General features: G+C 39.1%; 1 protein-coding gene across 6 annotated transcripts; it reads right to left on the minus strand.

Annotated features, from left to right (window-relative positions):
- Nucleotides 1-302: 302 nt before the first annotated feature.
- ATG5 (autophagy related 5) lies at nt 303-83948 on the minus strand. 6 transcript variants are annotated; one of them, XM_055811314.1, is made up of 8 exons: nt 83856-83948; nt 82825-82985; nt 75700-75827; nt 69572-69650; nt 63761-63923; nt 50137-50231; nt 26640-26757; nt 303-2160 (listed from the first exon to the last, which is right to left on the minus strand). In XM_055811314.1, the coding sequence occupies exons 2-8, from the start codon at nt 82930-82932 to the stop codon at nt 2024-2026; spliced, it is 828 nt and encodes a 275-aa protein (XP_055667289.1). In that variant the 5' UTR covers nt 82933-82985; nt 83856-83948; the 3' UTR covers nt 303-2023. The 6 variants fall into 6 exon arrangements, with proteins under 6 accessions (XP_055667289.1, XP_055667290.1, XP_055667292.1 ...); XM_055811315.1 differs by having other exon boundaries at nt 82825-82996; nt 83856-83940; XM_055811317.1 differs by lacking the exon at nt 83856-83948 and adding an exon at nt 83424-83593 and having other exon boundaries at nt 82855-82985.
- Nucleotides 83949-144179: the final 60231 nt, after the last annotated feature.

Below are 144179 nucleotides of genomic sequence, written 5' to 3' on the forward strand. Positions count from 1 at the left end.
AGAATATACTAAAATACTCAGTGATTTACTCCATCTTACCTTAATCAAAGGAAACACAACCTCTACAGTTTTTTAAATGTACTACCTCTTATCCTGATTAATGGAAGAATTATCCCTACAAAAGACCTTTTTTTTAAAAAAATACAAAGACACTACAAAATATTTGATTTATCCATTGGCAGGACTTTGCAATTCTCCAGAATATTTAGATATGTCTGCCTAAGAAAGTTTATAAATGTCAATCCAACACTGCAACAAAAATTCCAAACAGAACTGGAAATTAGAATAACTCGACCAAATCATCCCACTGTAAGAGTATTATATTTCAATTCTGCATGAACACGATCAGCACGGTTTGTTTTGTTTTAAAAATTCTTCATGAGCCACAGAATACAGCATAGGTTTATTTCACTGTTATCTTTTCCCTTCCATTTCCTTAATTCTATTTCTTCATTTACATTTAAAACACTACCTAATTTATCTACTGGCTTTTTCTGCCCTTCTATCCTCACCCAAGGAGATCCTTCCCCTCTTACACTTTGAAGAGGCTTTTGTTTGATTGATTTTCATTTTCTTCTTTTTCAGATACAGGCAAGTATCCTACCACAAAGGGAGCATGGAAAAGAACGGGAACAGTGCTGGGAGTTACTGGGACATGTGCAAACCAAGACCTTGAGTAGGAACTTCAACAGTTACTATTTCTGAAAGAAAAATATCATGCTTTCTTTATATTTGATATACTTGACAATATGTCTACTATAAACATAGTCTTGTGTCACAAACAGCCACAAACTGCAGACAAAGCAATATAGCACACCATTTGATGAATTCAACATAACACACAAAAAATGGTAGAGTCCTAGCAGCAGCTGCAATGGTAACAAACATTTAGAAACCAAAGTGATCCAATAACCTAAAAATACAGCTGCTAAACTAAGGAAAAATCTGTGTGATGAGATTAGAAGCTTCCAAATTTCAGACTAATTGTTCAGGGACCACAGTAGAAAACTAAACTCAGATGTAAGGAAGTATTAGTTTGGAAAAGCCTTAGCTTTCCAAAATTCAGAATTATTAAAAAACAATACATCTGTTCATCATTCCACAATTTAAATGTTTTCTAGTCTAAGGGAATAAACAGCAGGATACAACTGTTTGCAACATCCATTTACTTATTTTTTTGGAACTTTTAAAACTAAATTAAGAAAATATTCTTACAGGAAAAAAATTCAGATGAGGAACAAAGAAATGCCATGATAAATCCTGAGACAAATTATCCTACATCATTGCTTGTCTATGAAAACTAGTTTGAATAATAAACATACTGGAGTATTCAGTGACAGTATACAAATCAAAAGTATTTGTAAATTATTAAATTGTGCATGTTTTTAAATGACAAAACATGCTCATGGGTTTACTTTAAAATCTCTCACTGCTTGTTATCAAAGTTAAAAGATCATTTGCATACCAATACACATACTGTAAACATGAACTTCTCATTAAGGAGAGAGGCGTTTACAGTAATTTGATCTTTTACAAAAAGCTATTGGTAACTGAATCTCTCAGTGTCTAACTTTCTAGAAAATTAAGCCGAAGTTTCCACTCTCAAAGTTGAAACACTAGTGCTTTAGGAAACAGCCCTGTTTATTTGTTAATCAGAAATACAATCAAGTGGCATATTTCCATTTGCTCTTCAGCTGACAGTTTCAGCTTCATTATGTTTTACAAGAAAACAGCAGACTTGCAGAGGTCCTGTGAATTCTTTCATATCGCAACTGATTTAATTACAGTGGTGAAGAAAAGCAGTGGTGATGCAAAATAAGATCAGCCCAATTGCCCTTATCTGATGATAGGATCTTCTCTTCCTGTTTGGCTTGCAGCAGTGAGGACTTCTTGTTTTATTTCGGTTTTTTTGTTGGTTTTTTTTTTTCTGGTCATGCTGCCTCTGTCAAGACTGACAGAAGCAAGTTGACATGCCCTTATAATTCCAGCTTGAGAACGATCCTCATACCCATACAGCTTAGTTTCAATCAGTAGGTCGGGGAATGATACTAATGTGGAGAAAATTATCTGGATAGCTCATATGTTCACTTAGCCACTGTATGGGTGTTTCCAGCATTGGCTCAATTCCATGAATCATCACTTGAGTCTTCTGCTCTCCATCTAATTCAAAGAAAAAGAGAAACCACTAGTATACCAAAGTTCACAGAAATATTAAACATTTACTTCATTTACGGTAGATTTAATTGGTGTTAAGAGTTTAACATTTAACAGAATGAAAAGCAGGAAATATTGGTACGGAGAAAGCTGAGATTACTATCATCCAAACCAGAAACTAATTCCAAGGGAAAAAAAAAAAAAAAGGGTTAAAATGAAACAATGAAAATGCCGTTCTTCTTTATTAGTTGCAAGCGTTTTTTTTCCTACAGTGATCACAGCTTGGTATCAACACATTTAAGGCATATCCTTCTCACCCAGCTATAAGCCATATGAATTTTACACAGATCATGCTTAAGATGTTGAGCTTCCTAAAACATACTAATAAAACTCTGTTCTTAATACTGTCATCTCTTGAAAGAGCTGGACTACATGTAATACATAAATATTCCTGAAGTAATTTTGTTTCGCTAAGATTAAGTCACTAGCAATATTTCAGAGGTAACTCAGAGGCTGAGTTGGCACCAGCTTTTTCTCACTTAGTTTCATCTCTTGGAAAAGTTAAGTTCACAAATGATTCCCAGTATGACAAGAATATTTTCTAAGAATATTTCAATTCTTTTTATTTATACTTGTCCCGGAGGATGCAAGTACTTTGATCCTTTGATTCAAATGATGGGAACCAGCTAAAGCAACTGACATAACTGTCAAGAAATGAACTAAAAAAAACCCCAAAAATGAAAATTTATTTCAGAGCCTTGAGATGAGAAGAACATCTGAAATATGCTCCAAATAATGGTTAGGGGAGAAAAAAAAAAAAGTAGGCAGTGACCTTTTACTGTTTTTATACTATAGTCTGGCATTCTCACATGGACCTACCACAGTGAAATCTACATTGCTCAAAAATATCACTGCCTTCTCTAACTGACATTTTATGCTCCCCCTCAAGTTCGCTGGAAGAAAGCAGAATCTACAAGTAAAGGTACCATTACTGGCTCTTTCATTCTGCTTCCCCAATTGCAGCACAATTCCTATTTTATAACATAGATAAAAAAAACTTATTTGCTTGGTAACCAAAATGATTTGACAGCTGCCTGAAGAAATTTGTATTACAACCAGGTATCTATGCCAGCACAGGCTAAATTAGACTAGGAGGAATCATACTTGAATACGGTGTTGACTATGCTAGTAATAATTCTTCCTGCAAAGTAAACAGTTACGTTTGCCTAAAAAAAAACCTTACACGTTAGTTACATATGGTAACACATTCTGCACAAACTCTTGATTAAATATATAAAGCTTCAGTCTCTACATGGCACAGTATACACATTACCACACTAAATCAAGCATAAACAATTGCTGTTTTCTGGTTTTATTCCAAATAGGTTAGAAGAACGCAGTATGTCATTTAAAAATAAACTTCTGATATTTCCAACCAAAGCAGGCATTTACCGGGCTGAAACGTTACCAGTCCAACTGTCAAGACTGTAAGCTCCAAAAGAAAAATCTCAGAAACCAAGATTTTACAGAGAAGTCAGGGAACAGCAAATATTCTCAGTATAAAATATATATATTTGGGAGTTACTTTAACACTTTCAAATTGAACTCTATCTATGCTATTCCCAAAATTTGCTGCAGAGTCGGTGGCATTTTTTTTGCATTTTATAATATAATTTAATTTTCAGAAACAACTAATTTGCATACACAGACAGATGGCAGAATGCTGTTTTGGCATTAGTAGTGTGCTAGCCACCTATATATAGCTGACTTGGCAAAAACTTGCACAAAAAAATAGATTAAAAGCTTTAGAACACCAGTATAATTTTCTTGTCATTGGAGGAAAAGCTTATAAATGATAAACACTTTATTTGGCTCTTCTTTTACTGTATGATAGAACAGTATTGGATGTGTGTGCATATGCACGGTACTTTGATGCCGATTGCTTAAAAATGAAATGCAGTTAATCTGGGTGTTGCCATTCCCTGCTCCCTACCCCACTTTATCCCTTTCTCATACAAATCTTTTATTCTGTTCCTCAGCAAACCGAGAAAGTCTCAGAGGTCAATGAAGAATTTACAGTTTAATTAAAATCTAAATCTCTGCATTAGCATTGTTTGTGCTTTAGTATTATCGCTAACAAAGCTTAATTCCTTTCCCCCTTGAGGCTTGACTAAAGAGATCTTATCTACCAATTCTGTATTTACTGTAGCTTTCTTTCACAAAATCCATTGTTTTTACTTCAGCATTCTTCCCTCCTTTTGTTACTAAGGACAATAAACTCTCACTTAAGTCACATGTACTCAAACTTTCTTCAACTTTCATGTTTTCAGTAACTTTCCCATTTTGAATCACATACAGAGTCTCTCTCCTATAGATGGCTCCTCTGCTTTATGTAGCAGAAAGGCTGTCAACAGCAAATACGCCAAAAAAATTTCTGGAAATTATTCGTGTTTTCTCAACAGCTTTCTAATTCTTATCCACCATTACCTACTGTGATCTGGGTTCTGGATGATTTGCAAGCTATGAAAGCTTCATCTACCTGGTTTACTGATAACAGTAGATTTACAGAGTATTTTTCCTTCCATTACTGTTCAGTCTTAACGGTTGTAGCTTATTTTGTATGTATCTTGACACACCAAGTGCTGTTCTCTTCTTCCCCACCCTGTATTCTATGATAACAGAGTCTTTTTAGACTGAACAAATACCTCTGTAGAAGTGTACAAGTTGCTAATCACAACATATATTTAAATGAGTGGTGTAAGATTTAAATGATTTAATTACAAAGATGATGAATGCCATTCATGCCATTGGACCAAGCCTATAAAAATTAGGGCAAATAACTCTGCCCATTTGTAGTGCATGGGGTCTAGACCTGATATCATTACTGTCAATATCCATTTTACGATATTCAGCAATGTAGTTAAAAATCCCCAGGATTTCCTTAAACCAAGAAGTTCAAAATTTCACCTCTCTGACTTTTTTTTTCCCCCTTTTAAAATCACAATAGAACAGAGTTACATGTTAGATATTGTATGATCGAAGATGGTTTCTTTTACTTTGTTGCAAATTAGTCTCAGTAAGATGAAGTGGAAATATCAAAAAATAAAAGCATAGCCATAGACATTTCATAGGAATTTTTTTATAATGTGTGTACATAGTAACTATTTACTTGAAATCAGCATATTTTTGTATTACTGAAATTTACAAAAAAAGCCTCAAAATCAGTTAAGCTGTCATCTCCTATCAGAGTGGTTGTCCCAGGATTAAATTGTCTTTGCTTTACTTGTGGAAAGCCATGAACAGGCATTATAGCCCCCCAAAGTCACTAGTGGCAAGTGATAAGATTATAAAACAGATTATAAAACTTTTTGGTAAACCTTAACAATATTCAATCTCCAGAAGGTAGATAACTATGCTTACATGCTGTATACTATGGCATTTTTGAGACCACTTAATTTAGATACTAACTCAAAGGCTGCAACACTTAAAGCAGGTGCCCGACCCAGGCTAGTAAATCATACCATGTAAAGTCAGAACAGTTTTCCAACTCTGCACAGAAAACAGAGAAACAAGCAGCTCTGAAGTGAAGGTTTAAGAAGACTTCTGCTTAAACCTTCTCTATTCTGATTCTCTATTGTCTATAAGATGCCTCGGTATTCCTGATCAGGAAACCATCTGATCCAGCCAAAGAAAGTATTGACAAAGGACTTCTGCAGAGAAGCATCTGCTGGACGGAAGAGATAGCGGCATTGCATCTCGACAGTCCTCGAGGCAGTGGCTCAAAGCCCTCCTCAACCTTAGGCAGTTTGACTCCACTCTCCCTTCTTTAAAGAGAATGCCCTAAATACTACATTTGGTACTGCTAATCCCAAGCTTCCTCTAAAAATCCTCAATGTTCAAGAATCAGTGAGACACAGAGAAGGAACAAAGAAGAGGAGATCTGTAGTCTTCAGAGAAGGTAGGAAGATGTGCAATGTCATGGTATCACATGGGAAGTTTTTCTGTTTCCTTTAGCTGTGTAAGTTACTGCTTGCAAAGGAAATCACTCAATACTAGGAAACAAAAGAATTAGCATATTCAGCATAAATTCAGATTGTTACACATACCCCTAACGCAATCTAAATCAATTTTTCTACTGAACTGTCTTTTCATTTAGAAAGGAAGAAATAAAGATGTAGGGAAAAGAAAATGTTTTTGAGACAGGTTCAAGTGCCTAAGAGCAAAATAGTGAGAAGGCACTACTTCTGGCAAAGGTATGTATTTCAGCCATTTTTCACTCAGATTACCACCACAATGCTCACCAATGCTGCAGAGACATTCTCCCTTTCACCTACACAAGATCAGCTTCTCCAGTCAGACTAGATCTGTGATGCACCACTTAAAATTCTTTAGTGGGATGAAAAACCTCCCTTTTGATTTGCTGCCTCTAGCAATCACCTGTCAGGGCAATTTAGCTGGCTTAAATTCTTTCATTGACAGACAATACAAGATAGTCAGGATTTAGCAAAAATGTTCCTGGAGTAGTACAGTTAGAATCCTCCACATGCAAGTCCTCTGCAAAGCAAGTCCCAGAACCTGCCTGTAACCATCAAAATGGACAATGCAGAAACCACAGCTTCTTACTGAGGGCAGCGCCACATACAAAATCGGCTTTAAAACCCTAAAAAGGGAAACAGAAGTTTGTGCTCCAAACTAGAGGCAAACAATGCACTTTTTGCATGATACACGGCCACAGGGCTATATTGGACAAGGATACTAAAAAGTGTGAGGTGTAAATCCAGAAAGTGTCACGGAGAAGCAGCCTTATTAATAATGTAATAGAACTAGTTTCCAGCTTTTTCAGCTCTGAAGTGAGCCATAAACATTTGCTTGCTTACCTTTAGAATACACGATATATTATACTCTGGATTAGGTGATACTAAAGGCATTCCTGATGACAGGTCGTACCACACTGTAGGAAAACTCACCTTGGGCCAGTGTTATAAGGAGCAGAGTTCTTCTTTTGTGACTGTGGTGGGGCTCCTTTCCTTTCCACCTCTCCTGCTCCTCAGATTACCAGGCAGGACAACAGGCCTTTAGGTGCATGTAATGGTGAAGCAGCCACAGTACACGTGACAGCATGTGCTCAGCAGCTAGGGCCCTGGACATCTCTGAATAGCAGATAGGGCCCTGGACATCTCTGAATCTGAATAGACATCTTCCCCAGGAAGTCAGTCGTCTACTTCTTTAGGCTCTCTTAGGAAATTGCATACAGATACATAGCTTTCAGTAATATGCTTCATGCATAGATGCAGCCACTAAGTTTGTTACTGACAGGTGCTGCTGATTCAATTTTTAAAGCCTAAAGACAAAGCTGGGTGGGGCTAAGCCTCTAGCAAGCAAAGGTGAAATTTTCCTTCTTGAAAGCTACAATTCTGGTCAAGCACAGAGGATCACACATATGAAACTATGTGCAATTATTTACAAAAGTCTACACTATATTAGCAAGCAAATTCAAAAATCATGTTCTAAAGTGGTAACCACAGATGGTAAGAAAGAACTGGACAGTGGTTAAGTTATCCTTCCCCTCTCTAGGCATCTCACATTAGATATTCTAGGACATCCAGAGAACAGACAGCACCACACAAGCCTCAGTCTAAAGTAGTAGTACTTGAGTGACTTCTGCACCAGTAGTAGAAAATAAGCAAACAAGCACTTAATAAAAGTGCAAAAAGTGAAGTACATTCAAGAAGGTAACATATCTAAAAAATCCAAAACCTCAATATTGTCAGTAATGGTTCAATTTGATACAGGAATCTTGCAAATGCTAGCGCTGAAACTGATGAATAGCATTTAGGTCTTCAACAGTCCAGAACTGAAAACTGCTCTCATGTCTGATGTTAAAATTTACAATGACTGGATACTGTTTACAACAAAACAAGCTTCACAATTATTTTCGTTTGTGTGTACTACAGGAGTCACATGTGCTGATAAAATTCCCATAAACTTCAAAGAAATTAAGCTAAGGGGTATTTATCAACATATTCGTATCACTTTTGTAATATTTGCATTAACCAGATATCATATCTTCTTTCAATTTATGGCAAAATATTTATTTGCTCAGTGAGCAAGCTTAGCTAAAGAAAGAATTCAACCCATCCCTATATATGCTCTCTCTATATATATATATTATATCTATCTATCTATCTATGCTTTGTTTTTCTTAAGAATCTTTAAAAAAAATAATTAGAAGTCAAAACATTATTTCAGTTTTTTTCCATTCATAAACTCAAATTTAACTGGAACATTTCCACAATAAGTTTCTGGCCCGTGTATGCATAATAGCAACCGAAGTACAGAAATATAGTGAGATATTCAGATTCCACAGCAATGATGACGTCAGTAGAATGGCCTCAAATAGAAAAACAAACTTGTATTTTAAACACATTTTACCTACTCAGCTGGGTACTAACAGGTGCTCAATACCTACGCAACTTTATAGGAAGCATATACAAACAAAAAGTTGAACTTGGTCAAATCTCTTGGCCAAATGATTACTTGCTCTTTGAATATGCTTAGCACAAGTACTTCAGACAGTGAACGTTTCAGTACTCCTTAATGATAAAAATATTTCATAGTTAAGAAATGATAGCTTCAAGGTCTAAGGTTACCATACCTTCTACTAAGCAGGGGCTTTTTTTCAGTTAAAATAGTTTAAATATGAATAAAGTCTTAGTATGAGTTTTCAGAAGCTTCACACTAGCCTATTTCAGCTACCATATCCCAGGCTTTCCTTACTTTTCTGTGAATTCCACCCTGTTGTAAAAAGGACCCTGCTTGTCACAGTAGCAGGCTCTTAGAACTTACTCATTTTCCATAGCGATCTTAACATATGGCTCACTAATGGCACATAAACTACCAAAATCCTTACTCCCTTCCTCTCCCCTAGTTTGGAATAATTATCAGTTTAATATATTCAGATGATACATTGGATCACAATCAGCAAGATATGCTATTCAATATCCTCTGACAAAAAGCAAGAACATACAAAAAATTTTGCAAAGCTGACTCTAAAATAGCCTAGCCACAACAAAAGGTTCCTCTGACCTCAAAAAACTCAAGAGGCTGACACATGACACGAAAGCACAGGACTGGCTTTTCCTTCCTGCCTACATATCCCACCAGCCCTGGGGAAAGCCACTGATGCCGATTTCAGGGGAAGAACTTGCACACAGAAATACATGGTCAATGCATCATTCAGAACAAGTCTTTTTCCTCAAAATGATTCTGTATCTGGAATAAACATTGTTCCAAACATAAGATGTGGTTTAGAGCCTAAGAATTTCAGTTCCTGGATACAGTTCAACTACCCAATACAAATATAAATCACCAATCAGATAGATCTGGTGAACCGGCAGCAACAAGAGAGTATCTGTCATTTCAAACATTGGTAGTAACATGAGTTCTATTGCTCAAACTGAAGGTCACAGTTTTCCTAAATGTATGTTCTCAGCTTTGGATATATTTGATATCTACACAGACACCCCAGAGAGCTTTTAACTATGGCAAGTTCCTGGCATCAAAGACATCTAACAGTAAATAAAATCCACAACTTTGTATTTTGTTCAAAAAACTTTTAAAAGGAATGTTCATTTCTAATAGGTTTATTGACTCCGTACAGATAATAGCAGTGCTTAGTCTACCTTTTCTAATTCCTAATTTTTTTTTAATTATTCTCTAAAATAAACAGCTCAAAACATCAGTTTCTCTCCACCCTAAATGTTTTTCATTCATACTAAGTGTCCCAATTTCACCCCTGCAGCGCTTTGATGTCATCTTGCCCATCACAAGAACTACTGCTTCTTGGTCCAAAATGCTACGGTTGAACTAGACCTGTACCAAACTCAGTGAACTCTTCTTGCAGAATACTTGACTGCAAAAGCCCAGCTCCAGGCAACATATCTCAAGCGTTCCTCCATTGCAACACTGCCATGAAGTCCACATTCACTGATTTAGCTTTAATTACTGCTGTATTTCTTTATGTGGTTTTGACACAGGCCAGTTGGCTGATCTCTACATGATCTTCTCATGGCATAAACATCTCCCACTTGAGTTTAAATGTTTGTGACTTCAAGGAGAGAAAAAAAGTTCCTTTGTTACAGTTCTTAGTATGATTAGATTCCCTGGATTATATTGCAACACAGTCCTAGCTTTCTCTATCCCCAGAACAAAAGTAGATGAATACACAACATTATAACCTATGTTAAGCATCATTAAATACTGAGATAAAAATCAAATTCTTGGCATCACCCCTATTAATCTTTTCCTTCTCCACGCAATTTTCCCTCTCTTGTTATTTCCTGTCATCTTCTACCTCAAGTCTATCCTCAGGTCAGATATGCACATTTCTGAAACATAACAAAAAAATGTGGATTAAACTAATCACCACAAGCAACAGTTTATAACCCTTTGGAACAGCTTACGAGAACTTGGGTTACACTTCTAATCTCACAGCAGCCAGAAAGTACGTAGACAATAGAAAACTTTTTTCTATTAATTGAAGAAGTTTTTAGAGAAAGCAAATTTAGCCTCAAGAGTCCAGGTTGCCTGAGCAGACTATTTTCAACAATCCTCCATGCAGTCCCAACCAGTTAAGACTGACAGTAATGCCATCTAAGCAACCAAGGGGATTTTTCCTTCTGTAAAAGAATTCATGCAGCTCAATGGAAAAGTTGACAGAGGATGGAAATGAAAGTTTTACTTAAACTCTGTTGGTTTTAATTTTTATTTTTGTATATTTAATAAAAGTTTTTAAATGGGGTTGTTGTAATAAGTCCCAAACTAATTTGACAGAAGCCTGAAATACCTTTCTTAAAGATCTAACATTTTAGTAGTTACAAGGTTTTAGAAGACCTTACAATGACTGAGCCTGAGATACTTCCCATCAAACATCTAGCTTCAGGCAGGAAAAAATCACCCCAAGAAACATTTTAGAAGACCAAACTCAGGAAATATTCTTAAACTTCTTCTTCCTTAGCATCAGTGCCTTAACCTCAGCCCCGAACCAGCAATAAACCTGTGCTAGTTTATAAAAGACCGGGGTTTGCAACTGAAGTTTGTGATTTTCTGTAATGTGTTTGCACATGTGAACAGCGTGGCAAAGTTCAATGCAAATCATGCTGCTGTTCCATGGAACAAGTAAGCACACAACACATTTATATATACAAGGAACAGGCAAGGTGTGCATTAAAAGGTAAGCACTTGAACACATGACAAATTGAGCCCAACTCACCCATGGTATGTTTTCCATTGATGAGGGAGAGCTAAATCACTTTTAGAAGTTGTGCAGCTTTTTTAAACAGCAGGCATCTTGACTTACAGTAAGTTAACCCTTCCATGCACCATGCCCTTAATTAGAGATGAGGTTTTCCTTCCCTCTAAACTTTATACAACTGACCTTCAGAAATTAAAGGTTAGCTCTGTATACAGTTAGGGAGCTAAATATGATCAAATATGGCTCTTGGAAAAAATGAAAGATTTGATGAAGATTTTTCTCTATGAAGACCGGCATAAAGCAAATTAATTTGCTGTAAAAGACCTCTTGTTACTAATTGTTCATGAGAACTTTTATGTTATTGTTTTTAAAATACTGTTATGCCAATTAAATAGAAAATTCTCTATGCAATCGTATTTTATGTTCCCTATGCATATGCACATTCAGACACTTTTAAAGGTTTTTAATAGCATTCTTGAACTTTCAATCTCTATTTTACTTCATTTTGAAGTTACTATAATTCACATCATGCCTGCAAATATTCTTTCATTCTAATGGCCGTCCATCTTTTATAATGAACTTCTCAGATAATCAAATTATGAGCTATTCCCAGCAAGGCAAAGCAAAGAAGGATTACTGTTGCTGCATAATCATTGTCAATACAGGAAAGACCAGCAAATTTACTTGTTTTCATCAATCCACAATGCTAATTGTTAGTCTGCCTGCCCAGTTTAATAAATCAAATTCAAAAGTAGACATTCAGGCATAATTATAGTTTAAAAACATTTGCCTGAAAAGTGATAAGTAGCATATACAGATCAAAGACTTAATGGTTGCTATTTCATGTTTTGTACCTTCCCCTGTCTAACTGGAGAAAAATAAACTGGTTTCGCCTTTTTTTAAAGGCTGCTTTGTTAAATATCATCATAATGTTGCTGGAAGTAAACAACTTCGCAAGCAAACTATACATGAAAACAGAGATGAGCTATTCAATTAACTCCAAAGTATGGACAGTTTTGTTCCATGTCTGACAAATTCTTCAACCTCTGCTAAGCTGATTAGTAAAAACTCTGCTAATTGAATCCATTGATGTGAAAAACCACAGGCTCAAGTCTGTACTGCATACATCAAGCTGAAGGATTTCTGCTTCAGCCGTAGCGGTAATAGTCAGTGGGGTCAGGTCAAAGAAGGTTAAAGTGAGTCAGGATATAGCCAAAGGAATACATCAAACACTGATTTTAAAAGGGCAATTAATCTTAGACAGAAATGCTTCCTGGGGAACGAGATCTCAATCTTAAGAGCACACTACATGATGTAGCAGTAAAAATGTACATATACAAGCTTAGAGAGCTTTCATCCTGTGATCACAAACAGAAGGGGAGTGCTGTTTATCAGAGAAATACAAACCCTTGCTAAAATACTTACATTAGCTCTTCCGGGCCCCTACTCATTGAAAAATAAATTCTTTAATGAGCAGGCAATAGAGTTTACATGCATGAAATCTATTTTTCTGTACATGTACTGTAAGTTCTTTTGAACAACTAGCAGATCAAAGTATTCAGAGATCTTTTAGCACAGTAAAATTTAAAAATTTAGTCTTGAAAAATTAATGAAAGAGGGGAAAAAGAAGTAATGGTATACCTGAAGGGCTCTTTACACAGACCAGTAACTTAAAATATAAATAAAGAACTCCCCATCCCTGCGAAACAGCTACCTGTTCAGAGTCAAGGTTGGAAGTGAATTTTCATCAAAAGTTCAACTTAATTTTTCCATTCCAAAATATCAGGAGTTAGCTTCAAAGATGATAAATTATCATATAATCTTTATTTTTAGAGTCTGACTAGCAACTTAAGATTTTTTTTTTTTTTTAGAGTTCAGAAAGTATTTTTTCACTTTACAGCGGAACAGTAGATCTGTAAGATTTGTAACACATACATATGGCATTTGCAAACAGAATTTGCTAAGTTAGTATCATTAATTAGTTAGCAGCATTACTAGAAATCGTCAGCTATGTGGCCAAAACACTGCTGGTACATGGCTCTGAAATGACTTACAGCTAATTTTACTGCATTAGTTTGCAATTTTAAAGACAGCTGGCTTTGTAGCCACCCTTCCCTCTGAGGATACTGATCCCTAACATCACAAGTGGCAGAATGGCATCTATTTGTGTATCTGGTCCATACATCTGCCTTCTTTGCTTAAATTGCCAGCGAGTAAGAGTTTGCATTAAGATCCTGGAATTAGTGAAGTTACCCAAAGTGTAGACACCCACTGCATTTTGCCATTTTAAGTGTGGTGATGATATATCAGGAAAAAGGGCAAAGAGCACAAGAGATTCAAATCTTCAATGATTACAGCACCAACGTGCACATGCCAAGCCACTGCATAAGACTTTGGCTTCAACATAAGGAAAAGTTTAATCACTATTTTCTTACAAATATTCTCAAAATTACTACAGATGCCAAATAAGATGGAAAGTACAATTAATCCACTGAATGAGAAGTTATCAAAATCTCTGATTGAAAGTTAGGTATTCAAGAAGACAATTACTGCTAACCTGTGCTTCTAAATCCTTAGAGTAGGACACAGTAAGTAACATTTATTAGTGGATTTCTGTGCTTTACGTTATTGGTAAAGCTGCTACTTTTCTCCTAATTATTTTGTGTAGGTCCTTTAGTTGTGCAGGTTTCCCTTTTAGCCCTGTAAAATGTTTATCTCCTGGGAAAAATCAGGTTATACCTATATGCATCAAGGCAGAATAAAACAAAACTGCAAAAGAGAAGCAAGGAAGACTGGAATGATTTTATTCAGTTCCCTCTCCCGATACAGTACATATACCTAATTTAAAGGTATAGATGTAGCACACAAAATGGACCAGGACCCACTCTTGGGACCTCAGGGCAAGTGTCAGAGAACAGCTCACACCTACTCAGTTAAATTACGTCCCCCTCCATATTGCTCACTGAGAACAGTCCCCAGACTGTTAATCCATGAACGCTGCTCAAATTTTCTGGGAGAGTATTAATTAGCCCAGACCAAAATTATGCCAGAGAACTGGTAATAGTCCTACTGCACAAACAACACATGTTCTAGCCCTCTTTTGTTTACTAGTATAAATAAAAACAATGACACCACAGTGTCTAAATCTAGTTGTGCATGGCAGTGGCAGTGTCCTGGTTCAGAACTTCACACTGGGAATCTTCACAGAGGTTTCTCCTGTCTTCTCCACTAAAGTCTCCAGTTACAGCACTAAAGGCAGCAGTGATTATACAGCATATGAACATTAACAGAATGACGACCTCTACTGAAAAAAAATAACATTGAAACATTCTCACATTTTCTATGAAACTAACTATAAAAAATATCCTGTAAGTCTATATACTTTGTGTACTTGAGCTGTTGCTGACATGCTTGTTTTTGTGAGCAAGGATATATGAGAAACTAGAAGAAAGGTTTGTTTTGGTTTTTTTCTGCGAAGTTTTTGCTGGCTCAGTCATACCGAGTAACCTCTGTGATCTCCTTGGGGTGAGATAGACTGATTTAGATCAGGATTCAAAAAATCCAGTTCTTAACTCTGCTACTGACCTCAGCGTGACCGGGCGCAAGCCACATCACCCCTCTGCGTCTCTAATTTCTCCTTCCTTTTTGTCTCTCTTCACTCATCTATTGTCTAAGTGATAAATCCTGTGGGAACACACTGCAATGGCCATACAGTGCATAAAGAACCTGAGGTCTCCTCCTAAAACACAAAAAGATACTCTTTTTAAAACTGAAAACTCACCACACCCAAAACATTTTATCAAGATGCTTTGATTCCAACAGTCTTCCTAAAACTCATATGCATGGCTGAATATTGGCAGAAAACCTGCCCAATTTCTAGGAATTCTCCACAATGTTTTCTTCACTGCCTAGATTTTTAGATCAGAGCATTCTATCAGGGATTTCAGTGTAGGACACTGATGCTCCCAAGAAGCACAGCTCTACTGCAGCCCATGAAGCAGACTGCTCCAGGATGAAAAATCCCACCTCTCTTCTGCAGAGAATTTTCGAAGTGCCGACTTGTGATTCCCAAACAGAATAAAAAACTAAATTTTGAAAGAGTTATTTTGCTCTGTGGAAGATTTTACTTTCTCCATTTCATACTACTACTAGTTAATAACAGACTTAAACTTCGTTGTGCTTGAATAAAGTCATTGGCCTTCTGACAAATTTAAAGAGAATAGTTTGGAGTCTGATACTAATAAAACTTATTGGGTGGTCGACAGAACAAATTTAGCTGAAGCTGAACAAATTTCCAAAGGCTTGTCCGAGAAACAGGATTATTTCCCTACTTGCTGTACCTCTTCCTACATTCTGTCTTTCAAATGTGCAGGCATGTGCATGCCCAAAACCCACTTCCAAGTCTCAAAGAAAAAGCACGTTACTCTTGTGATACTAGCAAAGTTGCTGGATGGAAGAGGAATGATAGAATAGAATACTTCAGTTGGAAGGGACCTACAATGATCATCTAGTCTAACTGCCTGGCCAAAAGTTAGTGTGTTCTCAATGGCATTGTCCAAATGCCTCAAACACTGACAAGCCTGGGACATGGACCACCCCTCTAGGAAGCCTGCTCCAGTGCTTGACCACCTCCTCAGTGAAGAAATGCTTCCTAATGCCCAGTCTAAACCCCCTTTGGTGCAGCTTTGAACCATTCCCCTGTGTCCTAGCACTGGATACCAGGGAGAGGAGCTCAGCACCTCCCTCTCCACTTCTCCTCAGGAAGCTGTAGAGAGCACTGAGGTCACCCCTCAGCCTCCTTTTCTCCAAACTAGACAGTCTTCAGCTGCTCCTCATAGGACATGCCTTCCAGCTTTGTTGCCCTCCACCGGATGCACTCAAAGACCTTCGCATCTTTCTTAAATTGCGGGGCCCAGAACTCCACACAGTACTCAAGGTGAGGCCACACCAGCGCTGAATACGGTGGGATAACGGCCTCTTTTGACTGGCTGGTTATGTTTGATGCACCCCAGGCCGGGGTTTGCTCTTGGCTGCCAGGGCAATCGCTGCCTCACATCGAGCCCACTGCCAACCAGCACCCAGATCCCTTTCTGCAGGGCTGCTCTCCAGTCACTCCTCTCCAATTCACAACTGGGCCCAGCATTACTCAGTCCTAGATGCAGAGTCCAACATCTGGATTTCTTAAATTTCATCCCATCTGCCACCAGGAAAGGGGCAGAGGGCTCACAAGCTACCAATTGGATAATCCTTAAAACTAAGTCATGCTTGCTGTTTCCTGAGAAATTCTATGCAGAAAGATAACAACTAGCCCCAGACTCTCACCATGTTTTTTCTCTTCTTTTGACAGCAGCAAGCCAGCCAGAACATTCTGCATACACAGAAGCCCCCTCTGATTATGCAAAGAGCTTGTTAGCCATTTTCATTTCTAAACAAGCCATATAAACAGCACAGCTGCCACACTTAACGCTCAGATTATTTGTACCTGTCTCTGTAGTCATGCCAAATTAATTCTATATTAATTAATTCGGTGGCCATGACAATTCTATAATCTGAAGCCAACCTTTGGACTTCCACCCCTTTTGATCAAGAAGAATTACTAAATCAAAAGGCATGCAATTTTCACACAGAAAAAAAAAATCTTTTCATTTCAATTTAAAAAAAAAAACAACTGTGGCAGGTAGGGGTATGAAAGGCAGATGTAGAATGATAATCCAAGCAGATGGTTGGGTTAGAAAAAGGTAACAGGCACAAATAATGACTCACACCAGAACGGAGATGTACATGACGACCTCCTCCCAACATGGAGAGCACCACTGAGTCAGGGACACAAGGAGAGTGGAACAGCTTAAGCACTGGTCTGAAGTTCAGCTCTGCTGTGCAAGATGATTCTCATAACGGAGGAGACAGTGGACTAAAATTCGTATCACTGGTGAGCTTTTAATCATCTATTTAGTATGCCCGCACACTACAAGACCTCTAACTCTTCACAATACTGTCATATCCATGTGGCATGGAAGTGTGGCTAATAAACTGCCTAAAACTGACCAGGGCTGGCTATATTTCTAAATTTAGGTGGCCTGGAGAAGTATTTCAGCACCGTACCTCCACAGCACTGAAAAGCACAGAGAAGCCTGCAGAGAGCACAAGCTGTCAGACTTACTAGTGAAACACGGGGAGCAAAAGCTCCCCAAGTTTGCTCACCACTGGAGCAGCAAGGACGGGGACGGTTCTGTGCAGCTCCCACGGCAAACCCCAGGTCCAGCTGCTTCTGACCTCAGACAGAGCAAGCTCAGTTAAATTTCATGTCAATTTAAAGACATCCACACTGCTTACTTTTACCTCCTTCTACTGCGCTATTTGTCACTTGCATCAGGAGCCTACATGGCAAATCTAGACTTAGATTCAATTTTCTTTTTGACTAATTTACTGGAAGTCAATGCTTAGAAAACTGAGGGAGAACAAAAACAATTAATATGTTGTCTCTCATACAATATGCATTAAAAAAAGCTGAGAGTTAATTGAAAACAGTTGATCCCTAATTTTACAAAATCATTCAGTACAGCAAGTCTTAAGAGAAAAATCCTGGAAGTCTTTTTGATCCTTGTTTTATTTCTGAAAGAACTAATGACACTGCTGTAGAAAGAGGTCAGTTCACACAGCTTTTCTGAATGAACAACAATGCTGTGAAAACTGGGATTGATTGATAGCCTACTGTTTGCGTCATTATGTCCAAATGCTTACCATTTGAGTCTTCAAGGAAGCCTGAGACAAAAATCAAAACAAGTTTTATGAAGACTTCAACAACACTGGCAAATTAAAATTGTATCCAGAATTGTTTAGACATGATAGCAGCGGAAGAAAACTGTTTCCTTCTGTATTATACAATTTTTATCTCTGCATTATGCACAATGTCTTAAATTTCTGGTGTGGAAGAGGAAAGAAGTTCTTCCCTCCCCCAGAAGAACTCTGTTTTCTATCATTTTAACCCTTTGCCTCTTCAAAGCATTCTGCTGAACTCAATACTGTTTCCTCTTGCAGTTGTTGCTCTGTAGTTACATAAGATCATACTGCGTTCATCCCCTTCTCCTAATAAGATGAGTCACCATTTCTAAGTGAACTGTTTACAGTATTAGGATGTTATTTTACAGGAACCTCATAAAAGTCTACTAAACTAATTTTATTTTTTTTAATTGCTGTGAATTATACACATTTTTTTTCCCTGAAATTTGATGAATTCTGAGATGCAGAGTTTACATGTCACTATATTCTGGAAACAAAGGCCCCTTAATTGGCAACAGGAACACCTACCATCAGATGCAAAAAACTGGGAAAATGCAGAGTGAAGTCTCTAGCAGAAACAGATTGATAACAATTTTATTTATCTTTTAAACTACATTTTGCTGTAAGCAGGCAGCCTAATCTACCTAATCTCAGTAAGACAGGTTATTAGACATTAGGGAAAAATAGCCACAGTGCTATCTCTCAAGCATAGATCATTAATTTTGTTATTCAGCAGTTTTGGGAAGTAATACGTTCTACCATATCAGTTATGTGACCTTATGCTGTATTTGCAAACAACAACAGGGTCTTAACACCTTCTCTTCCTTACCTGCATAGAAAGTGTAACTACACAGTCTAAGAGACCACAGGCAATATCAAGCTTCATCTAAGACTGTTCCTCCATAATACGCTAAATCTTCTCACAAATAGTAATAACTCCCAATTTTTTTTTTTTAAAGACTATCTAGTTTTCTGGAGCTGAAATTCCACTGACAATTCCACTTTACCACACAAGAAATATCCAATTAAAGGATCAGCTTTTGTCTGTGCAAGTGGCATCCACAAGCATAGGAAAAAAGAACAGACGAGTTTACAAGCTGTAGCATGAATAATCAGAATAATCTGATTCTAACCCTGGAGTCCTCGTGAATGGGTGTTTCATATTAAAACACAAGACAACATCTGTCATGAGCTTAGATGCACAGTCCTATGAGAAGTAAAACTAGGACTTGGGACTGTTGGCTGGAGAAGATCTTCAGGAGTGCAAAATGGTGAGAAGAGAGACACTGGATAATTTTACTGCTGACTTCCCTGAGTAAACCAGGACATTAATCATCTTGGAGGACATCTGAAAACCAAGAGATCTAAACTGGGAAATAGAAGAATGTTGATATAGAGACATGGTCCCTAGGTATCTCAGTATTTTAGATTTTCATATCCAATGGTACAAAAAATTGTTGGAAAACTCAAGGAAACTGACATGGAAGTGTAGATAATGGAACACCACAGGGCAAATGGATGGAAAGCAAGAATTAAGAACTAAAGCAGAAGTAACAATGACTAACTACTTCCCTGAAGATGGAGATCTATTTCTATTCAGAAATCAGCTAAGGTTTGAAAAACTACAAAAATAGTTATACAAATTATTGTGAGCTTAGTCAAAGAAGTAGAAAAGCCAACTTTAAAGGATACTCTTAATATCTGCTTTTGTAACAAAGGACAGCAAGAGTTACATATGACTAGAACAAAAGTATTGAAGAAAAATGATGCATAAAAAAAGGAAACAGCTACAGAACCATTGACATGAAAGAAAATAAGATGGGTCAACACAAGTCGAAAGAAAGAACTAAAAAAATAAGTGCCACTCTTCCATGATTCTGGGATCAAGATCAGCAATAATTAAACATTACCCCAAACCTAAATGACCAGCTTGCCTCTGGTTTAAGTATGAGCAACTAGTGAGAAACAAACATAAAACCAAGCGCAAGCATGCCATGCCCCAACAGGATATGATCACAACTGAGAACTAGATTTAATATGCTCAAATTGCAGAACTTGCAAAGTTCTACTTTAAAAGACTGAAAACTAAAATGAAAGGGCACATCTTCTAAGTAAGGATTCCCAACAACTGTAGGAGGTCAGGAAGAGTAGTCCATGAATGGCAAACTAAGTATTACCTATACAATCACAGAACTCTCAAGTTGAATTTCAACTGTATGCAGCCTTTAGACAAATTTAAGTAAACAATTATGGAAATAAAGTGAATAAAAGATGTACTAATACACAGCATAAATTTACCCCATAGTAAAATTTCAGACTGAGGTGTTGGTCTTTCATTTATGAACTGCTGTGTAACTGGCAAGTATAAAACTTATTATTGCAGTAACTAAAAAATAGAGGAAGTGATTAATGGATTAATTTGTACTTAAGAATATTTTAGTATTTATTAAACATGACAAGTAGGACTTCACAGCTTCCCAAACTTCATGTCAACACAAGAGGGTCAGAACAAAGAAAAAAATTTAAATACATTAAATGCATCAATATTAAATGCAAGGTGATGCACTTTCTGTGATAAGTGGGTCTTACTATTTCTGTTACCACATCACCACAACCACTGCCTGTGAAGTGGTGAAACAGGCCCCAAGGAAAAAGAAAAACTACTGGGCTAATGAGAAAATTTCTGATTTGACACATTTGCTGCCTAAATACTCATTTAGACAGAAAGTTAGAGGGTTTTATTAGATCAATTCTAAACTAGTCTTCCTGAAGTACTGTACAGTACTGCAGCAGGAGTACTGTAAAGTGAAAGAAGTGCATCTTCTCTGAAGGCTCTCTCAACACTGTATTATTGTTAAAGAGGTTTGCTACTAATAAAGGTAGCCATTCTCCTTGTTGTTCTAGAAGAACAGGGTATCCTTGACAGTCAAGATAATGAATGTAATTGCCAAAAGTTTTAAGAATTACACTGGCTTCTTAGTGCTTGTTCTAAGTATGGCTTTTCTTCACACTTTCTGATCATTACTAGTAGTGTTTAAATTGCTTGATATGCGTTTTGACAAATGGGTTCCAAACTGCTATGCTCTCTGTGACAACACTGTGGCGATCAAGGACAAAAAAAGTCAGGTTAACACTCCTTACAGTCTGAGGAGTTCAAGGATAGACTCCAAGTAGAAGCCACTCTTTCCTTTGGTCTAAATAATGCCCACGACAAAAAGCCTTAACTTTCATCCATCAGTTTTCCTCTGATTAACAGTTTATGGAGATTAAACTATTCAGCAATCCAGAAAGGTGAATACTGTATAGCATTCATTAAGCAGCAAAATATATACATAACTGAATAAAGGACCAATTTGAGGAAAGACAGGGAAGTATGGGTTGGGATAACAACTGCTCAAGTTTTTATTTTTTAGAGCAATTCAACAAACAATAAAAGCCTTGAATAAATAGTTTCATAAGCTAATAAAACGCAGTATCTAAACAGTTACCCACAGTCTGTAACAGTCCAAAGTAATATTGACATGGTATTTTACAAAGACCATTTTCACTATCAGTATTTTAATGTCACTATTCAACCTGTTCTACTTCTGACAATGTTCTTTACATTGTTTTCAACTGAACATACATGTTGATTACGAACTATCTACTTTATACATAAATACATTTTTTCATTGAAATATTTTTTTCTCAGCACAGTTAAGAAAGACTTAATTGTATCCACGTTTCCTAAAGCAAAGGCGTATAGACACTGTGGGTGGTTCTTGAAACCCTTCCCTCCCTCTTCTTGTGGTGGGTCCTTAAGTATCTGGCAGCAGGAGCAGCTCATATATACGACTACAAATGCTGAGCCTGAAAAATCATATATCCTCTGCATTCCCACGGCACACTTATGGATGTCACCATAGACAAGCAATCACCACAATTACCATCAAGCTTCTAGCTGAATGAAAAGTCATTGGAAAAAAAACCATAGAGGAAGAAAGAAAAAAAAAGTTCAACAGATGGAGAAAAACAGAAAGCAAGAGAAGCTCATATTGTGTTGCACTGACAAAGAGATGCAGCTAATGTAATGGGTGCATTAATTCACTGTGGGGTTAAAACACAGTCCTGGAAGAATATCTAAATTACTTTTTGAAAACAAGAGCGAAAAAGGTCGAAAACAACTTGCTTCACCAGTATCTGTTACGTCTTTAAGCATATTTTTGATGAGATACTACTATTCTTTCCTTTGATCAGAAAAATTAGGTAGATCTAAACTTTGATAACACTGAATGAAGTCTGAAAATCCAGATGTGGAAAAGAATTTGCCATCATTTTCTGCTCTACCTTTGATAATGTATTCTATTTCATTACAACAGTATTTTAATGCCTTGATCAGAATAAATATAAAGTGTAGATTAAGATAAAACATGTAAATTTACCCAAACAAAAATTAGAAGATGGCAAAAAAGGTCCAAAGAGGAAGGATTTTTAATATGAAATTCAAACAGTCTTAACCACAAGCTGTTTTTCCTTCAGAAACTATTTCATCAAGATTTTCCTGTGAAAACAGACTGTAGTATCATTTTACAGATCACATATGAAGTCAAAGGGACATTATGGCCAGAAGTATCCACTTTTTGGAGGGTGGGAGAGAAAAGTAACGAGAGGCCTAGAATTTGACTTCAGAGGGTGCCTTGCACACTCAGAGCTCCAGAGCTCTCATCAATTTCAAGTGCAAACAAGCAAGCTGTTCAGGAGAATGCTCATATAGGTCACTGGATTTTTCTGGTGCTCCCCTCTGGAGGTGATTTACCACTTTCTGGGTGGGTTTGTAGCACTCTGCTTGCCTAGTATCACATATGAATGCACTCCCTAGGGGAGAAAGAACTGAATTCCCCAAGGCAGTATTCAGCTGCTTAAATTATAATACTTCCTGAAGTACATTCATTCCCCATCCACTGTTTCAATAATCAGGACAACGATCTTTTCACTACACAGCCCTGACACTAAAATATGCCTAGTCTGTGCAGGAAGACAAAAGTCTCACAGAAGGTAAAGGCAGAGGAGCGGTAGAGAGTGATTATAAGCTGTATAATGATCGCTGTGTATGGAAATTAAGATTGTACAGGCAGTCTACAAATCTGACACCTCCCAAATCTTAAGTATTCAACTTCAAATGGAAACAACTACTTTACAAGAAAAACTTTTATACATAGTTTTGCAAGTTTCCGCAAATGCTTTCAAATTAAGTTCTCATATGTCTATAAAATTAATAGAAACACTCAGCTCTACAGTCTGCTCTGCATTTTGATCTGATGGAGCATCTATTGACACAGGAAACTTGTTAAACTCAAAGTGAACCAGCATCAGAGAGAAAATGAGTTGACCGAGTAGCTTTCACGGATACTTCAGCAGCACAGATGTGCTGAGGTTCTGTAGTCTGGAGTCTTGCTCCACTTGCTGGAAAAGAAAAAAAATATGCCCTCAATATGGCTGCTAACATTTCTATAGGGAAAACTCAGAAGTGAGTTAGTGTTTTGGGGTTTTCTTAGTAGCTCAAAGCTGCATTAGAGCATGAACACTTAATATGGTGAACATTACATCTGAGTAGTGAATGAGATAAGTGGACTAACCCAAGCAAGAGAATAATCAAAGTTCACTTATTGGCTAAATTGAATCATCAGTAAACAGAGTACGGGGAATTGAAGCAGTCAGGCCTAAACCAGTGCTGCCCTTCACGCCTCTTAAGTGCACTGACCTTACCTATGCATGCTCCTCAGCAGTAAGAATCGTTGCTGTTATGGGCATCCATCTTTTCAGGTCATTTTCCGTAAGTCTGATCCTTTCTCTGTCATCCTCCATTTTGTCCTAGTTCTGCTTCTTCCTGATCTTTTTCCTAGGTCTTTTTTTCTTTCCATGTTGCCATGCTTAATTTTCTACGTTGTATTCCTGTCTGGTATGCAGTCCACTTGTACAGCAAGCCCTGAACAAGTTTTTCCTAGTCCCTTATCTGACCCGGCTCCACGTGACCACCTGCATCATCTTGTTCTGACAGTGCAAACCACCCTTCTTTTCAACTTTTGATTCAATTTGTTTCTCCAAAAGGGGCTCCAGACCATCTGTATCACCTCGCCAGCAGGACTTCCACTCCCATTTCTCTCAACGGATGCCTTGCACAATCTCCGTGCCTGAATCACATGCAATATGCTTCTTTTTCTCCCTCATCCTTTTATCATCTCCTATCCCACTTACTCTCTCCAGGTGTTCACAGTTATTATGTCAGGTTTTGGCTTTTGCCCCAATCCCTTTCATCCTGCCATATTGTTTATAGTTGCTCTCCCCATCACATTTAATGACTTCCAGATCTGTCATTTTCCTCCAAATTACTTGTTCAGTCTGTCCCCCCCACCACCTCCCACATCTCCTCAAGAGTTCACATTATTTTCTGCATTTAGCTCAGACAGCTTTCCTTGTGTTACCCACCAGAAGAGGAGGAGAACACTCAGAGCAACTAAACAATGTAACAATGCAAACAAAGCTGCATTACAGGAGAAATTCTGCTGAATCCTAGATAGCTCACACCCATATGAAGGACTTAATTTATTAACCTCTAAGTTTGCAAGTTGCTCAGTAGAATGCTAAGGATCAAAGTTAAGCCAAATTTAAGCAGATTTATAGAGGAACAGACAAGTATATTCCAATACAAGGAAACCCTTCTGCCAGATTTCAAATAGCTCCTAAATGTAAGGATAGTACCTGGTTCAGTTTCTTTTCTTCCAAGTAATCACTGTTTTTTGCCCCCATTGGGTATAGGGGTTTTTTTAGCCTTTAACAGAACTGAAGCAAGCAATTAGCATAGCACATTTCTATTCTGCTATTAATGGTTGGCACATTTGTCCACATCTGAAAAGAAGGCCTACTAATGGGAACAATCTAGTCACTGGTACTCAGTTACATTCACGCTTTTAATAAAGGCAGTAATGTAACTTTATCTAGCACATTACCCATCTGCAGCTTTAGCAAATCAACATAAAAATTACCATCCATTATATCATGGAGTAACTTTTGCATAAATGCTTTTTGAGTTTCTTTCATTTAATCTGTGCTCTTGACTGTCTTCCTAGTTAAAATGCACCATCCTTTTTTAAAAAAAATTCACTTTGCACCTTTTCACCAGTGTCTGTAGGATCCCCACACTTAAGTACTTAAAGATGGTTAAACTTGGTTGTACCAGCATTCAAGTAGCTATTAGTATCTTGCTTTATCTTTTGGACTGTTAGTTGAAAACATTACCTAAAATTATGCTCAGAAACTCATAACAGTTTTCGGAAAAATAGACACAAGGCTAGCAACATTCCAGGGTTTTTTTACCTTCTTTATATTTTTTGAAATTGTTTCCACATGTTAACAAGTATTAAAACAGGGGTAAAAAAATATGTCAGTGTTTCAGTCTATTTCTAAGATCACCATACTTAAAAGAAATCCATGACAAGTGTTCAAATCTAATTTACACAACTTGTGTATAACACCTTATAGATTTTCACACTGATTTGAAACTTAGTGCTTTACTGTCAAAAGGTGCTGATACTACACCAGTATATTCTGTGCCAAGATCTTCCCTAGAATATCAGACATTTCTCAAAACAAATTGCAATTTATTGACTGAAAAAAATTACCTATTTACAAGTAATGGTTTGACAACAGTAAAAACAAGACGAAAAACATTTCATGTTAAATAATTTTGATCTTAATTTGCAGAGTACATTACTTTTCCATTTATCCCACCTAAAAAGTAGATCAGAGCTCAATAGTTATAATCTTTGAGGCTAAAATAACATTCAGAAATGCTTATTTTTCTGAGTAAGTGCTGATCAACAAACACTAGTGTATGAAATGATATAATGCTACATGAACTGATTGGTATCTTGCCACACAATGGTACTTAGTAACCCTACATAAACTCTTACATACTTAAAATAATCTCTTTCTTTTCTGGTACATTTTTAAAGGCTGAGTTTCAACAGGGAAAAAAGTATTCTAAAAACATACCTAATTTTTATGTTTTTACATATGAAAAAAAATTATGCAATTGAAGGTAAATTTAAAACTTCCATTGATGCTACTTTAAGATTATTTTTTAAAAATGCAGAAAATAACATGTGACTTTTTATTAAAAACAGCATGATGGCAAAGGAGTACATGAATTTTAAAGCAAAACTTCCAGACATTAATTTTTCAGGAGTGCCTAAGAACTCAATCTTACGCTCTCCAAACACTGTAGGTGATGTATAATGGACACACTAAAGGGCCAGGAAGGAGTGAAATCTGGTACTCTGGTACTGAGACAGAATTCTCCAAAATCCCCTCCAAAGTTCTCCTCCAAAATGCCCATATTAAAAAAATCAAACCAACCAAGCAATAAATCAACAGAAAAAATTATCTTATGGTACAGAAATTATTTCTACAGTACCTTCAGGGGCGATAGCACTAGGACACACATCTTTTAGTAGATCTCCCAAAGTATGCAACTCTCCTCCTGAAGCAATTGGTCGAAATAGCTTCTGTATAAAAGGTCTCTCTGTTGTTGCCTGTTTTAATAACAAAATTAGCAAAAACAACAATTTAAGAACCATGCAAATGTGTAGTATTACCATTTGAGACACACAGAAGATAGGACAGAACAAGAGTTTGCAGTACCGCAACTGCAAATGCAGTATGTCTGGCATTTCCATTCCCACCCCCACCCCTTGCATTCCATTCATATCATGAAATGCAGGGAAGTTCTTGTTTGTTAACAACTGAAAGTTGACACTCCAGAAAACTGTGAAGATAGTTTATAAACAGTATCATGAATATAAAAGTGTTTAAAAAAAAATATTAAAACCCCCGCTTCTGTTACAGCTTATTTTCTTTTTTCAATTTTTGAATATATTGAAAAACATTTCAATATATTCCTAAATTAAATAAAACAAGCAGTGAGTGCAAATTTAGGAGCTCAGCGTATGCCTATACGTATTGCTAAGTCAAAGCAATATTGTAACAAATACCCAGTGCTTTAAGCAATAGTCTATCTTCCTCCTTTTTAGAAACATATTAAGTACTTCCAATAGCAAACAAGTACCCTTATAGCTCAAGCCAGGTGAAATTTTTTTCCAGTAGATTTTATGTTGAAGAAGTCAAACTTTCAGCCACAAAATCCAGAGTATAAAACAATTCAAAAAAGCACTCTGCTTTGACAGACAATTTAGTCTACTGCCTGCTTAAGGAATTACTCAGATATAAGGAACATATATGCCCCACTTTTGCTGCAGATATACACAGGAATTCAGAATGATTTTAACTGTGTGTCCTTAGATTTCACACATGTCATAATTTCTTTTGGAAACAAGAAAAAGCAAATTAACTGGCAGTAACTACTGCCAGTCACTGTCCATAACCTACTTAAAACTCCCAAGACTGCAGAAGCAGCAAAACAGCTTGTGGGATCACAGAGTAGGTTGAGTTGGAAGGGACCTTAAAGATTACCTAGTTTCAACCCCCCTGCCATGGGCAGGGACACCTTCCACTAGACCAGGTTGTTCCAAGCCCCATCCAGCCTGGCCTTGAACATTTCCAGGGATGGGGCATCCACAGCTTCTCTGGGCAGCCTGTTCCAGTACCTCACCACCCTCATAGCAAAGAATTTCTTCCTTACATCTCATTTAAATCTACTCTCTTTCACTATAAAGCCATTACCTCTCATCCTATCCCTACAAGCCCTTGTAAAAAAAAATAAAAATCTCTCCAGCTTTCTTATAAGCCCCATTTAGGTACTGGCAGGCTGCTATGAGGTCTTTCTGGAGCCTTTTCTTCAGGCTGAACAACCCCAGCTCTCTCAGCCTCTTCAGCTGAGAGAGGTGCTCCAGCTCTCTGATCATCTTTGTGGCCCTCCTCTGGACTTGCTCCAAAAGGTCCATGTCCTCCTTCTGTTGGGGGCTCCAGAGTTGAACACGGTACCCCAGGTCTCGTGAGAGCAGATGGCCAGAATCACCTCCCTTGACCTGCTGGCCACACTTCTTTTGGCACAGCCCAGGACACAATTGGCTTTCTGGGCTGCAAGCGCACACGGCCAGGTCACATTGAGCTTCTTGTCAATCAACACTAATTTTTATTCTCTCCCCCCTTCTAATCTAGTTTAAAGCCATCTCAATGAGCCCTGCTAACTCCTGACCTAGGATCCTCTTCCCCCTTTGAGACAGGTGAGGCCCATCTGTTGCAGTAGGCCTGGTGCCATGTAAACCGACCCATGATCAAAAACCCCCCAAATTTAGCTAGTTTAGCTTCCCACTGACTTCATCTCTGAGCACGGACCCAGAGCTGCTGCTGAGGATGTGACACTGGCTAGGTGTTTCTCATTGAAATATGTTACCTTAATTTCTTTGGAAGAGTTTCACATTAATTTTTGTTTGCTGCACAGATAGTTTAGAAACATGTGTTTTCCTCCCGAGACAAATGTATAATGACATCTATCCAAAGAATGCATAAGTATTCACACTTCAGAGAAACTGACCCACAATCCATTCTCTTCCTAGCCTGCACTTGTGCTTGGGATTGCCTTAACCCACGTGCAGGACCTTGTACTTGGCTTTGCTGAACTTCATGAAGTTTGCATGGCCCCACCTCTCAAGGTCCCTCTGGATGGCGTCCCTTCCCTCTAGTGTGTCAACTGCACCACACAGCTTGGTGTCATCAGCAAACTTGCTGAGGGTGCTCAATCCCACTGCCCATGTCGCTAACAAAGATGTTAAACAGCACTGGTCCCAACACTGAACCCTGAGGAATGCTACTCATCACTGGTCTCCACTTGGACATCAACAGACCTCAACTCTTTCAGTGCAAAGACCCACCCAATTCCCTATTCACCCAGCGGTCCATCCGTCAAATCCATCCAAATCTCCACTTTAGAGACAAGGATGTTGTACGGGACCGGGACAGTGTCAAATGCTTTGTACAGGTCCAGGCAGGTGACATCAGTTGCCCTTCCCTTATCCACCAACACTGTAGACCTGTCATAAAAGGCCACCAGATTTGTCATGCATGATTTGCCCTTAGAGAAACCATGTTGGCTGTCACGAATCACCTCCTTATTTCCCACGTGCCTTGTCACAGTTTGCAGGAGGATCTGCTCCATGATCTTGCTAGGCAGAAGTGAGACTGACTGGTCCATAGTTCCCCAGGTCTTCCTTGTTTTCCCTTTCTAAAAATGGGGGTTATACTTCTCCTTTTCCAGTGAATGGGAACTTCACCAGACTGCTGTGACTTCTCAAATATCATGGATAGTGGCTTAGCCACTTCATCTGCCAGTTTCCTCAGGATGTGTGGAGGCATCTCAGCAGGTCCCATGGACTTGTGCACCTCCAGGTTCCTTAGATGTTCTCAAACCTGATCACCTTCTAAGGCAGATGGTTCTTCATTCTCCCAGTCACTTTCTTTGCCTTCTGTGACTTTGGTAGTGTGGTTGGAGCACTTCCTAGTGAAGGTGATGGCTAATTTTTTGCCTCAACCAAGTACCTCAGCCTTCTCCATGTCCCTGGTAACCAGGTCTCCTGCTTCCTTCTGGAGAAGTCCCACATTTTCCTTGGTCTTCCTTTTACCACTGATGTACCTACAGAAGCATTTCTTGTTACCCTTGATGTCCCTGGCCAGATGTAATTCTGTCAGGGCTTTTTAGCTTTCCTAACCTGATCCCTGGCTCCTCGGACAATTTCTCTGTATTCCTCCCAGGCTGCCTGTCCTTGCTGCCACCCCTGTAGGCTTCTGTTTCATGTTTGAGTTTGTCCAGGTGCTCCTTGTTCATCCATGCAAGCCTCCTGGGCCTACATGATCTACAGATGCACTTATTCAAGAAGGTGTCATGGTTTAACCCCAGCCGGTAATTAAGTGCCACACAGCTGCTCGCTCCCTCCCCTCTCACCCCAGGGGGTGGGGAGGAGAATCAGAAAGGAATGTAAAACTCAAGGGTTGGGATAAGAACAGTTTAACAATTAAGATAAAATAAACCCAAAAGAACAATAGTAATAATAAGTTACAATGAAAAGGAGGGAGAAAGGGAGAGGAATGAAATCCAAAAAGAAGGGAGAAAACCAGTGATGCACAATACAACTGCTCACCACCCCTGACCGATGCCTGGCCAATCCTGAGCAGCAATCTGCACCCCCGCCAAGGCCCCCGCACCCCCCCCAAGTTTATATCCCAAGCATGACATCCCATGGTGTGGAATATCCTTTTGGCTAATTCAGGTCAGCTGTCCTGGCTGTGTCCCCTCCCAATTTCCTGTGCCCCCCCAGCCCTCCCACCCACAAGGCCTGAGAAACCAAAAAGTCCCCGAACACACTGTTCCCACACCAAATTCAAAGCACAGCACTGCACTAGCCACCAAGAATAAAATTAACTCTACCCCAGCCGAAACCAGGACATAAGGTAATACCCTTCTTTGAGTATCTGTATAAGCAAACCAAGGGTCAGCAAGCATCTGATATTGAAAGGACAGGCAAAGCTTTTCTCCTCGCCTCACGACCTGACCTCTCCTCCAAACTGGGCACCTGAGCCAGAAAACAGAAGTTAAAACCTCATATTCAACCAACCTAAAAATTTTAATCAAGCTCCGAATTGTTGCCGACAGATTTCTGCTCAGAGCTAACTCCAGAAAGCAGCTGATGTGGCCTGCATTGTGGGTGACTGGGCTCCAGCAAACTACACTTTCATCACATACTATCTTAATTAGAAAAAGCAGTACAAGCCACTGCTCCTTCCAAATTTAGTTTCCTACCTCTCAAAAAGTGGGTCCTGTCCTACTACAGTAATTAAAATAGAAACAGAATGACACAACTCGCCATCAAGAAGTGTTTTATCACCTGGTAGAGGTTTTTAGGAAAAACAAAACAAATCACCACCACAACAACCAAGTATAGTAAAAAAATTTGAAAATTAAAAATTAATTTTGAAAGGAAGTTACGATGTGGTCTCTATCACCTACCTACATGAAAAGCCACAAGCAGCAGATTAACCATGAGCACTCAATTGTCATTCACCTCTCTGAAACAGCAAGGCAAGCAGTATTTTCATAAGAGCAGTACGCTACCTCAAAGTAATTCCAGGACAGTACAGTGCAGAACTGTTGACACACAGCTACTTGTTACTTCTTGCCAATAGTCTCCAAAAATGGAAAAATAGTCTTTTTCCAGTTTTTTCACATAAGGACTGATCAGAAGGAGCTGACTAGCTGCTGTAGTCAATTCTCTGTGTCCTCAGGGTAGCAGAATGTGGATACAAACAGTGCTAATGAAATGTCTGAACATTTGAAGAATGATGGGAGGCACAGAGCCAGAAGGATCCATCTCAGACAAATCCACACTTGAGAAGTGAACTCCAGCACGTTATATTGAAGAAGTACACATCCAAAACACTAAAATAAAAACCCACACAACACAAACCCCCTGAAATATTGTTATAGCCAAAAATATTTTCTGTGGAGTTTATTAAAAAAATAAATTATTCACAGAAGTCTAATCACAACTCCCAAGTGCTTGCTATCTGAAGTAGCAGAAGAAGAAGTAAACATCAGAAGGATGCAGGCAAACGTAGTTATCAATCAACTTTTAAGATAAGAATTTCCCAAGTGCATACTGCAGTTTTTCATTATTTATTAATAAATTACAATCATTCCCCTCCGTTATCATAATTTAATACCAAGAGGGATAAGTCTAAGATACATTTTCTAAGGTCTCCCACATAGCTGCCGACTGCTGCAAAGCAATATCCTCAGCTGCTATCATGAAACAGACAATGAATTCAATTTTTGTGTTTTAAGTGTTGAGCAATACAGATGTGGTAATGTAAATAAAAACCACTGGCCTCCATCAATGTTAAAATGATAAAAGTAACTGCATGTTGTTTACACAAAGATTGTGGTTCACAAGTATAATTCTACAGGCAGAGTACTACCCCAATGTGCTTACACTTCTTCCCTCCCATACAGCAGATGCTTTATGCATTAAAAAGAGTCAAAAGAAAAGTCCCATCCTACAATCTAGAATGTTTATAGGACTTTTCAAAGCATCTTAGTCATATAGGAGCATAAATAATTTTAGAAAAATCTTACCATCACCCATTTTGAAGTGTGGTAGCTAGTAGTATAAGCCCAACTCAATTACAGCTTTCTACTCTAGTATTTACTAGAGCAAATGAAGGAATTGCCAACATGAGTGATTGTTTACATAATGTTGTGCTTTGTACAATATTTGTTTAATCAGTCATGTAAAACAGTACTATCTGTAATCAAATGCACAAAGACACACTGCATAGCTGTTAAGTGACAATTATTTTAAATAATCTACATCAGGCCTACAGCATGTACAGGATCCAGCATTTTTTCCTCCTAAGATTATCATAGCTTCACCAGAACATAGCACTTTTAAATTATTTTATTTTACAGTCTAGCCTCAATGTAGCTGTGAGCTGTTCAAAAGATGCTGGATACATTTGCAGGATACAACAGGTGAGACTCAATCAGTAATTGCTGATGACAGATCGACAAAGGAAATGCCTTCAAGTACATGAGCATGTGAAGACACCTGGCCCAAAATTTACAGTGAATTTTACACTGATCATGTCTACAATTAGCATAGAATAATCAAATTTTTATGAAAGTAAATATTCAACTTTAAATTCACATATTTTCCAGAAAGTTGGACTTATTGCAACTGAAATTTTCTCATTCTTCTATACTACTACATAGGGCTACAAATCTTGTGCTTTACAGAAAAAAAATGAAGACTTTACTCCTTTTAAAGAAAGTTTGAACAACAACAGTGACAGTGAAAATAAATTTACACTACAGTGAGTAAAAACAGATTAAAATTACCTATTTGGTTATACTGGCATTGACAGGAGTTATAGGTGAGGGGAAGTTTTAAGAGGGCCTTCAAGGCAGCATAAAGCCTTTACGGGATCAGAGACAAGCTATGTAGTTACACATTGTGCTAGCAATTACAGCTCTTTTTCTTCCCTATCATCCTGCCAAGAAAGAAAAAAAAAAAAAAAAAAAAAAGGAGTAGTCGTCAGCTTGCCTGGTCCTTTTCAGAATCAACAGAACATCAAACACTGCATGAAATCCACAATTTAATTAGTCAGATGTTTTATACAGGATGCATCTTAAAATGAAAAACATAACTCATGAACTGCTGGGTTTTAATCTGGACAAATCACAGAGTTACCAGTATTTCCATCTAGAGGAAGGGATTTGGATTTTCTGCCTAAACACTCTGCTGCTACTCTTTAACAGTTTTCAAACAAATAAATGTTGCCATATATATTGAACCCAGAAAGTAAAAAAAAATTCCTTATACTGCCCACGTATACATAAGATAGTTGCCCAAAACTGTAAAAGTTGATTCTTCCCTACACACTTCATTTTTTCAGTAACTTGTCAAATTCAGTCTGCTGTTTTGTAATGAGCGTTACACTAAAAAAACTCTCATTTTGTTTAAACTGATTTAAAGTCAACCAAGAACCTTTAAAATTAGTAAGAGTTTGCATAATGATTTATTTTATGTAAAAGTACAGAAAAATCACTTCCTGAAAATACAATTATATACATTTTATTAGACATTTACTTAGAAGTACCTTTTCTATATATTTTCTAAGATATCTTCTGCTTTGTAGAAATATTTTTAACTAAAAAAATCTCAATGCACAATAAGAGTGACTAATCTAAAAGATGACAAATTGCTGTAGTTACAGAACCATCACAATACCATGTCTGTCTGAAAGCAAGAGGCTGTAAAGCCCCCCACTGCTGCTGAAACACAGTCTTTCAAAATGGTATTTCTGGGTGGGTATCTTTGGCTTCTTTTTGCTTAATATTAGACCAGAATCACTGAGTACTTAATTGGGGAAAAGGCTCAAGCAATGTTTCTGTGTTTGTTTGGGCGTTTTGTGGTTTGTTTGGTTTTTTTTTTTAATTTATTTAAAATACAGACTCCACTCACTGGAAACCAGACAGGCAGGTTATAGACTTAGATTAGATGGAAGTGGCAGCTAAGACTGAAAATCAATGATAAACTCAGGTAAGAAAGAATTAGTGTCAGAATGGGAAAGAACTATTTCTGGGTGTGTAGAAAAAGCAAGTTCTGAGAACCTAGCCTGAACTTGCCCCACCTCTTGTCTCAAGTTCCACGATTTTAATAATGTTATCTACAGTTGCTTCAACTGCTGCATATTTCGATTTTCATTCAGAAACTAGTCACATGTTAAAGAGGGGTTACTTGGCTCTTAAGCTTATTTAATATATCCTGATACCTGCACGATAAAGCCAGTAGAAACATTTGACTAGCTTCTGGAAAAAATCACCAATAAACAAAAAAAATACCATGTAAGAGTGCTTTTACATATGTAAGCAGCTAACATTAGATAGCCAAAACAAGCCAGCAAGGCAGTCTATGCAACAAATCGCATCAATGGTATAGGAGGGAAAAGAACATTTGAACACCAGGGAAAATGTTGACTATCACCCAGAAAACAAACAGGTGACTATACAGTAAAGACATCCAAGAGCAGATTTAGTCCAACTCACATTATTCTGATGCCTGCAGGCTGCATAAGCTGATGATCATAGATAACAAAATGCTTTTTAAGAAAAATTATGTGTACATAGACCTCTAATTCTTTCCCCACCATTCAGTGCTGCTGTTCTCTGTTTTAGTCAGGATAACCTCAAAACAGTATTTTCAAAACGCGCTACAAAATAACATACTTACACACTCTAAGGATAGAAATTTGAGTTATAGCATAACTTGAAATCCATTATTTAAATGCTAAAACACAACATCAAGGTGACTTAATTTTCACTACTGCAGTGTACCTACGCACCAAACACTACAACTATGTTCCAGCAAGTTAGCTGCAAACCTACAGATTTTTTAAAAAATTATGCAAAATAATCCATGTTTGTTACTTACAAATAAACTTATTTTGTATCCACTTCCCAAATAATTCAATAAAAGGTCATTTATTCATTTCAACACAAATGACAAGGCTTTTCTCAATAAGCTGCCATTACTCAAAGAGCAGATTGAGAAGCAGAAGGAAAAAACCAGATTCTTCTGATACAAAACATATTTAAAGCAAAACACTGCTTGATTCTTACATCTTCAATATATATTTGGAAAAAAAAATGTAAGGAAAGAATGTTTCTTTCCACTTCACATCATCTGACAGCAAACAAGACTCAACAATGGCTACTATGCTAGATGGAATAATAACACATTTATTATGATCCGAAGACAACACTTTTTGACTTTGGCTTTTAAAAATCTCAGTGCAAGATACGGAAGTCTTATAGCCCAAAATACATCTACTAAACAACTCCAAGCAAGCGGAAATGCAAGATCATTTAAATGAAAATTCTGATAAAATGGATCACTAGAGCAGAGGGAGACTTCCCCATGGACACCGAAATTATTACTACAGATTTCCGAAGGAGGAAAATAATTTCATTCACCATGTATCTTTGTTAAATTATACAATTGGGTTTTACCAAGATGAATGTGAGAAAGCCAAACATGAAATACATACATTACATTCAGTAGTGCCCTCAGACAACTGAAATTACAATACGAGAGAGAATACAATGTTAATACAGTGACCAACTAAAAAATCTGACATAACAATCTACTTAAATAAATGACTCAAAAGTATCCCTGGATCACTTTTTCTTATTAGTCCAGTATTTTTTCTCTGCTGCAAAGAACTGTAATCACTGTCCTTAAAAATCACTGTATTATTCAACACAGACATGATCCAATTTGTAGTTATAAAATTCAATTCACAGGTTTTGTTGTAACAGCAAAGCCAACTTCTAGAAAAACAGAAATTTAAATAATTAAGTTGCTCAGAATATTCATATTGCTTTATTGAAACTTACCTGAATTTCTATGTTAAAAATATTAATTACCCCCCTCTACTTCCTTATGTGATTATTTTACTTCAACACATCAAATTCAGTGCTAAGCATCTGCAGACTAGGGGGAAGAAAAAAAGAAAAAAGTGGACTGAATTCATAATTCTGTTATTAAACCTTTTAAACAGACTTTTATCTCTGTTCCTTCCAAAGATTCAGTAGGAGGTCTTAAGCTGCTAGAAGGCACGGAGTTTCAAGAAAAGCTGTTCCCTCACTTTTTATGCCCACAGGTTTACAAAGAAACAATTTTAGTGTGAAAACCAACAGAAACTTCCAGAGAAAGATGGGGCTGAAGTTTACATCTTTATTTTTGGCTTAGTATGTGAGAAGAACACAAGGTAACTATATCTTAATTATTCCAAAACCCAAGACTCCGCAACACTCAACTAATGTTTCAAGGGTCTGATTGCAAATAGCTGCTTTCTGGTAACAGGGAGGAAAGTCAAATGCTGCTAATATTTATTCTACTGGAATACTAAACTAGGGTATTCCTACAAGCTTGTCCCACTTAAAAAAAACCACCGTAAACCAGCTTATTTCTACTCAAAGCATAATTCACAGCCACAGTGCAAGGCTGTCTCTGCCACTCTAGAGCACAGCATTTCATGTTATGCTGAACTTTCCAGTGACAAAATGAGAGGTTACCTACCTCTCATGAGAGGTTACAAAATGAAAGGAAACGTGATGGTCAACCATGATCAAAATGAAGCACACTAAAATACCTCTTTATTTTTACCTATTTTTTAAGAAGAACATGGTCCCCATATTTAAAATAATTCCCTTAGAAGCACTGGTTACACTGTTGCCAGCACATATAATTTATCCTTGCCAATTTCTTTGCTAGAAGGACCACACCATTCTCTCTGAAAGCATACTACTGCACTGGACTAAATCTCTGAACAGTAGACCTCACAAACTGACTACTGATTTTACTTTTATTTTTATACCTTTACAGAGACTCAGCTAAAAGTCAGTAACTGCTCTCCCTCCACTTCCCTCAGTTAGCCTTCATATGAAATATTAGAACAGCAGGTTGTTATGAGACATCCACAGAGCTCCAGTAAAACAAACTAAAAGAAAGTTACCGTTTCTCCTCTGCATTTCAAGCAACATCCCCTCCCAAGTGACTGTATGAAGGACAACTAGCTTAAGTTAAACTTAGTAAGAAATACATATGTATGCTGAAAGAAGCTTCAAAGAACTCTCCCTCAATCATTTATTCAAACCCCATAAACTTCATCTCTTCCATAAGGCAGCAAGTTCACCCTTGATGGTCAGCTCCGCAAGCTAAAGTAGACAGATACACACACACATAAAAGGAAATTATTTCCGTTTACTCATTTGAAATCTGTCACCTTTCAAATTTCATCACTATTTTTCGAGCTTCTATTATGAGAAGCATAAAACATGATATGATTTGTCTTTATCCTGTAATCATTGATTGCTCCCCTCTCTTCCTTCAAATCTTCCAAGCTATAGAGGGCTTCTCCTAGACACCCCATTGCTTTACTGCACACCTTTGATGATTTTTCTATTCCAATTACTCTCCAAGTTATTATGACTGGAACAATGTTCCAAGAAAATTAAAAGACTATTTCTAGTATTTCTTTAATTAGTCCCTGAACTCCATCTAATAGATGCTCTAGTTATGATTTTGTGTGCTTTGAACAAGGCTGGCACTGCTTTTGTGAGCATTCGGAATTTTGAACTGCCAACCTGCAATGTCATGCCACTGTTCAGACAATACGGTACATGACAAAATGGAACTAATTACATTTTTTTGAATAAAAGAACAAAGTAATGGGTTTATGTGTCTAATATGTAACTAAAAAACATTAAACAAAAAGGAGGTGTATAAATTTACGCTCAACACACCCATCCAGAATTACCAGAAAAATTGACTTGCTGACAGGATGCAGGTTGTAGGTTGCAGGACTAGCTGCAAAGTCAACATACAGAATAAATCAAATCACTTCTTTTTCCCACAATACATTTTAAACTGCTAATAAATTAAGTATTTGCAGTGGCTGTAAAAGTTACAATATATGCCTGATTATAACCTCTAGGAAAAAGTGCATGCTTTCATTTTTTCTTGAGTTTGTACCAGGATTTCTGTAGTTATGTGGTAAGAAGGAAGCACTGGTTTCCTCATGAAGTTAAAAGTCTTTATGATGATGAACAGTAACTTTGCACTCCCTAATATTTAAAAGGCATGCAACAACAACAAAAGGATGAAAACCAGGCTACACTTCATACATTTAATTCACACTAACTGCAGTCATATAAAGTAGTAGTGCAGAAGTGTATCGCTAGGTTGAAGCTTAACATAATTCTATGAATACCTACACATATGCTTTAATATGGTCACGACAAATGTGTATTTGGATACATGAAATAACATGAAAGGGTAAGATATGAAAATAACATACTATTAAAAACCACGCATAACATGCAGGACGTACAAACTTATTCAGTGGATTATTTTTCTCACATAGGAGTGTGCAACCAATTTAACTCAATTTGATTTTCTTACATTTGCATGCTTTACATGATCAAGAAAATACAAACTTGCAGTCAAAATTGTAACTTGTACACATATCAAGTGAAAATTTTGTTATTCTTGAAAGCACTCTTGCCAGTATTACACAAGCTGGAAATCCTTTAGTTTTTGAACATTAATGATCACCATTAAAAGCAAGAACAATTATATGTGTTCCCTTGATGGAAGCTTTAACTTGTTATGGTCTGTTAAGTAGCAAATTTTACATCAAGAATTGATGTAAGTAATACTTAATGCCAGTACTAACTAGTAACTTAGTTGAGACTGTAGTCAAATTAAAACCACAACTAGAAATATAAACACATATGGAATAAGGTTAAAAATTTATGTAGTAGGCGTTATTAGAGTTATGTCTAGACAATACTATTGAACATTTTTTGGTCATGAATGATTAAGGACTGTTCTTCTGACCATGCATGGGCAACAACTAACATCATCCTCAAAGCCCTTCACTGAACAGAGCACACTCTATGAAGCGACTGCAGTTCTATGCTAACTTCCTACACCATTAACAATAGTTTAGCATTATTACAAATCTACAGAGAAATATGACAACTATTTCAGTTAATTCCCCTCCACATTGAGGGATAATTCTTGCTCATCTTTAAAAAGATTCAAGAACCATTTAAAATACCACCCTTTTCCGTACCATTTAAACTGGCAACATGCTTCCTTACAATCTTTTAGAAAAAAAACATGTAATAGCAACAAAATGAATTATAACCATGTAAAACATTTGAAAGTTAAAGTCCTAGCACGTTCTACTAATCTGACAAAGATATGCCTAGTTAGAACACATCTTTTACCAAATTCAAGTTGTTAAAAAATTTAATGGGTTAACTTAATTGTAACACTTCAGAATAGAAGAGGTTGCTTCAGTTTCTCAAGATGCATCATGCTGTTCACATAGATTTGATATCCATGCCAAAGATATTCACATATTGCATAAGGGTATAAAGGAGAAAAGGAACAATCTTCTCTCAGACTCCTCTAGGAATCCTAGATTTTAGCTTTGTAGCATCAAGTAGGAGCCTGTCACAGAATTCATAATGGTTCTTAAGGAATAATTTAAGTTTCTATGACTTGATAAAACTTTTGTTTTCCAAATGGCTTCTCAGCATGCTAGCATGTTGATTCTGAATCCCAGCATGCTTGAGACTGGAAGGGACCTCTGGAGGACAGCTGGTCCAAATTCCATGCTCAGGCAGGGCCATCTATAGACAGATACCCATGTCTGAGGATGGGGACTCCACAACCTCTCTGGGCAACCTGTACAAGAGCTTGGTGAACCTCACAGTAAAAAAAGTGTTTCCTGATGTTCCGGTGGAGCCTCCTGTGTTTCAGTTTGTGCCCACTGTCTCTGGTCCTGTCGCTGGGCACCATCAGAAAGTACCTGGGTCCTCCTTCTACATACTTTTCCTCCAGAGATTTATATACATTGATGAGATTCCCACCTGAGTCTTTTCCTCTCTAGGCTGAACTAGGTCTCTCAGCCATTCCCCCCCCAGCTCACATTAAATGGACCAACTATTTCATCATCCCAGTGGCCCTTTACTGGATTCGCTCCAGTAGCTCCATGCCCAGAACTGGACACAGTACTCAGGTGTGGCCTTACCAGTGCTGAAGAGAGGGGAAGGATTGCCTACTTCGACCTGCTGGCAACATTCCTCCCAAAGCAGTCCAGGATACCATTTAGCCTTCCTTGCCGTACATCCCACTGCTGAACTCCCTGTACTCTGAATTCAAAGGTTATCTAGGAGAACCTTCAGATTTATAAGTGTGGACACCGAGACCCTTATGAGATGTTCAGAGATTGTAATCTCTTCCACCTGAAGCGAATCTGTCTCTTCTATAAAGAGTTCTTATTGTAGAACTTCAGTCCCACTGGGTGCACTTGAGGCTACTGTGTGTAAGAGTGGTTGCAGACTTGTTAAATTAAGAAAGGCCAGAACACATCCACATCCCTTTAAAAGTATTTTCATACTGTTGTTTGAGCAATTCTGTAACTGGTGGGTAAATTCCATTGCTGTTGGAAAATATGGATCATTTATTAATAACTCTTCTTCTCTGAAATGTGTTTTATATGAACAGAAAATTCTTCTGCAAGCTGCCAGACAAACCACCCATGGAAGGACTGAGTTTACTCTTTCTTCAGTTCTCAACCACGATTTTCTTAGTTCTTCAAGGTTTCTTTGAGAAACATTGATCAGATGATAGGTTGAGAATGTACTTCAAGTTTTTGTTAAACACTATCCTTAAAATGCCCATTACGCTGTGACTCCAAGCAATATTCCTTACAAAGCATGATCATTTGTGGAATGGATCTGAAGCGCCTTGTCAAATGAAGGCTGAAGAACCAAAGCCACACGATTTTTGGTTTCCATTAACGTGAGGAAAGTTAACAAATGTGTGAAGAATCTCACTAAGTCTGCAAAGACAGCCACCAATATTGCTAGAGTCAAAGGAGACTGAGCCTTAATCAATACTTGCTTGTATCCTGACCAAGTTCGGTAAGATTCTTAACGGAATATGTGGTTAAAAAGAGCTGCGTTCAAGTGGCCAGTGCTCTGCATTTTTTTGCCAAACAGATGAAGAACCCTCCTAAAGGGCTCTCCCCAGTCGATGTCAAACAACAAAGGCTAAAATACACCAAAAACATGCAGTGAAGTTCAGTCTGGGCTGCATGCAGTTACGGACAAGACTGGCAACACAGCACCTTGAACATTCAACCTGGGAAAACCCTAAGTATTTAGGACTGTGCAGAACATGTTATTGTTTCTTACATGTAGTGATATAAGAAGGATCATCAACTGTAAGTCCTTGTACAGTCCACCCCTTTCGGTTTAAAAGAACTGCTTGGAGCTTTAATAACAGCTAATAGTAACATAAAGACACTAAGAACAGACTTGTTCATTCATTTCCATAGAGGGAAAAAAAAAAATCTCTTACAAAAGAGGAAGGAGAGAGAAATCAAGATCTAAGCTGCCTAAGCAAATGAAAAACACTGAAAACCTTTCACCTGCAATTACATAGCAGATACACCCAACTAAGTGACCTTTGCCAGAAAGGGTTAAAAACCTCTAGCACTAACAGAGTTCGTGCTGTAATCCAAAATACAATGCAGGTACCTTACCTAGAAGCAGCAATTTTGCTTTGCTACCACCTAAAAGCTCAAACTGTTTCTCTAAATAGGCATTTTATTGGATGCTATCTGCACTACACCATTTCTGACAGGGAAAGAGTACATCTATAATACTATGAAAGCTACCTACTATCAGTGTTGCAAGGAAAAGGGAGCAAAGGTTTGAAAAGGTGGTGATGATCCAGCTGCTTTACAAGAAAGGTCTAAGAAAAATAAAGGTCGATTTCTTGGCACTGAAATCAAGAGGCAGAACGTACCAAAAATAAAAGATTTTTAGGACAGCCTGGAACAAACATTATCCAAAATAAATGTCCTGTTATACCTTGTGGATCATTTTAGCAAGACTGTATGTTGCCAGAAGTTCCATATCAGAAGTTGCACAAGTACCACTCACAACCACTTTCATGTCAAAACACCTAACAAGCATGGCTGAACCACACTGTCTGTAGCCTGGTCTTCCAAATGATCCATTAAAATTGCTTGTGCAGGGAAAGCAGCCCTATCTGAACAACCAAATTTGCATTATTTAACCTCAGGTGAATTCTACAGATCCTAGAAGCAAAAGAAAGTCACTCAAGAGTGGTAACACACAGGATGGACATAAGCCAGCAACAGTCATAAGCCCAGAAATAACACAGCCTAAATACAAGAAACAGTTACAGGAGACAGTTTTGTTGACCAGTGAAAAGACAAAAGACATTTACAATACAAGCATGGCCTTCAAGTATTAAATTTCCTTCCCAGGAAAGGATTCATATTTCCAATTGGTAAAATATCAAGGTATCTGATGAGTCAGTGATAACAAATGTATAGTACTTTTCACAGCCACAGTCTTATGTGCATTTGCAGACCTAAGCCTCACATAAAAGTAAGCAGTTGAGTACTACCTGTGAAGCAAACAACTTTAGAAATCGATTTACATCCACAAAAGCAAACATTACATTCTTTGCTTAAGAGCAATGAATAGCACAACATTCCATACAATACTTTCAATCTGCTTAAAAGGATTAAACCCAATAATTTTCCTTAGCTTTTCTTACAATAGTGATTAACTAGAATAAACTCCTATAGTCAAGGATATCAAAATTTCAGAAATCTGTTTGTTAATCCATAATGTATTCCTAGGGTATGGTGCATATACCACTTCCTTTTAAGTTTGTTACATTCCACACCTACCTCTGTACAATTTTCTTTCAGTCTTCTGGAAAGTACAAATAAAAGTCTTGGTACTTCCCAGAAAACAGAACACTTTCTGTATTTTCTAATCCTCAATTCTGTGCAGAAGTCAACCTGCTTTATTTATCTCTTTTACTTAAAAGAAAAATAAGATCACATACTGATATTGACAAATCAAAACAGGTACTGTTGTGATTTTCATCTATGCAGAGTTAACTTTTTGCACCATCATCATAGGCTAGGCTTTGTTCTAGTTTAATTCTTAAATTCCTAAGCAATAGGCACTGCATATGCTGCACGGCCGCAGAAATAACCCTCAAGGATGAACTTCATCTCTCTGAAGAAGAAAAAATTCCGTATCTGCTTTTCCCCTTTTTCTGAATGCAAAGCAGTTCACCAGCTGGGTTTTGGTTTGGTTTTTGGATTTGTTTTTTTTTTTGTTGGCACTTTTTTGTTGGTTTTGACTATTTTTTGCTATTACATCAGAGTACAAAAGACAATCTCTGAGGAATACAGCTCCAAATTGCAAGTTTCAGCCAGAAAAAAATCCCTCTTCCTACAAAATGACAACCTGACCACATAATGAGGTATGTGGTGAAAGTGGCAAATCAGTTTATATTGACTAAACCAAGTGAAAGTGAGAAGTAAAATAATCAGCTTTAATGATCCAAAGAAAGGCAGCAATATACTAAAGAGCACTGCATTTCAATTACAAGATCTAACAGTAACTCTACACAGACCTAATTCAACTGAATTACTGCTTCATTCATTGTCTTCATCCCAGCCTCTCAACATATTCACCTACCCTTAAGAATTATCACTCAAGGTTGAGGGGAAAGGTGCAATTTTTTTTCAGAGCTGCAAGAATTCAAACTTCATGATTTAAGTTCAAATTTGTACCATGAACATTTACATGAACTTACTACTATCCAAGTTCATTACTGTAAAACAACTCAGTGAAGAGACGACAAATTGGAATTTTATACAAAAACAATTTACTAAAAAAAGTAACTACCAATTTGTGATTAGGGAGTTTAAGACATCTAGTAAGACTAAGCCACTTTCAAGATAGGAACAGACAAATATTTTTTTTTCCCCAAGAGGTGTTCATTATTTCATCATAACTCAAAATGTATTTTGACTTACCTTTTGCCAATAAAAAAAATTCTATATAACTGTTTACACAAATAAATTAACTGCTGAAATAAATGCTACTAGTGTTTGATACACAGATTCCTCTAAAATCTATGAGTATCTGATAAGATAAAGGATTTAAAAAAATACTACCCAGTTTTCCCCATTAAGCAGAATCCTGTATATTCCTAAATTGTTTTAAACCAGTTATGTTGTAATTCAGAACCTCAAACAAGCTATTTTTCATACAAGCAACCCTACTTTCCTCTTTGTATACAAGTTATCTACATATACAAGTAATTTACAAGTTAAGCTCTTTTTAACCACATATTCAGTTAAGAATCTTACTGAATTTGGTCAGGATACAAGCAAGTATTGATTAAGGCTCAGTCTGCTTTGGCTCTAGCAATATTAATGGCTGTCTCGGAGACTTGTTATATACAAGTTTGTATACAATTATCTACATTCAGTGCAGAAGGATTAATACAGCTCCCATTGCCAAGCCTGAGCTAGCTTAAAATTATCCAGCTTGGTAAAAGTTCAACCACGGCTCAGAGAACCTACCCAAATCAAGGTTTTATAGCCCTAACACTGCTGCGCCTCCTTCGCTGAGCACCATGCAACTTTTATAATAGCTTTGAACTAGGCAGACTGACAGTTTTACAGGTAACCTGGGCATATATATGTAAACTTTAGTTGTCTCTGACAACAAATACTGTTGATAATCTCAGAATTTTTCTTTTAAACTCTGACTGACAGCCCTTATCCTGTACTGAGATTCTTAAAGGTACAAGGCTGATCTCGCACATGGGTTCCCTGAAGTCTTCTTTTAAAAGAACTGCATGGACATTCCTTAAAACAAAACATGTAAAACCCAGTAATCTTTAACAGCATTAGCCTGAGCTAGCCCATTTCACTTTGCACCAGGAAAGCTCACACAATTATGGAGCCTCAACTGTGATGACAGTGACCTTCAACTAAAGGTGACAACTTGGCAATTTGCTGTTACTTTCAGCACAGAACTAAGCAATCAGGTTCATGGCAGCTTAAGGTTCACGCTGCCCATGTGCAATACTTGATAAAAGGGTTTGGTCCCATCCCCCCCGCCAATAACAGGGCACTAGGAAAAATACATGCCTACAAAAGCTTTTAAACTGTCTCATGCACAGAGCTTTGATTTTGAAGCAATTTAAAAATGGTGAAAGTATGCTAATGTTTCTTTAGTGCCAAACCATCAGCTATTAGATGTGTGCTCAACTGATGAAGATGCTTTTTTTTTTTCAGCACAGAAATTCAGCTGAACACAGCTCTGTTACACAAATCAACCATCATTTCCCATTATCTTCCTATTCACATAAACTTCTCTTTGAAAAAGGTTGATCTATTTTCAGCAGGTCCTTTATGAAAACGTCATTTTTAATAAGTAAAACAAGAAGTTAAATAAGGTATTACACACAGGTCTATTAAAGAGTATTTTGCACTAGCCAACAAGACACTCAAACTTGCTGTGTTGTGTTGCCCTCTTCAGGTCAACAGCACTTATATTTTCTACGTTTTTGCTTGACGAGTCATTGTGTTTGAACTTCTTTCATAATTTTCAGATTTGCTGTTTCAAGTAGCAGCTAACTTTACCTCTATCTTACCAGTGCTTCAAGTATTTTTTAATCTAAAATCCCACAGCAATGAACTTTGGTTTTGGCCTCCAGGTCTCCTTAACTTTAATACTGATCTTGAGGATTATCAAAATACCAGCTAGTGTTTGAAAAGGTGACTAAAAAACAAACTTCAACATTGGTAAGCAAGCCTCATGACAAGAGACTTAAAAAGCTCAACTGATTCAGCTTACCAAAGAAAACTGAAGCTGCTGAAGTCAGTCTGTATATGAACTTGGAGACTAGAAAGTCAGATGACTTTAAAGTGGTGTAAGGCAAAACAAAATCTAGAAATGAAGTCAGACAAATTCAGCCTTGAAACGTAGTGGAGGCTTTTCACCCAAAACAACAAAAGATTTTAATAACCGACTAGCATAAAAGGATGGATTCATTATTACTTGAAAACTTTAAAGATGGATCCAGCATCTTTCCAAACAATCCATTCTGTTCAGGTTTTGAGTAGTTGTTACAACATGGTCCAAATTATGATGCTGATTTGCATACCTGTAATTAGTTTTGGAATTGATCATCTGCGTTCTGCCAATTAATGTGGAAATACTAATAAAACAGTCTTCCATTGCTTGGGAAAGGGCCATGCTTGGGCTTCTGATTCATTCATTGAGCCAGATATTAATTCATTTCCCCCTCCCACCTTGCTATTTTTAGACGACAGGTCATGGTAGACATTTAAATCTATGTAGACATCTCAGTAGCGCAACTTTCACAGTAAGAGCCAAGTACTGAATTCAACTGATGTATTAAGTATGGAGAATTTCACTCACGTAACTAAGGCAGATGTACAATCACAAATTGTTACGATGTTTGATTTAATCACATCTTAAGGGACTTACAATAGGAAAAAAACAGTTCAAAGCTAAGGCCTACTATGTAATTAAGCAATAAAATTAATAACCTAATCAAAATCCTAATAAAACAGAGGCAAATGAAATACTCCTTCAAATACCATGGCACATCCCAGTACCAAATAAAGGAACAAGCTAACAAACAATCCCAGATCATTCCCTTTTGGGCTGGCAAACACACAACCACCAGCTTGCCTTAAGCCAAGCGCGACTCCAGAAAAAGCTCAGAACTTGTCATGAAGTTTTCATGCCTTTTCTTGCACATACTTCTGCAATTTTATTCTCAAGAATGAATTGTTATTTATAGCTTTTAAGTCCTATATACCTAGAGGGCAGACTCAGAGGAAAGGAGGGAGCAAACAAGAACAAATGGGTAAGCATGACATCGGGAGAGAACATGATAGCAAACCTCGGGGACGAGTGCAAACTGCAACAGCTGAGACTCAGTGCAGACCCACCTGCAGCGTAAGAGAGCAGCTCACTGGGGTAGTCTCTATCAGCACATAGAAACTCCTCTCCAGTGCCCGACTAACATGTCCTGTTCACAGTGCCTGGAGCTAAAGACTGATGAAAACTTCCTGCCATCTATCAGCCATGTACTCTTGTTCAACTAGAAAGTGCAAAGCCAGCTGGTCTTACAAACACGGGGAAAAATTCCAAGCCAAACTCTAGTACTCTACAAGAAAAGCAGCACTCTTAAATGCATAATATACTCAAAACATTACTATTTTCTCTAGTGAGAAAAGTGAAAAAAGTATACTGTTCAACAGTACTATTAGACAAAAACATTTTGATGCAACTGTCAACTGAAGACACAGGCACTTACATCTCTGAAGTGATGAAGTGGGGCACTTTTTTTTTTGACACAAGTAAAAGTGTCACAAAATTATAATCACTATTTTAAGCCGTTTCCGGTAGAAAAAGTTTCCACCTATGTCAAAGGTCTGTCTGGTGTAAATTCATACAACATAATCTAGACTATGGCAACTGGTAATATAATCTCCAAGATCTTAGCTAACTTCTAAAACTCAGTCTTTTTCTTAATCTTCAACAACAGATGCCATGATTCTGGTCCAATCTTAGCTACTGCACTTAGAAGAGGTGCTGGACAAGGGCTTTTAAAATTACCTGTGGTTAGTTTAGTTCTGACTTACCCAAGATGACGTTCATATTTTTGCCATCTTTCTCCCCCACACACCATCAGATTTGGATACCACATGAGGTATGATTCATATTATTCTTTAGAAATGTATTTTAATAGACAAGCTTTACAACTGAAAGAACCTTTTAGTTTTGAAAATACCAGGCCTTCAGCAAAAAGCATGTCAGATCACTTTATTGCATGCACTTTTTCCTATAGTAACTTTTCCCAGTCATATTTAATCATTGCTAAGACAGACTTTTCTTAGTTGGTATCATAACCTAGTACATTCCTTTGAAGGAAAAGGAATTCATCCACCTCATACTGCCAAAACACAATCTAGACAGCTCCCTTCACAGAATTTCCTTCTAATAATTTTGGGGTAATGGAAGGTATGGAGACTAAGAGGAGGAACTCACTCTCTCCAGTGAAGGCAATGCCTAGTGATTTCCTGCCATCCACCCGTATATCCTTAAGTATCTACAAAAGCACTACGTGAAAACACATAGGGAATAAACATCCACTGTAATACGTACCCAGGCTAAACTAGCATTTATGGAGGGACATGCAAGCAACCAATGAGAACACAAAGCCGACTTCTATCAGCACTGATAGAAATTAAGTGCAATTGGGGTGGGAGTTACATACATCTGAAGAATACTTTTCAATCAGTTATTTCAGCATATGCAAGTCTGTCACTAAACACTGCATAATTATGTTAAAACTACAGAAGTTAACTCCTTGGAATCAAATTATCATCTCACTCTTCCTAACACTTTTCTGAAAATTCCTTTAAATACATAGATTTTTAATGATGAGCAGTAATCAGTACACAAACCAACAAACCAAACAAAAAAGCTGGAAAACACTTGCATCCACTTTTTAAAACAAGAGGAACATTACAGAAAATATTCAGAAATATTAAGAGCAGTATTACTGAAAATAACATACACCAACCTTCTCAAAGGCTGTCTCAGCATCATCTTTATTTGTATTTGGTCTTCTATTCTTAGATATTTTGGGTTTAAACTACAGCAAGTAAAGGGTTGCTAATTAAAAAGATAATGAAAATCAATGTAAGTACTACTGGCTAAAGGGATAGATATTACCAAATAATTTTTTTTTTTTTTTAAAAAAAAAGCTTTACTAGCACGAAATCATGTGATATCACGGAAAATCTCCCTCATGGTTTTAAGGTCTGTACCTTATTCAAACAGCAAAACCTCAATTTTGCAAACGCATTTATGTGATTTCTATGAAGACACTTTAAAAAAAAACACCTACCAGAGAACAAACAAACAACTTAGTTACTAAACAAAAAGCTGTGAACTACTTTTCCTGATACATACTTTTTGATACTTATACAAACCTTACCATCTGCTATGTTCTCTGACAAAATAACTGACTTCCGTTCTCAATCTAAGGTTTCACTATGATGGTGCCTTATATCTAACATTAAAAGTTACTTCAGTCCCATTGCAAGATTGTATAAGTTTGTACTGTCATTAAAACCTGTTACAAAGTAGTATCAGACTACTCAGTACTACAAATAAAGTAATTTGATAGTTACAGGTATAGAATGTGAATGTAAATAGGTGAAAATGTCTCAAAGATGAAACAAAGCAGACTAATTTACAGAGAGGCGACAAGAGTTCTGTATAAACTTTTAACAACACAATTCCAAACTTCATTGTGACCTTAATGCTATAAAAACTAAGAGGACATTAAAAAAATTGTAATGATTTCAAGGAATATGTCTTCAAATAAACTGCTGATAAAAAAAAAGAACACTAGCATATTAAACCAGAAAAAAGTCAAAGCTAGTTTTGGATTGTAAAGTATACAATTAGAAGACAAAAAGTAAGCATAGGTCTTGCATCTAGTTCTACTACTTTCATCTTGTAATGCCAACAAGAAGTCTACGCTGTGGATGAGAGAAAAGTATTCCTCCTGAAATGTTTGACAAACTTTCCAGAGGACATTTTGCATCCAAACCAGTTTTCATAGCTAGCAGTTATTTTTAGTGACAGAATTAGCTTTTTTTAAAAAACCCCAAACAATCTATACCAGCCTTAGCACATTCTCAAGTATGACAGACTTACAACATAATGAATGGTAACTACCTATTAGAATACATACAATCTATTTTGTCTAATTTATACAATTCAAGGGTCCAGCAAAGATGAGCATACAAAGTTTTACCATGTTAGAAAAGGGAATGTATAACTCTGAAAATAGATTATGATATGACACCTCAGTGGAAGATTTGGTTAAAAGTGGTTTTATTTCATTGTCTCCTACCTGATAAATTCTAAATGGGATGTATCGAAATCCACTATCTTCTGGAGGATACTCCATGAGTTTTCGATTTATTGCCCAAAACTGCTCAAATTTATCTGTGAAGGTAAAATTATATTTTGTTAATATTAATAACACTTTTTTTCAGCTAAAAGAGGTAAATGAGACACGATTGGAACAACATGCAAACTTCTCTTACAGAAGTTTGATCTGTACGAATATTTTTCCCACATTCCTCCTCCCTATTTAGTCTGAAGCCAAAGGTAAGTCATCTGCATCCTCCTATGAAAACAGTGATGGGGCAACTTACCAAACTGAAAGAGAAAGCAACTCGAATTCATAACATATCTCCCACTGTAAGGGAAATACTGGGCCACTAATTATGGACTTCATTGCCTCAATTAACAGTGCCTATTTCTCCACTCCCTGCTGCTACTGGTCCAGTCTCACAGTTTGTAAAAACATCTAATTGTTCTTAACTATAGATGAACAATAGGTATAAAGTACAGCAAAACTAAAGAAAGAACTCCTTGAGGGGTTTACATTTGGATATGCAAATCTTAAAATAATCTTTAACAACATATGATATAATCAAAAAATATACTGTCAGTTTTATGACACAACCTGGAAATAAAAAGTTTGTGTTTGAAACATTTTTGTTAGTATTAGCAAGTAACTAGGTTTAGTAGAGTAGCCTGAGGCAGCACACCATTTCATCCTGTTCAGAGATGACAAGAACCGAATAGTTTATTGTGCTTAAAATGTATAAGGACAACATAGGACTAGAGTAGTAAAGAATTTTATACATGCAAATCAATTATTCAGATCAAGCAAACAACCAACACCAAAAGTGACAGAAAGGAACATGAACTGAGATGGAATGAAGCTGCTGCTAGCCTTACTGGAGAAGGCAGCTTTAGGAGGGGAAGAGCAAGACAAATTTCCTTATAGGCCCTAACTGTCCAAGACAGCAAACAGCAGACACTTCTTCAGAAGGAACACAGTCTCCAACTTTGCTTCCTCAGCACATTGTTCAGTGAGTCTCAAGACAGCTGGCAGTATAACAGTTACAGAATTCAGGCCCCCTCAAGCAAGGTTAAATTCAGAAATCCATTTGCAGAACAAAAGGTTCGTCCCACTTCCAAAACTGCTGATAACAATTAAAGCAATTGCTGAAAATTAAAAGTCCGAGATTTGGTTTACTCCAGTGTAGAGCACAGATGGCTGTCAGTCTGCTAAAAGACACAGTTAATACATATTGCAGGGTTTATAACACAGTGCTTTTCCTGACTGAACGTGATACAAGACAGGAATATCCAGGAAACCATAAACCAACTCCTGCCAGGTATTCTGTAGGAGCATTTCCTGATGCTTATCTCAGAAAGTACTTCCACACGCTTGTTTCCGGATTAGGAAATGCCTCTTGACAAGCACTTACCTGAGCTGAAGTCAGCACCACCACACAAGCACCTGCCTGAGATGAGGAGCTGCCTGGACACAGGGTGCTACCCCATAGCTCACCAGCTGGGAAGCTCTGCGGGCAGCAGTGGCAGCCCTGAAGCTGGCTGTACCCAAGCGAGCCTGCTATGAGAACTCCAGCCGACAGAGTCAGAGGTTTACTCTTGCAATGTCTAACACAAAGACAGAATACATCCTCCCCACAAATTCTGTCAGTGGGAAAGTGAAGATTTAGTATATTTCCCTCACCCTTGGAGACAGCATTGAGAATGGCTTACAGCTTTCACTACAGATTGTGTGGACAAGCATCCTATGGCAGGCGCTGATGAATTTACACTTCAGACTACAAACGCTGTTGATAAAACTATCAATTATGGCTATATACAAAACGCAACAATCAAGACTTACTTAAGCTAGTGAGCTTCAGCAGTCTTAAATAAGGAACCTACATGTTTGGAAACATCCTACCTGAAAAAAAACAACTAAAAGAAACAGTGACTTCATTTACTTGTTTCATGCTCATATTACACTAACTAGGAAAGCTGGGTGAACAGCTTAGTGTCCTCAAAATTCATTAGAGATGAGCAACATACATTATGAATCAGAAAAACACCAAATTCTGCACATATAACAGGCTTACAATAGGAACTTAAGTATATTGTCCCTTGTGGCATATATGGCAGAGAAGTGAATCTTGTTTAGAAGGACAAAAAAGTTAAACAGTGGTAATGTACAGTTAACTCACTTCTGTTCTTCATTCCAGCTTCCTCACCTCCCAGAAATTGTGCACGTGATATTATTTAAGGCAGGGAAATTTATAAATTTGTACTTCTCAGATCATTCTCTGAATGCTCAAACAATGCTCAAGACAAACTACTGTTTTATCAAGATGTTCAACTTTCTAATAACTTCTGTAGTTTCTATATATTACAGCAATAATTGCAAGAGGTGAATGACAAACTTGTTGCATTTTGTAATCAATTACGTTCTGTCAATTCAACCAATATCCTAGGGAATGAAAAACTTTCTGGTAAATTAGCTAGACAATGGAGTCAGACATCTTAAGACAGATCTCCACTGTGTGCGCAGCATGGTCTGAAGACATCTAAGTTAATCCTCATAACCTTATATTGCTGTTCTCCAAACATCCTTCCACAGATACAGTATTTTTACTACAGGAAACCAAGCTGGGTATAAGAAAATCAACACAAATTTTTAAAGCAAGCAGCAGGAAAAGGCTATTCAGCCTGCAAACTGATATATGTGACCTGGCAAGAACTTTTATTAGCATTAAAAGCACTGGCTGAATGCCAGAATCCTAATGCTCCGAAATACAAAAATAGCTGCTTTCACAGAACCCTGAAGACTCAAAAGCTCAAAACAAACAAACAAAAACCCCAACACCCTCCCCAATTCCCTTGAAAATGTAAGCAAAAGGATTCATCATTCTCCAATTTTTGTGTCAGTACCTCCTATTTATGCAAAACAGACTCAAGGAAGCTATTAATGCTATGAACAAGCTATAAGAACTAATTAGTGCTTTGGATAGACAGGACTTAAAGGTGCTAGCCAGAAGTTTGACAAAACAAAACTGGAGTTTTCATCAAGCCAGTAAACAAGAAGTTCTCTACCTATCAGGAAAAGCACTTTACACACTCATCCTCCCTTGTGAAAAGCTTATGCAGCCTACATGATATCTAAACTCCTGTAATAGTCAAAAGTTATTGCTTTTGTTTTCCACAATCCAGCTGTTTTTAATAAAGTGCTTGACTGATGTATTAGAGAGTTTCTGTATTAGCAAAAAAACCATACTTGCAAAAGGCAGATGTTCATATCTGCATAACAGTATTCAAAGTAATGGCAATAAGACTTGGACAGAAGTGACATTAGTGACAGGATAAGAGTTCCAGATGACTCTACTAATCACATTCCTTAAATGAGAGGATGGTTGCTATATATAACTTTGCCTAAAGGGAAATACTAGAACTTTGCTTTATTTTATATCACAGATCAGAAAGTTAAAACCCAAATAATGGAGGAGAGAGCTCACAGATTTTTCAGCTGGATAAGTCACTTATAAATATAAATATTCATTTATTAGAAATGTAGTCACTGAATGCCCAAACACTGCGCACATTACCTTTCAGTACTACAGAGATGCACAGAATCTAATGAGAACTTTGAAAATATTATTTACATATATAGAAACAGTGTGAGTTAGCAAAACCACAAGGACTTAACATCAACCATAACAATAATCTCAGTACACAAATTCACTATGCAACAAATTAAACCTCAAACAAATTTACAAATACAGTGTGCCACATTATGTATGCACTTAGGGTTCAGAAATCTATCACTGAAATTGTTTGTGCCTTTAATATGTCCTTTAAAACAGTTTAAAAGGACAGTTACAGGGAAACACTTTGAGAATTGTTCCCTCCATTAAGCAAGACTGAAAATCCTTTAGCAGTCATTGATGTTAATCCGAATGTATAACTATTATATTAAAAGGTTGTTGATAACTCCAGTCATAGTTTTATTGTTGATAGACAGTAACTGCTGAACCTTTTACTATCAAGCTGTGTTAACTAAGGATTAGTCCAGGCTGAAATTTTGAAGGCTAGGCCTCTTTCTCAGGCTGAGACCCAGGGCAATGATCTTCAGACAACCAGAAAACTTAGTTTCATTTGTGCTACTGTCTTACACTCATTCTCTGAAACTCAAGTACTGCCATGCTTCAAACAGCTTGAAATTTTGCATGGATCTTGATGTTAGATGCATCTCTTCCACTCACATGACTCTATGAAAGGGTAAATGGACTGCTTGAGTGCTTGCCATCAACACATGCATTTCAATGCAGCACAGCCTTAAACCAGCATACACAAAGAATATGGGCAATTATCACAGAATAATACGTTATATTTACAAGTAACTTGCAATAAGACACAGTTGGTCACAGCATATGGCCAGTTAAAATGGACTTCCCACTGTAGAACAGTGGGCAGAACAACTAAAAAAAACCCCACCCTAATCTTTAAACTTAACAGAAATATCTTAATAATAAGGAATTATTTTCTTTCTGTATTTGACATTGATGCAACTGCTACCAGAGTACTGACTCCGGAATTGCATCTATTTCAAGAAGGCTGTGGAGATTGTTTAAATAACAGAAAGGATTAATGCAAAAACAAGGGAAAGATTGTTGAAATTCAATAAGGAAAATGCACTCATGGCTTTTATGTTTTAGAAAGTCAAAAAAGAGAACAAACAGGTGTAGTCCTCAGGGTAGCACAGATGCATGATTTTTTGTCTGGACAACTTGTGCTTTCTTCTTAAAGCCATCTAGTTGTATAAATTTTTAGAAAACATGCTTGAATTGAGTTGTATCTCTTAGCTCTATGCAAGCAATACCCATTTCCAGCTTGCATAAAAGTGTACAACCCTTAAATTTTAAAAACACAAAGCTTTTGTCTATTTTCAGAGGTTCACCACTCTCTAATAACCATATGAACCATAGAAATGATGCACAGCTAGAAGTAGTTGGACAGAACCAACCATAGCATTATCTAAGAGACCGAAGACTCTCCAAGTGTTATATCGGAACCATAGAAAACTTTTAGATGGGAAGTGCCTTTGGAGGTCAAGCTTTGGAATAAAAGCTCCTGCCCAAACCAGAAGAGCTGTCTACATAGAATTAAATGAGTTTGCTCAAAGCCTTGCCCAGTCATGTTCTGACTGTCTCTGCAGGTTCCCACTCAATCCCTTTCACTCCCCCTGCCCCAGTATCCCATCAGCCTTTCTCCTGCCATGACTTGTAACTGTTTTCTTTTGTAATTGCCCAACTTCACGGCCAATGCAGGCATGTCTGAGAGGAATCAAACTCCATCTGCCTACAAGTTTTCCTTTTAGGTAGTGGAAAGCGGCTATTAGATCCATCTTCAGCCTTTACGTCCTCAGGCTAAACAAGGCAGTTCACCCACTCTCTTTTAATACAGGAATATGCTCCAGCTCCTGATCCATCCTACCACCGCTCTGCTGGCCTCTTTTTCCGATTGCCCACATTTCTTTTGTCCTGAGGTCCCAAAGAGGACAAGTATTCCCAGCACAACCTTAGATGTGCTGAGTGAGGAGAAAGTACTCACCATCTGGCTATATACTAGGGTGCACAAGGGCTAAAGCAGCTCCCTGGTTCATCTTCATTTCTGCAACACCACACAACAGATTACTCAATCTGTTTGTTCACCGTTATGCACATCCACAAAGCTGCTTCCCAGTCAGTCCCTAGACTGCCCCAATGTAGGGTTTTTTTTCCTGGCTCTGGTGCGGGACTTTACACCTGTACCTGTCAGCTCCAGAAAGCTCCTGCTTGCCTACTGCTCCTGCTCATCATGGTCCCTCTGAATGGCAGATCTGTTCCCCAGTCTATCAACTGCTTCCACCAATATTTTCTTTTGGTCATAAACTAAGGGTTTAATCATATACATATAGTCAAATTAACTGTACTGTACAGAGAACTACAGCTGCAAGTCAAGGACATGAAGTGTATTTTCTTAACAATAAAGCAACTATATTTTCCACTGACTTGGGCTCTAGCAAGCATTGTGTTCAACTGCTACAGCCAAAAAGTAGTCTTCTCTAAATTTAGTTTCCAAGAAGACTAAGACTCTACATGCACACGTAGTTCTGTTGACTGGTAAGCAATTTTAACCAATTTTATAGAAGGTTAAATTTTGTGTGGTATGCCTCAAGCATGAAGCAGCTTTGTTGACAAAATAGAATTATTTTAAATACTTCAGTACCTTGCTATCCAGAAACAGTATTTACAGCTAGTTACTCTCATTTCTCAGCTATTTAAAGATCTGTCTCTAAAGTACTCTAGGCCATCTAAATTCATCATTCTTATTCTTGTACAACAAAACCACAGATAATTATGATTATCAAGGGCTTCAGGAAGACTCTGATACATATTTGACTCTTGCTGACTACTACAGTTCAGTGCCAGCCTTTTTGAGAACACAGTTTGAAATACTGTTATAGCATCATTAAAGCACAAGATTTCCACACCATACAACCCCACATTTTACACACTGACACCATCCACAGTTAAAATATTCTTGCTATTAAATGCTTAGGTTACTCGGGTATTTTGACAGATCATGGTACAGAATATAAAGCCACAACTGAAGAGGGCACACAAGTTTACTAGTTCTTTCAGACTATTTTCAGGCACAAGTAACTATCATTATATATAGAGATAGGACCTTAGGACTGCTTTGACTTAATGTTAATTGACAAAGGCTAGGTACAGAAATATTCTTAATGTCACAGATAGCAAAGTAACAACATTCAACATGAATGTACGTATCTGAAGTCCTAATTTTGCCTTGTAAATACACAACAGTCATTAACTGAAATATCTCCACTGCATGATGTGCCCATTAATCTTATATACCCTCCAAATTCACATTCAGCTGGTATATTGCTATAGAATACTGCAGGAAAGCAGCAGATTGTAAAATTTTGAAGTAAAAAAAATAGGCTTTACTTTGCCTGTCCATGCTAAAAAAGACATGGAATCACCGCAAAGAAGCATCATGCTAACGAGCTCAAGTACTAATAATAGTAAAGTACAGTGGTATGGGCCTTAAGGTTGACTGTCACTCCCTTTTTAGTACTATGATCATGTAAATTAATTACATCGATGCACATCTGCTTGCCTATATGCACTATACCAACTTTTTAACAGCAGCGTTTACAATCAGAGAAGAATTAGTAGAAAATTCCTTCTGTATACTTAGCTGCAAATTCTAGTTTTTAAAAAAATAATTTATAAACCACACTATAAATGGAGCTGTAGATGCAAATCAAGAAAAAGGGGGGGGGGATCCCTCCCCTAATAGGTTTGAGATCAGTGTATTTAACACATTTACTTTTATGCTGTAATTTATGCGTTAGTTTTTATAGCAAAGCAGTGTTCTGAAGAAACAAAAGCATACTGCTTAAACTTTGCCGGTTAACAGAACGTTTTTATAAACTGTATGATAAAGCAGCATTTCACTCTTCAGATTAGCTATCTGATCCAAAAAGGCCTTTCCTCCCTGTTTTAATATACATAAGGTTGCCATACCTTATCAACATTCTTTTCGCTTGTTAAACACCATCTTAAGTACATTGTTTCCTTAACACCACCTCCCTTCACTTCCAGGTCATCAATTTATCTGTTAAAGATTCAGGGGAAGAAAAAAATCAAGATGGACTACTTTCCTTTGTTCAAATATGAAAAAGCATACATCCTATGAAGCTTAAGCTTTCTGTGTAGCCTAAAAGCAGGTGGCCTCAGTAGGTATTGTCACTTAAGCTAAAAAGAAAGCTGTGATTATTAAAAAATGTGTAATCCATTTATTTTTGAAACACATAACCCACAGGTTTTGTAAGAATAGAGCAGCAGGGCTTGTTACAGACTTCCTTAAGTCAAAGGGAAAAGGACTCCTGACAATTTTATCTGTACTCCAGTTCTGTGCTCCACATCTAGATAGCCTGGATATTTTAATACCTTCTTTGCCTCTGATTATGCTCTGTTTATATACATAAAAATAGAGCAGCATCTCTCCATATAACTCACTAACCTACTTTGCTTTCCCTGTACTATGCCTTTTCTAAAATACAGCTTTTTTTAAAAGTTAAAGAATCTTTATGTTAAGGCAGCTGTCAAATTCAGTTTACCAGCAGAAAATAACTTTGAAGCATTTCAAACTGCAAAGCAAAACCCCCCCAATAACCAAAGTTAATTTTAAAAATTAAGGCTGTTTTTTTTAAGAGACTGTTTACTTTGAAATGTAGTTAGACCTTACACATCTTTCAGGAAATTAAATACTTTGAGGGGGAAGGGAGGAAAGAAAGCAGGAGGCAGTAAAAAAGGAAAGTAAAATAGATTTAGAGAAATACAGTCAAAGATTCTCACAATCTGAATCCAAGTCTACCGAATATCTGTAAAAACTACAGAAGACAGAAGCAGTGAATGTAGAGAACCAGTTTGTGTGTGATTCAGGTTGAAGATGAAAGGCACACCTGCTTCAACAGGAAGTCTGGAAGGTGGCTATCTTTCTGAAGAAATGGTAACGTTCCAGGAGGAATAGTGTCAAAATGAGTACAAGACACGAGCCCTTGAAACCGCAGCAGGTTTATAAATTAGAATTCTGCAATATATATGAACAGATTATAAGGCTGGCAGATTACCTGTGCCAAAGATGCAAAGACCTTCAGGTGTGCTCCTTCAGAGTTTAATGTTTTTAATTAGACACACAGGCTTCTAATACAAGGTAGTAAAATCACTAGAAAGCATTTCTATCTACCTATCTCTATCTCCTCTCATGGTGGAGACTTCAGTATAAAGTAGCATTGCGAGCACTGGGTTACCTTTTGCTTTCCTCCCTTCATGCAGTTTATGTCCTCCTTTGAGACCCACTGATTCTCACGGGCCTCACCAACGCAGCAGCTCTGCTCTGTTCCCTTGTTGAAAGCAGAGCAGAGAAAGCCAAGGGGGGAATTCAGGCTGCCATCAATTCTCCACCTTTGTGCTGCAACAAAGAGCAACTATGCAAGTAGGCACCAGACCAGCACAGGAGAGTAACAAGGCAAAAGTCAGTTTCAGGGGGTGTGTGGGGTGTGTGTGAGAGACAGTTCAGAATCATGACACAGAACCCATATGGCTGGAGCATCAGTTTAGTCATTTGTGCGGAAAGGGTTACAAGCCAGTAACCAATGCAGAACCAACACTGAAGTCTATGCCACCATCCATTACCAGAAAAAAACCACAACCAAACCCCAAACAAAAACTACCACCACCAAAAAATAATATCCCTAGGAAAGCCTGTTCTGATGCATCTGATTGATTCTGCAGGTCCAGGCTGCCTGAACCTAGCTGCAGCTCAACACCAAAACAGTGCTGGGCTGACTGGGCAGATCTATTTGAACCTGTCCACACCACACCCCTTGGCTTCCATAACATCAGCAACCCCAATGTTTGGTGTATGCCATGCTATCTAACTCCAGAATAAGCAGGTATTGACACTAATCATAAGAAAATCTGATGCATTGCCAGAAATTTTTAACCACCAGCCCAGGAAAGTAATGACTTGGGATATCCTTTTTAATCCTTTTAACCAATACACCCATTTTCAAAGCTCAAAAGAATTGTTTAGTCTTTCTTCACAGTTAACTGGATCTCTACAGATGAAACATGGAAAGACGTTACCATTTTGATAGTGACACAGGGAAAAGGAAAGAATGGCAGCTTTGTGATCTAAAAAAGCCTCATGGTGTGTTCATTCATTTTCCTGTTAAATTCCTGAAGATATTCTACATACATATTGCCTAATTTAAGTTGCAAGGGATCAGGTAAGATTAGAGCGATTTGTTCAGCTACCAAAGCATGCTCATCACCTCGGACTAAGGTAAAGAACAGCATTGCTCCAACCAGTTCTCTATGAGACACACATACCAAACCTGAGTGGGCCATGTGTACACAGCACAAAAGAGATACTGCTGATGTACTGACACTATTTCTTTTTGGCAGTTCAAACATTTCTAAACAGCAATACGATAACTCAGAAAAAACAAACCTTCTGCCCCTCAAAAATCCAGGACTGGTTTAGATATAATTTAGAAATAAATGCAAGACAATACAGGCCTGACACTGTCAGTAAGACAAAGATCACATGCATTAAAAAATAAAATATTGCATATATCTGAATGTTTGTAGGATTTTTCTCCTTTAACATGAACAATTCAGTACGGCCATTTAACTTCCGGTAAGCCCTACAGCAAGAATGAGTATTACATTCTTTTTCCATAATATTTTTCAGTAAAAAGACCTGCTTTTATTTTATAATCTATAAAGAAGCTGTAGAAATGGCTATGAGTTTTTACTGTTTATTTCCATCACTCATCTATCAGAAATACTAAGTCTGGTCTTCACCGGTTATAAAGGATGCCTGTGAGAATTCCAGGGTATGGATGCTTATGTCCCTCCACAACTGATGAAAAGCAGCTGTGTTGCATCTAAGAATCCTCCTTTATCAAAACTACTATATACTGAAGTTATGGATATTAATTCTTTGAACCATGCAAAAAATACAGCTCTCCCCCTAAAAACAGTTGAGATTTCATTTGTTTGAGTCATCACTAGGCCCACAGTCTTAATGTTTCAAAGCTGAAAGTCTTTATTTTTCCACATGAGACAAGAAGAAAAAACCACCCATTTGAAAATCCACTTTATCCATAATAAAAATGTCCATAACACTATTAAAGCACGAACAGTAGTAAAATTTTCCATCAATTCTGATCAAAGAAGTTTAACAATTCTTACAAAGGGACAGAGGTCAGTATAGCTATATAGCCTGCCTTTATCACTTTCCTACCGCAGTCAGACATCCATGATGCTGGTCAAAATTAAGGCAACACAAATGTACCTGTTCCAAAGAAGTGTTCTAGCTAAGGAGTATCTGGTTTATGGACAAAAATTGGCTAACCGAAGTCTGAAGAGCAAGCAAAACCACAGCACAAGCAAACAGAAAAGTATGTTTACCTTCCTGATTTGATAGCAGATTAACACAAAACCAGACATGGTGGGAGGAGGCATGTAAAGGTTGTTATGAATACCTCCCAGCTGTTACTAGTACAAGACTGCCATAAATTCACTATTAAAGCTCTTCCCCTAAAAGCCATCTACAGGCAACTGAAAGTTTCTCATGCTACCTGTTCCAAGTACTTCCTTCTCAGTAGAAACATTCATCTCAAATTACACTTGTCATTGGTAGTTACATTTCTCCAACATTGAAATTTTTTTTCAAAACTAAGTTTAATACATATCCTGTAAGTATTGCTATCTTTCCTTAAACAAATAACACTTCCTATATTTAAGTACTGAATAATTTTTTTTCAAGTCTCACAGAAAAAAAAAGCCTGCAGATGTATCATTACTTACAAGGCAGTTATCACAAACGCTACTCTCTTTTCTTTTTTGTGGTCATTCATTGTTTCATAAAGAGGTTTAAAATTATTACTTCTCAAACGAAAGCCTATAAAAACATACTGAAAGATATAACATGCTTAAAAAGAGTTTTCTTGGTTTCATAAGTTTTTCTTGTTTCTCTTATGAAGAGCTGAGAAATCAAAATTAGCATTTGAAAGTATTCAGAAGATTGTTTAAACTCATTTAGGTGTCAGATTTCACAGGTGCAATTCTTCATTAAGTAGTGAAACCCTGAAATCAGCCTTGCTAGGCAACCTCTGTTCTTAACCTTAAAAAGTAGAACAGCAAAATTCTGGTTTCCTTACACCTGAAGATACTTTTAGACAAATAATCAACTAAAAGATAGAGCCTAAGATAAGCACAGAAAGAATGCACTGCACATCTGTTCTCCTACCTCACATATATTGAGGGTATCAAGGTTCTGTAACTTCCATTAAAGAAAAAGAACCTTAACTCACACTATTTCACTGTGTAGTCAATTCATCTGCCATTATTATAACTTATGTTAAAGGTTTGTTTTAATTTTTAAAAGCATTAATAAAAAGAGCACATAAAGTGCCCTGCGCTGGGAACACTGGAGCACTGGGATGAAGTGACAGGATTCTTTTTTGCAATAAAGCTAGTAATTCTCCAAATAGAAAACAAAATTATGTTTGCTTCTTGAATGGCCTACAAGGCATACTATTCAAGCAGAGTACTTTTTTCACAGAATTATTAAAATTGCAGTTTAAATTGACTTGTAACAATGTAAGCTTTAGGGAAACATGTATTTTATACCAATTCTGGCTTCTAGTGGACCAGTACTCTCTATTTACTGCTAATTCACAAAAGTGAACATAGCAGTTTGCTGACTAGTGTCTACTCAAAACAGGATGTCTCAAGAAGTACTTTGAAATTAACCACATAAAATGCAATTTCTTACTTGATACATTTTGCAATTATGTACCACATCCCCCAAGATCTTACCACTCAAATAGCAAATTAAAATAATCCCTCAATTTCTATCTCTCCATCAATTAAAAAATAGAAACCAGAGTTTCTGATAAGCACTCAATCTCCAGAATTACAGGAGTATGTTTAATATGAAAGACAGTACAACTACACAATAACAAAAAAAAAATTAGAACCCACACACTCACTAAAGCCACACATTAAACCCTAACTCACTCAGAACCTCACTGTCTAAAGCAAACATGTCTCAAGTAGTCTTGCATTCAAAGCCTCTCCCATTTCATTTAATTCTCACAAATGTAGGAAGATGTTAATTCTAAGTGTTTAGTATTTTGTACCTCAATATAAAACAAACAACTTCATGCTTACAGCTTCTGTAAAATAAATTTAACAGTAATAATATAAATGACAGCTTCAGGGGATGAGAAAAATATATTGCAAGTGGCATTACTACCCATTTCAGATAGTAGTTTCTGAAATATTTACAAAGCTTTTCAACTTACAGGCCTCTAAGAACCATGAGAAAGAGGACACAACTCTTTGTTTGTAAAAACAAAAGAAGTTACATTTTGCAGTGCAATATGGATTCATGTTATCTGTGCAAAGTAAGAATACTAATTATTTTAGAACATCCTGTTCTGAATTATTTTGCTGACCTTGCCAAGTTCATACTTATCTATGCAGAAATCTTTGTGAAAGCCATGGTAATATCAGCAGTAAAAAAAAAATAAATTTAGCAGAGAGAAAAGTAGAATTATTAATCTACTGTGCAACTTTTTTTAAAGTTTACCTGTATTGTTTATCAGTGACAATCCTCAAGCATTAACTCGAGGAGGCAACCGTTTTTACTTTATGGTGCGAGATGATGAATACTGAACAACACTTACACCCCAGATGTCTCCCAAATAAAAACTATCAGTTGCACAAAAGTATACTAGACAGTATTTATTTTGTTTTGTTCCTAGTTTTGGTTTGTAAAAACCTAATTTAGTTCCTTGAATAACTTAAGCCACACTTGGATTATTACATAAATGGTGATTAAAAAATACAAACTTTTCCATGACAGACTAAAATTCTGCAAACAATGACATTTTATATCCCGTACCATGACTAAAATTTGAAGTAGTTATTTATTAGCATGCTAGACCTAAATATAATTAATACTTGATGCACTGTATTTACCATTCTGTAATCCCATCCACAGTTGTTTATGATCCTTTTTTTGCATCTCATTAATGACTTGACTTTTGTGCTTTAAAGCATCTGCTTCTTTTATACAAGCCATAAAATGAGCTTCAATCACATCCTTAGAATGGCAGTGTAGAAGATCCTTTTCTGGAAAATTCTACAAAAAGAAAAGATAAATCAAGAGAAATGAATCTATCACATACCTTAGAAGATTAAGAACAAAGAATAATTTTACTCAGGTTTACATTTATACTGAAGAAGCACACTGGAATCTACTTCTGGAAGAAGGTAACAATCATTCTCTCATTCTGCTGACAAGAAAGGTTTTACAGGGGAAAAACATTTCAGGAAAAACAGAAGTTGAAGAATTTTCTGTGAAACCAGAAATTACTCTAAATCACCCAACCTCAACTTGATATATACATTTAAAAACATCAGCAGATTTATTTAGGCCCTTACATCCAAAATTCAGGAAACAGATTTGTAATATGTTTTCAAGATGATGTTTAACTCTGGCAATGAACAAAAGAAAAGGGGGAGTGTAGAGGAATGAAGCTGGGTTAATTAGCATTGATAATATACAACTGTGGGCTGGCTTCAGGGGCATGTTGGCCAATGTAGATAAGGTGCAGCTGTGGCTGGTTCTGTGAAGAGGTTGGGCAGCCAAGGAAGAGAGAGGAGGAAGAAGCAGAGAGAAGAGAGAACACGTGCCCTGGGTGAAGAGAGACTAGGAGAAGGCAGCAGAGGGACTGGTGTGAAGAGTATGTTGGTATGTGATGGTAAAAGACCTTGTTGCAGCCGGCTAGTTTGGAGAGTGCTGCGACAAGGGAGAAACAAGCAACCACCACTCAACCCCTATTGGCTCTCAATGGCAGTTTAGCACCCATTTCTATACTGGTCTTTGAAAAACATTTCCTCCAAATATCACCATCCACATATATGAACTATGGCATGTATGTCACTTACAAACATTTTTCCTTAAGAGATACAGGAAATCCTTGTCAGCTCCAACTTTACCAAATACATGAGCCTACTACTGACCCATGCGACTTGATTCTATACCCCTTTTATTTGGCACACTGCATTCAGTATTGCGGATGCCATTACCACTCCTCAAGTAACCGTTATCCCCTCAGTAAAAGATAACTACCTTTCCTAATTCATTTATTAAGGAATTATAATTGTAAATCTCATTCAGGTACAGAAAGATTTATTTGGAAATTAACTCATCAGAAGTTCAGCATTGTATAGGTACACAGGGTTGTTCTTTATTTTTTTTATTAACATTTAGTATCACTTGTCATTTTACAGTAATACAGGCATTATCAAAAATTTATTGTCTTTAGTTTTTAAAGGTTTCAAAACTCGCCATGTTTTAGCCCCTTCTTATCCATCCTCTTTTCACAGTTGCTTATGACAGTGCTGAACAGTGGAAACCCCCAGAGCCAAACTAGAGCAGCATCATTCAGTACTCCCTTTCACAACAAGGGCTTGCAATGTATTTTTACACTTTAATTCTCATGTTATTTCACAAGACTACCTCTCCTCTTAACTGATTACAAACTGGCTATTTAAAAAAAGCTTTTGCAAGGGACTGTTCAACCCATTTTGGAAATACAAGTACATGCAACAGGATATTTTTCAAAGGCGTTTACAGTGTAGTTAACATGTCACAGTAGGAGCAATATAATGCTGGAAAACCTCACACCTTCTCTCCTCCACATAAAACCAGGAAAAATAGTGAAGACTGCTTCGAACAACAGGAATTCAAAATATCCAAGAACCACAAACAACAATATGAAAGGGAGTGGGGGATTGCCTTACCTTAAGGAAATTGAGGACAACAATGATAGTTCCCTCCTCATGAAGTTACTGAAAAGAGTGACATTAAATAATGGAATTTTATATAGTGGATTCCTCCTTATGACAGTGAACCCAGACTCTGGAAACTGTGGATCAAAAGGATGAGTATCTTCCAAAAACAGAAGTACAAAGGGAAGAAAAGACTGCTAACATCTCTTCCACTGAAGTATACATGGCTTGGCGTTAAACTCACAAAGGAAGTGCCATTGTTACTTAGGGACTGATACATGTGGAGCTGACTAGAAATCGAAGAGATAAAGCTTGCTTCTCCTATGAGGATGGCCAAGTGTAGAGACATTAAAGAGGACAGATCAGAAAGGAAAGTCCTCCTAGGGCAGACCTCGCTCACTTTCTCCACAAAGCTGAGGGTCTCAGCATAATTGGGCCCAAGATGAATGGAAAATATCACTGGGATTGTTACTTGCCAGCTGACATCTGTCTAGGCCTATAAAATGCTTTTAGAAGTTTAACTTACTTGCTCAAATAAAAAAAGTCAAGTCTAGTAACGAATCCAGATGAAAACAGTTAGAAATAGCATATTTCAAGATTGAGAAAGTTCTTTACATTCAAGAAATCAAAACGAGACACTAGCATCCCTCAAAAGAATACGAAGCAGTGGAATGTACTTAATGCCAAGTAATACAGGAACCTAGACACTGGCTTTCACAGTTAAAAGCTGAAGTTTTAGCTAAGTTTATGAAAACAACAGTTTTGTTACAACAATGTTTTTATTACACATGTCTAAATACTGAACTGCAGGGTCTTTTTTTGGACATTCCTGTCTTTCTAAGGGTAGGGATCTCCCTGACTAACCTTCCTCCAATGAACTTCAAGTTAAAGGGAATATCACTCCTGGGGAATGTGTTCCAGAGAACATACATAGGGTAGTCTGCAGAACAGCAAGGAAGTATTTAAAATTGGTCAAAGCTAGCTAAGCTAGTGAAAAGAACCAAGCCACTGTAGTACAAAGGTGTGGCATAGTTAATTTTCCAAGCTTGTAAGGGATAACACTGTGGAAAACACTCTTACAATCCTCAGTGCTGTCTTACCTTTAGAAGAAAAACACTGACACATTTCTATGCAGTACTGTAAGCAGAAGCTGAAAAACCTAAACATGAAAGTGGTAACTTGAAAAACACAATGCTGCATCTACAAGACGTGTATGAAAGTTTCACCTACATGAGACTACCAATATCCCCACTGATTTACAAAATAGGGCACAGAATAGTGAGTTTTATACTTAAATACAGAACATGTATATTTTTTGTTTTGTTTGTTGGTTGTTTGTTTTTTTTTTTCATTTCTACCAGCCTTCTTTCTACTGGAGGAAAGAGTCAAATGTAACAACTTTATTCAGTTGCCTGAGAAAAGGGACAATTGTTAACAAGCTAGTAGCCATGCCTGGCTATACAACTGTGAGATGTGCAGAAAGTTTTAACAGATTCATAAGCAGCTTTAATTCAGGTACTCTTATTGGCGATGTCTTATTGCCTCCATGTTCTATATTTTTTGCAAGAAAAGTTATTAAGGGTTGACTGATTTTCTTAGAAAGCTCAAGCAACACTGGGTTTGTTGCATACACCAGTAGACACCTGCAGCATAAACTTAGTCATAAAGAAGTACATATCATCGGTACAGACAGGACCACTAAATGACCTCTCACATAAAACTGTTCCAAAACCATCACAGGTAACTTCAATCTAGTTTCATAGCTCTATTCCACCTATGTTTATCTATCAGTTCTACCTCACAAAAATACCTGTTTATACTGTGCCAGTTTAGTTGCATTAGGCTCCACTTACAGAAAATTACAGCAACAATAGAGCTTTAAAAACTGTGTCCCCTGGCACACCTGATCTCCTCTCCTCCAACAGCACTACCCATTTCCACAGCCGTTTGCCACCTCTTATCTACTATACAAAATCTGGAGAGCTGGTTACCAGGCTGAGAACATGAACAGTACCAGGCATGCCGCAGCGTGGCATGCGATAACAGGAAGGGATAGTTACCCCCCTTAAAGCCACACCTGGGTAACAAAAGCAAATTTTCAGACTACAGCTTCTCACAATTCTCAGTCCTTACTACACTTACAAGCTCATCCTTCTAAGACTACTTAAGGCAACTGTATTTCAGCTTTACTAGAGATATACACGCATGTTATTTTACTGCGTATCAGAAGTACAAATTAATAAACTGTTTCTTCAATGCAAACAGAAAGCATGTCTATTATTTGGCCTGCATGCATAACACAAGGAAAATTACAACTACCTGTCAACTTTCAAACTTCTGCTGAACAGAAATAAACTTCTTTCATATTTTTAACATGGAACAAAGAAAACTGATGGGGGAAGAGAAAAGTTAAAATAGATGTGAGACAACTGTTGTTGACTGCATGCTTTGCTAAAAGAAAGGAGAAAGCCATGACAGCAGAAGTTAAACCCCAGAAAAATCGACTACTGTTCAATTAAGCAAAAAAAAAATAAATTATGGCTCTTTGAAGGATTACCACACACAAGTGAAAAGAATAATTCAGGCAGCAATCTCACATCTAAACTATTTAGCTGTAAGAAACTAAGACATGAAAATATCTTCAATATTTTTACATCTTTGATATATTTCAGTTATGTTTTGACTTCAAGGATTAAGAGGGGTTTATTTAAATAAACTTTCAGATTACATCAAAAACAGGAAGAGAGATTAAGCAGGTGCTTAATCCAAGGTGTTATATTTTTAAAAACTAAATTACAGCTTTTAAAATACTGCCATAGCAGTAAATTATTTCTGCTGATCTTTAATATAGACCTTTGAGACAAACTTAAATTAGCTGATCTTTTGGCAAGCAGCAATATAAGGACATTAAAGTCACTTTACATTACTACATAAAATTAAATGCACTGTGGTGCTGCAACTTATTTCTCAAAACGGCTCTACTTTTGGATGGCAACATTCACACACTGCCAACTGTTAATCTTCCAGAGCTCTCAGAAGGTGTAACAATTAAATCATGACATAGAGATGCCCTACAGTTTCTTCAAAACACTCTGGAAGCATCTTCATCCCAGCTCTCTCTGACATTGATCTGACAGAAGCGTGGTAAATACAATGGTTTCAAGAACAGCCCCAACTTCAGATTCATTCAGTCAGTCATTTTAAAAGTTTCAACATGTGAAAATATGTATCATAAGAACGTATGATTCCAGTGCATACTTTCAAAAACAATCAGACTACTCCTGTTAGCAAAACCTTTCCTAAAACATCTTCAAGAAAAGAATTCTTCCAACAAAAACATTCAAAACACGTCTGCTTCCCAGTAGACTTTTTATTTCATGTCACATCTCACACAGTTAAACCAAGCCTATTAACCTAGTCCTTCCCTTTGGATCAGTTTTCCTATTGCATTGTTTCTTTTACAATGAAGAAATTAAGTTTCAAAGTTAAATACCATGATTTCTAGTATTTTGACTTCAGAACATACCTGGGATTATTGTCTCAATGCCTTTTCAGAGTATGAAAGAATCCTGCACCAAGCTAACCCTGCACAAGTACTCTTCTGAGCAAAGATCAGTAGCTATGAAGTCATACCTAATGGTTCTACAATGTGCAATCAAAATAACGTTTCTCCTGTGACTAAGCTATCACAAGACCAAACTCCTTTCCCTCAGTTCTCTAAAGGGGACCCACACGAAGTACAACAGCACTCCCTGACTTCAAGTATTTCTACAGTATCTCATACCCATGCTCATGTCCCTAAAGGGACAAGCATTTCTCATTCTTTCCAACCTTCAGTCAACTCAAGCTGACTGAGTTAAAGACATAGAAAGTTCTCCCCTTCAAGTCATACCATTCACTTATTTACAAAATAATTATGAAGCCTCCTAGCTTCCAAATTTCATGCAATCCCACACTCACTTGTTCTTAACTAAAGGTGTATTTCAATTTTACCTTGAAATGCACTGTGATGCTCCAAGGAAGTGCTGTATTTGATGCATGGAGATCAAACAGCAAACCAATTGGGTAATGCCTAAAAATGAAGAGATATTAAATGAACAAAAAAGCTGTGCATTTAACTCTACATATGGCAGTTAATATACCTGCATTTATATGAAAAAAACTAGCTGTTCAACTCCCACAATTAACATTCATTATTGCCGATTCATAAAAGTTACACAGGCAGGTAGAAATGACTGACAGTTTCTGGCAGAATCAAGTCTACACTTCATATGTTCAGTATCTAAAACAGCGATCTCCAAGCTGTGCCCACAAAACACTGCCAGTTTTGCAACAGCATAGGTAGCTGCCCTATGGAATCCTTCAAAACAGTATTTTTAGTTAAAAAAGCTTGATAACCGTTGGAAGAGCTGGTCTGACAAACTTATACATGCTTTTAGGTACTGTAATGCCACAGGTTCATACCACACTGACCCTTAACATCTCCTCCCTCTCCCACCTGCCTGATGTCACTGTGGAGAGTTAAGTAGTCAGGTAAAACAAGGACATGCCTGTAAAAGGACTGAAAGAGGATGGATCAAGATGAACTCTGTAACTCTACTATCAAATTAAGAAGGGGGGGGGCGGGAATATAGGACTTTTGTATTTCAGTGGCATTCTAGGTTGAAGACGTCAAACAGAGAAGCTGCTTCCTCCAAATATTCATTTCTGCCTTATAACTTTGTCTCCTTTAAATTTACTAGAAGATACTGCCTCTAGCAATATAAGGAATATATATCACAGAACAATACTTCCACAGGCACTGTAAAGAGGTCTTTTTCTGCAATTTTCTCACAAGCAGACACTAGCAAGATTTTTGATAGGGTGGATTTTGGTTTGTTTTGAGTTTATTTTTTGGTTTTTTGTTTTGGGTTTGTTTGGTTTTTTTTGCATTCAGCATACCAACTCCATTCTTTTATCTTTCAAAATTCGTAACTGAAAGAGCCTTACTCACTTCTCATCCTATGGAGAGATAAACACACACTTAACTGTAAACTCAGTAGCATCACTGAATTAAATGGGACTGACCACAGGACACAGAGCCAAGCACATACATAAAAGTTTTGAAAGTCCAGACTTTTAAAAACCACCTGTGCCAAGCCAATTTCCTGACTTGCTACACTTTCACACAACAGTGCTTTAGCACCCTCTATGGGTGAGCTAACCCCAAAGCTAAAGACAAAGTCACCGCAATAGCAAAATAAAACCCCCCAAAATAGTACTACGATTCTTGAATTTACCTATTGCACTGGTAACTTCTTTAAAGAAAGAATAGAGGGAAATGTCAAGAAAGTATCTAGATCTGTGTTTTCCTGACAAAAGGGAATGAAGAATACAGCTAACGCATATCCATATACGCTCAAGTTTTTACCACCAAGACTTATTACTACTAACTGCCAATCACGCCTTCAGTTCTTCCACAGAGATTCAGCAAGAGTTCCATGAAAGAGTGGGTTTTCAGGTGAGCTAAGTAACAAAGAGACAAGGTGAGAAGAAAAAGAGGACTTGTCAATGCACGTGGAATAAAAAAATCCCAACATTCCCTCACTCCACTCTTAAGTGTGTATCTACCTTGTACTATGAGCCAGTATTCCCCCATTAAAATCTTGCTTCCAGTGTCACTGCTGCAATACTGTTCCTGAACTTATTTGAAAAAGAGGTACTGCAATTAAAGAAATATACAAATGCTCCCTGGAACCTACAGTAACCAGGAGAATTAAAAAAAAAAAAAAATCAAACCCCCAAGAAAGCCTTTAAAGAGTTGCCCCCCTCAAAAAAAGAAAAAAAAAAGAAAAAAAGAGAAAAACACAACAAAGCCAAGGGAAATGTCCAGATACCAGAAAGGTATCATTTCGAGAAATATTATTGTATTGCTGAAATCAAATTAGAGTGGGAGCCAAGAACAGGCAGACTGTGCAGAACTCAAAGGAAACAATGGGAAAAATACCAAAGAGAAATCTCTAAGAGCCCACAAATCTTTTTTTTAAAGTTGCTAGAACAATGACCGGTTCTGGAAAGTCTTAAATCTATAGAAATGTAACAGCACCTTGACTTCCAGCCACTGTCAATTTATGATTGCTTTTATTGTTATACAGAAGGTGGTTTCAGAGTATGACAGAATTCCTGAAAAACACCACATTAAGTACTTCAAAAGTGACGGATGGACAGTAAGGAAAATTAATTATTACTCCTCTAGCAATTTCTTCTGAACCCAGGACAGAAAATGACAGCGCGAGTTGGTAGGTTGTTTCCAGACCAGAATAATTTACTGTGGTAATTCAGTAATTCACTGTGACATGAACTGATAAAACCAAGACCAAAAAAATCCTATGTTCTAGAAGTATCTGAGCTACTAAGTATATCAAGTGGCCAAAATCTAGCATTTAGGTATTTCTATGAACAAATGTCTCATTAAGGGAAATCTTGGCTGCATCAAAAAATAGTCTCACCTTTTCCTTTAGTATTAATTAAGAAATAATTTTTTCTTAGATCTTTTAAGGAAACTCTAGCATTTTCCAACAACGTCAGATATGTCTGATCAAATGGTGCTTTGACCTGCTGAGATTTGCTGCTTGTTAAGAAGCTGCAGACAGACTGGCGAGGTTTCTCCTGTGCTTAGTTTATTAGCCCTTACTGTTTAACCACACTGGCACAAATCCTAAGAACTGCGAGGGAACACTTGAGTGTTACCAAGAATGACTGTACAGTTCCAGGGGCAAGGTGGCATCTCCACAATTTTGCCATTGAAGGAGAAAGGCTCAGAGGCATGAATGCTGGTCAATAACTGCAGGTCAATAACTGGTTGTGACAATAAGGACTTGGCTTTTACAGTCACAGGACACTCTTCGGGGATAAAGGACTGCTAGGGAGAGATGGAATCCACCTAGGCAGGACAAAAGTATTCACCTTCAAGTTGGCCAGCCTGGTGAGGAAAGCTTTAGACCATAAACAGGGGTGTGAATAAAATCCCACAGACCAGCAGAAATTAATGGACACAGGTGGAAAGCAAGTGGTGAAAGGTGACAGCTACAAGGGAGATAGCAAAATCATAAAAATAGGATAGAAGCGAGTCTGACACAACTGTATCTACATAAAAGTACACAGCCTGAGGAACAAGCAGGAGAAACTAGAGCTCCACATGCAGTGACATAACTGACAGTATTGGGCTACCTGAGACACAGTGTTATGGATGGATGGACACAAGCTGCTCAGGAAAGACAGGCAGAGCAGATGAGGGCAAGAGAGTTGTCTTTCATGTCATGGAGTAGCTTAGATGTGTGAAACTTAATGGGACAGACAACAGGTTGTTTGAGACCCTGTGCTTCAGGATCAGAGAGACTAATAAGAGCAACATCATGGCGAGTTTGTTACAGATCATGCAATCCAGGTGAGGAAGTAAAGTCTTCTTCAAACAGCTGAAGAAGTTTCTGCATCTCAGACCCTGATTCTTGTTAATCTGTGACATCTGCTGGAAAAGCAACACAAGTAGTCAACATTTCTTGATACAGGACCAGAGCTGGCCTGCAGGTGAATCCATTACTTACTAACAAGACAAAATAGTTCTGGATGTGATAATCAGCAGCAGCTTTGACTGTAGTGACCATGAAAAGCCAGAGTTCAAGATCCTGGAGAGGCTGATAGAGCAGAGTAAGAAGAATACAGACCTTTGACTTCACTCACCACTTCCCTCCCGGTGCCCCTTGCACAATTCACTCTCGGCCACCTCAGAAGCACCACTGGACAGAGCTTTTAGTCCCTCACCTGCAGCCAGAGCACTGAACCTATCCTGTAGTTACAGAAACGCAAATGGAGAAGGAGCCTTCCTCCTGTTGCCACAAGTCACAAGCTTCCAGCCCTTCCATCATCTTAGGAGACTGTTTGCCAATCCAATAATCACAGACTCTGCCTGCATCTCCTTCAATGTAGCTGTAAGTTTAGGTTCCTGCAGGGTCTCCTGAGAAGATCTGATCCATTTCCTTTTGTAGTCTCTGATGCTGCACAGTCTGATAATTTCTTCCTGCAGCTCCTTACCCCTTACCTTGGTGACATAGACCTGCTCCCAGTACACATCACCTACAGGCAAAAAGACCATCTTCCCCTGCTCCAACAAGCTCAGTGGGAGGCCCCGGACCCCTGCAAGTCCAGACCTGGAGAACTTCATCCTCCTTCAGGACCCTGACCTGAGTGCTGCAGACTGTGAAATTGAAACTACATTTCAGATTTCCTCCTGTTTTCCAGTGAGATTTTGAACAGCTGCAGCTGAAAAGAGAGACACTACATCCCAACCAGGTATGAAACCACACACACTGTAAGCAATGTGACCTCACAGTGCAAAGTAAATAATTAGAATAAACAATATTATTAGTAAGTTCTATTTGATTCTGAATGTGGAAGTTATACTTAAAAAGATTAAGCATTAATGCTCACTATTCTTTCTCTACAAACTACTAGCTCAATCTAATTCTCAGTTCTGGTATTTGGGTCTGCCCTGCAACAAGCTTCAGCTATTCAGAGTATTATCATTCTCCTAAAACAATGGTTTGCTGATAGCGGTTTCCTTAGAAAAGCAATTATACTGAAACTGGTGAAGCTCTTCCTGGTAGAATACGCTTAGGCTTTCTGAAAGATCAGAGTCTTAATTAGCAGACCATAATTACACTATTCATTTTCATTTCAATGTTCTATGAGTTTACTAACTCTTCACTTAGAATTATAATTCTAATTTTTACTCTATACTTTTATTCTATAATATAGGTTGGGGTTTTTTAAATTCCAGCTTCAACATCATGGTATTTGAAAACTTACAAAAAATACAGATCTCATTTTGGTTGAAGTAAAGAGCCTCTCCTTCCTTTCTTGTTACAACTTCAGTGAAAACTTACAAAGTTTCCCCCCATGATCTACCTAAGATAATGAACACACTGGTACCTTGTTTATTTGGATGGTATCCATGACTCAAGGTCACCATGGCACACCAAGAAACCCTGGTGTGTATTTCTTGAAACCAAGAAATCATTGTTAAATTTCATGTAATTTAACTAAGATGCCTAAAGCTGGGTTTGCCAAGCAGTTTTGAAAAAGTGAAAAAAGCTAGTTCTTATGCTTTTCTATTTACATGTTTTTAAGGTTTACACTAGGTTGGTCTCAAAGAAACAAGAGTAGAAGATATCTACTGCATCACGAAGTCTAAAGAGATTCTATGATGTGATGCTCACATCACAAAACAATCCAGGTGCAAGAAGCTAAACCAGCCACCGTAAGTCTTCTTTCCTATTATGATACAGGAAAAGAGATACAAAATCTCTTCAACATTCAAAATACTAAATACTTTATGGAGAGCCTATGTTATCTATGCAGAGCTAGCAAACACTGCAGCTCTATCTTTATGGCAGAAATGGAAAGAAACAAATCTTATGAACAGTACTTATGAATGAAAACTAATAAATGAAACAATGTCAGTCTTATTCCCCAACCTTGGGGGGGACAGGATGGAAGATACTTTAATAGACCATATGACAGAACAAACCCAGAATCAACATCAATCAGTTCAGTAAAGTTGAACTAACTGAATTCAACAAGAGCCTGTGCATCAATATTAGATTATCTGTTTTACAGTGCAAGCACATATCACACCAGTAAGAAGTGAAGGCTACGCACTTATCTTTAAGCATATATTTTACTTGCATTCAGACTCTAGAAATAATACTTCCTATCTGTGTTATTAGGCATCCTTTAAGAAAGTAGGATAACCTAAACGAAAATTTATTTAATGATTCTACTGCAAGAAACTACAGTAAAGCCAAAGCCACAGGTATTTTGTATTACAGTAAACTAGAACAAAACCAACAGATGCAGCACAATCTCTGCCATATACATATAGTAAGTACAAGCAGAATAGTCAAAAATACATTCAACATTAAACCTTCTGATTTTCCTCAACATGCTTTTCTTACTCTCCTCCTCTTTTGCCATCTTTGAAATCCAATGGAGTGACTGGTTTAGGAAAAGTACTGACAACATGCTGAACTTGGTAACTCTTTACACAATAAACTAAGTAAAGGTACAAAGTTAAATAAACTCACCATTTCAGTGGTGTACCTTCATATTCAAACCATATTTCACTAACTTCCTCTTGTCTCATAACTTTCTGAAAGTGTTTCTTTACTTTGTCTGTTACCAGTGTCAAGTAGCTTATCCTTGGCAAAAGCAGCTGAAAAAAAATATTACAGAAGCTTTAAATATTCATAAAATTTACTATATTAATAAAAATCTGTAACAAGTATGCATTTTCATAACCAAAATTCAGTCAGCATTCTCCACACACACACACCCCAAACGTCAGATGTCTGTTAGACAGTTTACTTATTAAAGGTCAATGAAAGGCTATAAAATTATGCTCTCAGAAGATGTATAATAGTAGCATCCAATACAATAACCGACAAAAAAATAGTAAAAAAGTTCTTGATTCTTTTGATGTGGTGCTAGGGAGAAGAGTGGAATTTAATTTCTGCTTTTCTGTATTTAAGCAGGCCAAAGAGCATTTTAAACAATTTTTATATGACCAGATAGGAACATGTTCTAAGTTCTTATTGAATATAATGAGCAACTGTGTAACAGCTATTATTTCAAAATAGAAATTCCTACAAAATTTAAAAAAAAAAAAAAAAAAAAGAGTGAAAACTAGCTGCTTAAAGGTTTGGTTTCCAAGTATGTTTTGTATTACCAATAGCCGGCAATTTCCATTTTCTTTGCACTGGGTTTGCCAATTCAAAATCAGAAAGAAAACCATCAATATTTTATCAGTTGAAAGAAGAAACCTTCTTACAGCTTTCTGATACACTAACTTTTTTTCCTCAAGTGTAATGTTGTGCACTATCCAAAACAGAATGCTGTGTTATTTTTATTTGCAACCCCCTCCCCACCGCTCCCCCCTTTTTTTTTTTAAGTCTCATGTCTAGTAAGAGTGGTTAAGCAGACTGCATCAATCAGACTGATTACTGTATAGCACATTTACTTACGATTTATCAGTCTGTAAGCTTTAACAAACAATGCCTTTCGGTATTCCCAATGAGGAAAGTTTAACATCCCTGTAAACTAACATTTAGCTTTGGAGCCCATTTTAAATGAATGGTATTCATCCTGTAAAGTTAATTTAATTTCCTAATTATTAATAGATGGGTCTAAGGAATAAATAGAAATAAATTGCATTTCTCATATTTAGAGAAACATTTGTTTTCCAGTGTTCCTCACAACCAGTGCTGTTTCTTAAAAAGTTTTCTTTATAGTATATGGATAATGCTAGGCCTTAAGTGAATGTCTATGGCACAGACATCCAAAACTATGTAAGGACATATTAGAAAAACTTGATCTCTGCTGCAACATTCTTCCAGAATCTCTCCAACGATTAGACCACACTTTGATCTATAAATTAGATATTTTGGCCATTATACTAGAATTTATTTACAAATACCAGATTCACAAAGAAGTAAGGAGAGTAAATCAAGAGCAAGTTCTTATGAAGGAGAATGGATTTGTCTTTTTGATAATGCTGCATTAGGTTACTAATCTGCATACATCTGTGAAACAACTAAATTTTAGGATTTATATAAAACTACAAGATTATCAAGACTCACCACTACCACAGTCATCAAGTCAGTTAACACTATCTTTTGTGTACCATATGGTTTTCTTTTTCCATCTGTTGCTCTTATTACCATCATCATATTGTTTCTACCTTCTTTCATAGGAGTCCAATCCAGCAAGGTAATTAAAAACAGCCTTCAGTTTTAAAATGTGAACAATCTCAAATTCGATGAAGTCATGTACACGCTCAAGTCATAATTGTCTGGTACCTCAATGACTTGAATGACAATATAATCTTACCCTTTTTAACATAATTCCACATATCTACACTGATTGTTCTTGAGACAATATAGTCTAGGCTATTCCAATCAACCCCAAATATTTTGGTAACAATTCCATATTATTTCTGTGTGATATTCACAGTTAAAATTAATGCTGGTATATTCTGCTATGAGACCTATCTGGACTGCTACAAAAGCCAGTTTTCAGCATGCTGCATGTGGCACAGCCCTGCAGGAACTGATAAATACATTAGTGTTATTGATTGCAACAGTTTGACATAACCCTTTAAACTGCATAACTAACTTCTCCTGTAAAATACTTCAGTTTGTAGTGTAGAAGAACAACACAGTTTCTATTTCAACACAATTCGAGATCAGAGACTATAACCAAGCAGCAAGTAACTGAATTTAACAGAATGCGGTCAGCACTCCCAATGGGCCTCTGGAGTACAAAACCTAACAGTTAAATCAGGTTAACAGGGACTGCCTGTTTTTCAGAGATGCTGGGCATCTGCAGCACCTACTGAACTTTTTTTTTTTCAGTCTTCCCACCTCTTGTACCTTGCTACAGTCTTTCCCTTCCATGGGAGACATGAAAGGATCCAATGTATTACTTTTCTAGCTTTAATTATTCTAGAGATTTACAATTATACTAAACCTGTTAAGTGAGACTTTTAAAAGCATAGTTTAAAGACATTTTCATTTTGTTACCCCTTTTAATATCCCTTCTCCACCAGTTGCCTGCACTCTGTTAAAGATACCAGTTAACATAAAACATTTTTACTCAAAAAATCTTGTAATTTTTAAAAGCTATTACTGAGTATAGGTACTCAAAAATACTTAGAAAAAAGCGCTTAATGTATTTAACTATATGCTGGGCTTTAGTCAATCTCTCTGACAGCAGAATCATGTTAATTGTTTTATAGAGGCCTCTATGTGCAAACCACAATTCTACACAGCAATCCACCTTCTAGACTATTAGACACTCACAAGCTTCGCCAAGACTTCAGCGATGTGGCAAGGAGCCTTCACAAAGCCGTGTCCACCAGAATGTCACCTCTCCCACAAACACTTTTGCTGCTGACTCCTAAACCAGTCCACGCAGCCAACGAGGCTATACCCTTTCAGCCTTTGATTACCCTACAGCAATACTTCTGGATGCTGGGAATGAAGAGCCCTTGGGTTAGGGCTGTAATACCCAATTAAGAAAAAAACCCCACATGATCATATAAGATATACCAACCGAAGTTAAACACACCCCACTAGGTGAGATTTGCACAATTACCTTTCTTTTTTTGGACAAATAACCTTCTATCAGCAGGCTATGTGCTAACGGTTAGAACATTGCTATGAAAATCAAACACGCCCAACAACGCAAGTAATGTAACAACCTGAATGCAACCTGAATGTAGGACTGATAGATCAGTACACAATATGCTAAAATTACATATAATAAATTAAATGGCCTAGAGTACTTCACGGGCAAATATGCAGACAAGGTAGTATCAATGTTTGTAATGATTAGACTGAGCATGCATTTAGCATAGATTCAATATTTTCTCTTACACTATTTAAACTTAGAATTAACTAATACTAAAGTGCATGATATAGCATATAAGGAATTAAACAGAAGAGGATTCCAGTTTTGATTCAAGTTCTATGGCAACTGGCTCAGTCATGCTGCTCAGCAAAAGAAACCTGAATGAAAAACCCTGCTTTCATTTGAGCTTTGTGGCTCAGAAGGAGCCACGTCCGTCTTGTCCCCTAGAAAGGATGGGCTTGTAAGAAGATTCAAGAGAAGTCTAAAGAGGTCAGCGGGTGAATTTTAAGTGTCAAGACTGAGAAGGATTCCTGATATGTTAAGTGAAGCTGGGAGCCTTTCCTTCCAGCAATCGGTTGCATAAGTTTTCTCCCACTCAGCATACAAACAAAAAGCTGGCATAAACTCCCTCAAAGTAGTCAGACTATATGGTATAAACGCAAGTTTACAACCCACTGGGATCAAATTGCCCATTGCAACAGTAATGAAGACATCACAAACAAATTGCACAGCACTAACAATTAAAAAAATAACATTTAAGAACATGAAAAAAACCTTGAAATTCATATTCACATCTGAATTCTTAAGTCAATGGCCATACCAAATGTAATTATTTAATCCTTAAAAATAAACGGGTACTAGTTCTTCATTAAAAACAAGACACAACAATAATTAACTGCCTTTGATATGATTTCTAGCCTTAGCTTTGAAAGACATTGTGAAAAACATGTACACAATTTACATATGCTCAGCTTAAGCCAGAACAGCTATACAAAACTGATGCGGTGGAGCAAACTAGTAAGATTAGGAGTTCTCCTCATTAAATTAAGAAAACAAAAGTGAATCTCCAGACACATTAGCAGGCAGGATAAATCCTAGTAGGCTAGAACATGCCATCCCCAAAATTACAGAAACTGCAACACCTTCCTTTTGCATATTGTACATTGCTACAGTATTTAATCACAATAACCAGGAATGCTTTCTGTAGAGGTTAAATGAAATGCAAGCAGCTCTTAATGCCTAAGGAAACGCTTGGCATTATCTTTGTCTAGAAAGAGTATCTCTCCAGCTATCTCCACAGGTTTTGTTGCAGAACAAAACTCCACTTTACATGCAAAACAGATTACAAACCAGAAAAAATTCTAAATTTAACAGGAACTGGACTGGTCTGATCACCAATGTACCCAGGATGAAGAAACAAAGCATCCTAACATGGAATAGCTTCACATACGGTCATCTCAATAGAACAACCTGACACGGAGGAAGCTTAAAAGAATGGCCCAGTCAAGCCTAGTCCCTTGGGCTGAGTATCATACCAACGACTGCCTTCTGCTACAACTTTGTTCTTTACATCTGATAAATCTCAGCCAGTGAGTACTCTGCTTCCTATACACATTTTATTTCTAATTGTTTGCATCAAAAGGCAGACAATACACCATTTAAAAATAAAAATCATAATTTTAGGACTAGAGAAAAATCAGTTCAGCCACAAAGGTAGTTCAACCTTACTGGTCCTAATTATGCTTCCAATTCCAAACACAAGCAACTGTAGGAAACACTCCAAAAAACCCAATGTATCCATTTCCAGTGTAACTCTGCAGAAACCTACTTGGTTTGACTACAGGACAGTGCTTTACTTGAGAAGCTTAGTCTTGATGTCACTACTCTTTCCAAAAGATAGACAAGCTCATCTTAAATTAGTTCTGCTACCCCCACGCAGTGCCATAATGCAATACGCACCTACACCACTCCTGTGCTGTGCTAATACATCTAACAAACAAGGGTCTCCTATCACACCACTTGCAACAAACTGAAATCCATCACATGGATTCTAGGTTGCTTTTCTAACCCCGCACCCTCCAGGTCTATCTTCCTTCATCTTCATAAAGCAAGTTCCTCAGAGCAAAAGCATTTTTTCCCCTCTTAACGATGCCAGTATTTCCTTCCCATGCAGCCCTCCCATTTACAGAGGGCAGTCTGGAATACAGAGGTTGTATCTATATTAGCAACTAGTGAGGTGTGAGGAGACATGTAAAGCTGAACAGCTTGTGTCACAGACTGGGAATGTTCATGACACTTTTTTACTACAATTTTAGTTCACTTTTTTCACTTCAGTTTAGCTCCAGTTTGATCCCATACACTATACCCGTTAGCAGCTGAAGCACATCTACTTCAGCTTCACATGAAAATGATTCAGCTTGTGGGCTACAAGACCACTGTGTGATGCAAACCTGGGCACATAAGTGGGAAGGATGAAGACTTGCTTCAAAAATGCATTATAGATCTAAACAAAAACATTAACACAGATGCACTTTGAAACCACAAGAACTAAACCACGATTTAAATTTTGATATTCTACCTTTTACTATTATAAAACCTTGGTCCCTTCAAGAAGCAAAGCTATGTTATCAGCTCCAACATGACCTGAAAAAGGAAGCTAAAATTTTAGAATTGCAATTTCTGAATAACCAGATTTTGCAGAAATAGAGAACTAAGCCTTGAGAATTTCTGTGTACATTTTAAGCAGAATAAATAAAAGAAACGCTACCAGCTTAAAACTAACTCCTTGGCTTAGAAAGTTGGCCACAGCATGAAGATAACATGCTTTTGACACCGATTGTTAAACAGATCAAGACTGCATTTCTCCATACTTAAAATCATACCTTTCATGTAACTTTTAAAATGTTTTTATATATAAGAATTAAAATATATATGTATACATAATACAAAGTCTGAGACTTTTAGATGCTCAGAAGCATTTGGCAATAGGTCGACCACATGAAGTAGAAATACTTCTGTTTTACCAGTGGTGAAACTAAAACACAGAAAGATGAGCACTGCCATCACTGCACAAAAAACATTGATGGTTTATTAGGTTTCAGAAACACACTCAATGCACATGTAAATCAAAAACTGATGACATAAAGATACTGTTAAACACAGGAAAAATTATTTCTGCCCAGTAATATTTTCTAAAAGAGTAGAATAGGATATGACAACACTTAAGATTTCCACATAAAAACTCATAACACAAGATTTTCCTACCAATTACTTGTGACATTTCAAATTTAAGTTTCACTGAATCAGCAAACATTCTCTATCAAGCCAATGTCTACCAGATGCTGAGAGAACGAAAACTGCTAGGTAGACTACAAACAAATACCACATAATTACAAAAGGCACTTCCAGTTTACAACTCAAATACAGCCATCACTCATTTTTATCATCAACTAGCAATCCAGTTCAGGCACTGTACTGTTAAGACATTATAGCTGCTTTTCCTACGTCTGAGCTAGATCTCTCAACACTGCTAGCATTTAAAGAAAAGAAAACTAGCTGAAGTAATCCATGAGCAGAAATACCAAAGCCAGCGTTTGTTACAAGTTTGTGTTGCACAGGTGACTGATCCTCGTGTTTAAGATTACACAAAGCTCTGACTGAAGTTACTTCTGTAGTAAAGTAACATAAAAAATATCTCTTCTTCTGGTCATCATCCAAGAACATACAAAGTCACATAGACCCACCCCCTCTTACCTACTTGTTGACTTTTTCATCATTTTTTAAATATCATAATTATTCATTATAAGTTTCACTGGTGAAAGAAGCTTAAAGTTTTGAACCACTGTGAAAAGAGACAAATCACACAGTATGGCCATACGGTTTACTTTCATAAGGTACCAGGAATAAGAAGAAAAAAATTAGGGTGGTTATTTTTGTTTCCTCAACATTGTAGCACACATGTAAGAATGAAGGAAACTTAACTATGACATTGGACTACCTGTGACTACCCTCATTATACTCACATAGTAAGGTTCAGCTTCCCTTTCAGTTACCTCATCCTGATACAGAGTGAAACAGGTTGGTATTCGTCCAAACCACACATCTCGAAGTACATCTTTGTCATCTGTCATTCTTCCAATGAATAGTGAAGCACATGTAGATCTGTTTACTTCTTCAACTAGAACTGCAATCCCGCTCCCCCCAAAAAGAAACAAGTCAGCAGGACTGCAAATAAAGCACATCTTGTTAAAGGTCATCGTGACTATGCTCCCACAAGCATTAAACGCACCGGTCTGCACAGAGAACGGCATGAGTTAATGCCTCCGCGTTAACGCTTTCCCAACTACAACACAGGGTGGGATGGCGAATAAACGAGCGTTTCCTAAGCCCGCATCACGCCCCAGCCGCAGAGGCAAAGACACCTTTCCCGCTACCGCCCTGCGGCCGCCCCGCAGCTCCCACACCCCTGCGAGGCCCCGGCTTCACCGCGGACCAGCGGCCCCGGACCCAGGGGGAGCCGGCAGAGCCAGCGCCCGCAGCCGAGCGGGACACGCAGCGGTGGGGACGACGAAGCGAGCGGGTCTCCCGCCGGCGGGGCCGCAGGCCGGCCCGGGGAGCTCACCGAGGCCTCAGGACGGGGCCCAGCATCGCCATCGCCCGCCGCCGCGCCGAGACCCGGGGGCCCCCGCCAGCATGCTCAAGGCGGAGGCCGCCCCCCGCGCCCGCGGCAACGGCCCGGCCAGGCCAGGCCCCGCGGTGGCTGCCCGTCTGCCCGTCTCCCTCCCCAGCGGCCGCCCGAGGTGAATCAGCAGCGCACGGCACGGGGCCGAGCCGAGGAGCACCGCGGCGGCAACCCCCGGCGTGCTCTCCCCAGGCAACGGCAAGGCCGGGGGGCGGGCCGCGGCGGCCCCGCCCCAGCCTCAGCCTCAGCCCCGGCCCCGGCCCCAACCCCAACCCCGGTCCCGGCCCGCCGGGGGCGAGCGGCGTCCCGGCCCCGGGCAGCAACGCCGCCGCGGGGGGCGGGAGCCGGCGGGGGAGAAGGAACAGCCGGTACCTCAGTCGCGACCCGCGCCACCTGCCCGCAAGCGGAGCGTGCGGCGCGCCAGGCAGGAACTGAACCGCGGCCCCGCCCCGCCGTGGCCCCGCCCCTCGCGCACGCGCGGTCCGCCGCACAGCTTCCGCCCGGCTCCCGGCGGGCGGTTCCCGGTGCGCCCGCCCCCAGCCGGCGCCGGAAGCCGGAAGCGGGGCGGGGGGGGTGGAGAAGGGCCGGCGGGGGTGGGCTGGGCTGGAGGTCTGCGGGTGGGAAGGGGGCGGAGGGCCTGTGGCTGGGCCCCTCAGGCTGCGGCTCTGCGGCAGCGTGGGTGCCGGGAGGGCGGCGGGAGGGAGTCAGTCCGTCCCGCAGCTGCCCCGCTGCGGGGATGCGGCCGCCCGAGCACCCTGCGTGCGCCGTGGGAGCTGCAGCGGCAGGGCCGGAGGCGGGGGTCGCTGGGCTGCCCGTGTGACCGGCCCTGGGCTCGGGCCCGCTCCTGAGGCGTCGGCGGAGCCGCTCAGGCGATAGGCCGCGCTTCTGCCGGCGCGCGGGAGCCCGTGAGCGTTAGTGCCGAAAGCCTTGGGTGCTCACGGGGTTAAGCGCTCTTCCGAGTATTTTGAGCACAATCTAACCGCTTAAGGTCTCTCTTCTCTCTTACCCGACTGTTCTCTTTCCCTGTTCTTTATGTGGTATATTTTATACACGATGGTTTTATACCGTGATCACAGGAGGTTGAGGGCATCTCTTCCATTCTGCATCATTTTTTATTGGTCCAACGGGTGCAAGTTCACAGTGAATTCCATCTCTGCGTTTTATAGAACATCTGCATTTCTGTCGCTGTGCGGATCCCCATCTCGCTGTCCTACAAGAGTAGGGGGGAACAGGAAAGGGGCCTTCTCAGGTGGGAGGGAGCATCGTAATTCCAAGATCTGTGTCATAGCTTCCTTGCTAGTATGTGTCACACACCAGCAGTTGTCAAAGCTGGGTTGTTCTGTGGCAAGCCGTACAACTGTAGCAAATGTATTACAACTGGTATTTTGGCAGTTAACGTTTGAAAGAAAACAAAGTGGGTTTTTACCCGATGTGGATGGCGCGCACTGCAATTTCAGTAGCGCGACGTTCTTGCTATGCTGGCTTGTGGCCACCAGATGTCAGACAGTGGCCACCGCTGCTGAAGGCGTCATGAGGAATTCGAGCACTACCGTTACTGCTGACTTTTTGTGGGGTTTACCCAAAGACTGGTATTTTAATGGATTTGTGTGTTGTTTATTCAGCCATAGGATCTGGGGAATTTTGATATGTTTTCAGTGTCATCTGGAAGATTAGAGAAGTCTGAAGAGCTTTTTTTTTTTTTTTTCCAGTTTAAATAATCTTGTCATGATCACCTGTTTTTGATAAAACATAATATTCTGAACACAAGCCCTATTGTGAATTATTAGAAAACCCCCCCACCTTTTTGTTAATGCTCTATAAACAAAAAGTTTAGCTGTGGCACTTCTGTGATTTGGGATATACACAGTGAAACTTTGCCCATCTTCTCCTCAAGGGTTTTTGTGACACATTAATTCAAAAAACAGGTAAACTGGTGTAAACCTGAAGTAAACTTCATATTTGGCATGGTCTACCCCAAAGCATAGGGAAAGACAGCACACAGCACGTGCTATATTGCAAGGGCTTTAGGCTCTCAAGTGAACAGTTCCCTTACGCTCCTAATACTTACACTTGCTTTGGGTACATGTATTGGGCAGCACCTCCAAAGAGCATGCTAATGCTGAGAAGATGGAAGGGGAGGGTTTCCTCCAGAAGAATACTCTGTGCACTCACAACAGTTCAACTAGTGTGGATGGTGTGGAAATTACTGTCTTGCAGACCTGGAATGGCAGAAATTTCTGGATGCTGGAGGAAACTTCCACATAGAACTGCGCAGAACTGATTCCGCAGTTACAAATGCACTGCGGAATGCAGTTACAAATGACCCACAAGCACTGGTCACTGCTACAGGCTTCTCTATGGAATTCTACAAGGAACCCCCTTAATGCTGTTCCAGGTCCATTGAAACTGGTTTGATGACGATGCATTGACTAGTGGAGCTCCTATGAAGTACCAGTTCCACTGCAAGGAAAAGCCCACCCTGCCCTAGTTATAAGCTTTATATATATATTTATTTTTATATATATATATATACACACACATATATAAAAAGTTATAAGACTTACAAACTTTCAGGCGGCTTTGCACATATGGATTTCCCTACAGGAAATCAAGAAGAACCACATGGGGTTTTTTTGCCCTTTCCTCCTATGAGTTCCTCAGAGTTCTTCTATAGGAAAGGATAGTTTCGGTAGTGCTGAAGGGTTTGACTGATCATTGTAGCAGCATCACTAAAGATAATGCCAGCTTGTATTGAAAAAAAAAAATGGCCCAGAAACATCCACTGGCACAACTGCTCCCACTCACTTTTTCTCATGAACAGGAAGAAGTCTGCCGGCACTGCTCTTAGCTGTAATATTGACAGTGTTGTATAAACTGAGGATGTGACACATTTTTGATGCTGCCTGTGCTTACCTCCTGAGCCTTACTTAACCTCTACTGCTACAGCTCTTGAAACACACTGTTGGCCAGCTAGACTGTGTAATCAGAATTCTGTTGATTATTAAGGACAACTACCAAACAGATTAAACATTTATTTTTGCATTATTCTCTCACGTATAGTATAAGGAACATAGACAACCTGACTCGGGCATATGGATTCCACTCCATAGGCTGAAAATCGAACACCATTGAGTGCCCAAGTCTTTTGCTGGATCTAGATACAAGATGCTAAGGAGAGAATAAAACAGGAAGTTATAAAGTGAGATAACTTGCTGTTTAGAGTTATCTTCCTATTTAAACATCATAGTATCTTCCTATTTAAGAATCTGCTGATTAACTGCTGGTGTAGTTAGTGAACTAACTACACTAATGCAGTAATGCACTAATGTATCTTACTAATGCAGTAAGATACACTGTAAACTCTGTGTGAGATTACAGAAACAATAGTTCTATAGACAAATGAGGCTCTGCTTCTGAGATGAGCTTGGCTGTAGATAAATACTGAATACTGAACAAATAAAGTATACCTGAAGTGAATCCCAAGTTTGCTATTAATAGGACTATAAATAATGAATCTGAATTCAAACATGAAAAATAATTGCTAGGATGGAATGTCAAAACAGATACAATAAAAAAGGAATTACCTCCTTTGGCATATTGCTTTCCTCATTGTTATCTAATGCTTCAAGTTGCACCATCACTCAGCAGAATGGACCAATCTAAATTGGAAGGGGAAGAGTTCAACAAACATATTTCCAATTCCAAAGATCCTCAAGCAGTATTCTCCCATTTTAAATGTCATCATCAGACAACACACAGTGAGTCATTGCCTAATGGCACCCGAATTAAAACACCTGTTAGTGACTACATATGGAATGCGAAGATGCTTGTAAAGAACAAGATTGTAATTAAAGATGCATTAATTCTAACAGAAATAAGAGAAATGGAACAGATGGTTTACATATTTGTGGGCAGTTATGTTTTTGTGTAATGGTAGTGGAGATGAAGATTGTAAACAGAGCCACTGTATAATTTATGTTGGAAGGGACCTTTGAAGCCCTTTCCTGACCTCTAGGCCAACACCTCTTCTCAAAGCAGGAGTAGGTACAAAGTTAGATCATGTTGGTGAAGGGAAATAATGCCAACATTCGGTTGCTGAAAAGCTACCTGAAATAAAATGTGAAATATTATTTCCCTCTATATTTTGCTATAACTGGGGTAACTGATATTCATTGCTTTGATCACATGGAACAAATTTAATGCTGCTTACATAGAACTGGTATTTTATGGCACCTACATACATATACACCAAGTAAGGATCACTAATAATAAAGAACCCTGGCAGGTGGACAAAAAATTCCTTTTATTCAGGCCTGGCTCCTCTCTGCACAAAACCCTTACTCGATTAAATCAATGGCAAAATACACAAAGATATGTGAAACTTAACTTACTCTACTGTTACTTTATTAGGAACTGATCAGCAGTCACTACTGATGTTTTGATTTCCCTAATAGTTTTAATAGAAAGCAAAACATATTTTGTTTTAATTTCTTAGCTATTGTATGTAAACAAAAACAGATTGTGAGAATCATGACTGTATACCTTTTAACATGCAACAGTGAGTAAGAGTCAAATGAAACTCATGATGATGCTATTCATATCTAGTTAAACAGTTCATTGTTGCCTACTCACAGTGCAGAATTGATTTGATTAATTACATGAGAAGCTGACTCATTCATCTGAGACCTGTCTGGAAATATTACAAGAAACAAGTACCACATCTGAAGGCACTTAATGTTTTCTCTTACCTGGATATATTTCTCCTTTCATGCCCTCTTCACCTAGTAATACTGGCTTTCTATGACAGGTGAATAGGCTGAAAATATTCTGGACTGTTTTAAAACTCTTTCTTGTCTAAATAACTGAAGTGTGCTGGCAGCTGTCGTAGTTTTCCCTCACAGAGTTAACTGTTTTACTTTGCTGATTTCATATTTTAATTCTAACTTCGAATTCCTACGTCATATTTCAGACTACCAAAATAATCTTTTATTGCTAAAAGAAGTGACTGGACATTAGGAACTCCTAGTTCTAAGTCTGCCACTTACTACCTTGAACAAAATGTCTTGTGTTTGCTACTTTGTCATAGCCTCATTAAGACATCTTGGTCTTACTAAGGAGGGTGGGAAATACTGTCTTTAAAAATACCAGAACATGTATGTATGGAGATTTCTTATGAAAATAGATCAGAAGTTTTCTTTTAAAATATATTAATAGTGCCAAGAGCCATTTGTTCACTTAGCTATATTTTCAACCCTCTGCATGTTAACTAAGTAATACTTATTCTGTCAAGTATTATCACTTATCAAAGATGAATGTCTAGTATTCAAAAGGCATTAGGACAATGATTCCCAATTATTCCCATTTTTTCTGTGGGGAATACTGACAGAAAGGTTAATGGCTTTGTCAGTACTATCTTGGTATGTGACAGGATTGGCTCCATCTATGTATGATACATAAATTTAGCTATTTATGACTGAGGATTCCACTTAGTGCTGAATCCTAGCATGGCCAGGAAGTAAAACAGAAATATAAGGAGGATAATTTAATAATCCTGTGCTATTTGGCTATTGGAACAGCCTTTAGGCAAGAAGACGTGTCACCTGTAATCTGAATGGAAACCTCTTGTTAATGCTGTTGGGATGTCAGCTTCTGAGACAAGGGCAGTCCTGTTCTCAGTACAAGAAGACACTAAGCACCCATGTGTCACTCGGTACTCAGGAACTGCCAGAACTGAAACTAGCATTAACTCCTGTCTATCAACAAGTAATCTTTTATACTTTGGTAAGAAGACTTCTTGCTGTACAGCTTTATATTAAAATTCTTTCAATAAAGCTGCAAAGGAGTCTCTGCTCCAGTGCCTGGAGGATCTCCTCCCCCTCCTCCACTGACCTTGGTGTCTGCAAGGTTTTTTCTCTCACATATTCTTATAGCTCTCTTATGACTGCTGCTATTGTGCGTTTCTTTCCCCTCCTTCTTAAATACACTATCCCAGAGGCACTACCACCATCACTAATGGGCTTGGCCTTGGCCAGCGGTGGGTCTGTCTTGGAGCTGGTTCGCATTGTCTCCATGAGACACAGGGGAATCTTCTAGCAGCCTCTCACATAAGCCATGCCTGTAGCTCCCCCACTACCAAAACCTTACCATGCAAGCCGAATACAACCTTGAACCATTAACCACTACTCTCTGAGCCCAGCAGTCCAGCCAGTTTTTCACCCACCTTGCAGTATACTCATCCAGTCCACATGTCCTCAGTTTAGCTACTAGTATACTATGAAAGACTGTGTTGAAAGTCTTGCTTCAGATAAGCTGTATCTGTTATTCTCATTTCATCCACAGAGCCAGCCATTTCATCACAGAAGGCATCAGGTTGGTCAAGGATGATTTAACCTTGATAAATATGCTGTCTGATTCCAGCTGTCCTTCTCTCCTCTATGTGCCTGAAATGGAAAGGACTTGTTCTTTCATTTTCCCAGGAGCTGAAGAGGTTGTAGGTCTTCCTTCCTGGCTTTTTGAAATACTGACGTAATATTTGCCTTTTATGAGCAACTGGGGAGCTCCCCTGGTTGCCACAGCCTTTCAAAGACGCTAAAGAGGAGCCTGATGAAGCCACCTCAACTTCCCTGGATGCATCTCATCTGGTCCCATGTCCAGAATTACTTAAATCCTACCTAACTTGATACTTCTGTACAGCGTGTAGTACCTCATTTCCCCCAGTTTGCTACTAGGCACAGAGAACTGGCCTTGCCAGTAAAAACTAGGCAAAAAAGCTATGTAGTTTGTCACTAGGTCCTTTCTAGCCTGCCTGCAGCAAATGTACATTTTCCTTCACCTTTCTTTCAAGGCTGTTTCCCTGTAGAAGCCCTTCTTATTGCCCTCTGCACTCCTTGGTGTTTTCAACTTCAGCTGTGTGTGGCTTCCCTAATTAAACTCTTGCATGCCTGGGTGATGCTGACAGATTTCCTGGTACCCTCTCCCTGCTTCCACTTTCTGCATACTTCCTTTCTGTGTCTGAGCTCAGCTAGAAATTCTCTCTTCAGCCAACCTGACCTCCTGCCATATCTGCCCATCTTCTTGTGCAATCACAATGGGCCATTCTTGTCCTTCAAGGAGATTTTATTTGGAGATCAACTCTAATGGGATTTTTTTCTTTCTTGGCTCCCCGGAGATTCCTGCCTACCTGTTCCCTGACCAAGCTGAAGTCCACTCTCCTGAAGTCCGGGTCTTTACTTCGCTACGTACCTTCCTCACTTCTGTTAGCTTCTTAAATTCAACCTGTTTCTCTACTTCATTTTAGGCTTTGAGCTCCATACTCTGATGAACCTGCTTAAAAGCCTTTCCCAACAGATTATCAAGAGTTGGGAAATTGGGAAAGATGCTCTTGCCTCTCTTTCTCATGCTGGTGCCATCACTCCCCACCAATTCTTGCTCCCAGAAGGCAATCCATGGGCACAGAAGCCAAAGACCCTGCCTGTGATGCCAGCCACACTCGCTTTGATCTGCAAGATACATCCTCTCCTACCGAGCCTATTTCCTTGACTGTTAGGATCAAAAAGGAACATCACTTTGGCCCCTTTACCACAGCTTAGAGCACAGCAATCATCTTTGATCTGCTCAAGGTCTCTTTTGACAGCAAGACTCATGGCCAGCAGGGTGAGCAGAAACAGTAATAGTGCAAAGACAGTAATAGATAGTAGTAGTCCAAATACCCCATCAATCCTTCTGTGGTGTCCCATGTCCAGGGCCCAGGGCAAGCAATCAGCTTCCCGACAGCAGGTGGGTACTCTAGCTCCTAGAGAAGGGAGTCTCAGCCACTGCTACCCATCACTTCATCCTTATGGTGCTGGTTCTAGCCAGTTTGGGATTTTCATTGGATGCCTCTGGAATTCCCCATGAACTTCTCTGATTTTAGCTATCTCCCAAAACTTTCTATCCCACATAAATTTTACTGTCTTGCTACATATCACAGCTCATCAATGAATACTTAAATAAGAACAATCTTATTACAGATGTTTCGGAAGTCCATTGCTTGTTTCAGCTCATATTGATTCTTCTTACTCTTTATGTTGGTCTACGACAACTCTTTTCTCTCTCAACCCATAAGTATATAGTTTCCTTGATAACATATTGGGAAGGGCATGGTTATAAAGGCTGAATAAATTTCAGCTTACTCATTCTGCTTCATCTACTTTTTTGTAGACCAGCTAGCAGATAACTCCCTAATTATTGTTTATTGGTGGTAGAAATCCATTGACCTGCATTCTCACAGTCACTCTGTGTGCTTGTTTTAAATATTACATTCTTATTCTCTGTGATAGCAACTGATTATCATGGGAAAAGCAAATGCTGATGAACAGCTCTGCCATTTGGTGCTTCTACTCCTTGGGATTCCCAGTAACTGGTTTGCTTCATTAGGCTGTTTCAACACCTCTTTTGGATAACTTTTTGTGGGATGGTGTAAGGTTTAGATTCATCTCAGAAGAGGACAGAGCTGATGGCTGCATAGAGCAGTGCTGGCTGACGGTTTCACAGGGTCTTCACACAGATAAAAGGGTTTGTAAAATACAGGAGATAGGAGGAAGAAGTGACTGCTAGACATAACTATGAACAGACAGTTTCAATTTCCTAGTAATGCTCCTGCATTATCTGCAGATATGTAAGAACAGTTATGCTCTTAATTATACCTGGTTAGCTTAATACTTAATTTCAGATTCTTTAGCACCTAAATAGGTTACAGAACACTGGATAGCTCTTGGATTTGTCACAGGACACTCATATCCCATAGCAATTTAATCAGCTGTGCTTACGCTTCAGTCTTTAGCATGTTGGTTTTAGACTGTAAATTGCTAAAGATAGACACCTGCCTTCCTGCATGCTTGTACGTCTCCCAGCTCATCTGTTAGTCAGTATAAATAATAATAAATAACCAATATTTGTGTATTTAATTTCCAGGGCTAGTGATTAAGTAAGGTACTTGGAAACTCTATAAAAAAATTAGTGGTAGTTTCTGCTTTCCTTCTTAAAAGCTAAGAGTGAAAGATCCTATCCTAACTTCAGCCATGCTGGATGATAGATTTCTGTGAGAATATGATGAAAATACAATAAAATGGCATTGCTGATTTAGTCAAACTTAAATTAAAAACTATTCTTTAAGATGAAATGTTTTCAAATTAATTTCAACCTAGAAAATAATTAAAATTTAGATCAGGATGCAAAATAAGAACATCAGATATAGCTTAGCTTTTAGGCAACCATAAAAGCATAGCAGTACTATGGACACTAGTGGAAAACTGGAAAGCAAGAGAAACAAAGCCATAAAATATTAACCTGGAAATATATACACTTCAGCAAAGCTATACCTACCCAGGAAAACATAAGCACATCTTGATATTAAGCAGTAAATTAACAATTTGCCAGTATTATATTCCTAATGCCTCATTATTATGTTAATTTTGGTATTTTTTAATGGAATTGATTTATGGTATTATTAGTATACCTTTAAATTGTGACTACAGGAGAGCAGTGATAGAATTTCCCCCCCCCCCCCCCCCCCCCCCAATGGAACTCCAGAGGAGCCTGGAGCTCCCAGTTGACAGAGCAGCACAATGCTGCCAATCAATGGCATTCTGCCCTCGTGAGAAGCAGCATCTCCCACCTCCCACTCAGTTTCTGTCAGTCTACAGAACCACCAGCATGGGAAGGAACAAAAAAATCACCACAGTGTGGAATGTTCTTTCATCTGAGTAGCATCTACAGCATTTGTTTCAGTCATTATAGAGTCTGTTTTCTCATAAGTATTTTATTTTCCCCTGTTGCAGTTTCAGGAAGGAAAAAACTACTTACTGAAAAACCTCAGACACCAAACAAATGCTACAGTGAACCAATGTTGACATTAAGGGAACTGGTATGAAAAACATAGCGTACATATAGTGTTTATGATATTTTAGTGTTCAGCTTGAGACCAGGCACAGAATCTTTATGTAAACTCTTTATGCAAATTGGCAGGTCCAAAGATTGAAAGCTTTGAAGAAACTATGAGAAGAAAAATGTACAGAGGAAACATTCATCTTTTACAGGGGTGCAGAAGAACACAGTACTTGGATACTCAGAGTGAGACAGAAGTAGATTGTAGGTATTTTCCTGACTTTGTACTGACACTGCACTTCAATAAAAAGTAGTTATCATTAAAAGAAAAGTAACATTGAGTCGTCATTAACAGCATGAGAAAAGTACTTAGCAGGTAACAGAGAAGGAAACCCCTGAAAGAAAGTTTTCTGTGGGACAGGTTTTTTTTTCTGTGAACTGATTGGAGAAGAGATAAAAACTACTACCGCAGTTGTATTAGCAAGAATAAAAGTGATGTCCTACACTGGGAACTCCTGAACATTTCATAACTGAAATCTGTTTGGCTATCTGCCTGGACTCATGGGCTGCACCTAGTTGGCACTGAAATCAAATAAAGCACTCTGACTGTTAGCATCATGATGGGAGTATTATGTGTAGGTAGTAATGAATGCAGAAGTAGTTTACTTCTACATTTTAGAAAGCTGGGATGGCTCTGGATAGCACTGTAAAACTCCATGCTATAGTTAAAGATCCCATGCTATACCTTGGCCATGTTGTGGGACACTTTTAATGGGTAAGCACTGAAGTCATAGAACCCCATGAACTACATACATGACTGACTGTTTTCTTCCCTTGAGCTGTAGGATTCTAATGCAAAAGCCTCTTTAAAGGCCCAAAGATGGGTTGCAGGACTCTTCTTTGAATAGCTGACAGGAGGTGTGTGGGTAGCAGGAGGGTCTATATAACACCTTCCATCTATGTGAATATATATGCAACTCAAAGGCTCAGATAAATTTTTTGCGTTTTACAGCAACAATAAGAATAAGAAACCATGCTAATATTGAATAATTGAATGTGCTAATTTCCCATTACAAAATCTATCCACTCCTATCTGCTGTGGACTACTCAGTTTAAGGAATAAAAATCTTTTTAGAATATCAATGGGTTCAGCAGAACTATCAATGAATAACCAGATTACAAGTTAAGCCAAAGCTATCAGAATGAAGGTGAAATCTTGACCCTGACAAGGGTCACATGTTTTTTACTTGATCTGATCAGTTACTAGCACCTAAAAGATAGGCATTACATGTTTTCAACAGGGGTACCAGCTCACAGATGGAGTTAAATGCCAAAGATGCCCAAATTGGACCATGATGGGAACAAGATACCTCAAAATGAGACCAAAATCATCCAACGCACAAAGCTAAAGTACTGCCTGAAGTAATCATGCAGTGTGTACAAGAAAGAAATTCAGAGCATGAGGTTATGTAAATTCATCCCCACTCCAAAACGTCCCTCAGAGCCTGAGGTGCCTCCATCTACTTCAGCTCCAGCGCCTGCCTGCTCACCTGTGTGCCTCCCCAGGCAACCCAGCCATACGGCCGCCAGACAGGCCAGGGTAAATCATGGCAACTGGCACGCCAATAACGTTGACTAAGTGAATATTGCCCTTTGAGCCTGACTGGTGTTTTGCCCCACCTAGCAGGTACGTAAGGCAAACCCACAAATTCTTCTTGGCTTCCAAATGTACTTCTTGGTTGAAACTGAAATCCCTGGCTCTTGCTTCCAGATTCCTTAATCCTAGTCTCATTCAGTCTCTGTTTGCTGTTTTTCCAACGTCCCTCCCTGTGACATGGACTTGCTGACCTTTATAGGGTTTGCCCTGCTATTTGCTCGAAGGGCCTCCTGGCTTCTCTGGCTTCCTACCTATTGCTGTGGCTACAGTTCTGGCTGGCACATTCCTGAGCTAATTTAGCTCCTAGCCTCGGCTTTCCCTGGTCGTAATACTTAGTTGCATTTTCCATTTTTGATTTCAGGCTGTCTTTAACCACCACGAATGATCACCTACATCCTGGCCATGTCTGATAATATACTGAGGACATGTATTTATGCCTTTTCTTTCAAGGCATGGAGTGGGACTCATTCCTTCTTTTTTCAGGTATAGCCAGGGAACCTCTAGTCTTGTTGGGCCAGAAAAGAACCATTAGTGGTGATATGACTGTGAGGTAGAACATCCCCTTGTACGCAGGATCTTCCTGAATTAAGGCTACCATTTCTATTACTATTTCTACATTGCAGCTTGAACTGTGGGGAAAAAATGGAAGCCAGTGCAACATTTTATATAAACCCTGCTATTAGTATGTGTGTTAAACAAGACCCAAATACGCCAACCACAGGGAGTCCCAGGGGAGATTTAGGCCAAGCAATACCCAGGTTTTAGCTGCTTGTCAGACTTGGGCAAGAAGCAGGCACCCAGCACTCAGTCCTGTGAAAACTGAGCCAGTTCTGGGCATGTGGAAAGGTGAATCCCTAAGTACCTGGGACACTTCCAAGAGAAACAGGGAGGCACTCCTGGAATTTAGGTGCCTGTAGGGTTAGGTGTCAAATTAATGTGGGATTTCAGGACCATAGTTTGGATCTCACATGCTTTATGTGGGACACAGGCAAGATTTTGGCCCCTGCATACTTTATTTCTCTTTTATCACCAGCTCTAAAGTGTGGGAATCCAAACCACTCTTCCTACATTCTGACACTGAATTACCTGAATCCCTAATTTTGCATGCATGTACTTTCTGGAGGAAATGTCAAACCTCTGTTGTATTGGAAAGGAAAATAAAGTATTTGGGGTCAAAGTTGATGATAGTCCATTCCTATTTTTCTATTATTTTCTTAGGGGCTTTAGATTGTCTTTTTCACATATATTGTGCCATCTATTGGACGTTAGAAGGGTGTTTGAAACAATAAAAAGGGAGGATCAATGATTTGAGTAAATAGCGTTATCTCAGCTTGTGTGTTATTTAGTTTCTGTAACAGCTTTACAAACGTTGAGTCTATATTTGTCTGATTCTCATCGTAATTCCAAAATTTGTGTTTTTCTGTTTCTTTCTGTAAATCTCGCATACAGCGTGCAGTCAAGCTATGGTGATATTGAATAGGATAAAGTCATTCCAGATACCAAATCATCTTCTTTTTCACCATGTTGGAATGAAACCAAACAGGAGAAGGATAATTTGTTGCATAATATCTTTCTATGATATGAATTACTACAAACGGTTGCAAAATTGTGTTGGTTCAGATAAAAGCTAGACTGACTTGTTCTGTTGCATGTGTCAGGACTACTGACATAAACACAATCATCATTTAAAGTTTCCTAAATTACTGGCTAATTCTAGTGAATTTCTACCTTAACTAATGAAATTAAAAATGCCTTTCCTCAAAGAAGAGGTCCAAATCTTCTAAATAAGCCTAAGAACAAGTACTGCAACAAGTACTGAGCCTCCACAAATCTCTTTGGTTCAAGATCACATGTTGTTCTGCTACCACCATATTTAACACCCAGACTTTAATTCTGGCCAAAGTTGGAACAAGTATTATCAACCAAATCCCCTTCACCTGCTTTAGTGTAACAGGATATCGTAGTGTATGTTAGCACTGAAGTACAAATGCTGGATGCCTCAAAGCTGGTGTTGCATGCTTAGTTCTTACACATGTCACTCCAGAGAGATACTTAACTCTGCATGTTTTTTAGGTACTTCATGATGCTAATGCTGATCCAGACCCTGCCAAAATAATCTAAAAGGATTTGAAAAGATGCATGCCTTGCACTTCTCCTTTCTTCTGTTCTATGATTTAAACTGTATGTTTTCAGGCCATGCGTGTCTTTTTTTGGTGTGAAATGAAGTAGCACAGATCTGCTGACTGTACCCTTGGCTGTCTGGCCTGCCGAAAATTGTGGGTACCTAGTGGGTATAGTGGCAGTGAGAGGAGACACAGGGACTGCAGTGGCCCAGACTCCTCTCTCCCCGGTGCTGTTTAGCTGAAGTGGCTCACCAACACCAATTTATTCACCTGTGTTCTGGCACAACAGAACCCCCATTTATAACGGAGACCTAAATGGAAATGTAGTATACATACTTAGTAATATGTTTATCTGTCTTCTTCAGTGGTGAATGGCATAAAATCCCATGGTTATGCCAGTTGTGGATCTCTAGCCAAGGAAATAGAAAAGAGTAATTTTAGGCTAAAATAAGAGAAGAGGTATAGCTATTTGGATCTTTACAGTTTACAGCCAGTGTCCACAAATCCTATCTAGGCACAGGAAACAGGACTTCCTGCTTTGTTCATGGCCATCCGTCAAGGACAGCATGCTACCTGTCATCAGGTCTCCTGTCTCTGACCTTGGAGATACCTGAAACCCAACTGGACATCATCCTGAGTAACCTGTGCTTGCTGACCCTGCTTGAGACAGGGGGGTGTGCTAGCCAACTTTCAGAGGCCCCTTTCCACCTCAACTATTTGGTGATCCTATGGTTTCCATGGTTATATATATTGCTTTACTGAAACTGACCTTTTTTTTTCTTGATCCCTTATGCATTTTATGAGGGTAAAACTGTCTGCCTCTCTAGTTCTGCCCAATTTTGTTGTGACACATATTGAATTTTGGGAATAATTACTTTCTTTGTAGGTCAACCTGTTTAGCTAATCACTAGCCAAGCAAATTACACACCACTCAGGAAAATAACTGAATTTGCCCCCCAAACAGGTGTACATATTGCTTTGGGTAAAACAGTAGTATAGGTAGGGCTAAGCTGCCCGTCTGTATTTTGTCTTCCCCTGCCTACCTCACATCCTTGTCCTCCTGATGTAAAAACCCCAGCATTAATTTAGGTCCATCGGTTTATATAGAGTTTGTCAATTATTGGCTGACCATGACTGTTTCGTAACAGTGAACTTGAAGTTTTTCCAGCAATACAGACTGCCAATATTTTTATTATCTCAGGTTAGCATTTTCAGCAGACAGTTATAACCTCCATGTCCCATCAGTAGCAAGCAAAATCAGAACTAAAAAAACCCAACCAAACCGCATCCTAAAAGCTCCTTACAGCAGAGGAGCGGATGCTTGCCAGCCACCGTTTAGGACACGCCGGCATCCGTCAGCGCAGAGCAGTAAGGCTCCCAAGGAAAGCTGAAGAGGACCTCAAGGTCGTTTCAGAGAAGATCCTGGAAGCACCGAGGGACGCGGGGACCACCCCGCCAGGGGGGCTGGTGCCGGTGGGACCCGCCGCGATCCCGCCCGTTGCAAGCGGGCCGGAGGCGCGCGCCCGGCCGGCCCCTTTCCCGCGCGAGCGGCGCTGCCTCCCCGCGCGCAGCGAGCCGGCAGGACGGCCCGAGCCGATTTATTCGCAGGGATAAGCAGCTAATTAATTAACGTCGCGGGCACCGGGACAAAAAGCAGCGCTGCGAGGTTCGGAGCGTGCTGGCTCCGAGGCCGCGGGGGGACGCGCAGCCCCCGGCGCTGCCCTTGCGCGGGGCGGGCGGGCGCGCAGTCCCTCCCCGCTCCTTGCACAAGTGTCGGGGCGCGGGGCTCACCTGAGGGCGAGCAGAAAACAACAACAAGATAATGGCCCCTAATGCGCACCCTGGGCACGGATCACACGCGGGCCGCTCCCTTCCTGTGCGACCGGCGGGGAGCTGCCGCGCCGCGGCTCCTTCGGCGGGGAGGGACCGACGCGTCCGGCGGTGGGCAGGGAGGGAGGGAGGGAATCGCCTTATTAAACGCATACAGCGAGGCGGGCGGCTGCCACCGCCGCCTCGTCCATGCCCGCGGACTGCCCGCAAGCGCCGGGAGCGCCGCGCTCCCCCCGCTGCCGCTCCTGCCCCGGCTGCCGGCGGGCAGGCACCGCCGATCCGCACGACCCCGCCGCCCGTCGCGGCGGCACGGAGCCCCGCATGGCGCGGCGCGGCCGCTTCCAGCGCCTCTTCGGCCGCAGCGAGTCGGAGGACTCGGACCCCGAGGGGGCGGCCACGGCCCCCCGCCGCCGCCCCTCCGCCGCCGCGCCCAAGCGGCGCCCCGCGTTCCCCCACTGGCGCCCGAAGAGGAAAGAGCAGCACCCCCGCGCCGCCGCGCCCGCCTGGACCCCGCCGCCCGCCTCGCCCCCCGGCTCCCCGGCCCCGCGGTAAGCGCCACCGCCGCGACCCCTCCCCGCGGGCGGCGGGGGAGCGGGCGGGGGCCGGGGGGCCGGGGGGCCGGGGCCGGCGGGCGGGCAGCGCGGCAGCCGGGGCTTCCCCTGGCGGGGGCGGCAGCGGGGCTGCGCGTTCCGCGCTGGCCGTGGCGTGCGGCCGGGCGGTGCTGGCCAGCAGCAGCGCCTGGGTGAACGAGTAACAGTCACCCCGTGCCCGGAGCAGGGGGAGGCTGCCCGGGCCAAACCAGCCGCCTGAGTAGCTTTTACTCTGCCCCGGCGGTGGGCTTGCTCAGTGCTCGCTTCTCCTGGACGTAGTGAAGGAGGGCGGGACGAGGGAAGGGCTTGACGCCGCTCTCCTGCACAGCTCGCCGTAGCCGTCGCTCCCCGGCGCGGTTCGAGGTCTCCCATGAGCAATGACCATTTGATGCACGCTGTCGTACAAATCCTTGAGGACACGGGTGTTCCTCGGGGGCTGTTAGGGCCGGTGGCAGCTCGGTGAGACGCCGGGGCTGCCGAGCAGCAGGGCCTTGCGACGTGAAGGTGGTTCAGCAGGGTATTGTGAACTGGGGGTCACGGCAGGAATGGGTTGGGTTAGTGCTGCTCACATTTGAACAGCAAGACCAAGGCTACGAGATGTCACAGCTACTTGGATTTAAATAAAAAGAAAAAAGTTGTAAGTTATTGGTCTTTCAGGTGTTTGGTCAGACTGAGAAATATGTCAGTTACAGAAGGTGGTCCACTGTGGTTTTTTTAATATATATAATATGTATATATAAAATAAAGTATATAGAAAATGCTAGTACTTGCCTAAAAATAGACACAATGTAGATGTATGGACTTGACTAAAGTATAGTCTAATGATGTTTGCATTTGGTTTTGAAATGTATTATCAAAAACTTTAAACACCAACATCTTTTACAAAAGAAAAAAAAAAAGACCTTACATTTACATATTTACAAGAAAAAGAAAATCTGCTTTTCAGAACTGTTAAACAAGAAATTGATGTGTTTCACACTGCTGTTGAGTTGCCAGGCTCAGGGTGATGCTGCAGGTGACCTCAACCAGGAACAGACCCCTCTTCTGCATTCCAAAAGCCAGATAAAACAGAAGGGGATCATAGCATAGCTCAGGGTGGGCGGGAGCCCCAAGCATGGTCAGCTCTGAGTTCAGACCCCGGCTGCTCAGGACTGTGTCCAGTTGAATTTTGGAGTCTTCCAGGACAGAGAGTGCACAACAACTCTGGTCAAGGTGCGTCACTGCCTATGTGCGAGAAAGTTTCTCCCGGTACAAGGTTGGAACATCTCTTCTTTCAATTTATGGCCTCTGCTGCTCCTGCGAAACACTACTGAAGAGCCTCTTGGCTCTTCTTGGTGACCCTCACATGGATATTGGAAGGCAGATGATGGGTCCTCTCTGGGGTCACCTCTTCCGTGGGCTGAACCAACCCCATTCCCCCAGCCTCTCATCTCAGGGGACAAGCACCAGCCCCTGCGCATCTCAGGGCCCTGGGCTCAACTTGCTTCAGTTTATCAACATCAGTTTTGTGTTGAGGGGGCCTGAAATTGAACAGAGTATCTAGATGTGGCCAAATGAATGGCAAGAAAAGTGGAATAAGTCTTTAGGTGTGAATTCTTTTTTCTTTGAGATGCCTTACTAGGTCTACACTGCTAAACCAAAACAGAAATGCTGTGTGAGATTCAGGGTTCAGTTCTTACACCTGAAAAAAATTGGAGGATGTTTTTACTGCATACATTTATTACCAAGTTCTGCCCCTAAAAATGCAAGTGAAGTCTAATAATTGCAAGGCTTCTGAAATGACAGGGTTGTAACTCTTGTTACAAAATACTTTTTTTTTTGCTTCTTGGTCAGGGAGCCAATCCTTCTGCTATTGATACAGGTTGGGCTTGGGCTTTGGCACGTGGAAGTACACATGTATGTCACCATCATTAACTGCAGTTGGTCATCTTCAGAGATCATAAACGTCTCTTGTTTCTGTACCCTTCTACCACCCTCATTTAAAAAAAAAGGAATAAACTAAGCCTTTAATATACAGTCAAAACCACTCAATGCATTTTTGTGATATGTTGGTAGACTATGGTAGCATTTCTCAAAAGACATTGTAGTATTTTATTGTTATTACATGAATGGTAGGCTGTAATGCATGGTTGCAAGAATGCTGTATAGGCCAAATAAAAGTATAGTTTTAACAGTGATGATTTTGAAAATTTGAGACACTTAATAAGTGGCTGTGGCTTTTGCTATGTCAGAGACATGGTTTTGCACATAACCAGCATGACAGCTGGCAGTTTGAAGACACCTATTTATATGATAGTCCAGTTTAAAAAATATCTGATGAGCTGTTCTGCTATTCTTATTTTTTCGGGTAGCCGATACTTTTCGTTGCTGTTAGTTACTTATCTTGAAGAGCAGTAGCCAATATGGCATAAAAAAAAGAAATATCTTACCATAAAAACCAAACAAGCAGCCCAAGTCCTTTAGACTTGAGGCTGCAAGTATGCATTGTGCTGTCTTGATGAAGTTTGTGTTGTATTGTTTGTGTTCATGGGTGTCTGGGTTAAATCAGGGAAGCCAGCCTGGTCTCTTTTTTCCAGCAAAAGCTTGTAGAATCTCTTTCCCAGAGATAATAGCTACAGTGTGGAGCCTCTACACAGAAGAAGGTGCAGTGAAAGAGAAGAATGAAAAAGAATGGTAATTGTCACTATGCCATAGAAAACTGCACCTCATTAAGAAATCAATTTTTACTTGATCCCTTGGAAGTCATGTCCCTACAAAGTTGTCATGTCTTGGACACTTAATGATCTCCACCCAAGGGCAACTTTAAAAATTAAGATGATGACTTGGATTTGAACTTTGAAGCAGGAAGTTGACTACAGGAGGACAAAGAAAACTGTCTGTCTTTGAGGTGTGATTGTTTAGCAGTCTTTCTCACAATGTGTGCTACTCTGTGAATCTGGAGCTTTTGGTATTTGATGGTCAACACCAGACAAGTTACTTCAGTCCAGTTATGAGCTGGCTAACACATAAATGACAGTAGCTAGATCCTTGCCCAGAGAGTGGCAATGTAATCACCATGAAAAAAGAGGACATTATTGCTGCTTATTACTTCCTCAGTTTCAAGAAACACTGATAATTTGGTGTTCTCCTTGTTATTGAGCATACTAGGACTGCTACCATCAGCAACACTTCTTGTTTTTACTACTTTCCTTTCCCCCGATTCCCCTGATTAAATTCAACTCAGTTTGACCTCATCAACACACTAAATACATGAAGGCAAAGAAACCTGTGTGAACTTAGTCTACAGCGATTTGGCAGGGAAACAAAAAAGAATTAGGGTTCAGTAATAACATAAAAATAAGCAAAGGGAAACAGCATTAGGCTACATCCAAGGAAAGGTGGACTGTGGAATAATTTACCTTATCTCAGAGAGAAACATGCACGTTCAGATGTGTTGAATGTGAAGAAATGCTGTGTTGTGAGTGGAGAAAGTGGAGATGAGACCAAGATCAGATACCTCTTCCTTACTTTCATAGTCTTTGAGTTGCTCTTCTTTGACTTCTGTATTAGAAGAGTTGAAGGAGCCGTGCTTCACAGCCCATGTGTAACATCACACTTCACAGAAAGATGAAGAATAAATGTTTTACCCTGTGAAAAACAGAGCTTATAATAGTATAATAATATAGAACATCAGTAGCTTGATTGGCAAGAACAAAACGTAGAAAAGTCATGCCATCGGTTGTGTTAAATAGTAAAACCCAAACACTTAATTCAGCGTACTTATGTGTGTAACTTGACATTTGTGCATCATTTGGTTGAAAGAAAAAATGGATTTGTTCACCAGTGTTCTTTGCAAGATTGAATGTGGATGTGTAGAAGTGTTCCTGGTTGCACTTGCTTTATGGGAGGTGGAAAAGGGTAATTATGTTTGCAGTATAATTCTTGGTACTCTGTAATGGAAGCATAATGCCTTAGGAATAAAGATTTATGATGTTAATTTTGTTTTATAGAGGAAAGAAGTTCTCTTAAACTATCATGGTTGAATAATTAACTGCAGAATTTTTTTTCTCAACTTTTATCTGCACTGTGACCTAACGAGGAAATCAGTGCTTATTAAAAACAAGATGTTTCTAGAAAGGTACTAAGGTAAGAGGAATGGCATGCTAAAGCATTCACCTACTTTGTTTGCATTCTTAAGAAGTAAAAAATACCGTCCTGTGAAAACCTACATAATGACATCTGTACCATGAAAGTAACAGTCTGTCTCTCCTGCATGAGTTTAACATCAGCTGCTGTTTCTGTGTTGCTGATTTTGCAGGTTTGGTGGCTGTGAAAACATCAGTGTGAGGAGCACTTTCCTTTTTGTTTTGTCCTTTTAAAGATCAAATTACAGTCTGAAAAATCTGAACCAGTAAGACTGCTGGTGCCTTCCTGATCAGCCTGCTTGGATGCCAGTGGAAGGCTAGGTCATGGTGGAGAAGAGTGAGATCCCATTCCTGACTTTTGTGGTGCAGAAGAATTGCTGTCTTTCTTTATTCATGCCTTTTTGCTTAAATTAGAAAAAATGATCTTAAAACATAAAGGGAGTCAATGGGCTCATGCCATTCACAGTCAAGGAGTTTTTTGTTGGGCTGTTGGGTTGTTTTTTTTGGTACTTCTACCTTTGTTGCATGTTTATTTTGGAGAGATGAATGGGTGTATCTGATCCATAGTAGTGCTGAGTACCAGTGATGTGATAGGAGTTCAGTACTGAATAGTCAAATGCCTATTAAAAAAAGGACTGTTGAGAAAAAGCAGGTTCTAGCCTACTCGAACTAGGTGCCAGTCTTGACAACTTTGATTTTAGTGTGTCAGATCCACACTTCGAAACGGTTACAAATAAAAATATAAAGGTGTTTTGAGGAATTATTGTTATAAAACACCATTGTGGAAACCACCCAGGAAGGTGCACAAACAAAAAGTTTGTCCTGAATGCAGGTACATACAGTTAGCATTTAATAATGCATGGAGTGCTAAAAACAATATTAAATATTGAATGCATACCAGTTCAGCAATTACCATTTGTCTAAAACTGAGAACAGCGGTTTTCACTCTCTACTTTTTCTTAACATTGCTATCTCTTCTTTTTTCTACTTGTCATGTTCCCTTGTTCCTACAGCCCCTTGTCCCATTTTTCCCTCTATTTTCACCCTCTGGAGGTTTGCATCAAGCAGTTCAGCCTTCATTCTCTAGTGGGCTCTTGCTTACATGGAGCAAACAGAAGAGTGATGCGTTACTGTACCTGTGAAGGCCTGAGGGCATAGGCAGGATAACATTTGTAGATAGAAATTAATATTTGTTATTGAAACGGTGATTATAATTAGTTTGACGTCATATACAAGTACAAGATGGGATCCATGTCCTCTAATTTCACATATCTACATCTGAACTAGTTATTCCCTTTGTAATCAAGGAGGGCAAATAGCCGCATGTGGTGTACAATTCACCTCCCCTAAGGTGAGTGTCTAAAACAGGTTACATGTGTTGCATCTTAGTTTTTCATCATTGACTTTAAAAGCTGCCTGAAGGTGATGCCTCCAACATGTGAATTTGGGCGGCTAAATTCTATCCATGTTACTTGATAAGGGGGAGTCCACAGGCTGATACTTGCATGCAGGAGGTGCTACAGTGCAAAGTCAAACAGTCATGAGCTTCAAAAGCTATGTTCTGGGCTTTTTGTGTGCAAGTTCAAGGCATCTTCTTTGTCCGCAAGCAGTCTGCTTTTGAAGACATTTTTCTACAGAATGTTATTCAGTTGATGGTGGTTAAGAGTTTGCAAGTTTCTTTAGGGAACTGGGGTTGATCCCTACTTCTGTTGTGTTTCCCAGGGAAAGCTGCACAAGTAATGGGCAAGTCATGGAAAACAAACCTTTCACAAATGGTTACAGAGAGAATAGGGGAAGCAGGGGAAAGGGGAGGGGAGACTACTTGACCTGGGGTATGATTTACAGAATTCTAGCCAAAATGGCAATGCTTAGGAAAGTTAAAGGCTGCTGGAAATGGAATATTATAATGGGAAAGATGGGGAACTGTTAACACTAGGCAGTTCCTTTGGCAGCTTGCATTTTGAAATAGAATAAAAACATAAGGACCTGTTCTATAATCAGAGGTTCCTGTGTAAGGGAAAAAAAAATCCATTCATCAGCTTTCAAAACAGACAGGGAAAAAAGTCATCTATGGTTTGTGTGCATGTAATACATCTGATAATAATGTGTCTTTGTATATACTATTCTTATATTAGTCACTTCTTAAACCTAGCAAACTTTCTGCTGTACAGTTTACTTTCTCACACATGTTTGTTCATGTGGCCACATACTGTGAGCTAACACAATCTATCATCAAATATTTCATCATTTGGTGCACCCTCAAGAGAAGAAGGGAAAGATAGGCAAAGACTGATCAGTATAAGGGATTAGTCATCTCTTTTGGTGCCCTCTGCAAAAACAAGCAGAGTAATCATTTAAAGAAAATAAATTATCATCTTCCATATTACTGTCTATATTCTTCGTTCCCAAGCATGCAGAAGTACTGTCATTTTTTCATTAGCCTCACTGGGGAACTGTACTTGGAAATTCTGATATGAAAATGAAAGAATATTAGTTGGATAAAATAGTAGGTTTTGCTATGGGAATCCCTTATTCATCTAGAGTTTACAGTTATAAAGTAAACCAAAACAAATTTTAAAAAGAATGTTCTGAGCTATGAAGATTTGTGAAATGGTCATGTTTAATGAATTCCCCAAATCCAATGTTTCAGGTAGAGTCCAACACCAGAAGTACAACTGCTGTTTTAACAAAAAAATTCTGCACTTGCTTAGTTAGGATACCTTACGTGGATGACAGTTCTCCATCTACTCTTAAGAGTCACTCCACAAGTACTTTAAGAACGCTAGGCGGGCAGAGGGGCCTCAGTGCATCCTTTAACCAACATTTTTATGGTTGCTGTTTCATCTTTGTAAGCTACTGTTATGTTGTCTCTGGAGTATTTTGAACTGTTGCTGGTGCCACGGCTGTGGTGCTGCTGTTGAGGCAAGGCTGTAGGTCAGGTTTGATGCCATCCACATCAGTGAGGATCAGTGCCCAAACTCACAGAGCTTGATCAGACTATAAACAGCCGAGCAGAAAATGTTTTAAGTTGCATGGCCTGCTGGAAACCGTCATTTCCCATTTGTCCCTTTTCCTGTGGCCAGGAACAGGTGCCACAACAGAGTCTGTCAGGGCTCGTGCAGTCATAGATGACTTCTTGTTAAAAGAAAGTGGGAGAGAAACTCCAAAGTGGACTCATGAGAAGAGGCTGTTTTTTTCAGAAGTGAGAAGGTTGTATGTTTTTTCCTGGTAGGAAACTAGCAGAATGCTCTCCTCATTATACCGTAGATACAAAATAAGTTGGTTTAGGTTGTAAGAAACCTCTGGAGGTCATTTTGGCTGACTCTCTACTGAAAGCAGAGCCGATGGCAATGTTAGATCCCGGCCCAAATTTAGATTGCGTTGCTCGGGTCTTTGTCAAGTGTTGAATATCTGTATGGAGAGACTCCACAATTTCTCTGTGAAGACTGTGAACATCTGTCCACAGGCCTAATCAGAATTTCTCACGCTGCAACTTGTATCTCTCTCCTCTTGTCCCTGTGCACATCTGAGGAGAGGTTCACCTCTGTTACTTCACCAGCTTCTACTCTACCAGCTGCTCCTTGTACCTCGTACCCCAGCCCTAAGCATCTTGGTAGTCCTTCTCTGTATTCAAGCCATTTTGCACACTTTTTTTTCTACTGGAGATGTACGTGTAGCCTTCATTGCCACAAGGGCACACTGCTGATAATGTCTGGTAGTAGAATAATGTGAAAACTAAGGACTTGTAGAGTCTCGGCACTGAGAAGTACAAGGTAGTTGCAAGTGTCATTGTGATTCTGTGGATTTTGGAGGGGAGTGTATATAGTTTCTTATTCTCTGACTTCCAGAAGGTTTTTCTGATCTGGTTATTTTGGTTTCCATAATTTTAATTCCTTGAAACCATCAGTTGGGATTTCACAGTGGACATTCCACAACAGTCAGGGAGGTACTCTGTGATTAGCAGTGCTACACATGTTTTGCTGCCCTTGGCTGGAATCCTGTGCCATTTATGAATCGTTTAGTGAGAAACCAGTAATTCTTGTGACAGAATGTATATTTAGAATTTTGGAACAGTATAAGCACGTTTGGCATAAACCCAAACCGTATGATTACTAATAAAAGTCTGTAACATTATAGTGCCATCTCAGTCTTCAAGGAGAGTGTTCTGATGATTCACCCATGATTACCCATTTGCAGATAAAGTACAAATAATTCATACTCCACGGTATAGGGAGGACACCTGTAGATTCATGCTGAAACTTACCTGTTGTCCTCTGTTGAAGCATCTTTGTGACCACCCTTAGATGTGTGAAAAAGCTGAAGCAGTAGGGGAGAAAACAGGAATCGAAATGAACGGGTATCTACCTTACGCTCTTTCTATTTGAAGGATATCTACATACTTGATGAAGAGGAAGAAATTGTCCAGCTTGTTTTTTTCTAAATATGTTTGACAGTAACACTGTAGATAACTTAGTGGAACTGCTGAAATGGCAGCCCTCATGTTACCTGTGGTGTTAACTCTGTATTCTTACCTGTGCAGACTAGGTTGCGTAGATTTGTACATGTTCAGTCTTCCTGGGTTAAAAGTTGTCTAGGAGCAGGGTACCTTCTGTGTGGAAGCAGCACGGATGGGCTAGTGTAGCTAGCAGGGGCACAGCAGCTTACACTGTCACATCCTGCAGAGAGGCAGGTTGAGCACTGGTTGGGTTTTTACAGCACTGAGAATAAGCTCACATGCTCAGCCTGGAAGGAGCAATGTGCAGGCACAGCACCTAACTTAGTGACACGGCTTGTGAGCTGGAACTGCTTTTTACCTGGCTCATGTAAACTGGGACACATGGAACACAGACGACTGCCTCACTCTACCGTGTGGACGTGTTCTGAATTAACCTCATGGGTTTCTTCTGATTTGGGGCTGGATTCCCGAACTTATTCAGTGGGAGGCAACCTTGTCTGTCCTCAGTTTAGGCAGTAAGAAATCTATTTCTCACACCTTTTGTCTGTGTCGTTAGTTTACTGAGTAACCTCTCCCAGGCTGCGGTGGCCTTGGGTTGTGTGTTTATCAAATGTCTAGAATAATTGAGTCTGATTTTGACTATGGCTTCTATATGCAAATAATAAATAACAGCACAAAAGACTGAAAAAAAGTTGTCGCCTTTCAAAAGCTCTGAGTGAATACATACCATTTGCAATTTCAGAGTGGAACACATCAGATTTATAACCCTTGTGTAATTTAAAGGGTGTGTATGACATGAAGAATTAAAAAAGAGGCTGAGAGACCTATCAGCATTCCACAGGGCTGTATTTTAAATACAATATAGGTGACAGTCCTCCAAGTGGTAAGTCTATTCACATGAAATTGGCTGCTTGGTTCCCACTGAACAGCTCGATACCTGTTCCTGTCACATTTGTCAGAAATTGAGCATAGTCAGGGCTTCGGGGAGGCTCTTCTCTATTTGGGATAAAACGTGCTGATGTTTTCAGGAAAAAGCTCGTCTTTAAATTTCTAAGAAACCTGAATCTCTGTCGATAGAGTAGAAATCCAAAGGCAGCCAGAGTTCTACAGTTGTTCATGTGAAGTCTGTCTCATTGTTAGCACTATCTTGGGCCACGTATCTGTGGCTTGGAGCGACTGGTAGTTGAACTAACCAGTTCTTTAATAAGATCTGGATCATAACTTCCTTGCTTGGGACAAATAGAAATCTTTACTATATACAGCCTTTGAGGTAGGGTAGAGCTAATAGTTTTAATGCATGATTTTACCGTTTTGTACAAGATAAATTTATGAGTAAGCTAAATTCCGTGGGAGAGATTTCATGGTTTCACTATAATTCGCTACAAAAGGAAAAAAATGGATAGCGAAAAAACCAGTACTCTCTACTGGCTCATTACAGTTAATAAAATGAGCAAAAAAACCCGGAAATCTAAAAGCAACTTTTTCTGTTAAGATAGCTGACTTCTCATCTTGACTTTCAAGAAGTATTTGTTAGCACAATTATACTATGTTTGGGTCAAAGCAGAGTTTAGAAAATGTGTAACTTTTACAAACAAGTTCAAAACAAATAAGAGTCTTATCCTGAGCAATTTTTACATGTGTGACGGTGTGCTAAGAATGTCTTATAAATAAATAATAAAAAAGCACATACTTCAAAATGTAACTACTTTTTGACAGAAGCAAATCTAGTCAGATGACAAACTCTATAGTCTTTTTTGTGACATGAAAAGTCCCTTTTTATCTGTGAATACTAAATACAATGTGATAGTAAGACTTCTAATTTGAAAACAAGTGTCCTCAATTATAAATGTTTACTAGTATGTGAAACTGTGTAGTAATTTAGGCCTGAGTATTTTTACAAATGCTCTGCATCCTAGATGAACCTAGCTTTAATGGGCTATATCTCTTTTCTTCCCACTTTAGCATACAGTGCTAAGAAGCTGTGCATGAGCCCATCAGGTCAGGAACTGGCAGGCTGCTGGTGCTGGGAAAATGTCCCACTAGCTGCTAAACCAGTGGGGCAGCATTGGAGGGAGTAATAATAATAGCTCAGGGCTTACACGGAGATATTTGAGTGACGATTACATGTTACAGGGGTGCTCACTGTGACTGCCAAGGAGGAATTGAACAGAAAGTATCCGGCAAAATTGGCAACTTTAAAATATCAAATTCTGTGTCTAAATGAGCTCTAGCAATTCAAATATTGAGCACAACAGTATTTTTGATGATGTAGTGTCACCTGATGTAATCAGATTTTTGTGATGGGTATTTATGTTTTAATATTCTGGCAAGTTTCTTTTAAAACTACAAAATACAATTAGTGCATGAGGGGTGTTTTACTACTGTTAGAAAGGCATCTGAATCCTTCTCACTGCTGGCTGCCTGTTTTCTTTGTCTAGTTTGTCTTCCTAGGTTTATTTAGCAGTTGTTTTCTTTGGAATTGTTCTCAATCTTTTTGGTGATTTTTTTGGTGATTTTGTGAAGTATGATCAGGGTGATTCCTTAATATCATTGCAGTTCTGGTGTGTTGCTGTACTCTGCTACTACAACTATAGAGCTGCTGTACTCTGCAGTTTAGTTTTATTTGGTTTTAAAAGAAAAAGAAACCTCTTTATACCTGTTTGGACATGTCTAATCTCTTCTAAGTTAGATCAGAGTTATTTGCCAGCCTTTGGCATATTTCTTTGTTGTCACTCTTCTGTTAGTGTTTTTTCCCCCGTTACTGTTTTCTGCAGAAGTAGTGCTTTTTCTGCATCCACCTTAAAGCAAGTCCTTTACTCGCTGAAGACTCCACATTTTGATAATTGGTTTCTTTGTGGTTCATAAGATTTATCGAAGTCCAGAAATTCTCTGTTCCTGCTCTTCTACAGAATTCCTTCTCTTCCAGTGATGGATTGGATATGCATTTCCAGTTGAAGCTGAATCATCCACTCATAACCTGGGACAGCTGTCAAACTGATGAGCTATTATCCTGTGCTCTTTTCTTTCCACAGTGAGAGGTATCAGTTCTGACTTTGATCCACAGAAACGCTGATGGAGTTGATGGACTTTAACATTTATTTCCTGATTCTGCTTCTCTGGAACTAAGACAGATTTCTCTCTCATCAATAGTACTGCTTATTTTTTACCAACATGCAATTCCTTCAGTTCTTCTGGACATAATATTCCCCAGACTGTCCACCATGTGATCTATTCCTGTCATCATTATGAAATACATTTTTTTGTACTTCTGTAGGACTCACTGATTCACAGCCTATATTGCAGCATAGGTGTGTAGAGTAGGTTTATTGGATATAAATGAATAACAGCTAAATTATTTTTATATGCAACACGTAATACTTGTTTTCATCATAACATATACTATTTTAGTTTACTGACTGCATTTTCTTACTGGCAGGATGTCCACTACACTTGAAGATGTTTATAAATCAATTTTGCTGCTGATGACAAATCAGGTGTTCATGTCATCTCATGAAGGAGGTGTGACCAGCCACGTGTTGGCAGTAGCAGGTCATGGTGCTTACTGTTTTTACTTTCAAAAGCAATCAGGGTGCTTTTCCAAGGGTAGGTGTTTTTTATTTGGTGCTTTTTGGTGCTTTTTTCTGTGTGTGTGTGTGTAATATTCCATCTAGTGGTTGAGTCATTTCTACCTTTAAAAAGAGTTTCGAACCCTCTTCCAAGTAGCATCTTACTCAGTTTGTGGGAAGAACACATGCAGTGGCCTTTACCTCTCCAGTCACATTTTCCATGTTTCTCAGGCAGCACAACATCGAGCTCTCCTTTTGAAGTCTGGGTATATTCCTCTCTCTCAGTAAACTGTAGTAGTGTTGGCAGTATTAAAGTATCACTTTGTTTTAAAAAACCTCTCACTTTATATGATGGTCTGGATGCCATTCATAAAACTAAAAAATTCCCACACTGAATTACTTTGTAATACTAAACTTGATTTTATAATGTAAATAAAGAGTGTCAGGGGAAACAGCTGTGAAATAAAGGATATTGACTGTCATAAAACTAAGTATTATTTAGGTGCATACTGAAATGTGGACAGAGTTACGTGATTTAGCATTTCTTACATGTTCCCTGGGTTGCCCTTGCTTGCCTCGCTGTTCCTTGTAATTTTAGCCTGAAAACACTGGAACTTTGGAGAGTCTTTTGATTGTGCTGTTTTCTGAATTTTAGGGTCAGGTTTTTAAAGGAGATGTTAGAAATTGGTTGAAAAGAGAGAAATGATTACCATGAACAGCTCAACAGAAAGAGGATTTTGCAGAACCTTTTATTTCTTTGCACATGTATCCGAAATAGGCTGTTCTGCTCTTGAGCAATCCTCATTCGTGTTCAGGTGTGGATGTGTGTGGTTACTGTGCTCAAACATAAGGACTTTCTAATCTAGCATTGTCACAGGTATCCATAGATCTGCTGCTGCCACTTGTGCTTCATATCAGAGGAACAAAGGGTGAAATGTCTTCATGCATTTCAGTCACTCCCCAGCCTTAGTGCAAGTTTCTGGTTCTTGGGGAGCTTTTAACTTCAGTTTTCGATAGTTTATATGAGCCAGGGTCGATGAGTTTAGGTCCTTTGTCGCAGGTTTCACAGAGCTGAAGAAGGACCCATGAACAAACAAGGCAGTGATCAGGGGCATCTGGAGGAGGAGTGAGCACCTCCCAAAACTGGAACCATGAATATTTTCCAGTAGTGCTCATGCAGCTTCTGATGTTGGTGACCTGCTTCCAGAGTGCCTGGGTGAGGAACAGGTGCTGTGGTACTGCCCGTGCCCTCTGCTTCTCTTCCAGGGCTGAATCACAAGCAAATGACAATAAAGAAACAGTTTGGGCACTGATCCTCCCTGTGGCATCTTGTTACCTGGTTCTTGTTACCACTGTGGCATTCAGCACCAGTGTTGGCACAACCCAGGGTGCCAGGTTATGTTTGACAGAGAACCCAGGATACGTCAGCGCATCTGAACAGCAGGTAACACTGACTAATGCTCCAGGACTTGAAACTGCGTTGCTGAAAGCATTCAATTCCTATGATGGTCCTGTTGCCTTTGGCACCAAGGTTACCGTTGTGGAGGAAGGGTGTTGCCTTTCTGTATGACTCTTCGCCATTTGCAGGAATCTAGGAGGATGTGATGGATGTAAATATTCTCTGTCATGCCAATGTGAGTGGGTCCTGGAAAGAAAAGATGGTTTCTGAGACAGGTGAGAGATGCAAGGTGTTTGAGGTGGACAGCGTGGTCCAATGAGAGACCCTTCAGCCCTGCATCCACCCAGGAGCAGTCCCCAGGGCAAGAAAATGTTTCAAAGACAGTGACTGATTTCACAGGTGATGGAGATTCTGTTCCCAGCTCATTCTTTCAAGATGAAGTGGTTGTCTGTAGGGGAGCACTCTATAAGTGAGAAGATTTCAGAGTGTTAAGGTCTAAGATGTGATGGAGTGGCAACATATCACCACATCAGAGAACCAGCCAGTATTGTTGGAAGTTCAGCAAACAGCCTTGGGAACAGTGTGTGTGCCTATAAACAAGTGACCTCTGGATGTTGGATTTGTCGAACTGACCAAGGCTGCCAGGGCTCTGGAAGTAGCGCCTCCAGCATGGTCAGAAACTGATTATTTCAGTTAATAGTTAATAGAAATTAATTTCACTTAATAGTTCCAAAAGGACAGTTTTACAGTCTTACATTCATAAAGTACCAGATGGTTTCAGAGGGCATCCAAATTTGACAGCATGTTCAGCAAAATAGTCCTTGAAGTCTCCCTTTTACTTCCTACTTCTGAGCTGACTGCATTAGTCCTTCATAATTATTCATGTGTGTGACTGTGAACAACCACAAATAGAAGAAAGGATTTTTTTTAACGTGCTGTTTAGCTTTCCTGAAAATGTGTTGGCCATGGGCACCTTCTGCATCTACAGATAAGGCAACCTGGGATCACATGCTCATGAAGAAAGTGAAATTTTGGGCATGCTTTGCCCTTTATGACATTGGTGTGAAGAACAGTAAGCTATGTATAAAGAACATACAAAAAGCTTGTCAAGTCTGAGTATTTATGGTGTGTGTACTTCTGTGGAGGATGCATATGACCAGTACTGATTTAACTCTTGTAGCTTCTTTTTTTCTGTATAGAAGAGTCACACAGGGTTGAATTAAAATGATCTTTTTGCTTCAAGTAAAAGAAATAGTGCAACATGATGGCATAGTAAAGTAAAATGGATCGATGCATGTTTATGCATGATAACCAAAAAAATATTACACATTTCACAAATAGGCCTCTGAACATATGTAATCTCCTGAGGACAAGTTATTGTGAAGCCCCACAAAAAGGATTTCACTCTGTGATGGGTTGACCCTGGCCATCAATTAAACACCCACCTCACTCACTCACTCACTCACTCACTCACACACACACACACACACACACTCACACACACACACATGCGTGCCGCCCCCAGCCTCACCAGCGGGACTGGGGAGACAACTGGAAGCTCAAAAGCAAGCAAAAACTCATGGGTCAAGATAAAGATAGTTTCATAAGCAAAGGAGAAGAGAAAAAAATTCCCAAGTGATGCACACTCACCAGCTCCTAACAGCAGACCAATGCCCAGAGAGTCTCTGAGCAGCAGCTACTTTGGAAAGATTCCCCCCATCACCAAACCAGAGTTTGTATTGCTGAGCATGACATTACATGGTATGGAACATCCCTTTGATCGGTTTGGGTCGGCTGCTCACTCCCAGCCTACTTGCTGCCGGGGTAACCTGAGAATGCATAAAGACTTAGCTTTATGCAAGCACTGTTCAGCAAATAGTTGAAACATCGTCGTTACCTGTTTTGGTCACAGATCTAAAACACAGCACCATATGGGACGCTGTAAAGAAAATTAACTCCATTCCAGCCAGGCCCAGTACATGCTCTTAGGTACTTACCCATAGTTAGTGATTTGTTGTCCACTGAAGTATTTATTATATCAATTTGTGAATTGTCTTACTAAATGCATGACTGGACTGAAAGGTCAGTGAAAGAACCATGATAATTAGTTGTGTGATGAGATTTATGCAAATACATACTCTGGAAGACTGAGAAAAATAAAATAGCTGTGATTTCAAGATCAGAAAGGTCACTATGTAATAACCCAAGTTACCAAAAAGAGGTGAAGACATTAATTTCTGTTTTAGAAATATGACAAGCGGTATTGTTTTATTTATATTTAAAACTCACACAGAGTCTTTAATAAAATAATCACCAAATTATTAAAGGAAATTTAAGGGTGGGTTTTTTTAAAGGAAGAAAAAATGACATTGCATTTTGAAAACTCTTGGAACTGCCTGGGGTGCACATGAGGCCAAATGCTGCATCTTGGTTTAAACAAAGTTCTGGATAATTTTTACAAATTATAACATTTGTAGTTAGTAAGCTTACAGTAAGAAAAAGTATGTCCTACACTTCAGAGCTTAATAAGATTGCCTAGGGAAGACAGAAAAGACTAATTTTGCCCAGTATTTACTCTGTTGCATAATTAGAGAAAATTTTTCCCAGCTTTATTTACAAAATAAATTAAATATGGTCTTTTTAATGCTTTAATAAGATGCAGATTTTCACATCTAACGTCATTTCACTCTCCTTAACTTTCTGTTGTGTAGTTTTTTTCCCTTGTAGACTCTGTAGACTGTTTTTTATGACTTGAACTTACCTGTTTGTTAATTCATGTAAGCATGAATTTGAACACAAATCTATGTCCAAACAAGTAACTGAACATACCTTACTATAATGTGACATTCCCTGGTGTCCTGCATCATTACTTGGCTAATAATGAAGTGCTATCATTTATATGTTATCCTGGAGGTTACTAGAAATGCCATCAACTTTGGATGACTGTCACTATTGTCCCGTAATCTTGATTTGAAAGACCATAGAGGTACATCTGTTGTGTGTATCTTGGATGACTCTGAGGAACTTGCTCACATCCTATCAGTTGGCTTTGATGTTCACACCTGCTGCTACCTGGTGTTGATGCCTCCTGCCACAAGTCTTGCCTATCAGATGTTGGGTCTTGGTGATGATAAACGTGATGAAGCAGCTGCTGTTCTGAAACTGTTATGATAATTGCAGATGTTTCAGCATAATTGTATTTCCTCCCTTGCCACTTACTGGACATACCCACTTTTTGGGACAGAACCTACCACAGTGAGATTCCGAAGATTCTCAGCATAATTACAGTGCAAATAATACTAGATTTTACCTCTTACACCCTCTTTTTTGTCTTCAGTGCTGTTTACCTGTTGATTACGTTGTATTGCTTAATAGTTGTGTCTGAGTTTGTACATGTTGGCTACATAGCACGTATGCAAGATAAAACAAGAAATTACAAAAGCTTGAATCAGTAACAGACAATTTTTTAAATGTTTATACAAATTCATTTTTCCTAAAACTGCTTTCCATTTTCTCCACGAGCAAGAAATACATGGTTAAAAAATGGCTTGAAGAGACCTTCTTCTGTTGATTGTTAAAGAAGTCCTCACCCCCCTTTTTCCTTTCTTAAAGTACCTTTCTCATCTCTCATACTTGTAGAAGTTTTTTACTTCTTCCACTCTGATTTCTGTATGTCTCATATGCCTGAAACAGTGTCATTATTTTCATCTGCTCAATAATCTTTGGTCTCCCTAAGTGCCTTTACAAACGTGCTTATTTTGGTTAGCTTTCCACCCCTCCTTTTATGCTGCTCCACTGTCCTTTAATCTAGCCCAAATTACAATTTAATAATGAAGGTGAGGGTTGAGGAAGAGAGGCGCTTCTAGTTTCAAAAGCTAGCTGTAAAACAAAACCCTTCAGTCATCTAGCATCTTCTGTTATTGCGGTCTAGGGTTCAGTCTGCTCAGGCTTTTCAGGGCATTTGTTTGTTTTTTTGTACTTGTGTACAAACTGGGGTGCAGAAATACCGCTGCATACAGCTTACAAAACCAAAGGGGAACTGAAGCTTTTCTTTAATGAAAACTGCATGCCTTCTAAGGATGAGCAGAGCCTTTTAACAGACATAGCTTTCTACGTGCCTGCCACGGTTTCTGTAGCAAAACTACTTTTTGAGCCAACTCTTAAATATTGCCTAGTAGAGCTTTAAAAAAGAATGACTAAGGACATAGAATTAAGCTATAAACAGCACAGAGTGTAACATAATGTTTATTTTGCCCTTTCCTGTATTTATCTACTAGCTGAGGGCTTCTGTCTCTTCTGCATCATTGACACTAACTGCTTTTGTTAATTTGTATTATGCCAATTAACATAGACAGGTATTTGGCTATACCATGGCTGTACCTTTTATTTTAGGAGACTGACATTGCATTTTAACGTATGTTGTGACTTCTGATCAAACATCAATACTGGCAGGACAAAAAGGGATTTGGAGTAATAAGTTACACAGATTTATATGGTAAGAAAATAACATGAACAAGCTGGTTTCGCAGTGAGACGAGTGTGTAAAATGAAAGTTGCTAATTCTAGATTTTTGTGCTGAGATTTGTAAAGCTTGATCAGTGTTTATTTCCTCCATTTTCATTAGTCTTGTGACACATCTTTAAGGGATGAAAGTATTAGACATGCTTGTGTAAGTTATTTTGTACAACTGGACTTACCCCAAAGAGCATTGCCTGGGAATGATAGAGTCTTGCTTGCAGGTCCAGCCACTGTTGTTCTGAAGTTCCTAAAAATGTTATTGCACGTGTTAATTAGTGAGACCTGACTTACTAAAATCATGTTGAAGTAGCTTTAATTAGGGAAACCAAGACCTCAGTGTCCTTTTATTTCTGTAGCTCTTGTTTTCCCCCATTAATTTATGGCAACATTAATAGAAAATGATATGTTCCATTTACATTTTTATGTGAAAGATTTGTAACTAACAGACTTACGAACCAGGCTACAGTGCTGCCTTCTGATGGAAACAGAGTTCAGATCAAGTCTTTTAGTAAGATCATTTCTTTATGGTACTCCAGCAAAATCATGCCGTTTTATTTTTACATCTATAATTTAGCAATTTTCAACATTTAAACTAGTAAAGTTATCTTGAAAATAAACTTCAAATATTTAGGAATTATTTGTCATCCTTAGTGTCCTCTTTCTGATCCTTGGCTTTTTTGAAGTGCATATTATCTCATACAAAGAAAAAAAATACAGTTCTGCATTATGGATAATTAATATCTCTTGACAGAGATTTCAGAGTCTGTATCTTTGCAGGAAGAAACTTTGCAGCCCTAAAGGTCTTTTGCCAGGTTAACTGTATTTTCAAATGTGCATTTACTGCACACAGCAGCCTGGAGGAGGCTTTTAGAATGCTTGAAGGTCTGGATTTGGAGACTGAGTCCAGAGATTTTAAAATTGTCACTTGTTTCACTGTGTATGTAATATGTAACAAAATCATGAGTGCTTGCTCTCTTTTCCCTTGCATAATCACTTCGAATAACAGAACGTTGATTACTTTAGTTATGCACTCTTGCACTTTTTTGAGATTACTTAGGGTTTTGAAAAGGAATCTGTGGCTTCTTTGACTGGGAGACTTTTTTTAAGAAAGGAGGGGGTTATGTTATGCTTTGAAAAATCATCGAGACTAAATACTTTGCTGTGTAAAACTGACTACCAAAGATGTTTTGCCCCCAAATGCTGAGGATTTATCTGTGGGAGATTCTAATTTCTTTGTGCCTTACAAAGGAGTTGCCCCATCTGGGTCACAAATGACAAGATAAATGCCTTGTTAAACAGGTTGTAGCCCTTAGAGGGTTGAAAGTAGGCAAATGCAGAAATTAAAATATAAGGTTTTAGCAGGTAACTACAGAGTTGCTGGCAGATGACTCTGTAGTAAGCTATTGTAAATAGGACGTTGTAGATGACTTAAGTCAGTCTTTGAACTGGCACCAGAATGACTTGCATTTCGTGTGTAAAGTCCAAAACTCATAATACATCTGTACCAAATGATGCTTTAGGATAAAGTTTAATGTGTGAACTACTTTAAAATTCAAATGTGATTGAAATTGTAGTAGACTTATTTTGTGTGATTCCAGATGTTTAATTACTCTTTGCACTCAACTGTCAATTAGACGTCTTGTGTAAGACCCAGGTCCAAGCTGAGCTGCCTAACCTACTGAGATAGTAGGATGGTATAAATTCCTTGGCTCCAAAGGAACACCAGGAAACTTCCTATGTGGTGCTTTTGTTTCTTTGTTTTTTATAAAATGGTCACGTGATCTTTTTAGGACTAGGAGCTTTCAGGAGCTTACACGCTGAGAGTGCATAAAGCATCAGAATCACTGAGATAGTACGCATGCACACTTGAGCAATATAGTTTGTCACTTGGTGCTGTACCAAGATAATTCATTTCTTGATGACAGAGAACTGAAGCACGACACTTACTGAGATGAAAATGACTTCCTTCAGCAAACACTGTGGAGGCTGCTCCTGCTAGGTACTGACCAGGTCAGGCAGACATAAGAAGATGTGATGATATAGCTGTAGGCTAGTACAAGCAAGTTCACTCCCGAAGTTTTTTTTAATTCAGCTTCAAACACAACCATAGTAATCTTAAGACGACATCTGTAATCAAAGGTAAGGAGGACTATGTGTAAATTTGCTTGTCACATGGCGAGGGAGCTGTCATTAATAATAGACTTGACCCAATCAGAAGAGTAGGTGTGGCTGAAAGTTGATGCTCCTGGTGGACAAATCAAACATGTTTTCACTCAGAAGTGTATGTGCATTGAGATTAGCCATCTCTGCTCTGGCTGTTTGTTAAATGTAAGCAAAAAGATAAATGTATTTCTTTTATAGAGGTGCCCAGATCAGGGCAAGAGAGAGAAATAATTTGTCTTAACCAGCTTCCTCAAAGTTAAAAACTTAGGTTTTTCTTGGGATTTTTCTTTTAATATAATGATCTCATTATAGGAACATTGGTTTTACTCATTACAAAGAGTCTGCCTGCTTTTCTGTGTTCAGAACCACTTGGCAGGCTCCATCCCAGACATTTAATATAATTAACTTGAAGGTATTTCCTGTTCAGGAGGCATTTAAGCATTCTAGGATGAACAAGCATTGAGGCTGGAAGATGAGCTGTTCATAACCAATAGTTGAAGGCCTTGTAGTTTAGTAATCCAGAAGAAAGCTGTTAATGAGCAAAGTGGAAACAGCATTAAGTAAGTGTACTGCATTGTAACAAAATGCTCATAACTTTAAATAACAAAGCCTTACACAAAATTAACTGGGTTGTCAGTGTCCCAGTTAAAAAAAATATCCTCTCTGGTTTGTCTGCACCTCCTTTCCCAAGAGCATCTCATTTTCATTTTTCATTTACCCCTCTTCTGTTTTTTACATCCTTCCTTTTATCTTCTCTCACTGCCGGCAAGATCATTTTTAATGACTGTGGAAAAGAGAAGGAGGGGAAAGAGGGGAGCGGTAAATGGGTTTGACAAGAGGCAAAAGTACTGTCAGGAGACAACCTCTCATTCCTCAAAAGGTGAAGGAAAACAAACTCTGAAAGTGAAGCCTGTGATCTTCTGGCTCTGTAGAGTTAAGATGCAGAGATGCAGGTAGGCTGCCTTGCCAGTAAGGTTATATCCAGCAGGAGTCCTGAAGTCTGCTACTACTTGCTCTGTAAGCTAGTCCTTCCTAAGAAGCCAATTGGACTTCAAAGAAGCACTTCTTAGTATAAATTGATGTTACGGAGTCTGTTCAAGCTGGCAGAAAGCCTGACTCTGTGGAGGTATGAAGAAAGCCCATCCACATCCATGTTTTTATTCTGTGTAACTTTTGACAATTTAAATATCTGTATTAATTGCTCTTAAAAGAATGTAAGAATGAAGAGCGTTGATGATGATCTGTAGGGCTACAGAATGTATTGTGAAATGGTATCTCATGTTGGTGCTATGCTAGGGTTTGTGAGAAAACCACTTTTTATGTCACATCTGTTACTGCAATTGATATATATTGGTTTTGAGTTGCCTTTTTACCTTCTCCATTGTTCTCCTGTTGAAAGGCTTAATAATTTCCAAGACATCCCCGCACCATTTTTCTGCTGGAGTCATGACTTGAAAAGCCATAGGAAGTATTAAAGTAGATTTTCAGAAGTTGTGTCTTAAAATATGCCTGTGTTAAAACATGTTAATTTTTTTTTCATAAGTACGACTGTACATGCACATATAAGGTGAAGAATGTTTGCTCTAAGACATGAGAGTCATGGACCTGGCCCGTTGAACACATTCATAAATTGTGATTGAGTATTATAATCCTTTAAGACATGATTCAAACTTCACTCAGATGTTCCATATAGAAATATGCAGAGAATTTGATTGAGAGTAATTAGTGGTTTCTTAAACCAAAATAGTAAAATGTTAGGATTTATATTAAAATCTCTGCAGGTGCATGTTTTGAGGCAAATGAGAAAATCCATATTAATATGTTTTGCAATAAAGTTATCATTATTTGAAACCTGAAATTACACAGTCCATTATTAAGTCTGGAAGCAACAAAACATCTGACATTACATGAGCTGACTTACCTCAGCCTAACTTCATGCTTTCCTATTACTTCTTACTGAATATATAATTTTAATTCAGTTTTCCATTCATGGCATCAAAAAACAGTTGCTCAATCATTGTAGTAAATTGTTCTTCCTTTCTACTTAAAGCTCAGTAAAATTTTAATGGCCACTATTCAAAGCTAAATATCCAAGTCTACATTCTTAACTGGTGTCTCTATAGTGCCACATTTTAAAAAACACTTTTTTTTTTTTTCTGCAGCATGTTTGTAACTGATTTATAGGTTTCTGAGCTATTTAGATTGTTGATACTCAGAAGTGGCATAATAAACTTATATTAATGCAATTTGTAATCACAAATCTCCATTGAATATAAGTCACGCTGTTATTTTCCGAGCAAAAGGTGGCTCAGCGCTTTGTTGCCAAAAGCCTGAGTTTCAATTAGGCTCAGCATAATTGACGTGAATGTAAAACGGCTGGTACCACACTAGTTGGTTGTCTTTGTTCTAGACAGTGGGCTAATTTAGCCCATGAAATCAACTCACTTTAGGTGAGTTCCTTTGCTGTAATTGCAGGGTGTGGTTTATGAAGATTTTGATGAATAGATAAATTGATGAGTTTATGCAGCAGCAGCCAAACCTCACAAGTCCTGCATGCATCTCATTCATTTGGTTCTTTCTTCACTCTTTCAGGCTGTGCTGCTGGGGGTTCACCTCCATGTGTGCTGTTTAGCTCATGGATCTGCACAGGGGTCTCCTTGCTGGCCCACTGGGTGCAGGAGAGGCTAGAGCCAGAGTATTAGGCTGCTGAAAGGCTGTGTAATCTTCTGGATCTCATGCTGAAAAGGACCTTCCTGTAGGCTGTGGTCCCCAGGCACAGTCTGGTGCTGTTGTCATTTATGACGAGATATGGCCCTGCCACAGGACCTAGTGTTCAGGTACATTTAGCTAGTGCATCCCTCCCTGCTGCCTCTGTACCTATCCTGCATGGGCTTTCCCCATCTGGCTCGTGGGACCTTGAGAGGCTTGTGTTGGTGTATGCAAACCTGTTTCACCCCTTCTTGTGTGCAGAAACTTTTTTCCTAAGAAAGAATTAAAGAATTTTCTACTTGCTGCTGGAATTGCATTGTTTAGAGATGCCCAGATGAACTAGAACTTCTTCAAAGTGGAAATTCAGTCTAAGGCAGATTACTAGATGCTCACAACAAACTTTAAAGAGCAAAGAGCACAAACTTTGCTAATTTTTTTCCTACTACCACTTTGAACCAAATGCTAATACTTACATAAAAGAGCAGTGGAGGGGAATATTGCAAGTGTGAGTCTGTATGTTCAGAACTATTTTCATGGCCCTGAATTTGTAAACGCCTTTCCATATCTCTCGATGTAGCTACAGAAAGTAGCAAAATTATGTGGTAACATGATATTTCTGTTCATCAAGTCATGGTGAGTCAGTATGAACAAAGGAAGAAAAGCATCATGTGTTTAAAGAAATGAGTGATGCTGGCTTTCTGTCTCCTCCGTCAAACAGCTTCATCTGGTTCTTTGAGCTTCTTACTATATAAAATGAGATACTACCTTTGTTAGGTAAGTCACTGTGATGATTATTGTTTATACGATGCTTTAAAGCTAGGCCACAATATAAATATCAAGATTTGCTTCACACTCAGTAAGATAGTCCAGTGCAGCATAGTTACAAATGATCTTTGGGGGTGAGGATGTTACTAGTGTGTACTTGTTCATTGCCCACCAGAACTGGAATTTGACTTCACTTGGGCTGGCTGGATGGTACTGCAATGTTCAGACATGGTGTATTTTATATTACTCCAAAAGCAACAAAGTTCATTATGTTCTGGCACAGCTGTCAGTAAAATGTCAGATGCTCTCAAAAGGTGCCAATTCTTACACGTATTCAAAGAATTGGGTTTCCACTGACAGGTTTCTTTACACAGCTTCGTTTTCCCCAAAAATTAGGAGCAGAAAAAATACAGTGGAAAAAATCAGGAATATTTTGCGAAGTCAGTTTTTAGTAATAAATCCTAGCTGTCTGCCAAACATGGCTGCATACACGGAGCTGATGTAGTGTCAACAGTTGGCTGTGAGAGGAATGGAGTGGTTATCACAGGTGACACGGGTTTGTTGGGGCACATCTGGCATCTATGTAGAGGTGCCACCCAGTGGCCAGATGGTAATAATGAGTTTTTCTGACTAAAAAAAAATGCAAGGGGAAAAAAAAAAAAAGGCACGCTTGAAGGAGGGCATCTTACAATAATATTTTAATAATTTTCTTTTTTTTAGACTTCATGATCAGCACATGGGGTTCAGTTTCTCAAAAAGTAGTAACTGATAACATTCTTCAAATTACAGAATAAAAAAGAGCTTCAGTTAATTCAAATAGTCTCCAAGTTATCAAATGACATAATGCGTTTCTCCTTTGAAACCACATTTTAGAAAGTGTATCAGTATATGTTCAAGAAATTTTGTACCAAACCGAAGTGCTATTTTTGTTGGGTTTATTGGAGTGGCTTTTTTCCTATGCAGGCAAGAGCTAGAAGTACAACTAAAGAGAAGTGATTGTTTGTGGTAGGTGTTAACTGAAATTTATCATGCGTCTCCTCATAGCAACATCAATACAGATTGATAATCATCTGGTTCGTAGACATAAAAAGGGAGAAAGTGGAGTTGCTGTGAAGATACTTATGATGCCAGCAAGATACAAAATTAAATCTATTAGAGTGATTAAATTCCTTAGTTGAGATTTTTGGGAGGCTAAAGGGTGAAATGTGATGAGCATCTGGGACGGGCCTGATGTAGTTCAAGTTATACACTACTATTCAGGAAGACCTTAACTAGCTATATAATGGCTGAGTTTCTGGTGCAGCTAAACCCATTAGTTACTAAGTTCCCAGATTATCTAGGAGATATAACCTTGTAATTCAAACGCAGCTATTCTCAGTCTGAAGCGTCTGTATTGGGTTTATTGCCCAGTTAGTAGAGGTGCTAAAGAAGTTAACTTTAAACATAATGAATAACTGCAATCATTTCTATGACAGCATGAGGTTTTCAGTTTGCAAAATGGAAAAGGGTCACTTGGAATAAGAAACCAGAAGCTGCTTCGATTCACTTTAACTACATTTGGCTACAGAGCAGCACTGTGTACCTGTATTGGGACTCAGGAAAACATGTTTTGAAGGACTAATGACGGTACTATGTCCAATTGCATGCTATTTGAAACACAAGAAAGCTAGAAGCTTGAAACCATTTCATCTCATGAGCAGTTGCTCAGAGCTTCAACAAACTGCTAAATGCAAACAAATACATTTAATAACCTGAAATTAATATATTGTACTGGGAAGGTAGTAGGGCTGAAAAAACAAATACATGTAGGTATGGCAGTGGACAAGTATGACAAGTTTGTGGTGTTGAAGTGGCTCAGAAAAAGCTCCATGCAGTCTTTGTGTGTGCAAATGTATCGTGGAACAAAGCAACAAGGCAGCAGACCTGCTCTTCGTGATTTTTGGTGTGACTAGGACAGGAATGTTGTGTCCAGCTCTGGATGCATCTTTGCCAGAGAGGTGTTGTCAGAAGGGAACAGAGAGGAGAACACAGGAATTCAGGGAAGATTATGCTAAATAATGGTTGAGTGAAAGATACAGCTGAAGTCTGCAAATATTTAAATGGTGTGAATTTGCCAAACAAAGAAAGGAATTATTTAGGCTGACATAGTAAGGCAGTGGAGTAACTATAACAAAGGGTACTTTTAGGTGAGGTATTAACCCTGTTATTAAGATGTATGACAAAACACTTTGAAGCAAGCCAGTAGGAATACATCTGCCCTAACAAGATGTGACCTACGGTAGTTTAAACAGACTTTTCTATCTCTAGGATCTAGAAAGGTGGAGGCAGAAAGGTAAAACTTGATTCACCTGTGAATCTGAAGCCTGGCCATTAGATGGCAGGGTGCTGGCACAAGAGGGTGCGTTCCTTCCCACCACTTCTTGAGGCTATGCCCCAGGAGGAGCTCAGAGCCACTCATTAGTCCCAGGCCTGGACAGAGTTTGAGATGCTCAGTTTTCCTGTAAAAAGCACACACATACACCCTGTCACTCCCGCAGCAGGAAGTCATACAACAGCGTTGTCCGAAGCACATGACCCTTCAAGGTTGTGTGTGTCTGCTCCAGCTTTTCACTCCTTGAAACCTGTGTGGGTACGTGGGTATGTACAAGAGCTATTTAGTTACCCCAGTGTAACAAACCACTTTGTGTAGAAGCTGAATTTGGCTCATCTTCTGTAACCAGGGGTACAGTAATGGGACTGCTGAGGCAGTGGGAAGACGTGATGTAAATGTGGTACATCACTTGCTGCAGACTGTTCAGGAAGTCCACATACTAGTTTTGTGGAAGAGATGACAGAAGGAATAACAAGCAGTAGCTTTGTATGGAAAACTTCAGCCCAGAGCAGCCTGTTTGAAAAGCCCAAAATATATTAAGACTGGAACTACAGCAACTGAAATAACGCACAATAAAAAAACCAAAAAAACTTGTTTGAAATAGAGCCTACATTGCTAAAGGATCTGCCCCAGGGAGCGATCCTTATATATATACATGCATACCTCTTACACCTCTAGACTGAACTGGCTGTGTTTGTGCTACCTAACACTTGACCTGGGTCCGATGCCCCTGTGGCTCTAAGACCATAATTATATTTTTGTGGCTTCAGTTCAAAGTGTCTGAGGTAATGTGAGGGCTGCTTTGCTGCCTGCAAGACTGGTGTTTTTATAGCATTATGCCAAAGGCATGCTGTGGGGTGTGGTGTGGGGCATACAGGGGGTGTCTGAGGGCAGGAGGCTAGCTCAGATGGTGTAGGGCAGGAGGAGCCAAAGCTGGTGTAGTCCCATCATTGTTCTGCCATCCATAGGGCAGTCCACCCATAGAGCTGTGCCTCAACTTTTCCTTGGAGGGAAGTCGGTTTCCTCCAGAGGAGAGCTCAAGCACAAAGTGATGCATGTGCAGTATGGCTGACAAGGGGACCAGGACCAGGGAATGAACCAGGGAGGTAAATTATTTGACAGCATAGGTGTACCTGTAATAGTCATGAGCACCGAGGTGGTGGGCGAGCTAGGGAACAGCCCCTTACTGCTCTTAATGTTGTTCTGTGTTTTGCAGTAAGCCTTTAGCACAGACATTCTGCTGATCAAATTGATATTTACTGGTCCCAGGGAAAAATTCAAGTGCTGATATAGCGTGGGAGGGGGGAGACTGTGCAGAGGATCTGAATAAACAAACAAAATGTCTTCCCATTTTAATTAAGTTGCTCTTGCTCATACATGCCTCTCTTTTTAAAAAAATGATCTCATCCTGTGTAAAAGTGTTGATTGAAAATGGGAATTAATATGCAAGAACCATTTACCAGGTACAGACTGAAGACTGTTTCGAAAAAAGCAGACTGGAGATGGGTATCAGGCTGAATATGATGGATTACGAGGGAAGCCATAGCTGTAAAGTTGTAAGGGTGCCAATTTAGTAAGCATTGTTGGTTTAAAATATATGGCAATATCCTTTTATCTTCTTTCTCAGATTTCTGAGTTGTTTGCTTATTGGTCCTGTCTTAGTGTTTGCATATATTTTTGTCTTCAGATTAATTCCATTCAAAATGATTTGTAATTCTCATATTTTAAGATAATACCTTAAGACGGTTAATAGGATAGCATTGTGCCACTATGAGGGACTTAGGCATGGACAGGTACAAGGGGTAGGGCCAAGGTGTGTGGTCTGCAGCATTAAGAGAGCATTCAAAGAGTTGCATCTTGGTGGGTTTTGAATGCTTCCAGAGAGGGAGACTCCCTAGTTTAATTCCTATCTAATGTTTTCCTTTTCCACTGAGTAGTTCAGCTGTGAACCAGTATCTCTGTACTGGTAAAGAGAAGATGTATGTATACAGAACTTCTTCCTCCTTTTAGTGCTTCATGCTCTCTTCAAAAGCTTGGTAATTTCCAAGGCGTCCTATGTGCTCTTCCTTTGCTTCACTGTAAAACTGGTTATGATTTTCATTAGCTGTATGAAAACACCTGTGCTGGTTTTGGCTGAGTGAATTTTCTTCATAGTGGGTAGTATGGGGCTGTGTTTTGGATTTGTGCTGGAAACAGTGTTGATAATACAGGCATGTTTTTGTTCTTGCTGAGCAGTGCTGACACAGAGCCAAGGCCTTTTCTGCCTCTCACCCACCCCACCAGTGAGGGGGCTCAGGATGTACACAGAGGTGGGAGGGGACACAGCTGGGACAGCTGAACCCAGCTGGCCAAAGGGATATTCCATACCGTATGACATGGTGCTCAGCATATAAAACTGGAGGAAGAAGAAGGAAGGGGGGAACGTTGTGAGGAGTGATGGTGTTTGTCTTCCCAAGTAACCATTATGCATGATAGAGCCCTCCTTTCCTGGAGATGGCTGATCACCTGCCCACTGATGGGAAGTGGTGAATGGATTCCTGGTTTTGCTCTGCTTGCATGTGGCTTTTGCTTTACCTATTGAAATGTCTTTATCTCAGCCCATGAGTTTTCTCACTTCTACTCTTCTCATCATCTCCCCCATCCCACCAAGGGCGAGTGAGTGAGCAGCTGTGTGGGCCTTAGTTGCTGGCTGGGGTTAAACCACCACAGCGTGCCAGATGCACATTGCTGTGGACCGGGTGAACATACTCTGAGCATTTTTGTGGACCAGGTGAACATACTCTGAGCATTTTTGATGTAATTAGTTGTACCATTTAGTAGCCAAACATGTTACAAATAATAAACTATCATAAAATATTCAACCCGCCATTTTTCCTGATTTAAAAATTCGCAGACAAAGCTCCAAGTGCCTCTGACAATTGATGGGCCTTGCAAAACGTCTGGGAGGGTTTCATAACATGCCTAGCGTGTTGCAAGCACCCTTTTTCCCCAGGCCCTTGGAGCTCTGGGCGAGTGGGTATGGTTACACAAACAAGCCCGGATGAAGAAAGCAAGGGTGTGGGTTGACAGTGCGTCAGCTCCTCTAGGGTAACTGTCCACCTGCCTGCCCTTGCCCCACAGTGAGTTTGTCTGCAGTGGGTTGGGGTGAGCTGCTTTGCATTTGGGCTGCAATGAGAGGATCTGGCTGGGCAGCTGGAGCAGAGGAGGTGCCGCGCTGTGCCTTCACACCCCGGCTTGCCCCAGGGAGCTTGCGTGCATGCCCATGCCTTCAGGCAGGAAGCGTACCGCAGTGTTTCCCTGGAAAACTGCCTGGTGCCATAAAGTAAAGCTTTTGGGAGGCTCTGGTGAAGTCAGCTCATCAGCAGATTGCTGGGAGGATAGACCTTAAACCATGAAGAAATTCAAAGAGTGCCTCTTCTCACCTGTTTGGAAATCTGGAGTTAGCTGTTTTCCGGCATGCTGTCTTCAGGTTGAAACTTTTCATGCTGCTTCTGTCAGCTCCAGCTTTTGGCACAGAATTGCATCCTTTAAAAAAAGCTGTCTGAAAGAAACAGTGCTGCTTCACTATCCTCTGAAAGCAGCAGCTTCCTGGCTACGGCACCATGGACCTGCCAGCACCCTAAGGTCTAATGGTGTCTCAGGGACCGATGGCCCATCAGGAGTGGGCCCATGGGTGTGAGGGTGCTGGGCGGGACCCTGCCACCATTGCTGGAGGGGAGTCAGCAGGTGCCTCCCAGATGGATGTTGCTGGCTCGCCTAGGGACCAGCACAGCCCCCTTCTGCAGCAGGACGCAGGGGATCCTGGGGAAACATCATGACTTCCTACTTAGGAAGCATTTGCTCGCAGAGCTTCCTCCTTTTGGCGTTTTGTCTTGTGGGATCATTGGCATGTTGTTTTCTGACATACGTTCATTATATAGCACTTGGGGTACAGATGCTTGGCACCAGCCCAGCAATGCCATTGAGAATAGTGGCCTCTTGCAGAGTGTTGGTATCACCTCAACACGTGACAGCTCTTCCATCCACTTCCCATGATGTGCCGTTACTTTCCTCCTTCTTACCCAAACTTCTTACCTGGACTTCAACCAAGCGCCTTCCCCATCTCTGGCTCAATACTATGTCACTTGTTCTGCTGCTGAGTCACTGAGTTGATAAGTCCTCAGTCTACTCTTGCTCCCTTGAGCAGTTTTACAGAGGCCTCCAGTATATACATTAGGTAGGGCAGGGTGCAAGAGGATCACTCAACTAGGTGAGCAGCTGGTTAACATGACTTTTGAATTCTCTCATATGCAATGTGTGTCAAACCACCCTAAAAGCAACCTAAATTTGTGGAGGCAGAAAACGAAAATCAAGATGGACAGCTCAAAGTCAGCTATGGCTTGGAGACAGTAACCAGCTATTGAGAGCAATGCAGTTTCTTCCTTAGAAATAGGTAAATAAACAAAATAATTGCACGTTTATTGGGATATGTGTTAAAATGTCAAAACACTTTCACCACAATTATGCAATAAACTGAACACCTCTATAAATGTGCCTGAGGCTTTTCTGTTCCCTTATTTACTCTTTGAAAACTCTATATGGCAGTCAGTTATAAAACTGAATTTGCAACTAAAGCTGTACAAACAGAGCTGGATTTGGGACTTTGGGATGAATCTGGAAAAGAAGCCTATGGGAGAGGGCGTTTTGATCCAGCTGAAATGGAAAATATGCATATTTTAAGGACAAAACAAAGCAAGACAATTTTGAGACTTTTTTTTTCTGAAAGCAAAACATTTGGTGAGGGTATTTTCTGCCTAAAGATCTCTCAGTGTTTCAAAGTGGGGTGAGTTCATTAGATCTGTCAGGGGTTGCCTATGAGGCTGCACTTGCCCTGTGAAGAGAGGATGGAGAATTAGGGCTTGTTCAGTCTGGGGGAAGAGGCAGCTTGGGGGGTGATAAGGGGCCTGGAGGCCCGCCAGTACATGTGAGGAGGTCACCAACAAGATAGACTCAGACCTTTCACAGTGGTGCATGGTGGGAGGACAAGAGACCGAAGGCAAAAATTGAGAAAGGAGAGATTCAGACAATTTCATCATTGCCCAGAGAGGTTGTGATTTCTCTATCCTTGCATGTTTCCAAGGCTGACTGGTTAAAGCCCTGAGCAACCTGGTGCTTATACGCCACCACTGACCTGACTTCAGGCAGGATGTTGGACCAGAGACCTCCTGGGGTTCCTTCCAACCTGAATTTTCCTATGATCCCATGAAAAACACAGTCCAATTTTGAAATTAAAATAACAATTTTTAAAAAAGCTGGATTCTAATTAATTGTTTAATCATCTAAAGGACTGAATATATAAAATGTCATTTTTGTCAAGCTTTTTTATGAAATTGTATCTTCAGGGAATTCTGTATTCCTGCTACTTTGATTTTGAAGACAGTGAAATTAAAGAGATATAAGTTGGTCAGTCTTTACTGTTTTATTTCTCTCTTGGGAAGAGACTGTTCCATGTTCTTTGGATTCAGAGTTTCAAAACTGACACTGCAGAATAAACATAAGCAAAATTATGTCTGTTAAGCTTTAGGACTGACTTGCTAAAAATTAATGTATTGTTTTAAAGATTGTATGCGCTTTCATTGTGACAGCGTCTTCCCAATAAATGAACTTCTGTTTTGAGAATTCAACCAATTCTTTTCTGAGACAGCTTCCAGAAGGAAGGTAAATGGAACGTGATATAATGTGGAACTGTAAACCTCAAATGTTGTAATCTGCTGTGTCTGTAGAGGTGTCGTAACGTTAAGATAAGATGACTAATTTTTCTGCCTTGTGGCTCTGATGTGGTTATCCTGTTGAATATTGTATTTGGGTTTTGGTTGTTTTGTTATCAGGAAAAAGCTGACAAGTTAAGAGTTTCAGGTAGCTAGAGCAGGTGGGACAAATTAATGTCTAATAAGAGGAGCAAGTAGTTGGCTAAAAGCAAGCTGTAAATTTTAGAAATACCAGAGGCCTGGAACCACTACAACAGGAGAAAACAGCTTAGTGTCTTTTGTTGAGAAATACAGCAGATACTAGCTCAGACTTTGTTTGGCTAGGATGTATTAATTGAACAATGTTTACTCTCTTTTCAGGTACTATGATATACCTGGCAGACGCTACACTGTTCAAGAAGACCAAATACCGTCAGTAATCTGTCCACACTCTTATGTTCTTCCAGAGCTATCAATGTCTACTGCCTCACTACCAGCAGCACTTAGAAAGGTAAGGAAAAATGAAATATGTGCATTTACATTGAAAATATATATACATATACACACACACTTACATATATCATAAAGAAGATGACTATTTCGAGAAAAGAATTTAACATTAGGTATAATTGTAATCTTCCTTTAAAAGACCTGTGTTTGAAGTATTGGAAAATTTTCAAATGAATATCATACACGGAAATAAGGAAGGTACATAATGACTATAGCTGGCATGAAGAGCCAACAACGGAAATGGCTCGAGGAGATCTTCCACATGCTCTCGCAGACCATATGGCTTTTTCTTTTTGTTCATAAAATATATATAAGTGAAAATAATAAAGGAACAGCACCTACACTTTTACAGTTTCTCACTTAACCTGTACTGTTTTCTATGTTTAAATTTTATTCCAGAGAAGGAGAAATGGCTACACATTTGTTTTCTAGTGTTCATTTACCTCATGTAGTGTTACTCATTTGCTTGGCAGCAGTATTACTGCATGGAAGCAAGCTAGGGAAAATGCTAATTACTTCTGTTTTAATGTGAGAACTTAATTTCAGATTGCAGACAATGTTGTGCAATGCCATTCTTGTCTTTATTGTAATCTTTCCATGAAGAGAGACTTTTTTTCCACATTAACAAAAGTACCTGGCAGGCCAGTAATTGAAAAAGTTGGTTTTTTCTTGGTTGTGGAACTAATACTCATCTGAATATATTTGAGGAGGGCTTAAAATATTCTGTCTTTACAATAAATAAATTTATTGCCTACTTTTCTCAAGCCAGCAAATCTCATCTACTAATTTCTATATGAAGCCTTTTGAAAAGACTCATTGGTCTTTCTTGAATATGCAAGTAATATAAACCCCAAACATCCCTTGTGGTCTCATTCAGCATCTTAGGTCTATTGATACTGTAGAAATGTGCCTACAAAAAGAGCTCAGTTCTTCACAGTTATGAAACAGCAAGATGGTGCAGTACTATGATGGGATGACACTTCTGTTGCAGTAGAGCTAGCTGGGGAATTGGCTTTCCAACAGAAAAAGTTACAGTTCACCCTACTGCTGTCTTGGATGGACTTTTGTATTAACTCCTTGCAAGGACTTCTCTTAGAAAAGCAAGTAGATGTTTGACTTTTTCAGTAGAAATTTAAGAATGGCAGAATTCAGCTGTTACTTAGTGAGCTCTGAGTTGGCATCTTGTTCTTTTGGAATAAATTGTTCATACTTACAGTAAGTTAAACTGTTGGGGTGTCATTCCTCTAACCTGGAACCAATCCATTTGTACTAAGAACATTTAAAAACCTTTAAATGAAGCATCTACAAGAATATCAGAGCAGGCCATATCATTTTATATTCTGATGTATAGCGCAAAGATCTGATTGTTAGATAAATCATAAAAATCAAGGAAATCGTGTGGTGTGTGTGAATTCAGCGGTTTCTTCTGTATTGAGATAATCTGCTAATGTGTGTAATAATACAGGTTCACCTGCTGATGACAGATGGCTTATGAGGATTGGGATTTAACGAAGCCTTCCCTCAGCATTTTTTGTGAGAGAGCAGTAGAAAATGGTGCGTGACAGAACATAAGCTGTTTGCACCAGGCTCCACTCCATTCCTGTTCTCTCTATGGAAATCTGTTCATAAGCCTTTCAAAGGTGAATGTACTAAGTAAAGTCTTGCAGGCTAATTTGCACAGTCTTAATTTGTATTATCCTCTGTTTTTGCCTAATTCAGGTTATTCCCTTTACCATGGATAATTAAGAGCTGACTCCAACAATGACTAAGACAAGCTCTCCTGCATTCTTTTGTTAATTAAGCAGTCCTCCTAAGAAACCTTGCTTATCAGTCTCTGGAGCTTGTTAACATTTTTGGGGAAAACAAAAGTAATTTTATTTTGCTGCTTTCTCTTTTCTTTTTGTAGTAGTGGTCATTAAATGGTGGAGTTCACTTTCACCTAAATTCCCTTCCACTCTCAGCCAGCTCATGCCTACTAGTCAGCAGAAGATCTAAAATAGCCACTCCCTTAATGGTTTTCTTCACCTTCTGAAGAAAAAGCTGTCCCCAGCATATTCCAAGAACTTGTTGGACTGTCTCTGTCTTGTATTTCTTTTCCAACAGGGAAAAAAAATTAAATAATTAATTTCAAGGAGTAATTAAAGCCGTCAGGTTTTGTCCTTTTGGATGTTTCCCTTGCTTGATCAAAAACCAGTCTTTGCTCCATTCTTTCCACCCAGTTAACTAGTGTATAATAAACTTTTATCATAACATACCCTGTTCTTCTCCTTTCATCTTCTTCCAGGATTGTTCAACAAATCTTCATTTTACCTATTCCTGTACTTCATAGAAACTGTTCTTGATATAAAGTGAAACCTTATTTCTCTCTCTTTTTGTTTGGTGGTAAACCAGCAGGAAATTAAAAAGAAGTTTAATATCACTTGTTTGATAGTGTTGCTCAGTGAGTAAATGTTATATGGCCCAAATTATAAGGCAAAAACATTTCCTCTCACTACATCATTGTTTGAGGGAAAAAGCAACATCCTTCTATGTCAATATAGTTTTCTCATCAAATAACCTCTGATGCTGATTCAGATGTACTTCTAGTTCTGTACAAAGATTTCCACATTTTTTTCCCTTTGCAAGGCCATCTGGGATTTATCACTTTGTTTTATTGAAAGCTTCTGATTTGAACAACTGAAAATATCAGCTATATAACAATGAAAGAGAGATTTTAAAGTGCTCTTATCAAATATATACTTAGCATATGTTTATTAAATCACTGGACGTAACTAGTTCTATGAGAAATTAATAAATTGTACAAATGTAAATATACATTTCATTTGTTTGACTCTTCTAGTGCTGTACAGTTTAACATGAAAAACAGTTTTTTAATGAAAATGAAAGTTAGCACTTTCTCTTCTCATATTTTGGCAAGTAGAAGTTTGGTAACACACTATTAAACACTAAAAAACACCCAGAAATAATTCAGTTCTGCAAATACTCTATTTCTAGATTTCTAAAACTCAGCTTATTCCTTTGCCTTTTCTCTTTCCCAAATAATGCATTGCATCCCTGGTTATATTTGCACAATCCAGTTTTGCTCAGTGGAGCTAAACAGGAGTAGTATTTGATATCTGAGTTTGTTTGCAAACGAAGGCAAAATAGCTTGATTAGATTCCTGTTCATATTTAGAATGTCTGTGCAGATCCACACTGAAGATTATTTGAGCTGTCATATAATCCATACTACATTAAGTAGATAGCTGTGGCCATAATTTTATGACTTTTTTATATATCTCTAAGACTGTTTAATTAATAAAACAATGTGGCCAGTATTCTCACTATGAACGAAGAAAAAAACTGCATTCCGTTCTTTTCAAATAAATAATAATTCCATTTGAGGACCAGCTCACAAATAAATGTATATTTTGAGTCATACAGCTTCCATAGAGACAAAATTGTAATACCAACTGAGAAGCAGTCCTACCTGCAATATGGCAAACTCAAATGACCTTAAATTACATAGTTAAAGACCAATAGCTGATAGCTTTCCATATAGTTAAGCTGAAAGGCATTTATTCCTGCAGAGAACAATTGCGAATTAGATTGGCTTCTGCTGATAGTAAAATGAGTGAATGAAAAGAGTTCTTAATCTTTCATTATTTATACATTTCCTGTGCTCTAGGAGTAATGATCACAAAAAATGTAGACTTCAAAATCCCATGTGCAATACTTAGGTCTAAACAGTTTTTCCCCAAGTCCTATCTATGTGCTGTAATGCTGTCTCTCTTCTTATATTCAGGTGTTGATTAGTCATATTTTCAGACCTATAACCCGGTAACTGTCTAAAGGTTTCTCAGGATTCTCCATCTAGATAAGAGTTCTCACACCTACTTGCTACCTAACACAGCCACTACCTTTCACACAAAGATTGAGTTCTGTGACATGAATATTTAACTAGGGAAACTGGGTGGAGTACTTCTAACACCCAGGTGTGGCTGTAGAAGCCCATTTTGATTCTGTGTCAAATTACTGGATTAAATGAGTTTATTCTATCACTGCCTTTGCCGTATTCCTGAGACAGCAGATATTCAGATCCCTAATTCCCTCTGCTCTTTTAACCCAAATTTCAAGATGATAGCTTATCAAGGTCTAGGATGTTTTCAGCTTACAATTCCTTGTCTGCTTCTTTAACTTCATTTCTGCCTTACTCGGAGAAATGTTAGCAAGACATCCAGCCCAGGTTCTTGTACTGCTTCTCCTTACAATGCTTTATTTTCTCAAGTAATAACAAAACCTAAAGTCTATTTGGGATCCCATGGCGTTACAAAATCACCTCCCACAGTGATGTTTAAATGGTAGAAACAAAGCATTTTATACTCTCATTTGATAAACTTCCAATACCTAGTAAGCAAGAAAGCGGGCCAGCCACTTTCCAAAGTAACAGACAACAAAATTACAAGTTTGTGGGTAGGTGCAGTGAGCCTGCCCTAAGGAGGACAAGTCTTTGCCTTAAGGTTCACCACAATTTTTAATAGATAAGGCCTTTCAGTGGTTAACCATTCTCCTCCCAAAACTTCAGACTGAAAGAAGAGGAGGCACCCATCTCCAGCTTGGAATCAGAAAGCTAAACAAAACCTTGTAGCCAAAGCCCTACGAAATGAGTCACGCAGGGGGCGAGAGTATTCGCTGGTGTGGGTTTTCTCAAAGGAGAAGGCAAAAAATCGGTTTCAGGAGAGCACTAACCTGCCTTGTGCAAAGACTGAAGGGGGAAAGGGTGAGAGGGGGAAATTATCTGACGCGGTTGGAGTTTTTTCTTTGGAGGTGGAGGGCAGGTTAGCAAGGCAGCCACCTCAGAGGGGCCTAGGTGGGGCAGAGTGGGGGGCCTCGTTCTTGGTTTTGTTGTGTTTGCTTTTAAAATCTGGATAGGTCCTCAAGTGTTTGGAATAGGTTATAGCTTTCCAGCTAATTAAATGTGGCAGCTGTACAAAGTTTTATTGTATTACCTGGAAGAAAAAAAAAGGGGGTGGTGGTGGGAGGAATCCTGCACAGTGCTGTGCTGGTCATCTGGGTTCTTGCCAGAGTTCCTATCTGCTTAGCTACACTTATCCTCAACTTTTGTATAAAATAATGCACTTTGACCTGTTGGTTTGTTTTTTTCTCCCTCTTCCTCAGTATAACTATAGTGTTCTTTACCTGGCAAATTTACTGTCATTCCTTATGTGAGAAGTATAGCAGGGGTCACTCGAGCTGGGCTGTGGGCGCCCCTGACAGCGTGTGTTCAGCACGGGCGGTTCATTGCTGCTGTGCAGTGCTTCCAGTCACCCTCCTCCCACGAGTGTAACCTGTTTCCCAGAAATAATGGTCATGCTTTCTACCTCCCTCCCGGGCTTAACAAGTTGAGTCATTCTCCTTTCCTTTTTTCTTTCTTTTCTTTCTTCTTTTTTCTACTAGGAATTCCCCCTTGTTACTAGATAGACTCAAAGTCCCTTGATTAATCCCCGCAAAAAACTGGCACTCACTGCTTCCCTTTCGATTAGTCATGTTTGTGCTCACTCTGGCAGAGCTGCTTTTTAATCACGTTCCTCCCCACTGTCATTCCTGCAGAGAAGCAAGTAGCTTCCCATGTTTTAAATTTTAAAGCATGACTTTTAACCTCTTTGAATAGCCAGGTCGGCTTGTGAGAGTCAGCTACGTGCTGTGTGCCTCTAGTGCACTAATTTATGGGAATTCTGGATAAAAAACACTTCTTCCATTTAGATCAATCAAAAAATAGAGCAATGGAAATTTTTATAGGCTAGAATATATACAGGAATTCTATTTACATTTATATATCTACATGTATACAGATATGTACGTATGGGTATATATTCAAGTGTCTGTATGAAGTGAAGAGAGTCTGGGGGGGTGTTATCCATAAGCTGTGGATTTGGGATTGCTGTCCTGATGTATGTGTATGAATTGAAGAGAATGGAAAAAGATCAAACGTGATGAAGCATGGATCACATGAGAGCTCTTTGACAACACTGAGAATAGCTACATTATTCATGGTCTGTATGGCTTTTAATATGGATTTTAATAGGATATTAGTGTGCTGGCCAGCACAGTAATTCCTTATAATGGTTTAAAATGTCTAGGAAAACATGAGAACACTGTAATAGTCTGAGGTGGGTTTTTTTTCCTTTTATCCTATCTATGCAATTTGTTCCTATTCTTGGGCTGTAACCATGCTGTAATTTGGGCAAGAAATTATGTTAGTAGAAGAACAGTGAGGTCTCTACTTTGAAATTTGAGGGGGGCGGGTAGGGAAGTAATCAAATTTTCAAACCAAACAAGTTGAGTAGGGTGCAGAGATGTGGGAAGGGACAAAGAGTGCCTCATTTCGTCCTGGCCATGCCAGCATTTCTTATATGGTTGACAAAGGATTTAAACACTTAGTAAATATTTAATTTGCTCCGTCCTTTAAAATTTCAGAGTTTTTATAGGATGTTTATCTCTGAGTCATGCTATGTTTTGCAATAGTTTGAGATGATTAATACTGAAATATTCTTTCAGAATTACTTAGTTGATAAATATGGAATTCATAAAAACACAGCAACACCACAACCAATAAGAAGCAAACAGAATTTAAATAGGACTGGATCATTATGGAAGCCAGAAGACACAGAACTGGGACAGAATTTAAATGCTGACCGTTTAAGTCATAGTGATGACTTAACACTCTTGCGTTAAGTCTCCCACAAATGCTTGTGCTCTGAGAAGCCACTGTATCTTAAATTACTTGTCCCCAGTATTTGGTGATTAGTGTCGTAAAGCAGTAACCTGAAATGATAAGGCAAAATGCTAAAACCCACAAAGTACAGGGGGTGTAACTTGAAGATAGGTTCTATCAAAGCATTTTCCATTGAGAAAATATTTAAGATTACTATCTACAGAGACATAAAGGCAATGTTGACTATCATAAGTATATTTGACAGAAAGGAGTGCTCAGAATCATGGAAACAAAGCAAAGCTGGCACCAGCACACACAGATTGTCTTTGTGCAATACCACCTGCTAGGAAAAACCCACATGTAGGCCAGCTCTTCCTAAACAACAGCACTAAATAACAGTGGACTGAACTACGTTTTTGTAATTCTTTCAGTTTTAATAACTTATGGTGCCGTCTTTTAATATAAATATTTGTGAATATTGACACTAAAAACTACAGAAGTAGCAGAGCCCATACAGAAGCAATTTACTTTTAGTAGTGCATGGGTACTGTTTTACCTGTAGGAATGCTGAATCAGGACAGTGGGACAGCCATCTGTAATTGTAGGTCACCATTGGGCTGGCAGAACTTAAGATACCATGTTTGCTTTAAAGAAAAAGATAAAGGTAATATGAACTTGTGTACATCAAGGACTTTTGCTTTTGGGATATGATAATTGCACGTCCATTGCTTTATCTGTATCTGTTTTTTGTTAAGGCCTTGATAGGAGGAGAGAGAGGGGTCAGGAGGGATACCAGAGAGGAGAGATCAAAAAGATTGAACTAAAGCAAGCAAAAAAACCCCAAAGCAAGCCAAAACACCAAAGCATGAAGAACTAATTGTTTAGTTTACAGATTAAATTCACAGAAGATAGGAAAGAAAGCAAACCCAAAAATGTAAGTGCTCAGAAGACAGAATAAGCTGTTTCTGTCATTTAAGTGTTTTTTACCTAGTGTAAGGTTTATGCTTTTTGAGGATTTTGCTGTAAGTCTGGTATATTTTATGTCTCTGGTTGAAGAATGACGATTCTGGTAATTGCATCCCCAGAAGAGTAGGTCATTTGTAATAGAATATTATGTAATAGAATTAACATGGCTGATCTGTCTGAGGCACACAGCACAATTAAGAATTCCTGAGTTAAGAGTATCTATAAGGATATGTACCTTTGGTTAAGCATTATTGTGCCCAGATTTCCCAGGACACAGCAAGCATTCATAGCATTGCAGCAGAGATGCTCTGGATACAAAACTGATTCTTTCATAGAAGGAAATGCCAGGTACCCTCAATTCAACTGCATTTGTTAATAATGAAGACAGAAGAATCCAGCAGCTATACATGCACAGTTGTACTTACTGTGTAGGCAGAAACCAAAATTCTGAGAAGCCCCAATGTCAAAAAGCTCAGACATGAGGTCCACTATAAAACTATCTTGATATGATTTGGCTTTTTAACACAGCTCACTAAGACTTGCTCTTCCTTTTATCTTCCAAAAAGTCTGGAAATTTATGGCTAATTACAGCACAGGAGAGGTTCTCAGCTATCCATGACAGAACCTCTCTGAGTATTGCTCAACAGAATTACTTCTCTGCTTACTAAAATACCATTATGCTGACTAGACTGATGGCATCATTGCAGTTTCCTTGTCAGTCCGCTTTTTTCCATATTCCCAGCTCATTATTCCTCTTATCCCCATTTAAACCACAAATTCAATTCACTATTAACTTAGAAAGGTTTTCATTTTGCTATTTCCAACCTGACTGAAGACACCAACTCTCCTATTTCCTATAAATAATAGCTAGATTATGTCCAGTTCTTTTGGCTGGTTCAGAGAGACCCTGAAGACATCTGTCTTGTATTTCTGCTGCTTTTTGGTGAGGAGTTGAGCACAAGAGCATTTAAGCTGTGGTTGATTGCAGACATACAGGACTACAGCTGACAGCTAACATGGGCCTTAGAGAAGTGCAAAAGGCAGGAGGGAACATGTCATGGAGTTACTTCGCATGTTCATAGAAAGAATATAGCTCCTGGAATATTGGTGCAAGAGGAATCTGTCTTGTAGTCTTAACACTGGCATTCAAGATCACAATAGATGTACTGAGTGAAGAAGGTTCCCTCCACCCCTTTAGAATATAAAATAAATTTGAAGGCAATGTAGGAATACCAGTAAATTCTTATTCTGGTAGACATCTTTCAAGTACTCACAAAGTTTACTGAGGAGATTGTTGGGGGTTTTTACAGGCAGTTTAAAAAAACCAGCCAAACTGTAACGTGTCAGACAGCTTACATTTATTTACTCTTGGCTGGCAACTTAAGACAGATGTCACTTGGAGGACTCTTCTTCCAAGCAGTTCAACACATTCGCCTTGATGCAGGAGTATTATAAAAAGGCCACGTCCAACTTTACACTGGGCTTGCCTTCCGCATAGTCTTCATGTTGAGCTATGTTTGGAATTTAATTTAATCTTAATTATTGCATGCTTCATGTAATACTGTGAACAAATTTCGAGGATGCAGTAGGTGAAAATGTGTTTCTCTTTAAGAGGGTTAGTGATGACTTAAAATACAGCCATGTGAGCAATGGTGCAGGAATGTGATAGTGCTGAGGTCTTCAGAGCTGGGCTACCAAATAATCTAGTGTCTCCCAAGCAGTGACAAAATAAAAGATCTATCAAACTGGCACAATACTGCGCTTTGCATGAGTGAGATAATGTGGATAGTCACATAGTCTGTGTGGCATTGCCCAAGGAAGGCCATGAACCATTGATGCATTGCAAAGTATTAAGGAGGTTGTTATGGGTTAACCCCAGCTGGCAGCTAAGTACCACACAGTCAGCCACTCACTCCCCTCCTACACACACAGGCACATACCACAACCCTACCACCCTGCCACCCCCCACCACCACCCCGCTTCCCAGGGTGGGGAGGAGAACTGGGAAAGAGGTAAAACTTGAGGTTTGAGATAAGAACAGTTTAATAATGGAAATAAAATATAATAACAACAACAATTGTAATGAAAAGGAGAGAGAAGGGGAAAGGAATAAAATCCAAAGGGAAGGGGAAAAAAACCAAGTGATGCACAATTCAGTTGTGCACCACCTGCTGACCGATGCCCAGCCAGTCCCTGAGCATCGATCGGCAGGCCCCAGCCACCTCCCCCCAGTTTACATACTGAGTATGACATTCATTGGTATGGAATATCCCTTTGGCTAGTTTGGGTCAGCTGTCCTGGCTGTGTCCCCTCCCAATTTCTTGTGCCCCTCCAGCCCCCTTGCTGGTAGGGCCTGAGAAACTGAAAAGTCCTGGACTTAGTATAAACATCACCCAGCAGCAACCAAACCCATCGGTGTGCTGTCACCATTGTTCTCACGTCAGAGCCAAAGCAGAGCACTGCCCCAGCTAGTAAGGAGAAAATCAACTCTATCCCAGCTGAAACCAGGACAGAGTTCTGTTGTCAATGGTCAAGCATGGACAGTACATAATGGGTCTGGTAATGGTGACATGGGAGTGTGCACCAGGCTGTCCAGTGTTATCAGTGGCCATCCTTTATCTGCCCCACCTCTGTGTATCATCATGCCAAACACATAGCTACATAGCATTTCAACATTTCACTGGTGTTGCTCATGCTACTATATACCTCACTGAGGATGACACCAGGCGCTTTACTGCCTTCTTCCCAAAGGGCATACTCCTCCCTTCTCTTTCCCTCGGTGAGTACACTCCTGTGAAGTTGCTCTTTGAATCATCAGGGCTTTGTTTCTGGCCTCCACGCTAGGCTACTGCGCAGTGATCTGCACGGCAGAATGCTATAGCCTGTTTTGCATCACGCTTTTTTTTTGTACCACTTCCACGCTTGTGCAATGTGTTGGAATGGTTTTCAGGACCTTGGCAGCTGGCTGTACTCTCTCCTTGGGTGTGACTCCATTTCCATTTTGCCATGCTATGTGACCAGGTGGCTCAGCATATGCACAGTACACCTGTGCACCCTCAGATCTGAGAAGGTTACGACACAAAGCTTTTAGTAATAGTTCATTCCTCCTGACCAGACTTTTGCCACTTTATATGCTATGTAATGCATATGACAATTAGGATTGCATGTATATATATATCTATATATAGTCTATCGCTCTGTAGTTCCAGCTGCAGTATAATAATGGGTTCACAAAGAATAGTCATGAAAAGCTTCATCCTTCTGGTTTTATTCTCTTGAGAACTCAATTACAGTGAATAAGCTGGAATGCTCCTTCACCTATCCCTTTAAAACAAGCACTCGATCTGCCGTGGCTCAAGATCTGCACAAGCAAAGAGTGGCTCACTTTAATGAAGAATTGCCTAAACTACTGTTTGAGTAAGATTTAGACATTCTAAAAGAAATCTACCATTCCTGCAGACTAGCATTGTTCTGTAATTTTCAAAATCACAGTGGGTAGCATTTCAACAGACAAGTTTTGAGTTTGTTGTGGATGCAAACAATATCTAAGTTGTTTAGATAATTAAATTCTAAAGATTTAAATATAATATAGTGTTTTGTTCTACAAACATTGCTTTCTTTATAATGGAACTTGACTCTGTAATTTCCCCTAAACGAAACCTTATGACATGCAAATAAAAATACAGCCTCCTCTCCCATCTTTACAGATCCCCAATTCTTGCCCCCCCCCTTTTTTTTTTTCCCTTTTACCAGTTTGATTTCTAGGGCATATTTCTAAAAAAGAGAGTAATTGTAATTGTCTAGGAGGAAAATAGGGATTGAGAAGTGTAGCTTTTGAAAAGCCTGAAAAAATGTGAACAAACTACACCATAATGTTTAGCAACAAGAATTTAGATAAAAAGAACATTGAGATCTGTTTACTTTTTTGTATTTCATCCAGAGAAATGTGATTTTAGAAGTGGTAGTGCTGGATATTCCCCTTCCCTCTTCTCCAGGGAGTTATGATTGTTTTGCTTCTGGGAATGCTGAGGGTATGTTTTTTCTTTGGCATGTGAGACTTAATTTTTATCAGATAAATTGCTGACTCTTGGACCTGAAAAAGAAAACCACTTTCCAAACATGAAAAAGAATGTTTGTGAGGGTTTTCTTCTAAGTGGCCACCCAGTGAAACAGAAGCTCACCCTGCTTGTTGCTGGCTGCTGTTCAGGGCCTTGTGCGCAGCTGGGAAACTGAAGAGACTTGTCAGGTTCATCACACCGCTGACTGGGAAAGCTGAAAAGCTGCAGCAGAAACAAAAGACAGAGACACTTGCAGACAAAAAAGATAGGTAGCTAGAGGAAAAAGATGCCGAGTAGGAGAGGTTTGTCTTCCCACCTCCTTCCCACCAGGTGCCAAGATGTGGGAGGGAAGTGGTAGAGTAGGAACAGGAGAAAACACATACCTGCCTTCTATGTACAGGAAGCACTTGTCATCTACCACATTTTAATGGTAGACAGCCAGCTCCCTCCTATATTCTCAAGCAATGACGAATAATAAACTTATGCAAAGTGGTCCCCAAGAGTTGCTAATGGAGTAGTTTTGGCATATTTTATTTAGAAAGGATCTAAAATAGTTTGAGCCCAACACTAGAACTATTGTAGTTAAAACTGTATTTAATCATGATGCT

Source organism: Falco peregrinus, chromosome 7, assembly GCF_023634155.1.
Source record: "Falco peregrinus isolate bFalPer1 chromosome 7, bFalPer1.pri, whole genome shotgun sequence".
In the NCBI taxonomy this organism is placed as follows: Eukaryota; Metazoa; Chordata; class Aves; order Falconiformes; family Falconidae; genus Falco; species Falco peregrinus.

Excerpts from the sequence above, each read along its gene's own strand:
- ATG5 (XM_055811314.1), bottom strand. The coding sequence starts at position 82,932 with ATGACAGATGACAAAGATGTACTTCGAGATGTGTGGTTTGGACGAATA. Across the intron at positions 75,828-82,824 it reads GGGAAGCTGAACCTTACTAT|CTGCTTTTGCCAAGGATAAG; the intron begins GTGAGTATAATG and ends ATTTTTTTTCAG. Across the intron at positions 2,161-26,639 it reads TAGTGCTATCGCCCCTGAAG|ATGGAGAGCAGAAGACTCAA; the intron begins GTACTGTAGAAA and ends TCTTTGAATTAG.